The following is a 144,179-nucleotide window of genomic DNA, read 5'->3' on the forward strand; positions in this document are numbered from 1 at the left end:
CTCTCCATAGTTCCCATACCTGTATGGTTTATAGCATTATCAAAAAGGGGTGGTATTATAAATGCAAATGGAAAAGACAATTGTTTTTTTGTTACTTACATGCCCTATCAGAGTTAAGGAAGGGTGTGTTTGATAAGAACTGTTATTCTTCTTGCCACTAATGATCTCCAATAATATGACACCAAAACTAAAAACATCTGATTTTGTTGAAAATTTTCCAAATACTGCATACTCTGGTGACATATAACCACTGCATGTGAATAGTATTAAAAAAAGAGTTAATCTTTGCATAGGCCTTCATTTTCGATCTGTGGAAAGTGTGCAAGGCTTTGTGTGCACATAAGTACTTACTATGTTCCAATAACTCTAGTTGTCTTGTCTTGAATTTGGTCCCCTTTGAATATACGAGCTATCCCAAAATCTGAAATTTTTGGATTCATCTCACCATCTAGAAGAACATTGCTAGTTTTAAGATCCCTATGTATAATTCTTAATCTTGAGTCTTGATGAAGATACAAAATCCCACGAGTAATCCCAATAATGATTTCATAGCGTTTCCCCCAATTAAGTAATGAACTTCTTGTATGGTCTACAATAAAATTCAACTCCAAAATACTCAAAATGTGATTAAATAGTGTAAAAATATTTGGTTTTATGTAGTCCAAAAATATTCTCTGAATATATATAATAGAAGAAAATAAAATAGATGAATGCAATAGATTAATAGAAAGAAGACGTACCAAAAATGAAGAAATCCAAGCTTTTGTTGGGCATGTACTCATAAATCAACATCTTTTCTTCCCCCTGAATGCAACAACCAAAAAGCTTGACAAGATTCCTATGTTGAAGTTTTGCAATTAACATAACTTCATTTTTGAATTCCTCTATTCCTTGTCCTGAAATGTTGGATAGCCTTTTCACAGCTACCTGTTGTCCATTAGATAATTGACCCTGAATCCATGATCCAAAATTAAGCTTAGTTGTAACAATTAGTTCAAAGCAATTGAGTTCAATGCCACAATCTGATTCTTCAATAACTTATGTCCTAGATTATGTAAATCATTTTCTTGCATTCACACGCACACAATAATGGAAATTGAAAAAGAATGGAAAATATGCAAGATATCAACATTCAACGATGCCATTATGAATTGTAACTTTACCTTAAAAACAGAACCAAAGCCACCTTCTCCTAGTTTGTTGATTGGAGAGAAATTGTCAGTGGCAGCAACTATGCAGCTTAGATCAAAGATCAATAAATCTGGATGTCTACTATTCTCCTCTAGTTCATTTCCCTCCAAATAGTCCATGGCACCGGTAAAATATAATGATTGATTGTGCAATTTTCCCTTCACTGTCCTAAAACATATTGATAGATTGATAGAGATTGCTGACAATAATTTTGCAATTGAGCATTTATATAGCTCAAGTCGTCTACCAAAATGACTCTTGATATATATATATATACACATATTTTCCTGTGTGTTTGTGCGAACAATACAATGGAAGTGATTTTGTTACCTTTTGTTTTCCTCTTCTTCTTCATTAGGCATATATAGCCTATCAAGCATACCAGAAACAATGTCACCATAAGGGAAATTATTGTAATAGCCCGCTGCCTCTTGTGGCCAAGAAAACCATTGGACTTCCTTGTGTAAGTAGCTGGAGGACAAAAAAAAAAAAAAAATCAGTCCACGATTTGTACGGTAAAATAGGCAGAAATGAAAATCTACGAAAAATACAAGCAAGTGGAGAAGGCCACCTAACTCAGTTGCATCTACACGTACATTTAGCTCCCACCTTTCATATGAACTATCTGAAATGTCATTCAATTCCCCATACCATGCCAAGCAACTGGTCCCCTTCCCATCAATATTTATGCTGACAAAAGCTGTGCAAGAGCAATTTCTCAGGCATGCCTGCTCGCACTCTGAGCTACTCATACTCTTGTCCATCCAAACTGCATTAAATGAATCAGGACCCTTCAAAAGCTCCACCTTCACAAACCCTTCTCCATTCCCACACATTGACAACCCCAACTGCTTCCTCACACACCCCTCAGAACCATCTCTGTGATACCAATTCTTCGGAGACTTGGGTTCATACCCTGGCAAACAAGTACACTCAAACCTATTAAAACTGGTAGACTCGGGACCACATTTACCGTAGGCACCACAGTGTCTATAGTTGTCACACCGGTATTTCGGTGCTGACCAGAATTCCTTCCATTGAAGGTCACCATCATTCCACATAAGTTTCTGGAGTAATCCAGAGTTGCCAACCACTACTCTAGAAATGATGGAGGGGTCATCAATAGAGTAGGCGTATGATACCTCATCTTCGTTGTTAACATAAACGTAATTAAAACCCGATGAGACAGTTGCTGCTGATGATGATGTTGCCCACGGCCATGGAGCTGACCGCCAATATAAAGTCGAACCCTTACACAAGACGACTTGTGGAGAGCCGGTAGGATTCATCTTAAAGAAGTAGTCCCCAGTTCCGGGGTCATCTTGCGACTTCCAAGATGTCAAGAACCTGTCTAGCCCAGTTATCCGATTCAACCCAAACCTCATGCCTGGAAGCAAAGTGTCTGTAGGATGATCAAAGCTTTGCCATATCAACTTATTGTTATTGCCTTGGACCAATACCAGATTTCCTGAATCTTGAAGCTGTGCAACAGAGGAGGTTGTCCCCTGGAGAGACACATTTGTAGACCAAAGAAGACGGTTAGAACTGTCATGGAGGACAAGGTTTCCATAGGGGTTGATGGAGAGAACACCGGAGGAATCAATAATAGGATCATTCCTGTTTGCCACCCACACAATAGTTTGTTTTGCCACTTTGACAAACCAAATACCAAGATACCGGTAGCTAGAATTGCCGGGACTGAAGAAGCCTAAGGCGAAATTATTTTTGTTGGAAATCAAAGACTGGCCATCCTTGATGGATTGGTCTGGTGTTAAGGTGTCAACGGAAGTGCAAAATGGGAAGAAAAGCATGATCAGAATCAATGGCATGACCATGGTTTCAGCATCCATGTTTGTGTGCAGTGGTCTTCCACTTAAAATAACTTCTTTTTTTTTTTTTTGTAGGGGGTGGTGGGTGGGCATGAAGTCTTCCTACAAGAAAGAAGAGAGAAAATTCTGAAGTCTTCTATTTCTGATACCTATCGCTGACTAATTGTTTCTTTTAGGACTACACGCCTCGACTTTTACCTCTCTTTTTTCAAACAAAGAAGCAGCCTATCAAAAAGGATTTTGCTTCAAACTCAAAAAGAAGCAGCCAAGCATCACAAGTGAAGCAGAATTGCGTCTAGGGACCGGAGGCATTCAAGCTTCAATTTTATAAAACACATGGATTTTGTAATTTCCCTTATTGACCAGTCAAACTCAACAGTGTAACATAATTGACTACATGAGTTGAACTTATAATCACACATTCAGTACCTAAAATCCTGACTTTCATGTGAAATCGTTACTTTTCAAATAACGGCGAATCCTACCTTCTTCTTCTTCTGGGTTTCGGACCCTTCTTGTTTTTTTTTCTTCTACTTCTCTTCTTCTTCTTCCGGTGGGTTTTCGGGCCAACGCGCGCCGATCTGGGCCGAACCGGGCCGATTCGCCGCTGTCGCCGTCTTCACAACGCGCGCCGATCCGCACCGAAACATGTGAGCCTGAGCTATCTTCTTTTTCTTTTTTCTTTTTTTTCTTTTTTTTTTTTAAATAATGGGAAGTTATATCTTTTTTAATACCTGTCCCATATGTCTTTTATATTGTTTGTGCACTGACCAAATAAGTGAGCCACTAAACCACATTTTTTATTATTATTTATTTATTTATTTATGAGAAGTTATATCTATTTTAATATTTCTGTCAATAATTCAAGTGTCAAAAACTTGTTTATACTTATTACTAACTATCTATCTATTTATTAGTATTGTTATTATTATATTATGAGTTTTCTATTATTATTATTATATAAAAAAGCATGCTTAGCAATATATAAAATATATATATATAAATATTTTTAATAATTTTTTAATCAATGCACCCGCATCCTATTTTTAAAAAAATTGTCGAATTCCGCACCCGCACCCGCACCCGTATCCGCACCTAAATGTAGCAACGCACCCATGCTTCATATTGGATCCAATGTCATCCAGATGCTTTAAGGTCTTCACAACTTTTTAACTTTTTTAATGTTTTAACCTATGGAAGTGACATTCTTATGAAAATTGAGTCATGGGTAGTTGAAAGATATGTTAGATTCTTTGTATCTTTACTCTTGTTTGTTAGTGTTACTTATCATGTTTATCCTTGAGTGTTTCAATTAGTGGCAAGAATTTAATGTTTATATTATTTTACTGAAATGTAGATATACCAAACCTCAGTTCGAATGATAGGCATCAGAATTGCAAGCTCAGCTGGAAGAATTGGTGGAATTTTATGTCCTCTTGTGGCAGTGGGTTTTTGTACATATGATTTTCATCAAACAGCATCCATTGTTCTTTTTGAGATTTTAATCTTTTCTTGTATTTTTGTAGTGCCATTCCCTTTTGAAACCAAGGGCTGTGAATTGAGTGATACTGTATCTAGTCCAAAACATATTGCTGAATCGGCATGAATTAACCATAGAAAATTCACGCTCAGCCCCTCTGTTATACAATGGCATTTAACTTTAGCCATCTGTTGTTTACTTTACGATCTAAAAAGTTTTGCAGCTTTATTAGACACATTTATGCATCTGTTTTTTGCTCAAAACACATGAACTAAAGTAAGACTTGCGTGTGTCTGCTCACTTAATCACGTCACATATGATGATCCACACACTAGACATGAATATTGTTGGTGATTTTCATAGGAATGAATGTATAAGTCATAAAATCTCATATATATATATATGTGTGTGTGTATTTTTTAATTACTTGACAGTTAGGGGGGATTCGAACATGATTCTCTTAAAGAAGAGTGGCAATGTCATTGAGCTACAAGACTTGGCTATAAGAGCTTGAGTATGTTTATTGATAGATATAGATTTTTTGTAGAAGGTGCCAATATTTATACACTCACAGGGCTGTAACAAATACCTTAGATAATCCTCCTTCCTTTACCTAATGAGTGGAGAGAGGGATCTAACTGATGCATAGCATGTCCATTGAAAACACCCCACCCACCAACGAAAAAAAAAGGATACATGGGTTCAATTGCTAAAATTCTAAAATGTAAAGGTCTTTTTTTACCAAAAAATGATAGTCTGTGCATTGCTTTTAAGGAGGTACATAGGTTCTTGATACACTTTGTGATGCTGCAATGTTCTGGATCTTATGGGTTAGAGTTGGTTTTGTGTGTAGGCAGGGTTTAATTTGGTTGTCTAGAAATTGGCCAATGATGCTTTCTTTAAGAAAACTTGTTGCAAGTGAGATGTAAAGACATTTTCCTTTGCACATAATCGTTGGCTTTGATATAGCTTTTGAAATTCAGAGAAGACACTAGAAATGAAATTGCTCCTCTTTTGTATTTTATTTCTACAATGGTAAATAGTTTTTAACTTTGCAAAATTATTAAAGTGAATAGGTTTGTTGCTAAAAGAAGCTCCTGACCGCACTCCTATGACTCGGTGATAAAATACAAAGAAAATTCATAACCAACATTTTATCAAGTTTTTGTATTATGTGTGATATTTACTTATATATAGAAAGGTTATTTTCAACCAAAAAAAAAAATTTACAGAACGGTTAAACTTTAAAAACCTTATTTACTCTTTAAGTTATGTTAACATTCAAGCATGCCCTCCCAAATATGCTTGGTTGAACTATTCAGCAAAATATATATATATATATATATCCAAAGAATGTCCTACTGATGCTAAAACTCAAAAAAGCATTATTTGCATTAGGCTTTTGACCAAGTCTTTGCTTTGGTCCAAATTTGTCTGTAGCATGTTCTCCTTTTATCCCAATATTCTCCAACACAATCATTGTCATCCTAACACTTATTGTCCGGCACAACTAATATATATTACTATTGACCTTTGGCTTTTGAAACATACTTTTCAAAAGAATTTTATTGATACTATTTAATCTCACTTTTCTAATAAATATTCTTTTATATATATATATATATATATATATATATATGCTTGGTTGAACGACGCTCCTTTTCTTGTTCCATTATTAAAGACACGAAAGCAAAACCAAAAACAAAGGTGATGGGCTTCGGCCGAACCACATAGCCCAACAGAGAGAATGTCGGCGCCACTAACATATATTAGCATTATTGTGTGCGAGTTTTCTTTTGGGCCCTCCTATTCTTCTATAGGAAAGGATAAGGGACAGTATTGGCATAGCGCCTTACATAATACACACCATTGGCATCATTAGATACAAAATATTAGGTGATGTGGATTTCAAAATGTCATTTTTGCCCATTATTTCTCTCTTAAACTTTCACGTAAGCATCACATCTTTCTTTCAAATTGTTTTTTCTTAAATGGTCAGTACCAACTCAAACACCGTCATACTTCATCATACTCACCATTTCAAGCAACTATTTTTTTTTTTTTATTGTGCAAATAAAAACTCTTTTTAAGAATAAATAGCTTTCAAAATTAAATTATTACACATCTTTATAAGAATAACTGGCTTTTCAAAATTAAATTATTATACATTTAAATAACCATATATTTCATGCACCATAAATGATTAAGATCATAGAAATTACAGCCTTAGATCATCTTGAAAACCAAAAAGGAAAATTTCTATACAGAAAAAAGAATGAAGAAGTCATGGATGGAAATTATATGAAGAGAGTTGCGAAGATAACAATGTCCATTCTGATTGTCTTAGTTGTAGTGCAAGCTGATGATGATCCCCTTGTTCAAGTTCAACTTTCTTCTGATGAACATTATAAATATTGCAGGGGAAAAGCTTTAACAAAGTGAGAAAAATTGCCATGGCTTCAGCGAATTAACTGTGATGATGCGGAGACGAGAAGTTGCATTAAAGGTGAAAGAATGTTCTCAAAGCTTTTTGATGAAACTGTAGATTTGCAAGATAGAAGCTCGAACAAAGTGCAAAAAATTGTCATAGCTTCAGCGAGCATATTCACATTGGGTATTGTACATAAATTAGTTATTACATTGAAATAACTATTCTTTAAATGAAGAATAACTATTCCTTTTAAAATGAATGTTACTTTTTACTGCATATAATAGATTTTAAAATTAATATATTTTCAAAAATTTAAAGTTTTCTTATACATCATCTTTTACAAGCTTTCTATATGTCACAACTAAACTTATGAATAGTAATAGTTATTCTATTACAATGTCTTATATTCCTAGTAATAAAGATCATTATTCTTAAGCGTACCAAACATATCCTAAATGCTAAAAGTATTTGGCATCAAATTGGTTGCTTTCAATTATTGATCAATGCATGAATTAAAATTATTCTGTGCGAGTGTGTATTTGTATGAAATAAATTGTATTACCAAAACAACTCGATCTCACTCCTAAATTAATTAAGAGTGAGACCAAAAAACCCCTAAGACAAAAAAAATGACCACATGACCTTGAAATTGCCAAAATGACATTGAAACAAAAAAAAAAAAATGACTAAAATGACCTGGTAATCTAAAAAGTGATTGAAATACTCTTAGGACCTAAAAAATGACTTAAATATTTATAATTCACTTAATAATATAAAATTTACAAAAGAAAAAAAGGTGGAAAAAAAAATTTACTAAGTACTTGATTTCTTGAAAGCAAAGTACCATACAAAAAGATAAAGATAAATCATTTCACAGTCCACATTCGAAATACTAATTACTATCTAAAATATTTATAATTAATTTAATAATATAAAATTTACAAATGAAAAAAAAAATTTACTCAATACTTGATTTCTTAAACGTAAAGTACCATACCAAAAGAAAAAATATATATAAAGATAAATCACACCATAGTCAACACTCTAAATACTAATTACTATCTTAAATATTTATAATCCACTTAATAATATAAAATTTACAAAAGATAAAAATAAATAAATCACTTCACAGTCCATAATCTAAATACTAATTAATATCTTAAATATTTATAATCCACTTAATAATATGAAATTTACAAAAGAAAAAAAAAGTAAAAAAAATTACCCAGTGCTTTATTTCTTGAAATAAAGTACCATACAAAAAGAAAAAGAAAAATCACTTCGCAGTCCACACTTTAAATATTAATTACTATGTTAAAAATTTATAATCCACTTAATAATATAAAATTTACAAAAGAAAAAAAAAGAAGTGAAAAAAAAATTACATAGTACTTAATTTCTTAAAAATAAAGTACCATACAAAAAAAAGAAAAATAAATAAATCACTCCACAGTCCACAATCAAAATACTAATTATTATTTTAAATATTTATAATCACTTAATAATATAAAAATTTACAAGATAAGCAAAAAGTGGAAAAAAAATTACACAGTACTTAATATCTGTGAAGTAAAGTACCATACAAAAAGAAAAAAAAAAGGATAAAGATAAATCACTCCACATTCCACACTCTAAATACTAATTACTATCTTAAATATTTATAACCCGTTTAATAATATAAAATTTACACAAGAACAAAAAAAAGTGAAAAAAAAAAAACCCAATACTTGATTTCTTAAAAGTAAAGTACCATGCAAAAAAAAAAGATAAAGATAAAGATAAATCACTCCATAGTCCACAATCTAAATACTAATTACTATTTTAAATAATTATAATCCACTTATTAATATAAAATTTATAAAGGAAAAAAATGTGAAAAAAAAAATTTACTCAATACTTGATTTCTTGAAAATAAAGTACCATACAAATAGAAAATGAAAGAAAGAAAAGATAAAAATAAATCACTACACAATCCACCCTCTAAATGTTAATTACTATTTCAAATATTTATAATCCACATAATAACATAAAATTTACAAAAGAAAAAAAAAGTGAAAAAAATTATCTAGTATTAGTACTTGATTTTTTTAAATTAAACTACTATACAAAAAAAAAAGTATAAAGATAAATCACAGCACATTTCACACTCTAAATACTAATTACAATCTTAAATATTTATAATCCACTTAATAATATAAAATTTACAAAAGAAATAGAAAAACAAAAACAAAATTTATCCAATACTTGATTTCTTAAAAGTAAAGTGCCATATAAAAAAAAGATAAATCACTTTACCGTTTATAATTTAAATACTAATTACTATCTTAACCACCAAACGCACTGGGGAGAAACTTTTTTATAAAATGGCTCAAACTTCAATCCGGGTGCACTGACCCAGTTTTCTAATGACATTATCGCACAGTATATAATTTACTATTAGATTTACTATTAGGTAGGTACGTAGAAAATGATCCAATAAAACAAAGCCAAGTGTATTCCTTTTTTCCATATATATAATGCATATTATTTGGATACATAATTAGGATAATCAGTACTGTTAAATCAATGGTCCTTGGTTGGCTAACCACAAACCCAAGTGTACTCCATATATAAATGCATATTATTTGGATACCTAATTAATTAGGATAAGTAATGTTAGTACCATGATCAATCAAGAGCCAACCAGATTACAAAGACAATAATTTCCCATGATTTATATTATTGGTAGTCATATATAGGCATATGAAATGAAAGTCAACGTATTAATTAGGATCAATTATGTCTCTTAGCAAATTCTACATGTTTTACATTTATTATTGGCAGTCATATATAGAATTTCCTTTTGTTTTATATTTGTGTTTTAATAAAGTCTTTTCTCAGTTAATTATCAAAAAAAAAAAAAATTAAAGGCTTCTTCAGTTTTTTGTTTTTTGTGTTTTTTGCTAAGACATACCAAACAATAATTTGCAATTTCATGAATGTTACCTTCTAATGATTAGTAGTGCAGTTGTTGCTACCTTTGTAATACTCAGTAATCGGTATGTCATTATAGACGTAATATGAGTCATGTTAGGACAATTATTAATGAGAAGTGCTACGTTCACAATATTTTTACAACATTTTTACAACAAATCATAAGTGGTTAGTTGTTATTGGTTCAAATTTGAACCTAACACTAAGATTACTTTTTTGCCCCAACAATAACAACCAGTAACATCCTGCCACTTAGGATTTGTTGTAAAAATGTTGTGAAAATGTTATGGACATATCATTTCTCATTATTAATAAACCATTTTAAGAAAGTTTTGGTATCATTTTAATGAGAAATAGAAAAAATTGTCAAAACTTTAATTATTTTTTCTCTTTTCCACAAAAAAATGTCTTTAGCTCATCCATTAACTTTTCTCAAATAGTATATAAAGTCAAATAATGCACTCTTTAAAGCATTTTTAGTTTCATCGAACACTTAAAACAGTACCGATTATAAAATTTACTATTTTTAGAAAATAATTGATGCGTTAATTTTTAAAATAGAAAACAAAATAATTCACAAATCTATTTATCATGTTGTAAATGTTATAAAATCATATTTAATATCATATCAAATTGTAGATATTGATTAAATTACATCTCCCCAAGACTGAAATACATGAGATGCAAATTCCAAAAACCATGTAACTTAATTGATATATCCTAATGTTTTTAACAGAGACATATAGATATCGAGTTCAAATCTCCTCACCTCAAATTATTCAATTAAAATAAGAGGAGAAAAAAAAAACCTATATGATGCAAAAGTTCCATAATCTCTCATTCTAGGGCAAAGTTCAAATTGCACACAATCTAAATTTGAGGTAATAATAGTAATTTTTTTTCTTCTAATGCAATGCACTACAAAAGTAATGCCACCATGCCAGGCCAAACCCCAACAAGCCAAACAACAACCTTGCTTACTCTTTCCTAATAAAAATAAAAAATAAAAACCCACGAAATTCTCTAAAGAGCACCACAAAACAACCGCTCCCACAAATCTAGCGACCCATCACCAAACAAAAATCCCTCTTTATTCCTCAGTAACTTTAATAGGAAAATGTTAGAAATATAAATATTTTACAAAAGATTTAAAAATGGTTAATATGGTGAACGGTTACTAGTAAGTAAAAAAGTAATGTTTAATTATTTTATTTTAATGATATTTGTGGAGATAGGCCCAATGCCTCCAAAAAAGCCCATTAAGGTAGGCTAAAGGATTTGAATTCATCTTTGATCGAAGAAGAAATCAGGAAGCTCCCAAATGGGCACTTGATTAGGTTCCACATATTGCCAATTGTGTTTGTGTTTTTTACATAATTTTTCCTTTAAAAAATTGGTATTTTGATTATCTAAAATTTTAAATGCTAAAAGTATTTGACATCAGATTGGTTGCTTTCAGTTATTGATCAATGCATGAATTAAAATTATTCTGTGTGAGTGCGTATTTGTATGAAATAAATGGTATTACCAAAACAACTCGGTCTCACTCCTAAATTAATAAATTTTGCTTATTGAGCTATCTCACTTAATTTTTTTTTAATTTTTTTTTTCAAATCCTTGAGCTCCAATTAAACTAGAGACTCTTGGTTTTGGTGGACTAGGACTTCAACTACATGCATCTCCATATATATTTGGATTTTACGATCAGATATTTAAGGATAGGGATAAATCTTGATCATTGAGATTTATCTTTGCTTTCTTTTCTTCTTTTTTTTTCTTTTTTTTTTTTTTTAGAATTGACGATGTATAATTTTTCATAATTTGGATGACTATGATGTTATTTTCTTTTGGTAGAACTGAGTATTTGAGATATTCTTGAAGTTGTAATTATTTGAAAAAAGTCTCGTGAACTTGTTATTTTAGTATATTTATAAAAAGGAAAGGGAGAAGATAGGAAGGGGCCATTTCAATTATACGAGGGAAGGCAATGTTATGGGACAACATGCAACCACATCTAGGGACAAAAGTAAAATCCATCATTCAAAAGACTCTGATACAGACTTGAAACTATTAGAGAAATTAGAGAGTATAGAATTGAACATATTGGATCCAGAAAAAGCATCAATGACAGCTTTAGAATCCCCTTCAAATTAAAAGTGACAAAATGGATTTTGTGAGGCAGTTCTGGCTCTACATAGTAAGCAATTAATGCGGTCGTTTAATTAAGTAGAAAAAGGAACACAAATTTTTATTTAATTAAGTCCAAATATTAGCCAAATAATAAAATAATATTTTTATCAAATGAAAAACAAGAAAAAAAAAACTACATTCACAACATTTTTCACAATATTTTTATAACAAATCTTAAACAGTAGGTTGTTATAGTTATTATTAATGGTAAAAAAAAAATTCAATGGTATGTTCAAATTAAAACCACATACAACTTAACAGCTAAAATTTGTTATAAAAATATTGTGAATGTACATAAAGGGAAATTATTCGAAGAGAGTTGTGAAGAAAACAATGTCCATTCTGATTGTTTTAGTTGTAGTGCAAGCTGACCATGGTCACTCACTCTCTGATGAACAACTGAAAGAACGGCACAAAAATGCTAAAACAAAGTGCTTAGATTTGGTTAAGCGTCAGTTTATTGGCTGTGCTCATGCGAAAGTGAGAAATTGCGGCTATAGTCGTTACACATCAAAGACGATGCTTCGTGCTCTACACAATAAATATTGCATGGTAATAACTGTAACAAAGTGCGAAATATTGGTTCGTCTTTGCCTACTTAACTGTGTTATTAAGGAGCGGATTAAAGGTGACAATGGTGTAAAAGTGCTCCTAAAAGGTTTATGAAGAAGCTGCAGAAATATTGGTTCGTCTTTGGCTACTGTTAGCCTCTTTTGGGGCTCTTCTTGTTTTGAGTCTGTCCTTGTTGCCTAGCTAGTGTTGTTGCTCTTTTGGGCCTCTTCTTGTTTTTTGTCTGGCCTTGTTGCCTAACTGTTGTTGTTGTTGTTGTTGTTGCTGCTGCTGCTGCTGCTTCTGCTAGCCTCCTTAGGGGCACTCCATGTTTTGAGTTCGGCCTTGTTGCCTAGCTGTTGTTGTTGTTTTCAATAAAGGTTTCTTGAGTGTTGTTTTTTTGGTAAGACCTACCAAACCAACGAAAATTTATAGTTGCATGAACGTAAACTTCTAATGATCAGTAATGCAGTTGTTGCTTCGTTTGTTTTACTGTGCTTCTGAAATCACCATTTATGTAAAAGCAGTAGGAAAAGGTGATCTTAAATTAAGCACCCCAAAGGTTTTTATTTTCGTTCAAATATAGCTATATATCCATGCTCTTTTCTTTGAATTGAACATATCAGAAAAGAAAAGAAAAAAACTGAAATGAAGTTTGTGTAATTCGCTTCTCTTCTGAGTGAGAAAAGAAGGCTTGTTTTTGTACGTGGCCCTGATAGTGCCCGAGGGTTAGTAAATAATTAAAATTTGTAACGAAACAATTTTTTTAATTGGTGACTACATATGCATTCAATGGATTTTGTGTCTATGGCCTCACCATTCACCTTACTCTTTGAAAAGGAAAGAATCCAAGTGTTATTTGAGCTAAAGTTCATTGGCAAAATATGTAGTGAAACCATGATGGGTATTCATGATTGGAATGTAGTTTGAAGACAAAAAATTTCTTGATGCTAATAATTAGATGATACATGCATTCTATCTACCTAATGGTCATTTCGGAGAACCTTTTTGTTTTCTTTCTTAAGTATTTTTTTAATATGCATCAAATTTTGAGAATAATCCATGGAAGCTGTTTAGTTATTGTTGCTTGAACAAATTGTTGTGCACAAGGCACCTGCTTCTGTGGTGGATTAGAAGAGAGAGTTGTTTGGCAGCCTTATATATTGTTTTTGGAGAGGCTTCACATTTGACTTATGAAAAAGCAATAGAATGAATAGACCAGAAAATTAATTACTATTTTAAATATTTATAATCAACTTAATAATATAAAATTTTCAAAATAAAAAAAAAAGTGAAAAAAAAAATTTACCTAGTACTGGATTTCTTGAAAGTAAAGTCCTATACAAAAAGAAAAAAAAAAGATAAATCACTCCAAAGTCCACCATCTAAATACTAATTACTATCTTAAATATTTATAATCCACTTAATAAAATAAATTTTTTTTAGAAAAAAAGTGAAAAAAAATTATCCAATACTTAATTTCTTAAAAATAAAATACCATACAAAATGGAAAAAAAAATCACTTTGCAATCCACATTCTAAATACTAATTACAATTTTAAATATTTATAATCCACTTAATAATTTAAAATTTACAAAAGAAAAAAAAAGTGATAAATAAAAATTTACCAAGTACTTGATTTCTTAAAAGTAAAGTATCATACAAAAAAAAGAAAAAACTAAGAAAAAGATAAACCACTCTACTATCCACAAACTAAATACTAATTACTATCTTAAATATTTATAATTCACTTAATAATATAAAACTTGCAAAAGAAAAAAAAAGTGAAAAAAAAAATTTACCTAGTACTTGATTTCTTAAAAATAAAGTACCATACAAAAAGAAAAAGTTCAAAAAAAAATCACTTCACAGTCCACAATCTAAATACTAGTTACTATCTTAAATATTTATAATTCACTTAATAATATAAATTTTTTTAAATAGTAAAAAAATACCTGTAAGTGCACAATTGCACCTAGCCCCAAGAACAGTTACGGACTCAGGCCCAATGAGCCTTAAACAATATGATTTGTAGAGTGTGGGCTTGAAACCCAGGTTAGAAGTGTTTGAGGATTAAATGACAAGCCAAAGATTGTAAACACTTGAAAACAACAAGGAATACTGTAAATCAACCTGCTCGGACGTAAGCCGAGAACAGTTCTTATATTATCTCTTTCTCTTTTTTCTTTTTTCTTTTAGATTACAAAGAAAGGAGCCCCCTTTTCTGTTCTAAGTTGCTCCTTAAATACTCCTCTTTTTGATACTTTGTACACGTGTTGCCCCAACTCCCCCTTAGCCTAGATATTTCTTTTCTCAGTGCCTTTGAATAGTAACCAGAAGTTTCCCTTCCACTGTTCAGGTGTCACTTCCCCATTAATGCGGCCAGGGTGGTAGGTGCAGGGTCTTTAATGTGGAGGTGGCAGCCTTTATCTTTGGTATTTCTCTAACATCGGTGCTTCTAGGACATTCAAGGGTTTACCCCCTTTAACCATTGGTCTTGACCATGTCATTCCCTAACCTTTACCATAAAGTCTCGGATTCTCCGGTGTCCCGGGTTCATCCTCGGCTGGATCCTCGGATTCTCAGCGTATGGGCCGACCCGTAGTACTAACAAGTTCTAAACCCAAGAGCAGGTCGGCCTTCCTTAGCATGGCCCAAAGGCCCACATCCCCATCAGGGTCTTTTTACTCCCCACAATACCTAAACTTGATTTCTTAAAAATAAAGTACCAAACAAAATGAAAAAAAAAAAAAGATAAATCACTTTACAATCCACACTCTAAATACTAATTACTATCTTAAATATTTATAATCCACTTAATAATATAAAATTTATAAAAGAAAAAAAAAGTGATAAATATAAATTTACCCAGTACTTAATTCTTGAAAATAAAGTACCATACAAATAGAAAAAGTAAGAAAAAAAAATAAAGATAAATCACTACACAATTCACACTCTAAATACTAATTACTATTTCAAATATTTATAATCTACATAATAATATAAAATTTACAAATGAAAAAAAAAGTTAAAAAAAAAATTATCCAATACTTGATTTTTTGAAATTAAAATACTATACAATAAGAAAAGAAAAAAATAAATCACTCCACATTCTACCCTCTAAATACTAATTTGTATCTTAAAATTGTAAAGGTTACTCATACAAATTCTAAATGGTCAAGCTCACTTTGCTTAACATGAAAAAAATTTGAAGTAATTTGTATTTCATGTTTAATGCAATCTAAGGGTTCGTTTGGATAGAACTTCTTGCTGAAAACTGAAAACTGAAAATACTGTAGCAAAATAATTTTTAAATGTATGAATAGTACTGTGGAACCTATTTTTAATAAATAAAATTGCTAAAAAAGTACGTAAATAGTACATGCACAGTATGTCCACAATATATAAACAGTGCGTACAGTGCACATTTGTCTCTCGCAACAATATCGAAGAAAAAAAAAAAAAGTAAAACGTGGAAAAAATAATCTGGATTCAAACGCTACCTTAACCTAAAAACAAAATGTTTTACCATGTCACCTGTCAGAGACGTACCTCCCAAGGTCAACAGGGAAGTTTGGAACAAAAACTACTACTAAGGCTGATTTTGGATACAGCGTTTTGTGGCCACGTTCAGCGATTCTGCGTTTTTTTTTCAACGTGCATGAACAGTAACCGGTACTGTTCATGCACGGTATTTTACTGTGCGGGAGACCAATTTCACTGTTCACGCACTGTTCATGGGACCCACAAGCACTTTATTCAGAAAAAAATATTAAAAATGGGTCTCACAACACTATTCACACATTTAAAAATTATTTTGCTACAGTGTTTTTAGTTTTCAATTTTCAGTTTTCAGCAATAAATTCTATCCAAACGGACCCTCAGAGACGTACCTCCCAAGGTCAACAGGGAAGTTTGGAACAAAAACTACTACTAATAATAAAGGGAATTTTACTTAAAGCAGTCAAGTTCAAATAGCACGGTTAGGTGGCATTTGGATCCAAAATTTTTTTCCACGTTTTGCTTTTTGCATTTTGTTTTTTTTCTTTTTTCTTTTTTCTTCGTTTTTGCTGCGGGAACAAACGTGCAGTGCCTTACTGTGCACATACGGTTTGCGTACTGTGCGTGTATTATTTACGTACTTTTTTAACAATTTTTTATTAAAAATGAGTCTCGTAGTACTATTCACACATTTAAAAATTATTTTTCTACAATGTTTTCAGTTTTCAGCAATAAGTTCTATCCAAACAGACCCTAAATTGAACATGTCTTATAGCTATAAATAACTGAAGAAAATGGGCTAAAATAGAATCTGTGTATATATAATTAAATTCATTAGAAAACAAAATTCAACTATGATGTAACATGATCACCAAATGTTCACTTATCTAAAGTTTTGTTTCATCGATCGACTAAGATATTTCCACCTAGGATTTGATTGAGAGAGCATTTAACCAAGGTATAGACAGCACCATTTGAAGTTCTAACATATCTACCTTGAACTTCTTGTCAAGTATATAAATGAATTTGGACCTTGTATCTATTTTACATTATGATGTAATGCTTTCCAAAGACCACATGTATATTTGAACTATGTATTATGTCTCCTATTATAATCTTCATGGTTGTTTTCTATACGGTAAAATTATAAGTAATATTACGTCCATAATATTTTCATAACAATTTCATAACAAAACTTAGATAGTAATTTGCTATGTTAGCATTATATTAACAATACTCTTAATTGTTTTATTTACAATATACTCTTATTAGTTTAAGAGTATTGTCAGTGGAATGTTGATATGGCAAAATCTAGACCCTTAAATCATAAAAGAGTAGTTAATATTTTAAAAAATTTACTAGTAGAGCACTTTAAGAAATCTAGAGGATCTGAATCCAGTAATTTGTTATTAGTTTTAATGTCAGCCCACTACTGATGTTACTTTTTTATCCATTAATAATAATTTGCTACTTAAGATCATAATACTCTAAAATTAATTTCTCATTTAATTAATAGTAAAAAAAGCAAGCACCTTAAAAAATCAAATGATTTATAGATTTGGTTTGTTATACCTTAATTAGCTATTATTATTTCTCTCAAAAAAAAAAAGTTATTATTTCTTAAAATGCAAGCATGTATAGCCATGCACATGTAGCCCAACTTAGAGCATTCACAGTAAGAAAGCTAAAAAAATTTACTTTTTAGCAACTCAAAAACTTACTTTATTTATTTTAACAACTCATTTTACAAAACATTCAACACATTAAAATAATATAAACAATACAATAAAAAAATATATCTCATATATATATAACCGTTGCATATATCCTGCAAATCAAAACCCCAAGAACCACCATCACCAACCTATAAACCACCATCACCGATCCATGATCCACCATCAACGACCCACGATTTACCATCACCAACCATAAACCACCATCACTGACCTACAAACCCCACGCACCCACGATCTACAACAACCACAAAAAAACCCAAACAATCCACCAAGAAATCCCCATTACAATCATTGCCAATTTTTGTGCTCGAGACCCACAAAAAAAGAAAACCCAAACCTCTGAGACAAAACCAACACAACCAGCACAAAAGAGAAGGGGCTAGGCAAAGAGAAGGCTAGGTGAAGGGGAGAGAGGGCTAAGCTGGGTGGAGGAAAGGTTGGCCGAAGAAAATCTTGGATAGAGAGAGTGCTTTGTGGAGAGAGGCAGAGCTATGAGCTTGAGTTTGTCTGCGTCTATGTGAGAGCAATAGTTAGAAAGGGTGGAATGTAATCACGCGTGTGGGAGAGAGTTTAAGCGTGTGTGAATAAAATATTAATTTTACCAAATAACTCTCAACTACAGTGGGCTGTTATCTCTAGCAGCCCATTGTAGCAATGAGTCAAAATATTATACCAATGAGTTATATTAACAACCTTGCTATATAATGTGTTTTTAGTCATTTTAGCAACCTCACTGTGAGTGCTCTTAGTAATTATAAAAAAATATATAAAGTCAAATACAACACTCTATAAAGCATTTTTAGTTTTAATTGGGACACTTGATAGTTGATAGGCTATAAATTTTACTCTTTTTAGAAAAGAATTAATGTGTTAACTTTTAAATAATATATATATATATATATATAATAGGTGAAGCTGAGAAAAACTCAAATAAGAATTTAGAGTTCCAATTTTACACCATATGTCATAAATTACTTATTCTTAAAGAGTTTTATTACTTAATTTTATAATCAAATATTGGACCACATCATAAATATTCATCCATGTGAGTTATTAAGTACAAAAATCAAAGAGTTTAGAATAAATGAATCGTAAAAAAAATATACTTCACAATAATTAAAAAACAAACATGGAAAATACATTTTATACCTAATAATGTCCTTACAAATTTTTTTAAAGAGTTAACAAAATATAAAAAATGACTATCAATAGTATTTAAATTATACCTTTAAGTGTTTTCATGCATATACATGGGGTTACAAACTAGTATGAAAATCATTTATAAACGTATTATTTCATACACATATTATCTTAGATTAGGCTAGAATAGAATTTCTATCTTGTATAAAAAAATAAAAAATAAAATTTATCTCCCAAAAAAAGATATACCTATGATAAAAAAGTTCCAATGTCTTTCTTTGTAAATCAAAGTTCAAATTGTACAATACAAATTTGGGGTAATTATCTTTAAATAAAAAAAAAACTGTTATCCATATGATCCTTCACTCTGTTACGATTAATTAAAAATTATAAATTTTTTGCCAAAATACATTATTGATTCCTAAAATTTGCCTACTGAGCGGTTGAATGCCATTAGTCCATCAAGTTTCAGATGAGTACTATTAGTTCCTCAAGTTTAAAAAATAAGCATAATTAGTCATTTTGTTAACCATCATTAGTCCTAATACCTACGTGGCTAACAAAATAATGACGTGGCATCAATTTAATTTTTTTTTAAAAATGAATTTGAACCCTCAAGTACAAAATATTTTAAATACTATATGTAAAAAAAAAATTCCAAGGCAGAGGGGTCATTTGAACCCCTTGGATACAATGTGGTGCTGCCACTGTGTGTGTGATAAGAGATACTTGAGTATTCCCTTTGTAATATCCCCTAGTGGTATTGTTATTCCTGGATTTTATGTATGGTTCTTTCGAAATAATATAAATACATTGTATTGTGTTAATTTTTACCTATTACAATATTTATCTATTTTTATATCAAATGAAGGATTAAATAATTTTCTAAGCCTCTGAAACCTTATATGATTAGGTATGATTTATGAAATTTTAAAATAAAAGGTATGATTTAAATAGTAATTTTATTTTATATATTTTCCTTTGATAATGATATTAGACGGGTTGCTAGACAAAAAAGGATTAAACGAGATGTACTTTAGTAATAATTTAGTCCAAAAACAAAAAAGGATTAAACGACATGTCTTTTCCATTTCTTGTGGGACTGACATTATTGGGTGTATATGGGTAGGATTGGATTGGTCATGTTTACATGTTTATATCTTGTAAGAAAACTAAAATTCCATTAAGTATTTAATTAATTTTTTAATAAATTACCAATTCACATAATATGTCTAAATTATATGGTAAATTTCCAAAATCATTAAGAACTAATTTTTAAATACCAAATCATATCAAAATTAAAAAAAGGGTAATAAAATAAACTTATATATATTGTAGGTTAAGTTGAGTTACAAGAGTTGAAACAACTATCAACCTGAATCTAACCTAACTTTGAGACATGAATTAAATTTCCAACACACCAACCCATGAAAAGCAATTTGAGACATTAGATTAGATTGAGTTAAATTAGTTTCGTTGAGTTCGTGAGTTGGATGCACGCCTGTAGGATTGTATTACTTAAGGCAGAAATTTATGTCTTTGGAGTTAGAAAACTTACATGTGACCATTTATTCTAATATCGATCATATGGAAATTTGTGATCATTCTAGCCTTTTCATTAAATTTTGAAATGGGGTAATTTCCCCTTGTGCTCTTTAAACTATGAGCAAACTGAAAACCTTTAGGGTAGGGCAACAATTGCCCCTAACTCCTTCCTTTTGACCTTTATATGTAATATATTATTTAAAAATTTTAAATAAAACACTAAGAAAAAAAATCATGTAAAATTGATTATTCTTGTAACTATTAGAACTTCATATTTATCTATGCACAGTGATTACATATTATGTTTGAACTTCAATATTTAATAATGGAGCATAAACTTGGGTTTGATTATTTACATATAGGGTCTGTTTAGATAGAACTTATTTTGCTGAAACTGAAAACTGAAAACACTGTAGCAAAATAATTTTTAAATGTGTGAATAGTATTGTGGGATCCATTTTTAATCAAAAAGTTGCTGAAAAGTGAAATTTGTGGGATCCATGAACAGTAATTTTGTGTACTGTTCATAGCTGAAAGTCAATATATGCGGTTGGGTTTTAAAAAAAAAAAAAAGTCAAAACGCGAACGTGGACGCAGAACGCGGATCCAAATGCCCTCATAATATCTAAGTTCTTTCAAATAGATTCTCATAATCTCATGGACATTCTCAATGTGGCAGATATGAATCAAGTGTACGACATTGCTTCAAACTTGTTACGATACTTATTGCCAGAAGAATTTTTAGCCTTTCTTTTTCCTGTAACAATTTCTTAATTTACTTCTTGAGAAAAAGAATGTACTAATGCACCTTTGGTTAAAGATATAAAATTGCTTGCCATTAAATAGTTTCTTTTTGTTTTTTTTTTTGTTTTGGTCAAAACTAATGCATCCACTTTTGATATTTTGGTCATGTGGCTATGGTTATCAAGATGTTTTTGAAATAAATATTGGGCTTTAAATAGTGACCATGCAATGTCTAATAGGGCTTTATTATGCCTTCCAGCTATTTTGTTCTAGTATTGTGTACAGTAAGTTAATATATTATCCCATTGCCTTTTAATAAATCTTCTAATCTCCCTACAATTTGATCATAATATCTTAATATTTCTTCCTAGCTCATTTTCAACTCCCTCTTTGTATTCTTGAAAATTTTCAAAGCTTCAGATTTGTACACATTAAAATATATTTGTCTATAACAAGAAAAATCACCATGAATGCAACAAAATATTCCATTCACATCTACTAGATCTAATATTTTTGTGGACCATATACAATAGCTAATAATTCATTATCAAATATGCAAGGGTTCTTAAGTGTTAGTTTGGATTGCGCTAAAAACAGCTCGTCAGCTACGTTTGTGTTTGCGTTTTCAACAGTGGGTCCCGTGAATATACGGGACCCGCAAGTACAGAATTTAACAATTTTTTCTTTAAAACTAGGTCCCACAGCACTATTCACATATTTGAAAATTTATTGCTACAGTGTTTTCAGCAATAAATTTTCAGTTTTGAGCAATAAGCAGTATCCAAACAGACCCTAAGTAGTAAAAAAAAAAAAAATATATATATATATATATACATATATATATATATATATTTATTTATATTCTAAATAAAATCTCATGCTAATCATCCTTTTATATTTTATGTACAAGGATCAAACACACATAAAAAACATCATTATAAGTAGATGAAGAATCACCAACTCACATTAAAATAAGTGACATCACCAATTGGTATCCATTATTATTAGCAAACAAAGCAATACTAAGGATCTGTTTGGGAACTGCTTATTTTACTGAAACTGAAATTTTTTTTACTGAAAGTACTGGAGATAAAGGTAAAAGTTAGTTGAAATAATACAGTGAGGCTCATGAATAGTACCAAAAAGTGCAATGGGCCTTTGAATAATAGCAAAAATAAGCTGAATAGTAAAATAAGTTGGCAAAATTCATTTATCCAAACGCACACTAAGGATTTGTTTGGATACTGCTTATTGCTAAAAACTGAAAATACTGTAGCAAAATAATTTTTAAATGTGTGAATAGTGCCGTGAGACCAATTTTTAATAAAATTTTGCTGAAAAAAAATGTTTGTGGGTCCTTTGAACAGTATTCTAAACGTATCAAAATGTAGATGATACAATCCAGACGCAAACGTTGATACAAAACGTTGTATCCAAATGTATTCTAAGATGATACAATCCATTAGTTTTAGTTTCCATGTTAAGATTCTACCATGCTTCTCAATTGACACTTCTCCAAAAATAAAACAAACCTCAAATCCCTTTTTATCGGAGCAATAAATGTAAATGAGATTATGTCTCATGGTGGGTGCAAAAAGTACATCAGACATAGAGAAATTTCCTCTCTAGTTATCATGATTTTACATTTTCAATGCCTAACACATTGCATGTTAGGCTTAAAAAGCAACTTGTTCATAAAATGAATGTAACTAAATGAAAATGTTAATATAGGTAAGTGGAAATACAATGAATGATGAGATACAAAATGAAGAAATTTGTTTAAATATAGGGTGGCTCTTGTATTTGAAGAAATATGAGTAAGAGTCGCCTAAGATTGTTTGATCATATGCAAATGAGAGCAATCAATACACCAATGGGGAATAGTTATGTGATTCTTCTTAAGAAAATCTAAAAAGGTAGAGCGTGATTTGGATAAGATAGAATGTCAAAGAAGAATACATGTGGTCGCTGATTAATCTCTTGAGAATCCATGACTTACCTCAAAAGTTTTGTGACTAAGGGTCCGTTTGGATGTAGCTGAAACTGAAAAACACTGTAGCAAAATAATTTTTAAATGTGTGAATAGTATCGCGGGTCTCATTTTTAATAAAAATTTGACTGAAACAGTGATGAACAGTGTGCCACTGTGCGTGAACAGTGCACCACTGTGCATGAACAGTGCGCACACAGTGGCACTTGTTCCCTGCAGCTGAAATGAAAATAAAAAGTTGGAAATGCTGAAAGCTAGACGCGTTCAGCCACATCCAAACGCCCTCTAAGGCAATATTTTGTGTATCTCTCTCTCCCTTTCTCATTGTCATCCCTTCTTATTCTTTCTCATTTACTCCCATAAGCACTAGTGTCATTTATTTATTTATTTTTGTGGGTTTATGCACATCTTATTATTATCTCCAAAATACTTCTGAATCTCTCCTCACAATTATGGCTTGTTTCCCTATTGTCCTGTTGTCATCCTTATTTCCATGGGTATGTTTTCCTTACCTTAGTGTGAGGTGGATGGGCAACATGAACCCCTATGCAGCACTCATTGTGGGTGAAAAGTTAAAAACCCTATCCTTACCTTGCTCATCCCTTCCTCATGGATTTTTTTTCTACCCCATTTGAGATAGGATACATAAATACCTATAGAACAAAATAAAAAATTAGTCATCCCTAATCCAACTAAAACATTCAAATCCAAATTTTATCTTACCTAAATCAAATCAAACCAACCCAAAACTAATGAATTTGGTTTAGAGTCTCCAAATCCCAACAATCAGGTTGCACTTATATCCATAAAGAATTTTATACTTCAATTGGTTGTATATTTTGGTATTTACATTCAAGAGACATTTTAGATTTCAAATCTCTTAGGGGCCGTTTGGTAATGTTGTTCTAGTAACGTTGTTTGTATCTTTTGAAAATACATGTGGGTGAAAAAGTACGTAAAAATATATGTAATGTTGTTTAAAATCTGAAAACATGTGTTTAAACACATGTACCAAATGACCCATTATTTTCTATGTAAATATTGAAATATTTACTTATTTTAAAAAGTTGCATTTACACCTAGGAAAAAGTATATCCCCAGCAAAAATTAAATTGAAAAAGAAAAATGTAGCTTTCAAGAAAAAAAAAAAAATGTCAATTCAAACCGGCCCATGTAACCCAAACCAAACTAGAGAATCCATATTCTTTTTCTTTTATCATTATTTTTAAATTTTCCCCAATTTCCTCTCCGTTCTTTGCTTACACTAAACCCTAAAAAAACAGATAGAATTTCGAAATCCAAAACGAAGAATCCAAAGGAAACCGAAGCAGATTCAGAGAAGAACAAACAAATTAACCCCCAAAAAAAAAGCCCCAATTTTTTTGTAAGTATTTACATACATATACATATACCTATACATGTTTGCTTCTCTCTTTGTATCAATTTTCTAACACAGACATGGCTGTGTGTGTGTGCGCAAGTGTTTATAGGTCTTAGAAGGAGAATTGGATTGAAGAAAGTGCAGTAGTAGCTGTAGTAATGGTGGCAACGACGAAAACGACATGAGTAGGTTGTCGTTCAGGCCTCGTCCGCTCGACATTCACAAGAAGCTTCCTATCGTCAAGAGTGTCAAGGACTTCGAAGATGATGATGTCCCCACTACGGCCAACGCTGCCACCACTGCTTCTTCCACTCGCAATTCCCACTTGCTTCGTCTCTCTTCCGATGCAGCTGAACCCGAGGTATTTATTTTGTGGTTTCTTCGCTGGGGCATTTTGTCGAACAGTTGGTGTGCGTTATGAATTTTTTTGGAGACCCAGGTGAGTTTTGAGGTTTTTTTTGTGATGGGGTTTTGGTTTTATGACTAGAGAAGGAATGGGGTCCAGTGGGTTTTGAGTAAAGAGTGTGAATTGTGGTTGTGGAGTGTGAGTACTTTGTTAATATGGCGGGTTTGGTGAAGTTTTTGACGTAATATTGTTGTGTTTTTGTGTATGCATATGTAGTGTAACTCACCCTCATACTGAATTTTGAACTATAGATGAGTTTCTTAAATTTTCAATACTATATGATCTAAAGGTTAGTGGCATGACATTACATGAATTCTGCTATTACACTAGTTCTTCTTTGTCTTGTTCCATCAATGCAAGATCATTTTTTTTTTCAGTGGGGAATGGGGGAGGGATGTTGGTTAGGAGAGGATTCAGGTGGAGGGAAATGACAGAGGAGCAACTGACAGGAATAGTCTACAGTGATGTTTTATTGATAATTTTTGCAAATATGGGGTGATGGCCTTCTCTGTCCAGGCCAGGAAACAGATTTTCAGCTCAGCTCCAGCTTAGTGATGGAGCCACCTTCTCACTCCTTACTCAGAATAGGGCAATGATAAATGTGGAGTGGTTACTAGAAATTGGTGTATGGGAGATGCAGCGATGAACTAGTTATGAAGTGGATTTGTGGAAATGTATCAGAAGAGTTGGAAGTCTCTATCTAGGCTTTTGTTTATCCAATATTGGGGATTATTTCGTTGTCGTTTTTGGCATATTGTGTGGTGTGAGGAGGCCCATTTATAACATGCTTTCCAATTTTGTACGCTATTGCAACATATAAGGAGGCTTTGACACCTATATGCTTGCTGGGTCGTGTATTTGCAATGGGAACCCAAATTTTTTTAGGGATTTATATCATAGGAGTGTGACATGGTTGATTAGTTCTTGGTGGTTTCTTGTGGCATTCTATAAGAGAGGACGGGAAGGATGGGTTAGGGTAATGATAATCTGGAAGGAAGAAGTTTTGAGTAATTTTTCTATATGGATTTAGGTGACTATGGAGATGTGAATTTCCATGGAAGGAATTCGACACAGTCAAATTGTCAGAATTTAAGTGGAGGCAACATTTCAAAGGAGCAACAGAGATGGATAGACTATGGGGATATGTGATGTTGCAAATATGGAGTGGTGGATAAAATTTTGTGTAAGAGGGATGTGTGGACAAACTTTCCATTAGGTTTTCTAAAGGTATATGGAGAGTATGAGTTTCCTTATCTGTCCCATGAAATGAATTAGAAAAATAAAAGGAAATATGGTGGAGAATAAGGCATAATCTCTTATTAGGCCTTTGTCAGGTACAGCTTAAATAAGTTGGGTGGGAAGACGATTAGCAGGGTGGAAAAAGCTGTCTTTGTCCAAAGGCAGGAGGTTGATCGTGATTAAGAGTACACTCTTCTATTCCTACCTATTTTTTGTTATTGTTTATGAAGCCTACTCAAGTGGCTAATAAGTTGGAGAAACTTAAAAGGGACATTCTATGGGGAAGATTGGGGATGCCAAAAAGTTCCATTTGGTGGATTGGAGAGTAGTATATTCCCTATAAAAGAGTGAGGATTGAGTATCAAAAAGCTTAGCTCTTGTAACCAAGCTCTTTTAGGGTAATGGTTATGGAGATTTGTAGTGGAAAATGATCATCTTTGGAGAAGAGTAATTTATGTAAAGTATGGTGAAAGTTGGGGAGATGGACTACAAAACCTTTCAGGGTCCACATAAGGTTAGTTTGTGGAAGAGTATAAGCAGGGGATGAGAGTTCCCCAAATTCTTATGCTTCAAGGTACAAGAAGATTCCAGAGTGAGATTTTGGTGAAACATTTGGTGTGATGACTGCTCTATTAAAGGACTTGTTCCCAGACCTATATGCCTTAGCGGTGGAAAAGGAGGCTTCAGTAGCTGGAATCTCACTTTATTCTGTCTTTCAAGGATTGGGGGCTGGAATCAGTTGCTTCTTTTTTTGAGCTAATGTATGATAATTTTCCTTCTTTGTTAGGTATTTATGTTCCTCATGGATGCCATTAAGAATAGCGGTGTTTTAGGTTTATTCATGCCATAATGCCCTTGGGTTCCACAAGTTCTTCCTTCCCATGGAAGAGAATTTGGATTGCCAAGGTCTCTTGTAAGCTGGCGTTCTTTGTATGGCTAGAGCTCCTGGGAAAATCTTGACAGTCGATAATCTTCACAACTCGCAAGAGGCATTTGTTGATAGTTGATTGGTGATATATGTGTAAAAGCAGAGGGGAATCTATTGATTACCTGTTTCTTCACTGTTCTTAGGCAACAGATATCTAGTCCTTCAATTTTCCATTATTTGGGCTGATGTGGGTGATGCTCAGATTTGCGTATGAGCTATTGGAGTGTTGGTAAACATGTTTTCATTGTCATGAACATCCAATGTGTGGCCAGCTGTGCCTTTATGTGTCATGTGGAATCTGTGGTACAAAAGAGGTCTTGAACGACCTGCTTTTGTAATCAAGGAGCATACCTTACTGTCTTTGTATGATTGGATGAGAGCACTGGTTGACATCTCTTCTTTTTTTTTTTGGTTGAGTTTATTGATTCTCTTTCTCTTTGATTTGTAACACGGAATCTGGAACACTTTGTGATTGGGGTTAGTCCTAAGCAATTTTTCACGCTTAGGGAAGGTGCTACGGCGTACACCTTGCAACTGGGGTCCAATTCTTTTGGGCAGTACGCATCAGTGACAGAGCTTAAGGTTGGTGGGCGGCGGCGAACTATCATTATTCCTGCTGGTAAATTACAACATGGATGGAGAATTTTTGGGGTTGAATTACGAAGGATGTTGGAACCAGCCCAATATGCGCTGGGTGGAGTGCAGTTTGTACCGTATAGGTCTAAGCAGATCCCCAAACATCATCCTCCCAGGTCTTATGTGGAAGCTGTCAAAGCTCCAGTGCAGGCGAGATTGAAGCATGTTCAGCAGCCCTTCAACAAAGATAAGCCTAAGGCTGATTTTGTGAAGAATATTGTGGAGTTTCCTAGTGAAAAGTCTCGTACACGAGGTTGTAGCTTTTGAAACGCGGGATGGTAGTTCTCATCGAGCGTGAGTGGGTGGTGGGGAGGGTGGAGCGAGGTGATATTAATGGCAAGAATAAACTTGATGAGAAAATCTTGGAAGGAAATAATTGTAATATTCCTTTGAAACTTAATTTGAATTCAAAAATGGTTGAGTTTGGAAAGTTGCGTGATAATAGGAAGGGACGTTGGGCGGGGAGAGTGGCTTGTGAGTGTGAATGAATTTGGAAAGAGGCGGGTATTATGGGATCTTTGGTTAAAGGAGAACAACGAAGGTGGCAAATGGGTTCCACGTAACTCTGTTTCTACTAAGGCGGTGGGTATGGGTCCATCCAAAGTGAAGGCCCCGATCCTCGTTGGGTAATGAAGAACCCACGTTGGGCACCGGGATTGTTAAGCCCAACTAATTTTGAGGCGGTGAGAGCTCACTTAGTGGATCTATGAGTACGAGTCTTCTTTCCGGGGAAGGAGTCACTTTGCCAAGTCCGGGTGGAAATAATCTTCTTGCCACGAAGGTGTATCGGCGCTCGATGGTCGGACCCAACACATCGGAGCATCCGGCGATGCGTCGAAGGCATCGGCGATCTCTTCCGGCACATCGGAGCACACGGTGACATCGCGAAGCGGCTCCGATGGTCACACCCATCACCTCGGTGCAAACTTCGACATCGGCAGGCGGCTCAGATGAACTTCGGCTGTGACGGAGGCTGAACTTGAGGGTGGTCGGCTCGGCTCGGTTCGTCTAGTCCGGCCACCCGCGGCGAGCGAGCCGGTGGTGGTGGCCCAAGTCTCCCGAAGCGAGGTTCCGGTTGTTAGATGCTCCGTTTGGAGTCGAGGTTGGGGCGGTGGTGTCATCGGACTCAATAACGGAACAAGTTATGACTCTTGATGACCGCGATAGTGTCGAGAGGTGGTACCTTTGTCGTCTTCGGTGGCATCGGAGGATGGGGTTGAGGACTTTGTGGGTTTGGAAGGATTGGATTGTTCGACTGCGAGGGAGTTCATCTCCACGGCCCCGAATATAAGGGAATTGGTTGGAGATTTGGATAAGACTTGGGGTAACTCCAAAGACTGGATTTTACAAATGCGTGATGGCGGCAATTAGTACTCCCATTGTCCCTGTATCGTTCTCCAGTTGTTTGTCGATGCTGCTCTAGTATAGAGGGTGAGTGTGTACCGAGCGGCGTTCCTTGTACTAATGGAGGGCGAGAGGTTACTTGGGCAGATGAGAGTGAGGGGCTAGTAAACTCCTTGGGCTGTGGTTCCGGATTAGTAAGTGAGCCTTGGGAGTACGATGGAAGGTTGAGGTCTTCGAGGGAGGTGATGAGCGTTAGTTGTGGTACCTTTGGCCACTAAAGGTCGTTGGAGTTGGAGTCTAGTCCTATGAAGGAGATTGGGTGTAAGGAGAATGCGAGATAATTGTCAACTTTCACAATGGGTAACAAATAGGATTAGGGCTTTCAAGAAATGCATTGGGTACTTCACTAGAAGGTTTTGAGGAGCGGTTACGGAATTGTTATTAGCCATAGAGGCCAGAAGAAAGATAGACGAAACTTGTGGTGGGTGATCGGACGAAGTTGGTTAAGTCGGACGAAGGGGCGGCGGGAGCTGAAAAATTTCTTGTCTTCTTTGAATGTTGAGTATGATATAAATAAAGCAAGGAGTGCAAGTTTTGAGCGGGCGGTTGTGTCTTATCAATGAATTTGAAGATTATTTCTTGGAACGTTAGAGGGTTGAATGAGCGGGATAAAAGGTTCAGGGTTAGAAACTTGATTAGGAAATGGGGGCCGGATGTGGTTTGTCTTCAAGAAACCAAAATGGAAATTTGATTAATAGAGCGAGTGATTCGTAGCTTGTGGGGTGGCCAACATGTTATTTGGTCATACTTAGGCTCTTGTGGTGCTTAGTTTGGTGGGGTATTAGTGATGTGGGACACTCGGGTAGTGAATAAATTGGAGGAGGCAGTGGGGAGATTTTCGGTTTCCTGTAAGTTTACGAGTGTGTCAGATCAGTTTGTATGGGCGTTTACGGGTGTTTATGGTCCTAATTTATACGAGATAGGAGATTATTATGGGAGGAACTTTGTGGCTTGAATAGTGGCTTGGTGGAGTGTCCCATGGTGTGTGGGGGGTGACTTTAATGTGGTTAGGTTCCCTTCGAACGATTGGGGTCTACTTCTTTCACTCTTTGCTATGAGGGAGTTCTCCAATTTTATCTCGGAAACGGGGTCTCATTGATGCCATTGCAAGGAGGTACTTTCACTTGGTCTAATTCTAGAGAAGTTGTTTCGAAGGCTAGGTTGGACGGATTTTTGTTTTAGAGATTGGGAGGATAAATTCCCAACAATTTCTCAAAAACGGCTGTCTAAATTGTGTTCAGATCATTTTCCAATTGTCCTTGAGGGTGGATTTTTTCAGAGAGGGAGTATGCCATTTAGATTTGAGAATATGTGGCTGAAGGATGAAGGTTTTGTGGATAGGGTTCGGTCATGGTGGGATGCCTACCAGGTTCATGGTGCACCGAGTTATATTCTGGCCACTAAATTAAAGCTCCTTAAAAATGATCTGAAAAGATGGAATGTGGAGGTGTTTGGTCATGTTGATGTCCGGATTAGAAAATTGTGGAAGGACCTTAGTGTTCTAGAGAAAAGGGAGGAGAGTCAGGGATTATCAGCAGAGGATAGGGTGGAAATGGGTAGAATTCGTGATGAGTTAGAGAAAGCTATCCTGTTGGAAGAGATTTGTTGGAAACAGAAATCCAGAGTTCTTTGTGTTAGGGAAGGGGACAGGAATACTAAGTTTTTCCATCGTATAGCTAATTCTCACAGGAGGGTTAATTCTATTGATAGGCTTATGGTGGATGGGGTGTTGTCATCGGACCCGGTTGCGATAGCAAATTGTATCTCTCAATTTTATAGGCAGCTTTATTTTGAGGAGGTGACTCACAGACCTGTCTTAGATGATGTAGATTTTTCTAGCATCTCGGTGGAAGATGCGAGTTGGTTAGATAGGCCTTTCGAGGAAGAAGAGGTGTTTCAGGTGATCCATGACTTTAATGGTGATAAGGCACCTGGCCCGGATGGCTTTTCCATGGCATTTTTCCAGTCTTGTTGGGGTGTTTTGAAAAATGAAATTATGGCTGTATTCCACAACTTCCATACTTAGGCGGTGTTTGAGAAGAGTCTTAATGCTTCATTCCTAGCCCTTATTCCTAAGAAAGTGGATGCTGTGGAGGTCAAGGATTATCGGCCTATTAGCTTAGTTGGTGGGATGTATAAAATTATTTCTAAGGCGCTGGCTAATCGGCTTCGTAGGGTGGCGCATGGACTTATTTCGGATTCACAAAATGCTTTTGTGAAGGGCAGACAAATTTTGGATTCCGTCTTGATTGCTTCTGAATGTATTGATAGTAGATTGAAGTCGGGAGTTCCAGGGGTGCTATGTAAGTTGGATGTGGAGAAGGCGTATGATCATGTGAGTTGGGATTTTTTAATGTATATGTTGCAGCGTTGTGGTTTCTCAGAAAAATGGAGAAAATGGATAAGGTATTGCATTTCAACTGTGAAGTTTTCCATTTTGATCAATGGTAGCCCATCTGATTTCTTTGGAAGTTCTAGAGGACTTCGGCAAGGGGATCCCTTATCTCCATTGTTGTTTGATATTGTGATGGAGGCGTTGAGTCGTATGTTGGATGTGGCTGTATCCACTGGGCAACTCTCAGGCTTTTCTGTGGGCAGTATGACTGGTTCTTCAGTAATGGTATCTCACCTTTTATTTGCGGATGACACATTGATTTTTTGTGATGCTGAACCTTCTCAGATTGCTAATTTGAGGGCGATTCTTGCTAAATTTGAGGAGGTGTCAGGGCTTCGTATTAATTTAGGGAAATCTGAGTTGGTACCTGTTGGAGGGGTACCTAATTTGGAGGCTTTGGTGGGTTTGTTGGGGTGTGGACAGTCTTCTCTGCCCTTGAAATATTTGGGCCTTCCTTTAGGTGCAAAATTCAAGGACTTATCTGTTTGGAACCCTATTCTTGAGAGAATGGAGAGGAGATTAGCAGGTTGGAAGAGAATGTACTTATCTAAAGGAGGTAAGGTGACACTCATTAAAAGCTCACTCTCGTCCTTACCTACATATTTCCTTTCCCTTCTTCCTTTACCGGGTAAGGTGGCTAAGCGTATGGAGAAGATACAGAGAGACTTTTTGTGGGATGGGATTGGTGGTGAACCTAAATTTCATTTAGTTCATTGGGCCAAGGTTTGTAGGCCTTTGCAGGATGGGGGGTTGGGTATAAGACAGTTGAGTAATTTTAATTCTGCCTTATTAGGTAAATGGTTGTGGAGGTATGGTACAGGAGCGATGCTTTATGGAGGAGGGTTATAGAGGCAAAATATGGGAACATGTGGGGTGGTTGGTGTACGAAGAAGGTGACAAGTCCTTATGGGGTCAGCTTGTGGAGATATATTAGAAGTGGTTGGTTGAACTTCTCTAAACTTCTTGTTTATGATGTGGGGGATGGTACTAGAGTCAAATTTTGGAGGCATGGATGGTGTGGGGATTGTACTGTCCATGAGGCCTTTCGGAGCTATATTGTCTTAGTAGGTCCAAGGACTCCTCGGTGGCTGAAGTTATGGGTTGGTCGTGGGAGGTTTCATTGGAACGTGCAATTTCGTCGTCCACCACAAGATTGGGAAGAGGAAGCTTTTGACCGGTTCATGGGGCTAGTCTATTCCTCGTCACGAGAGGGTTTGGTCGGATAAGGTTTGTTGGAAGTCTACAAGGAATACAAGTTTTGAGGTTAGAAGTTATTACAGTTCCTTCTACCCTAATAATCTTGTTTCCTTTCCATGGAAAATGATATGGCAATCGAAGGCGCCTCAAGGGTAGCCTTCTTTTCTTGGTACGCTTCCTTAGGTAAGATCTTAACAACGAGACAACCTTCGTAAAAGACGAGTGATAGTTCTTGGCTTGGTGCTTTATGTGTAAGAGGTGTGGGGAGTCGGTGGATCATCTCCTACTTCATTGCACCATAGCTTGGGAGTTGTGGTCTTTGGTTTTGTTTGTTTGGCATTCGGTGGGTTATGCCTCGTCTTGTTATTGAGGTGTTTGAGGCTTGGCAAGGAAAGTTTGCGCGACATCGTCACATTGATGTTTGGAGATTAGTACCTCGGCTTTGCTTGATTTGGTGCATTTGGCGAGAAAGGAATGCTAGAAGTTTTGAGGGTTGTGAACGATCTTTGCTGGAGATTAAGTCATTTTTCTTACACACACTTTTTGAATGGAGTGTGGTTTTTTCTCATTTTTCTTGTTCTTCCTTTTCTATTTTTCTTGACCGTTCTTTTGTTTCTTGATTTTTGTACCCATAGTACATCCCCAATGTACTCGTTTTGGCTTTTTCTTTATTATTTTTAATAATATTCTTACGTTATTTATCAAAAAAAAAGAAAAGTACTCGCACACATCTTAATGTGAGTGTGTCTGTGTGTGTACTGCTTCCAAAAATTATATTGTAACATCATGACATTTACCTTTTACAACAATTAAAATTTTGTCAATTTAAACCTATGATTGTGTTTATGAATGGAGAGGTGTTCTGATACTACTGTTTAAATTAATTTTAAAGATTTATGTTCATTAGGTACATCAAGCCCCTACCAAGAAAGTGGCCGCGGAGATACCTACTCCTCAGTATGTAGTTGTGGATACATATGAAAGAGACTATTCCCGCACTTTCAGTCAACCAACATCTTACTTACGTGGAAGGGGAGGTTTGTGAACTAGATAGATCCTTTTTGATGTTATAATTAGCATGGAAGTTCTTTTGAGTTGTATCTGATTGTTGTAGCATGCTTAAACTCTGTTAAATTTATTTTTAGCTCGGGCTGAGCTTGGAGAATTTGTTGAGTATGACTTGGACAATGAGGATGACGATTGGCTTCAAGACTTCAACAATGAAAGAAAGGGTCTTGCGCCTGAAAGGTAATCACATCAAAAATTACGTTATTAGTTTGCCTGGTTCTATCCTTTTATTTGACAATAGTTGGTTTCGTTTAATGTTCTCCTTTAATCAATATCTTTTTAGTGGCTCAATAGTTTCATGGTGTTATACCATAATAACTAGAAGTTATAACCCTTTTTTTTTTAAACTTTGTCTATGGAAATTGGTCCGAAACAGCTATAAGCTATAGGAATTGTTTAAAAATGGAAATGAATTTGTGAATAGAAATGCTGAATCATTCTAGAAGGACTATATTCACAAGTTATTTTTCAAATTTCTGTGCACAAAATTTAGTCATAATGTAATCATTGAGCTGCACTTGTGATTGCAGGTTAGAGTTTTTTATTTTTAAGTTGGAGGTATTGGACCATAAGGCTCGAGAAAGAGCAGGAGTTATTACACCTACTCTCGGCTCACCAATTCCTGTACTTCTGCAACTGGATGCCGCTATTGAGGTGAATTTTTTTTTTGATTGTGTATATCCTCACCAATATGAATGATAGTTGATGCTCTGCATTACTTTGTGCATTAAGTGGCTATGATTGGTACCATTTTTCCCGGTCTTGCTAAATGAGGTATTAGTTGCTTAGGTATGTGTGTAGTTATATATAGAAAAAAGTTCCCATTGCTCTGTTCCTGATGAGGTTGAAATTCAGCATGAAATGAAACTTTGTAAAGTGTTCTTTAAAGTCCCAGGCTTACAAGAACACTTAACTTGGCTGCATAGATGCATCGATTAGAAATCAACCACTTTTTGGAGATCAAATGGCATATTCTTCTATCTTTTTCATCCAAAAAAAAAAAGGCATATTCTTGAAATAATATTAGTTACTGTATTTTCTCACCTGAAGGGCGGCCCCCAGAAGTGGGGTGGGGTTGGGGAATCAGCATATTTCTTATTGCTCCCTTAATCTATGAGTTGCATACCTTTTGGTCATTAAGGGGCTATTTGGATCATCAATTTTCATAACTCATAACTCTGTTTCCATAACTCATAACTCAAAAATGGTGGGAACCATAGCGAGAAGTCCGTTTGGGAGCAAATAACTCAGTTTCCATTACTCAATTACTCTAATTTTTGAGTTATGAGTTATGGAAACAGAAAACACATTTTAGCTGTTTTCAATTTCCATAACTCATAACTCATAACTCAATGACATATTTGTAATTAAACACACATGGAGGGACCCACAGCCGCACCTTTTGACCGTTTGACTTTTTTTTTTTTTCCTTTCTTCTCTTGGGTTCGGTCTTCCGTTCTACCTCTTTTCTTTTTTCTTTTTTCACTGGTTCGGTCTTCAGTTCTTCCTCTTTTTTTTTCTTTTTTTTTTCCCTTCTTCTTTTACTGGTTCGGTCTTCAGTTCTTCTTTTTTTTTTTCTTTCTTCTTTTACTGGGTTCGGGTTTCTGGGTTTTTTTTTTTTCACTGGTTCAGTCTTTAGTTCTTCCTTTTTTTTTTTCCCTTTCTTCTTTTACTGGTTCGGTCTTCAGTTCTTCCTTTTTTTTTTTCTTTCTTCTTTTATTGGGTTCGGATTTCTTGGTTTTTTTTTTTTTTTCACTGGATTCGGTGAGTTTGGGTACTGAAAAAAGAAAAAAAAAAAAAAAAAAAAAGCTGCACTGAGTGACAGGTATGGGGCCCACAAACAGTGTGAAAAATATTGAGTGATGACAAGTGAGTGATGTTGCCAAACGGGTAGGGTATTTTCAGTGATAAGTGATGAGTGACGGAAATTGAGTGACAAAAAAAAATGATCCAAACAGCCCCTAAGTACCTTTGATGCAAAAAATAGAAATCATTTGTTGTTACTTATCCAAAAAAGAATAAAAAGTAGAAATCATTTGCTGGATTACTTTAAATGTTATTCAGGTATAAAAGGTTGCATTTAAATTTTTTGCTTTCTTAAATATCATTGGTTGCTTTCTTAAGTTATTTGTTGTTGGTATGAAAAGTTGCATCTAAATTTTCTTTGTTTCCTTTTCTTTGAATGCTAGGCTTTACAAGTTCAGTCTTTCAGACCTGCTGTTATCCAGTCTGTTTATAACTATTGGAAAGAGAAGGTATGTTTTAAAAACTACACTTAATGATATTGAGAGATTTTACGTCATTGGGATAGCATGAATCTGCCAGAAACTGCTGGGTCTCTACAGTGTTTTGTATTATTTGTGGGTTTAGGCATTAATTGTTTTTTTTTAATCTTTTTTTTGATAATTAATATAAAAGAAGCTGTGAATACACAGGATGTATACACAGCTCTCCAAAAGAATACAAAGAGATAATGATTACAATTAGAAAGACATTCTATATGAACTTTGAATTCATATTACTACATCCAAGAGTGTGAGACCACTCAAATAAAGTTCTCGGCAATTGAATATTTGTGAAGCAGTGGCAAAATATTTTAGTGTATGAGAAAATGCTAATAAAAACCTGACAGGGACTCAGTTTGTAGTAACATAAGAAAAAATCATGCATGGCAAGCAATATAAGTTTAAGGTGGCTACATTGTATTTTGATGGACTAAGACAATACGGCAACAGCAAGCATAATTTGACGGATTTTCGAGTTAGAAATGACACTGATATTGATGTTCATCATATTACGATCAGGGAACACATGTCTAATTTTGGAAAAATGCTTACACTGGACGTACACACCCAGGGTTATAAATGGAAATTTTGAAGCTCTCCTCATGGCAAGGCACTGATTCTGGCCATTAGATTACTAAAATAAGATAATGGTCATGTTCTGAAAGGTTTAGGCTGGATGTTTTACCTTTTTAGCCTTTTATGCTTCACTTGTGAAATGTATGCCTCACATGTCTGAGCATTTAGCTTTCTGAATGACTTTCCATATTACATCTTTCATTTGATCATGGTGAGCAGTGACATGTGGGTTCAATGAGCTTTCAGCAATTGCAGATGGTGGTATAACTATGGCAATATGCACTGTTGTGGTTTTTATGCAACTAGAATGTAGTTTAGTCAACCGAGTAAGAGAAGACACGAAAAAATAGTAGGAACTCTTCACATAGGTTGGGGGGATTAATTTATTGTCAATTCATATTACATAATTATAAAATTTCATTTGCTGTTCAAGATAAGTGGTTTTGTTCTGTCATGAATATTTATGCTCCTTTTCTTTTCTTTGGCCAGCGTCGAAGATGGCAAAAGCCTATTTTACGGCGTTTGCAGGTTTGTATTGTCACTTTGTGGTTAGATTGTGTGCCAAGATTTGCATGTAGTCATATTATGACATTTAATACACAACTATACAAGTGTAAGGAATAAGTAAACTCATAATCCTTGATTTTTTTAAAAATTCTTTTTTAGAATGTAAGTTCATAATTGTGGCTCTATTTTTCTCATTGAAAATATATTTTAATGGTAAAAATGTTTTTCTGATTTTCAATATGCATGGAATGGATTTGAATCTTCTCTACAATAATTAATAAAAGGAAAGAGTATTAGATAATGAAGGCTAAAGTGCTTTTCTTTATAGAAGTTATACTTGAAGGCCTATCAATGAGCTGAATGTTTACAAGTTTAATTATAGGGAAATGTATTTTAGAATAATTTTGGAGTGGCATTTTCCAGTGTTAACTACCATACTGGAATTCTTTTGTTGTTAGCAAGCAAATTAGAAAATGCCGATTCTTGGAACATTTTCCTCCATAAGTTCCATAAAACGAGTGTAAACTAGAGTTGGTACTAATTATATTTTTCTATTTTAAAACTGCCCTTTTAAAAATTGTACTATGCTTAAAAAAGAAACGTGTAGTTACATTTAAAAAAAAACATTTATTGGACTGGTCCTTCAACAAAATCAAGACTTGCTGCAAAACTACTTGAGTAATCTATGTGGCAAGTCTAGCTCCATAATCATAGATTTTTCCTCGTACTACATTTGCATGAAATAATTTGATTCAATTGCCCATTAATTTTAAGCTATTCACAGCCTCTACTACTTGTTTTTTACAGCCTCCTCCACCTGTTAATGACACCAATCCCTACAATGTCTTTAGGCCAAGGGAGAAAGCCCACAGACTTCACACAAGAAGGGTAGGTGTTGAGCTTGGCTCACTTTTGCATTTTAACTTAATTTTTGAGTGAAAAGTTCTCTTTCTAGATGATGAAAGTTGTAAACATCAACGTCTAAACATCCTCATGGTGATATTTTGTTTAGATGCAAAGGAGGGAAAACAATGTACAATCATTTGAAAAGCTTCGTCAGGTTAGCACTACTCGCACTTAATCCATTACTGATTTTTTTGCTTACTTTGGTCTTTGAGTTTGACTCAAGTTTGAATCTTGCTTTGCTTAGGTGCTAATGAGCTCTAGCTCAAATGGCACTTTCTAAAGATGGAATATAAGATTGTAGGTTCAGGACCAATTGGGTGCTTGTGTTATTATGAATATAAAAAATTGAGCTCATTATGAGGAAATTTACAAGCTTGAGGTCGCTTAGTTTGTTTAGTTTGATGAGCCTACGCCCGGCCCAATCAAATATTTAATCTTTAGTGTACTTTTGTTTGTATATTTGTCCAAATATTACATATTAAAAAAAATTGTATATTTGTCCAAGCATGTGTGTGCTGATATATGTGGGCTTGTGAGTTTATAAGCCAAGTCAGTACAATAGCATGCATATATAGACTACTAGGACTAGATCGTAATTTTTGATGACTTATGAAAGCCTAAATAACTGAATTACAGATCTAACCTTTACTCTATGAAATTAAAATACTAATAACATAAGTGACTAGTGAGACTTAAAATAAAATCCAAATGACCAATAAAAATATAATGGACTTGTAAAAATAAATAAACAATGTTAAGATAAAATTATCTTCGGGCTTCCTGCATTTGGTGCTTAAAACCAAGGGGCTTGGTTTGCCAATGGCCTCTAGTTCAATTGTTACCTCCTCCCCTTATAAATTCTAGGTGAAAGGTGAGGTTTTGGGTTCAAGACCCATTGGGTGGGTGTGTAACTTGCCAATTATAAATAAATAAATAACTAAAAACCTGAGGGGCATGGTTTGGCGGGAAATTCTCCCCTTTCCATGGCTGAACTGAACTAAGCTCACCCCTATTTGTGTCTTTGTTTAAAATGCATAGCTCAGTTACGAACAAGTTGGAGAAGTTACAAAGGGCTTCCCATGGGGAAGTATTGGGGATGAATACAAATAAATTGGTATATTAGAACACAGTGTGCTCGCCTATTAAAGCAGGCAGATTGGGGTTTGAAAATTAAAACCTTTTAATCGTGCATTATTAGGTAAATGGTATTGGAGGTTTGGAGTGGAATTAGATCAGCTTTGGAGGTCACATATTTCTGCGAATATGGGGAAGCTTGAGTGCCTGAATGTCTAAAGAGGTTAGAGAATCCAATAGTGTGAGTTCGTGGAAGAGTATAAAAGGAGTATGGGAATCCCTCTCTTGTTTTATATTTTTTAAGATAAGAAAGAGTAGTAAGGTGCAATTCTGGTATGACCTTTGGTGTGGTGGGGATACATTGAAGAAAGGTTTCTGGGTTTATTCTGTATAGCAATTAACAAGGCATGCTTGGTTTACTACTTTACCTATAGCTCTTTCATGAAGTGAGCTGGCATTGAAATGTTAACTTTTGAGACCTTGGCGGGACTGGGAACTTCAAATGTATACATTTCTCTAGTCTTTGAATTTTATTTGTTATTTTTTTCAGTGATAAACATATAATTAAAATTGTACATTTGGTTTAATTTTTTTCAGGTGAGGCGGAATCTTGACCAAGCCAAGACCATTCTAGAGGCTCTAATTAAGGTTTGTTCTTCCTAATTGAAGTTTCGAAATATATGTTAGGTAGTTTTTCATTTATGTGGGGATGGAGATCTTCTGTATGGACTTGTAAGACTCAATGTTCAGTATTTGATCTTGTGTAGAGAGAGGAGAAAAAGAGAGAAATAATGGAGACTGAAGTTAGCCTTCAAAGGATCCAAATGAAGTATAAGGTATGCATATGATGTGTATTATCCTCTTTGATTTTATTTATTTTTTATTTGTAAGTGTATGTTATCTTATTTGATTGCATTTATATTTGGGAATGCACCATAACTTTGTGTCTTCTATCTTTGTATAGTGAATTTACGTTCTTAGTAGCTGTATGGTATTTTTGAAACATCATAATAAAGATTCTCGGTCAAAATAAGAGAATCCCCCCCCCCCCTCCTTTTTTTCCTGTATAGCTATCTGCTTGTTTCATAATTTAAATTTAAGACGTTCAGCTTTTTACTTTGTGGTTTGATTTAGTGTACTTTCACCTGGAAAGCATCTGTTGTACTAGAAACCTCACTACTTTTGATTTATTTGGTGTAAACCACGGCTTAGGTTGCATTTTGACAGCCAATTTTTGGAAGTGCAATAATAGGAATCTTATCCTTAGTTCGTTCTAAGTGTGGAGAATAATTGAACCACTGTTTACTTCTTGTTCCTTTGCTCATGATCTTTATTGCACTTCATTGTGTTTTATGACAATTCTATGGTTCAATTGTTGACTGCTTGGGGCAAGGAAGCTTGGTGGTGGGAAGAGCCTGGTTGAATGGAGCTTAACTCCATCTTATGTGGTGTATATGAATGGAGAGTAATGACAGGAATTTGAAGCTAAAGAGTGAGTCAATAGGAGAGATCAAATAGAGTTTTCCCAAGGCTCTGTTTGAATGGGCTTCAGCTCATACTTCTTTTGGTTCTTTAGTCTTCCTCAGATGCATCAATGTTGTTAAGCTTAGCGTCTGATTTGTGATTTTTTCCTGTTTACCCTCTGGGGTGCTGTTCTCTATGCTTCTTGTGTACATGGGTTGCATTCCTTGTGCCAAGGGCCTCGTAGTTGAATTGTTACCTCCCATGCACAAAGGGGGGGGGGGGGGGGAGAAGGGTTCGAGTTGTGGGGTTAGCAGCATATTGTAATTATCTCTTAAAAAAAACAAAAAAAAAAAAAAAAAATATTCTTAATGAGGGGATGGTACCATAATTTAGTAGAGACCAGAATTTAGGTATGACCTTTGGGTAGAGTATGATTTTCCGTAATGGATTAGGATGCTATGACTGTATGCAGTTTCATGCTGGAAAAGGTTATTTGGTAGGGGATATTTCAAGTAAAGATTTTTTATTTTATTTTTTAAGGTGGTAGCCTCTATATATGTATCCTGTTAGGTATGGTAAGAGTTGGAGAGATTCCTCCACAATGTGGTTTTAAAATTTATGTTCTGCATGTGTGAAGAGTCCTCATGATAATCTTTTAATCTTTTGTGTCTGCCCTATGTTTTGGTTAACATGATATTTTCTTGTATTGAATATTTTGCATATTTACCTATAAAAAAAAAGGGTATGTTGCAATTATTCATTTTGCAATTTTATGTGATTCTTGGGATGGGTTACTTGTATCTTCGAGGGTCAAGTATATGCCAATTCCGTTTATTAGGAACCTGGTGTTAATTGTTGAGCGAATTCTTCTTGGTTTTCAGCATGAAACAGAGCTCCTGGAAGATAGCTTGGCACTTCCTGGATTTCCACCCTTCTCTTGCAAGTTTGGTTCTAGCGAAGAAGAATATGTGGATTCAGATGACCTTGCAAACAGCCGTCCTCGCACACGGCCTCCTGCAACACAGAATCCTCCTTTCACAGACTCCAACTTAGTTACAGTTCCCTCAGGAAGCATGAAACAAGAGTTTAGGCGGCGACATGTACCACAAGGATGGCTTCATAAAATGGTACTCTAATAGCTCTTCTGCCCAATCATACTCTCTTTCTTCTTTTCTATGAATTCCCCCCCACCCCCCATCTCTCTCTCCTCTCTTCTCAGGGGGAGGAAAGAATCTGAAAATAATAGCTGAAAGTTTGAGTCATGAGTAAAATATTAACTACCCAACATAAAATGGGTCAGGAAAGATCAAGTCTTTATAACTTGTGGTAGTATCTGCTTTTGCTTGAAGAATATCAAATTCATCACTAATTATGAATTTTAACATGGGATTGGATGATGCAGGATCCTCTTGAACCAATTTTATTGTTCACCAAACCTCTAGTTCCAGAGAAGCTGGCAGCTGCAGGCATTGTACCGCCATCTGATTCATCAACTAGAAATAATGTATCTGCACCACCTTGTAAATTTCGTGGACGAATTGGCCGAGGAGGCCGAATCATATTTGATAGATGGAATCCATTGTTGCAAACTCCGATTGACTGTGGTAACTCTTTTTACATACCACCAAAACCCCGGTCTTCAACGTATAATTGATGTATTCACGTTGCATTGCCCCTCATTCACTAACTGGGACATCTGCCCACTGAAAACAGACCCAATTCATTTTTGTTTGATTATACGGTGGGATCTGTGATCTCAGGGAATTGTAGGCTGAGTAACATTATGTTAGGCATAGAGGTTGTTTGATGCTGGGGCAGGGAGGCGGGTGTATTGTATATTTTCATTTTCATCTGTTGATGTTTGTTTAAAATGTATTTTTCTGCCTTGTCCTTGCCCATGTTAATTATTATATTGCTTAAAGAAGCATGTACATTCTCTCTCTCTCTCTCTCTCTCTGGATCTAGGGAGATAATCCCTGCCATCTCTAAGGACTAGAACCCACAACTGTTGTACTATTTGTTCTGTTCATTCTGGTGGTGGTGCAGATATCATATCAGGAAGAAGCAAGGAAAGATAATTCCCCCATAAAACCTCTCATGGAGAAGAATTTCATGTTTTTAAATGGTAATGGTAATAATATTTATGGCAACGTTTGGTAATGTATTAATTTTTTGTTCTCTAGACAAATTAATGCACTCCTTGTTTTGGTTATTTGGTAACTCTAATTAGTATTAGATTCTAAGAATCAATTCATTTCTTATAAGCATTTGGTTGTTTTGTAACACAACTAAGTAGATTCTAAAAATCAATTCGTTCCTTATAAGCTAAAATGGGTTGCTTATAACCCAACCTATATTACTTGCCACCCCAAAGCCCATTTCCAACTCCCTCACTGTTTGCCGCAAGCCTACCCTGTAAAGTGTAAAAACCAATCAATTTGACGACTTTCAAGTTTCAACTACACCCGGTGACTACAACCTCACAATTGGTGATGATAATTATAATTAACTTATAACCATTGGAAGGGGAGATTTGAACTTAGTTCTCTTAATAAAGGAGGATGGGTTATGCCAATGAGCTACAAAGTTTTTGGCAAAGTGCATCCAACTTTGTTATATAATTTTTAAGTATATCATGAACTTATATAATATTAATTTTATTGGGAATGTTTTGATAAACATAATTAAATGATTGATAATTATATAATGGGCAAAATTTAAGTATAGTACTTAAGTGTTGTTCTTTAGGTTCATTTTTTAAAATTCAGTCACGTGACTATTTAACTAAAAATCCCCAAATGACGTTAACCTAAAACACTTCTATCATATGATAAAAAATCACATGGTGTGGTAATAGGAGTTGGAATACTTAATTCCACCAGGTTCTTGATGATTGGGAGGTAGAGAGAGTGGATGCTTTTTATGAGTATATTTATTCCAAAATGCCAAGGGGTAAGGGGGTTGATAGTTTGTTTTGGAAGTTAACTTCGAACGGTGTTTTTGATGTGCGCTTCTTCTATAATTCCTTATATGCTTCTCCTATCATTCATTTCCCTTGGAAGTGTATTTGGAGTGTTAAGGTATCTAGAAGAGTTTCTTTCTTTTTATGGACAACAACTTGAGATAGTATTCTTACTATTGATAACCTTGTAAAAATGAACTTGTCTTTGGTTAATTGGTGCTATTTGTGACGCTGTGATGGAGAAATAGTGGATCATCTTTTACTTCATTGTAAGTTTGTACATGCCGTGTGGAGTGAAGTTTTTATTATTATTTAATGTTTGGTATATAGTGGGTGATGTCAAGGATGGTTGTTTCTTTTCTTTGTGCATGAGAGAATTTTTTGGGGATACACTCTTCTTCGGTCTAAAATATGGTGCCAACCTGTTTGATATGACTAATTTAGAAGAAACAAAATACTCGCACTTTTGAGAATATTGAGAAATCTGTTGATCTTTTGAAGTTTTTGTTAGTTGGGACATTATTTGGGTGGTCTCATATTTGGAGTTTTACATAATGTATTTTCGTATTCAATTTCCTACAATCTGCTTCTGTTTCTCTTTGATTTGTTTGTATTTGTTTCAAGTACAATCTATTCATCATCGTGAACATGATGTACTTTTTTATTAATGAAAATATCTATTTACCTATTAAAAAAAAAAGTCATATAGAGGAGAACTAAAGAACAATACCTAAGTACTATACTTAAATTTTGCCCTTATATAATTTCACAATACTTACCAAATGTCTTGAAATTATACACGGAATGATTTATTGTGTTTGATGAATTAGTGACTTACATTTAGTTAGTAGTGATTCTTTGATTGCATTAATAGCAAAGATTCTTAAAATTTTCATATATATATATATATATATATAAAGGATAACATTTTAAATTAATGTACCATTGCTTAGATATTGTACCATAAAAATTCCTCATTTATTTTTATTCATGCAATTGCATTGACCAATGCAACACAAGATGTGTTATGTTCTCCAAATTTAACTGTGCGGCTTATTTCCCAATATTGTAACATAGTTTAAATTAATTATGAAACCTAATATAAAACACCTCTGTTCTAAAGCTGTACTTAAGTTTTATCAATTAAAAAATATAACAAAAACTTCTAAGAAAATGGTATAATAGTGTGCAAAAATGCTTGTTCAGTAAAAAGCCATGTTTCACATGTATCTTGTAATAAAAGCTTCCACTTGTTTGCGTGGAAATCAATGCAAAAAGCATTTTGTTTGAGTTCAATAGAAGGATGCCAGGCTAGTTTTGACATACATGGTATATTATATAAGTTTTCACACTCGAAGGCAAGCACATACGTGTGGACACACCTTAAGCATTAATAATAAGGGATCTAACATCAACACTTTTTCTACGTTGTCAGTCAAAAAACACCAACACTTTTTAGTTTTTCTCAAAAATAGAAAAAGATCAACACATTTTAGAGATTGTAGCCTTGCAGGAAACTAGGAATTGAAATCATCCCAAAGTCCTAAAAAGTAGGTTAATGCTTAATCGTCCTAAGTTTGTACATTTTAAGAAAGATAATGAATATGTAGGGTGCAAGGTTGAAACTTTTGAGGCCCAATCTAACGTGTCCATTGGACATGGGCCAGCCCACCAATTGCTAGTCTGTTTTTTATTAGGATATACTTATATCCTAATCCAACCACATCCAGATTAGGATGCAAAAAGATTAAAATAAAAAAGGGAAAAAAAGAGAAAGAAAAAGAATAACCCAATATTAAAAAAAAAAAAAAATGACACTTAAGCTCTGTTTGGATCACGTTTTGGCGTCGCGTTTCTACATTTTGCCTTTTTTTTTTTTTTTTACCAACGCCTCTTGCACTATTTATGGGACATGAACAGTGAATTAAGGTAAAGTTAAAGTGCTGAACAGTGTTTTCAGCAATGAACAGTAATTTGGAAATTTTTTTTATTGTTTTTAGTTTTTAGCAAAATAAATGGTATCCAAACACACACACTTATGGTCCGTTTATTTTGAGAGGGAAGGAAGTTCCTTTCCTTCAATCCAAACAGACCATAGTATCTCTTCTTGTCTAAAAAACTTTATATATTATTTTTGTGTTCATGTGTTCTAATAAGTATTACTGTTTTCTCAAAAAAAAAAAAAAGAACAAATTAGTCAACAGAAAATTGACGATGAAAAACATATGAAGTGGAGAGAGAGAGAGAGAGAGAGGAATTTAAAAGCATACACAAAAGATATATATATATACACACACACACACATGTATGTATGTATGTATGTTTGTTTGTATGTGAGTGTGCGCGCATGTGAAATCTATCTTTAAAAAAACTATTATTTTTTGGTTAAACTATGTAATCTATTAGGGTTTTAAAGTCATAATTGAATTATACAAAATAAAAGTCATAGCCTTGAATAAGTTCTTCCCCCTAGTTTGAGATGACAATCTTTCTTTCAACCCCTTACTTCCTTCCACATCATATTTTTCAATTCATCAATTGCTTGTTTCCTCGAATGATGAAATTAAGCGAACCAAGATATTGCTTGAGATATCCAAAAATCTTGAGTCCTTAATTGAATAATGATGGATTCTTTTGTTATTTAAGGGGTATTCAAACTTGGGAAATAAAAAAGGGAGGTCTTAGCTCTACTCACCCTTCGTCCTAAAGTGGCCTCAAACAAATCAATGGCGTGTATATTGTACATGCTTATTTTGCAGCTCTACTAAAGATAAGGTTGTCATCAACGAAAAAGCAAATAAATAATATGATGACCCTTCTATTAGTTGTAACGCATTTGAAAGAGCCTTTAACCTTAGCTTGTTTGATTAAAGATGTAAGCCCCTCAACACAAGTAAAAAATAGATAGCAGGCTAAAAGATCCTCCTACTTCAAACCCTTAGGCCCTAGTAGGGATAAGGATATTATATCCTTTAGGTGAACCATGAAGATGAACTAAATAGGAAATATAAGATAGACATGTTAAAATTATGGTTAAATGATTAGATTTATAATTTCTTAATAACTTAAGCTTTTAGGAGAGTATGTAATTTATCAAGACAACCTATAATTAACTTTATCCATTTATTATCAAACCCAACTTTTCCATTATTTCCTCTATGAAGGGCCACTTAATCTTACCATTTGCTCATACCCAACTTCACATTCATTACTCCCTTTGAACCACTTTATGCATAAGAAGGGGTGGAACTAGGATTTTATGAATGAGGGGGCCAAAACTATAACAAATAAAAAATTGAACTAATTTAATTGAGTCATACAAGAAATATGAAGAGTTTGGGGGGCTAACCATATTTTTTTTTTGTAAAGTTTAGGTAAATTCAAGGGTAAAAATATAATATTTGAGAAGTTTGGAGGGGCCAACTATATATATTTTGAAATTTTTTCAAAAAATTAGGGGTAATTTTATAATATTTGAGAAGGCACTTAAACTATCATAAAATATCCTTGGAAACACTTGTTTTATTCTATTTGCTAAAAATTTTGTGATCAACTTAAAAATAACATTAGGATTGGTAATTAGTGATTGAAGAAGGACAATAGACTCCAAGGAATAAGAACAATATAAGTACAATTAGATGAGTGCATAAATAATTGAAAAAGGACAACACAACTACAGCACAAAGATTCGTAACAAGTATGACAAAAGAAAAATTGACATATAATATAGACTAGATGTTTTTGATGGATGCATTTGAAGAGGCATTGTTATCACCTCATCAACTGTAAAACGTTTTACTCAAAAAAAAAAAAAAAAACTGTAAAACAAACGTTTCTACAAAACATCATTCATATCAGGTTTCACCTGCCATCCACACAATCCAACACCCTTTATGTATTAAGAGAACCTTTTAGATGTGAAAATTCCCTTATAGTGGTTGAGCATTTCCTTAGTCACCTAATAAATTTTGAACTACCTAGATTTCAATGTCTTTTTTGATAAAGTATCCTAATATTAAACATTTTCTTATTTAATTAAATTATATTTACTAAATAATTTATAATTAAATTATATATGTTTTTTTACAATTTGTTTTATTTTAAATATATTTATTAGTATTCAATAATTTTTTTTTGAGAAGAAGGTTAGATCTTACTATTAAGGGAAGCTTTTTAAATCAGTTAGAAGTATAGATTCAATGTCTGTGGGAACATCTTCCGTCCAAACTAACAACTGAGGACCTATAATTGCTCATCTTGCAAGTGAATAAGCAACATAGTTACAATAACAAAGTACATGAGAAAAGCTAAAAGCTAGAAAAAAAGAAGCAAGGTATTGTATGTCCTTAGCAATGTGACCCATTTGTGTTTGGGAGTAATACTTATAAGAGATTTCTACCATATATCTTATAACCCAAAAAAAAAGAAAGAACCATATATACAAAATTTTAATTCTTAATATTCACTTTACAAGTATAAGTATTTGTGGGGCATAAAGCGCAAGGACTGAAGTTCTAGTTTTCAAGAGAGAGTTTCAGATACATATATTGATATACAGATTAAAGTAGAAATTCTATCTTGTATAAAATATATATATATATATTAAAAAAATAGATTAATGTTTTTGTTTTCCATTGAGAATATATAAATGAATGGTTAAGATCATGCAAGTATGGTACTTGAAAAAAAAAAAACAATAGGTACAATAAATCGATCTCTATTTACAAAATTTTCAAATCCTATATATGTTTAGGATTGATGTAATCGTAACATCAAAATTCAATTTGAAAACCAAGATAAAGTTTTTTTTGATTTTGCACATATTTATCCCAAAACACACTGATTATTTTCTTAGTTACTATTATTATTATTATCTTTTTAGTTTTTATTTAAAATAATTATCCTATAAATCATACATATAGCTATAAGTTAGGGAAAGATTAATGGCTAAATTCATGGGTAATATGGTAAAAATCCCACATACCCAAAGTCCAACTCCTCTCTACCTCCGTTTACTTTTACTCTTTTGAAAAAAAAAAAAAACAAACACACACAAAATAAAACAAAAACAAAAACTATAATTTTTTTAATATATAATATTTTTTTGATAAAATTAATATAAAATATATATTTTTTAAATTTTATAACTATTTATATTTATACAATAATTTTATTCTCTCTATCTCTCTCACACTCTGCCCCCAAAAAAAAAACCCAAATTGAAACCCTTATCAAAATTCCCAATTATAATTACCCACATGAAATAAAAAAATTAATAAATAAAATTAATTCCCCCAAACTCTCTCTCTTACACACTGACTTTTTTTTTCGTTCCCTTATACGATTGCATCTCTCTTTCGCTTCCTTCATCTTCGTTACCCTTCGTTCTTTGTTCTTCTTCTTCGTTCGTCTCTTCGCAACCCAAAAAAAAAAAAAAAAAACTTCGCTCGTGTGAAATTCCCCGCACGTGCGACCTCGTTTCCCCAATTCGTACAAACCCTTAAAAAGCTTTCAATTTTGCTTTTTTTCGTTACCTTTCAATCTTTTCCCCCAAATCTTTGTTTCGCTGCAAAAAAATCGCCGATCGTCAGTGGTTTTTGTGTGTTGTATCTCCGATCGCCGCTGCTCTCGATTGTACTTCCCAAGGTTCGATTCCCTAGGGTTTTTTTTTTGGTTTATTCAATTTCGATTCACTCACCTAGGGTTTAGAAATCACGAAAATTTTCCCCCAAATTCCGATTTTTGAGTTAATTACACAATTGCCCTTGCTGTCATTACCTTGTTACAATCGCCGATTTTTTTTTTTGTTGGTGTTGAAATTCGATTTGAGAAATTTTCGATTTTTGTGTGCTGATTTTTGGGGATTTTTGATTTTTTGGGTGTAGTGTTGGATGGTTATGAGTGAGGTATGCGGTGTAGCTTGGTGAGAAGAAGGAAAAAGAAGAGGCGATGAATGTGCAGGCGCATATGTCAGGTCCCGCTGCTGCTGCTGTTGCTGCTGCGCAGAACCAGGCGGCGGCCTCTGCCACGTCGCAGAACGGGAGCACGCTTGCTCAACAGATGAATAATTTGGGCGCTGGAGGAGGTAGTGGAGGAGGAGGTGGCAGTGGAGGTGGTGGAGTGCGTGTTTTGTTTGCAGCTGATAATGAGATGCTTAGAGCTCGGGGTTTAATGCAAGAGAAAATGTAAGCTTGATCGTTTGATTTGATTGATTGTTGTTATGCTTGAATTGAATCAATGTGCTTATTTTGTTACTATTGGAGATTTAAGTTATGATGGGATTTGTTAGTGTTTGTTTTGTTGTTTTTTACATTTTTTGAATTGAAGGTGGGGTTATGTTACTAGTAGAAGTTAAAGCTTTAAAGAGATATTGACCCAATTGAGTAATGTTTAGTGTTGCACGACTGAAGCTTGAATCGGCTTTTAATACCAAATTTTTTAGTGGGATCTTTTTGGGAATTCAACACTTAAACTAGATTGATCTTGAAGGGTTTTTTTCGAAATTTTTTTTTTTGATAGGTCTCAATGTTTAAGGGTTTCTTGAGTAAGGTTCATTGAAAAGATGGGGTTTTGAATGTGTTGGTGGGGGGTTTGATATTAAAACAATTAATTGATCATGAAATAAAGAAAGATAAAGTACTAGGTAATCATACTTAGGTTATTCTAAGCAATCACAGTCCGTAGAAGAAGACAATCACTCCCTCAAAGCTTAACATAAGCAGCTGGGATTTATTAAAAGCATTCTCTCTATCTCTTTTATAGGCTATACCCTTTCTCTTATTTCTTAGTTTTTATGGATCATGATCGTAATCTTAGATTAAGATCTTAATGTAGTGATTCACTAGGAAGCACGGACAGGGACATGGGTATGACATGGTGGGCACGATACAGATATAACACGGGTACGACAGTCTAAATGAAGTGTCCGTGCTTCCTAGACTGATTCATCTAGTATACTTTTTGTGTACCAGATGTTTCTGATTCAGTGAACTTTCTGTACTTATCAAAAAACTACTCCCTAGGATTATGACTCTAAATGACCTTTTCCTAGAAAGACTAGGACTCCTAATAATAATGAAAAGAAATCAAGAATTTTAAACCCTATAGAAAAGAACTCTAAACATAAAATAAGACTCATGGGCTTGTAAAGCTGTCCATTCCAGAAAATCTGGTCTAAGCCCTAAACCTCCCTCTTGAGTTTGATAACAACATGAGCCCATTAACATGATGGAATTTTAACTCATCCACCAAACCACCCCAAAGGAAATCTGTCTGAATTTTCTCCATAGGATAGGCCACATTAGCTGGGAGAGAGGGAAGAAAGTCATAAAGTAGGTGGGAAGACTTGAAAGTGTGCTTTTAATTAAGTAGGCTTCTCCCTTTTGAGAGATAAAATCTTTATCCAATCTGCTAATCTCTTCTTTATTCGTTCAAGAATGCCATCTCAAATAGCTTTAGTTTTGAATTGAGCTCCTAAAGGCAAGCCCAAATGTATCCAAACTAAGGTTGAAATTTTACTCTCTAGGATGTCAGCTAGTGCTCCCATATTCTCAACCTCTCCTATAGGAACCATTTCGGATTTATTCGGATATATCTTCAACCTAGAGACTGCTTCGAATAGCAAAAGAGTGCACTGAAGATACCACAATTGTTGTGGCATTGCATCACACATAATGAGCATTTCATCTGTGAAATGTAAATGTGAGATCTTCATCATAAAATTGTTCGCCTTTACTGAAATCCCTAACAAAAAATAGTCTTTACTGAAAAGCAAATTTTAGTAATTAATGGTAGATTGTCGGTAGCTTGGATATGGGTTTATTAATGAAGGATCTGGTAGTGTTTGTGTAGGTATTTGGATGTGATTAAGCACTCTCTCAGGGTATATTTTTATTCAATTTTTTTATTTTAAAACTGTGTGTCTCATGTGGACTATATGGAGAGTGGAACCATCGAATACTTGAGGGGGAGGATCTTTCAATTCTGGAGCTGAAACCTTTTTTCTTGCGTACTTTGTATGATTGGATGTCTGTGATGAGTGGCCTCTCATTTTCTTTGCTTGTCAAATTTTTAGATTTGTGAACTTTCTGTTGGTATTCTTGGCCTTCCCTATTATTTGCTTGTGTGAATTGGGAGTGGTCTGTACTGTTTCTTTTTCTTTTTTTAAATAATTTTTTATTTTTAATAAAGGTTTCATTAATCTATACATATGGAAAAAAAACTATTTCCCAATATGCTAGACATTTCAAGATTTCTCTCAATGTGTTTGTAACGGGGACTACTTATCAAAATTTAAGAAATGATAGTATTGGTGGATGTCCATCAATATCCTGACTTTTTTTTTTCACCATTTTGACGGTTTAAAGTGTAAACAGGAGTTAATTGGCACATGAAGCATAGTATGATTTTACTCCACGTATGGGAGGCATACAATCACATAATGACGGATCCCAATTATTGCAAAACCAATTGTATTCGTACAATACTCCTAAGTTGATTTTTGCAAATTAAGTGTGCCACATAACTTATGTAGTATGATTTATGTCTCTCATAATTAACTTTCCTTAGGCTACAGATGAAATTCATTAGCAAGAATATGCTGTTTTAGTTTTTGACTGTGTCTTTTATGTGGGCAGAAATTTTTAGATGTTTCTATCAACATATGCCTAGAATAGACATCGTAAATATGTTTTTTTTTACTAGGAGTGATACATTGTTGAATGGATGATTCATGGTAGTATTGTTAAATCAGCTCTGATTTAATCATCTTCTTGAGCTCTATTTACTTCCTTTTTTTATTAAAAAAAAAATCTGAGTGATTATGGTGGAATGGATGATTAATGGTAGTATGATTAAATCAGTTCTGATTTAATCCTTTTTTTTAAAGTTCTGTTTAAACATTTATCTTAAATTCCCCATCCCCTCCGCTTGGGACAAGGAAAAGGGAGGGGGAAGATTGTCCAGAAAATGTGGGACAGCTATTGGACCATTATTGATTTATCATTCTTGTATGAATATGAACTTGATGTTCTTTTATAATAGCGTTAGATTATTATCCAAGAACTTGCTTTAGACATTTGTGCAATTTTTTATTGCTCAATGTTGATAAAACTTTATGATCTTCTGCTCTTTTTCCAGCTATGCTATCTTATCGCAGCGGCACCAGCAGCAGCCACTTGATGAGAATACAAGAAAGAAGTTTAAGGATATTGTGAAGCGTTTAGAGGAGGGTTTATTGAGATCAGCTCATTCAAAGGTTTTTGTTGCCCTTACCCTTATTTAAGCAAGTGGGAGTCTTCACTGTTTCTCAAAGTCACGCTAAAAGCATAGCACCTTTCTTTCCTTCTGCTATTATAATATTTCTTTTTTATTGAAAATGTTTTGCATTCTTGCATTGTTCCCAGGAGTTTTATATATCTGTCTGACTATATTGTTCCTCTTATCTAATGTTTGTAAATTCTGTCATAGGAGGATTACATGAACCTTGAAACACTTGAGAGCCGTTTGCATCAATTGATTAAACGCTCACATATGAATCCTCGGAACCAATATCCACAGCTTGTTAATTCTTCCTCCCCCGTTGGTACAATGATACCAACACCTGGTATGTCACACAGTGGGAATTCAACCATGATTGTTGCATCTTCTGTAGATGCTTCAATGATCGCTGCTAGTGCACCTACGACTGTCAACCCTGGAAGCCTGTTGCCAAGTGGTGGCATACATGGTGGTTCCTTTAATAGATCTGATGGTAATTGAAATTATTTTACAAATGTTATTTCTCTTTGCTTCTTTGCGACAGCATTACAGTCCCTACTCTTGCAGGTTCTTTGTCTAATGGATATCAGCAGTCTCCTGCCAATTTTTCCCTCAGTTCTGGTGGAAACTTATCATCAATGGGTGCTCAAACAATTACAAGCCAAATGATTCCCACTCCTGGATTTAATAGTAATAACAATAATGGTAATAATAATACCAGTCAGTCTTATATGAACATGGAATCTTCTAATAATGGTGGTGGGTTTTCCAATGTTGAGTCAACGATGGTATCACAACCACTGCAGCAAAAGCAGCATCATGGTGGTCAAAATAGCCGCATATTGCACAGTCTTGGTAGTCAAATGGGAAGTGGAATTAGGTCTGGCTTGCAGCAGAAAGCTTATTTTTCAAATGGGGCTTTAAATGGTGGTGGGTTAGGGTTGATGGGGAATAATTTACAACTTGTGAATGAACGTGGTACCTCTGAGGGCTATCTTCCTGCCACATCTTATACTAATTCACCCAAACCTTTTCAGCCTCACTTCGATCAACATCAGCAATCGATAATGCAGGGTAATGCCCCTCCTTCCCTCCTTTCTTGTGTGTGTTTATGGCTTCTTTTCTGTGTATTACATCATACTTTATGTGGGAAGATGTATGTTAATTTTGATACAAATCAGCAATCTTACAACGAACAATTTAATGATTAGGTGATGGATATGGAATGAACAATTCCGATTCTTTTGGGTCTGGAAACTTCTATGGTGCTGCAACATCTGTTGGATCAATGATGAATACTCAGAACTTGAGTTCAGTTAGCTTGCCATCTATATCCAAAACCAACTCTTCTCTGATAAGCAATCAGTCAAATTTGCAAGCTACTCAACAGGCTGCCTATATAAAGACTCCATCAGTTGATCAATCAGAAAAGATGAATTTTCAAGCTTCAATAACTTCAAGAGACAATCTACTACACTCTCATCAACAGCAGCAATTTCAACAGCAGTCCCATCAGTTTCAACAGCAGCAATTTGTTCAACAGCAACGCCAACAGAAGCAGCTTCAACAGCAACAGAATATGCTAAATAGTGATACTTTTGGTCAGTCTCAACTGACATCTGATATAGGCAACCAAGTGAAACGTGAACCTGGAGTGGAGCACCACAATGAAGTTATGAACTCACAAGTTTCGGAACAATTCCAGTTGTCTGAGATGCAGAACCAATTCCAGCAGAACTCTGCTGAAGACCGATCCAGGAGTGCTCAACAGCTCTCTCTTCCATCTTCACAGCATGATATCTGCTCGCCAATGTCTCAAAATTCTCAACAAATGCAACAATTGCTACATCCAAACCAACTGGTTACGGATTCCCAAAGCGATTATAGCTGCCTTTCTGTTGGGGCACAATCAGAATCTGTGCTGCAGGGTCAATGGCATCCTCAGTCACAAGACAGGAATCATGTACCGAGGAGTATGCCTCTTGAGCATCATGTGCAAGAGGATTTCCGTCAGAGAATATCTAGGCAAGATGAAGCTCAGTGCAATAACTTATCATCAGAAGGATCTGTTATTGGTCGAACTGCTGCTTGTAGAAGCACCACTGAGCCCCCTAATTTAACTGGTGCTACCTGTAAATCTGGAAATCCTAGCCTTGAAGCGATGTATAGAAATCAGCAGAAATGGCTCTTGTTCTTGCGACATGCTAATCGATGTACGTCCCCCAAAGGGAAATGTCTAGTACCTCAATGTGTGATTGCTCAAGAGTTGTTGTTGCACATTCGTAAATGCAATCTGCCTTTATGCACATATGCTCGTTGCCGTCATACCAAGGACTTGGTTGAACATTTCAAGAAATGCAGGAATCCCAATTGCCCTGTTTGTGTTCCTGTAAGAAACTATATAATAAAACAACAATTGAGTGCACGATATATTGCACGTTCTCGAACAGAGTCTGCTTGTTTGCCAACTTCAATTACTGCGTCTAGTAAATCCTATGATACTGGAGACACTTCGGTTAGATTGATGTCAAAGACTTCCTCTATTGTTGAAACTACGGAAGATGTACTACCCTCTTCAAAACGCTTGAAGATAGAGCAGCCCTCCCAATCTCTTATTCCTGAGAGTGAAAGTTCTGCAGTATCAGTTTCTGCATTTAGTGAACCCCATGGGTCGCAGGATGTCCACCTCCAAGATAACCAACATAATGAGATTTGTATGCCCGTTAAATCTGAGTTTCCAGAGGTAAAGAAGGAAATTGCTGAAAGTTCTGTACAAGAAAGTCTTGGTGAGATGAAAAAGGACGATACAAATGATAACTGCAACCAAAGGCCAGATGGTGAATCTATTGCATATAATGAGCCTTCTAGTTTGTCTAAGCAAGAAAATATTAAACTTGAGAAAGAGATTGATCCAGCTAAGCAAGAAAATGCGTCACAGCCTGCAGAAAATGCAGCTAGTACCACGAAATCTGGGAAGCCAAAAATAAAGGGTGTGTCATTGACTGAACTTTTCACTCCAGAGCAGGTTAGGGAGCATATTACAGGTCTCAGGCAGTGGGTTGGCCAAGTAAGTTTTTTGGATTTCCTTTGCAACTAAATTCACACTGTTAATTTTATTTATGTAAATGGTTTATTGAAAGGTCAATAGTTTACATTTTTTTTAAGGTCTAGTTTACAATTTTCTGAACTTATTTTTTAGTCTTGAGATTCACTAAAATATCATCATTGAATTGGTTTATAAAAGAAATGAGGCCTGCTTTTAGAGAGAAAACAAGGGAGTCCATCTTTGAGGTTGTGCGATCCTTTTTTTCTTCCCCACTACCTATCAGAATAACTTTTGGTTATAATATATGTTCTTCATGTTTGTTTACCTCCCTTACAACTTCTTTTGTTAAAGTGAATATTCATTAAAACATTTAGTCTTCTATGATCATTACATGGATTATTGGTGTTTGTCTACATAAAATAGTTTTAATTGTCGTGCACTAGAAAATATATCCTGTATATTTTACCCTTGGTATGCCACCTTGTCCTACAGCCTTCTCTTACATATATTAGTATATTTTTCTAGGCAAGTAATATGGACTATAATATTCCAATTATGATTTCTGGGGGTCTTTTGCTGTTGGACCTTTTTCTTTATAATAACATTGTATGAAAAAGTTTAGTCCAATAAACTAGATGAAAATAATCCCAATTAGATTATAATTCTTTTTTTTTTTTTTCTATTTACAGAGTAAAGCAAAGGCAGAAAAGAATCAAGCAATGGAGCATGCAATGAGTGAGAATTCTTGTCAGTTGTGTGCAGTTGAGAAGCTCACTTTTGAACCACCACCTATATATTGCACTCCATGTGGTGCTCGCATCAAGCGAAATGCAATGTATTATACCATGGGTGCTGGTGATACACGACATTATTTCTGTATTCCATGTTATAACGAGGCTCGTGGAGACACCATAGTTGTTGATGGGACTGCCATTCCAAAGGCAAGGCTAGAAAAGAAGAAAAATGATGAAGAGACTGAGGAATGGGTATGTTCTCTCATTTCAATTTGCTTTTATTGGTTCATTGCATGAGTTTATCGACTGTTCTTTTGTATTAAACTGTCAATGATCATGTGCAGTGGGTTCAATGTGATAAGTGTGAAGCTTGGCAACATCAAATTTGTGCTTTATTTAATGGTCGAAGAAATGATGGTGGACAAGCTGAATACACTTGCCCAAATTGCTATATACAAGAGGTTGAAAGAGGAGAGCGTAAGCCCTTGCCACAAAGTGCTGTTCTTGGGGCCAAAGATTTGCCAAGAACAATTCTTAGTGACCATATAGAGCAGCGGTTATTTAGGAGACTGAAGCAGGAAAGACAAGAGAGGGCAAGGCTTCATGGAAAAGGTTTTGATGAGGTGATTGCGTGTAACATGCTCTCATTTAATTTTTTTCTGGTGAAGATGATATAAAATGTTGCATTTCATCATGGCACGACATGGGGTTTCTTTGCTGAAGAATGTTAAGTGAAAGCTGCTAGCCATCATGTACAACCTTTGATTAAGTCAGCTTTCAGTTTTTGATGGCTGATTCTAACTAGTGCGTACAACAACCAAGCCTTAATCCCAAATTTCTTAAATGTAGAAATTGCAATATCAGGTTTTGAACCTGGATGCAAATAGTCCATTAACCCATTCATAATTGTGACTAAATTTTACAATGGCCGTCAACCTACTGCAACCCTCCATTTTCTGGGCTTGAGACTGGTTGTGAACAAATATATGCTACTCAGCACAGACACATTCTCACTAGTGTATAGTTTTGAAATTTCTACTAAAAATGGATCAATGTTACTGTTTGCAAACACTATAGAGGTTAAATATTATGAAACACTCATAATGCATTGAACATAACCTGAAGTTCTGAGGTGAGGAAGTTGGTTTGTTTTTATTTATTTATTTATTTTATCTTTATTATCAATGTTATTTGTAATTCTGTTTTTATATTTATGTTTTTTGGGATAATGAAGGATTTGTTTGTGAGTTAGTGAAGTTCTGATCTAGCTGATTTAGTTACCATCCTTTCCTTGAAGCATGTTGTACAAGGGTCTTCTTTGGGAGTTAATATAATGCTGAATTACTTGCCAAGGGTCCATTAGCTTGAGCTCCTGGCACTTTCTCGGAATTTTCTCTCCTGATATTTACAGATTTTTTTTGGGCAGTCACTTTATTTCTGTATGTTCCAGAGCTGATTACTTTCCTGTCTATACTAGATGCTACATAGGAGGTAGCTTGTTCAGTCATTTAGGCGGGATTATAATGTCTTAGGGGATTTATATATTTATTATTTCTCCAAGAGGGACTTTAAACAGATTGCCCATAGAAAGGGAAAATCCCCAAAAGAGTTTAACACTCTGGCGCAGGGCAACTAAATGGTCTTCCCATAGCACCTGGGGTTATGGACTTCCAGTTTATGGGGGGTACTGTGAAAAAAGTTGGAAGTGATATTTTGCTAGGTTCCTGGAGCAGAATCTCTTGCTATTGCTAGCTGATATTTGTTATTAGCTAATTTCAATTAAATTGATATTGCTAGGTTCCTGGAGCAGAATCACTTGTAATTAGAGTTGTTTCATCTGTTGACAAAAAGTTGGAAGTGAAGCAGCGGTTTCTTGAAATATTTCAAGAAGAGAATTATCCAACTGAATTTCCATATAAATCCAAGGTATGAAGAGTCTCCATTGAGTTGGTATGTCTCTAATATTGACAGAGGCAACACAAAATTGCTATAATAGTAGTTATTCACTAACTAAGTCTTTTTTGTTCCAGGTAGTTTTGTTGTTTCAGAAGATTGAAGGTGTAGAAGTATGCCTATTTGGCATGTATGTTCAAGAATTTGGATCTGAATCTCAATTTCCAAATCAGCGTCGCGTCTATCTCTCATACCTGGACTCTGTCAAGTATTTCAGACCTGAGATTAAAGCAGTGACTGGAGAGGCTCTTCGTACATTCGTTTATCATGAAATTCTGGTAGGGTCCGGACTTCACTTGTCTCATTACCTTCTAAGTGACCATTAATATGGAATCTTCAATCCGAGCTATTGACCTTCGTATATTATGCTCTTTTCAGATTGGATACCTTGAATATTGCAAGTTACGAGGTTTTACAAGCTGCTATATATGGGCTTGCCCTCCATTAAAGGGTGAAGATTATATTTTATATTGTCATCCAGAAATTCAAAAAACACCTAAATCTGATAAGCTCCGGGAATGGTGAGCCTTGTAACTCTCAAAACTTAACTTTTTTAATCATTTTACCAATTTTTCATTCTTATTTAACTCATGCTTGGAATGCTTTCTGTATCAGGTATTTAGCAATGTTAAGAAAAGCAGCCAAGGAAAATATTGTGGTTGATCTCACTAATTTGTATGACCATTTCTTTGTAACTACTGGTGAATGTAAGGCTAAGGTAACTGCTGCTAGGTTGCCATATTTTGATGGTGACTACTGGCCTGGTGCTGCGGAAGATCTGATTTATCAGATGCGTCAAGAAGAAGATGGTAGAAAACAAAATAAGAAAGGAACAACTAAGAAGACCATAACAAAGAGGGCTTTAAAAGCTACTGGTCAGTCTGATCTTTCTGGTAACGCGTCAAAGGATCTGCTGCTCATGCATAAAGTAATTTTCTATTTCATATCTTTCTGCTTACCGTTTTTCTTGCTAATCAGATTTTCGGAGATCTGCTGATTTTCAAGTGATTCTTATTAAAAGGATGAGTTATATCAAAATCTTATAGATTTCTACAGCATCAAAATCGTATTTTCTTGTTTGTTTGGAGGTTTTATCTTTTGTTCTTACAAGGCTTTCCTCCACCCCAGCTTGGTGAAACCATCTGCCCAATGAAGGAAGATTTTATCATGGTTCATTTGCAGCATGCATGCACTCACTGTTGTATCCTAATGGTATCTGGAAATCGTTGGGTTTGCAACCAGTGCAAAAATTTCCAGCTGTGTGATAAGTAAGAATTCTGCAATCTTTGCCTTCATCATTATAGCTAGTTTATTTAATGTGACCTATTAAAAAAAAAAGATAGTTTATTTAATGTGCGATATATGTAAGTATATTCATAAGGGTTTGCTCATGTGTTAAGCTACAATTTTTTTCAAAAGAATCAAGTTTACGAATACTAACATTTACAGAATCATTCAGTTCCCAAGATATTGATACCAACAATACAAACTACAAAAAATTGTAAATATTTTTCAAACTTTTTTTATTATCCTAAATCTGATATACCAGTGTACAGATATTTGATCGTAGGCGTGGAATATACTTTAATAAAAATGCTACATATATGCCCTTACTTCCGAAAACCTTCTAGGCACTCTTTGTGGCAAAACTGCTTGTAAATCTGTTTTCTTTTTCTCAAATGTTTCATAACCTATCAAAAAAAAAAGTTTCATAATCTCATGCTCATTAATATGAAAAATGGACTTCTTGACTGGTTAATTTTTTAATATTATATTTTCAAGACCATTCTTTTCGGGGTGGGTTTCGTTTCAAGTAATATTTGTTACTGCTGGCTTTTAGGAAGTGAACTGATGTTTCTTGCTTAAGTCTGAAATTGAAAAATGCAGATTTTCCTTAATATTATAATTTTGTTTGCAGAAGATAAGAATTGAATGGTCTGGTTTATTTTTAGCTGATAAATTATCTTTTCTTTTTGGTAAGTAATGAAAGAGCTGTTTAATAAATGTTTGCTTCTGACTAGGAACTAACAGAAGTTTTTAATAGTTGTTGGATCCTCTATTCTTAAAACTGTATACATGTTATTCTACACTGCAAGTTTCTTGTTAGGATTTAATAATATGTTCTTATCTGCATATCCTGTTCCCTTTTTACTTTTGGTTCCAGCTTGGTGGAGTTAATGTAAACTATATTGATGGGTTTGCTCTTTCTGTTCCTTGAAAATAACTATACATTTTCCTGAGATGGTTTTTTTTTTTTTAGTTCTGATGTTTGCATATATCTCACAGATGTTATGAATCAGAACAGAAACGTGAAGAAAGAGAAAGACATCCAAACAATCAGAGGGAAAAACATGTCCTCTATCCGGTAAGATCCTTTACCACGAAATACTTCTATTTTGAAAATGAGCGGTTTTGAAAACGAGCGGTTTTGAAAACAGCCGAGTAAACTGTATTGGCAATTTCTTAACTGAAAAATGGAACATTGCTAAACCCTGCAGATTGAAATCACTGATGTACCTGTTGATACAAAGGATAAAGATGAGATCCTTGAGAGTGAATTCTTTGACACTAGACAAGCATTTCTGAGTCTTTGTCAAGGAAATCATTATCAGTATGATACCCTGCGGCGGGCTAAACATTCTTCGATGATGGTCCTTTACCATCTGCATAACCCAACTGCTCCTGCATTTGTGACGACATGTAATGTATGTCATCTTGACATTGAAACTGGTCAGGGTTGGAGATGTGAAGTCTGCCCTGAGTATGATGTATGCAATGGATGCTATCAAAAGGGCATTGATCATCCTCATAGGTTGACAAACCATCCATCCATAGCTGACCGTGATGCTCAGAATAAAGAAGCAAGGCAAATACGAGTTCAACAGGTTCTGCATATCATTATCTTTTTTGTAATTAAAGATACAGTGAAACAATATTTTTAGTCACTTGCTTTGGTCAATCTTTCAATGTTTCATGGCAATTTTCTTCTGCACACGAGTACCTCTACAAGCTCCAATGCTTTAATATACTTGTTTTGTGTTTCCTTTACCTGAAAACACCACATTCCCCCTTTCTTCCCTCATTGTTTAGTATTATCATGAGTCACTATGTCTATGTGGGGTATTTACTTGACAGTTTGTTACATGTATAGTTCTTAGTCCTGAATTATTTATTTGGCCTAGTAAAGTATGGTGATGGGAGGGAATTAGATATTTCCTATAATTGTCTTTTGTTTTTCCAAAATTTTCCCCATCTTTCGCCCAGAGCCTTGTAGCTCAATTGGTTGGCACCTCTTAGTATTTCCAATGGAGACATCTAGGGTTCAAATCCTTCCACCCCCAATTATCAAATTATCCAAAAAATTTCCCCATCTTTCCTTGCGGTTTTGCATGTCCAATCAAAGTAATCGGGATGTTTTTGTCTAAGGTTTTGCAATAAGTTCTGTTAATTATATCTATCATATATTGACCATATGAACATGCAATTTGGAGACCTTGGCATCTTTATAGATTTGGTCTGACATCATTGGTTATTTCACATTGCAGCTTAGGAAGATGCTTGATCTTCTGGTGCATGCATCTCAATGTCGTTCCTCACATTGCCAATACCCAAATTGTCGCAAGGTGAAGGGTCTTTTTCGCCATGGGATACATTGCAAAACCCGTGCATCTGGAGGTTGTGTTCTTTGTAAGAAAATGTGGTATCTCCTTCAACTTCATGCTCGAGCTTGCAAAGAATCTGAGTGCAATGTACCACGTTGCAGGTTTATAAATCAACCTCTTTACTATTATCAATCACTTGCCAACTTTGCTCCTTTAACTCTCTCCTTTTTTTCATTTTGTGTTTGGGTATTAAAGAGTTCTTTTTAATAATTTGTTCAGAGATCTAAAAGAACATTTGAGGAGGCTACAGCAGCAGTCTGACTCTCGCCGAAGAGCTGCCGTGATGGAGATGATGAGACAGAGAGCTGCAGAGGTTGCCAGCAATGCTGGATGATCAATTTGTACATACTAATATGGAGTTTTGAAGAAAACCCTCTAGTTAGAGGGAGGTAGACCATAGTTTTTGTGCTGCTCCACGACACTGCTGGAAACCAGGCAGTGATGGTAAAAGTGGTGGGCTTAGACGGTTGGAAGGGGATAAGCGTAGAATACTACAACAGATTGGTTCGTATTCACTTTTTAGGGAAATATTCTTTTCATTTATATCTCCACGACTCATTTCTCCCTCAGCAAGTGAAGTTTATAGACCAGAGCTACCCTCTTCAACCACTTAACAATGCTGCTCGGGGTATTAGAGTACTGATGCTTGCGTCTCTCACTCTGGCCCGATTTGGTGATTCTTTGATTTTATGATCCTCTTGTATTCTGTAAGAATGTCATCCTTGGGTGGCGATTGTACTATAATTGTTCTAATCTTTCTAGAAAAATATTTTCTTTACAAAGGAATGTCAGAGGGATGTTAGTTTCCAAATCCCTCCTTTTTTATATTTTTTGTTTTATATTGACCCTTTTTTGTAGAATGTCTTATTTAAAGAAGGAAAAATAAGTAGTGTCTCCAAAACTCAAGCATTCATTTTGATTGATACAGTTATGTTTATATGGTCTATACGTAATTGAACAAGTAGTTTTTGATTGTTACTCTTTCTTTTGTTGTGTTGGTTGTACTTTTATAGGTTCTGCACAGAAAACATTTCATTCCATGATTATTGTGCTCAAATCCTATAGCCCCTGTAACTGTAAGCCCAACTAATATGAACTTTGAAGTATGTATGAGCCACAGAAGCTGCGTGTCTTAGCAATTTTTGGTGCAATTTGGGCCACTTATCCTTGGAAATTCCAGTACCACATGGACTAGAACAACCTTGGAAATCTACATGGAAGTCTTTTCGCATTTCATTGTCTCCAATGGAGAGAGATGCCAAATAAAATCACCTGGCTTTGCTCTTCACTTTAACTCGTTATTTACTCTTGCATTTGCACTCAACACTAACAAAATTAATATTCAGACATGACGGCTTCAATTGTGTTTTACTTTCTTACCTCGAGTTACTTTGACAATTCCCAAAATTTTCAGTTTTGATTTGAAATTTATTTTTAATCCCTAAAATTTAGAACAAGATCGATTTTATAGGTTTTTTTTTTTTTTTTTGAAAATATAATTTCATCCTTTCATCTGTCTCCCATTAAATTATTTTAAGTTTTTTTTTTCCTTATTAATGTGCCGTGTCAACACTCCATTTGTTATATATGAAAACGATTCTCTTTTAAAAGACAAACAAATTGCAACAATTTAAATTTGAGATATGTGAAAATATTAAAGACTAAATTAAATTGAAATGTTTTAAATTTGAGAAATGAAAATCGTACTTGGATTAAATTCAGTAAGGAAAAATATATTTTTACCTTTTTTCTTTGACTGTGGGTCAGATTTCATTATTAAAAAAAAAAAAAAATTCATTATCTGATTCATAAATTTTCCTCATTGGTGGGCATTTCTCATGGTTTTTCAACTGAGCACACATTATCTGGTAGTATTAACCACCAATAAAATGAAAGTAAACAAGAGGAAAGTGGGTACTCTACGTGGCACATTCTCATGCCCTCTCTCTCTCTCTCTCCTTTCCCTCTCTTACAAACCACAAATCACATTCCGTGATCTATATTCCATCTTCCACTGTTGGCTTCCTCTCTCTGACTTAGATTTCTCTTTCATACACCAAATACAAATCCTTTCATAGAATTATCCACTTCTTAATTATTCTCTTTTTGTTTTTGTTTTTTTGGTTTATATTCAAAACACATCAGTTTGAGAGTTTGTTAATGATTGAAGAAGCATCATTCGCAACACCATGAATGCCACTACAAGAAGTCCTAGTTTCAGTAACAGCAATACATACCATTACCAAACCAATCACAAAAGACCCACAACCAGTTTTCTTGGTACCTTAACTTTCACAAACTCCAGCTCCTACTACTACATTACCAGTAGGTGCACTAGTGCCGATCGTGCCCAAAACAACCGTCATAACCAAAATAACTTCCTACTAGTTCCCAAGGCCACTGCTTCCCAAACTGGCAAAGACAACAAAAACAAGAACAAGAAAAACAAAACAGAAAGTAACAAGAAACTTGTACAGGATGAAAATGTTGTTCCTGCTAATGAAAATGAAGCTGAGCCCATAAAACTAGAACAACAACAACAACAGCAACAGCAGCCTTCAGTTTCAATAAGTTTGGATGATGTGAACCCTGTGGGGTTGGGGAGGAAGTCAAGGCAGTTGTTTGATGAGGTGTGGAGGAAGTTTTCAGGGTTGGGACAGATATCAGGAACAACTAGAGCTGATGACAGGGATGCCCTTGATGCCCTTCTCATTAGAGAAGGTCCTATGTGTGAGTTTGCTATTCCTGGGGCTCAGAATACTACTGTGCTTGTTGTTGGAGCAACTAGCAGGATTGGTCGTATTGTCGTGCGCAAGCTCATGCTCAGAGGCTACACTGTCAAGGTATGTCTTTTTCTTTCTTTCCTTACAGCATTCTTTTATTTTGATGTAAGTGCTCACTCTTTTGCTTTTTGTTAGAATGATGACTAAATGATTTAAGTTGCCATTTCCTAATAGCTTTCCTTGGGAGAATTGGTAATTTGCCATTTCCATATTTTAAGTAACAATTTCCACTGTAAATGATTAAATTCACCCTGTTGTAATAGCCGAGGGTTTCGCAAGAATTGGTAAATTAACACTTTTGATCCCCTTTTTTGTAAGTTGTCGTATGTATATACGGTGTGAAGGTTTTTATTTTCTAGTTTTACAATATGTTAGTGAATTGGCTAGTCCTAGTTAAATAAAAAGCAATAGACTATAATACATGTAGGAGTGGTGATGATTTATAGGATCAAGTAAAAAAATTTCTCAAATCAAAATCATGATCTCATATATTAATAGACAGCCATTCATTGAAATCCAATTGGAAATATCATGAATTTTGTTGTTGTCTGATTTGAAGTCCTGTAATGTCTAAATCTGGCTGTATTTGGCTCATTAATCCAAAATCATGATGTGAGGAACCTTTTGTGTACCTGGTTCATGTAGCTAGATTTTTTTTCTAAATAATAGAATATTATGAGGAAGTTCAAAATTATTCATTAAGAGAAAGCAAGCAAAGGGAACCCTGATAGTATAACATCTGAGAATGGGCTTTTATTGTTGGTGGATTGAAAAAATCTAACTGATTGTTTCCCTTCAAATATCATTCAGATTGTGTGACTAAATAGGGTACAGAATGAACTTGTTCAACTGATATACTAATACCAAAAAACCATAACTCTGTCTCATTCAATGTGATCTCTTAGTATATATGAAATCCTTCACTCATTTCCAGATGTAAATTTTTATGAATTTAATGGAATCTCTTTATACACATGAATTGTGAATTTGGTTCATTGAGTTTAACCTAGTAATACAAAATTTTATAGAAGGCCTCCATACAAGAGGTTTTAAGGTTTCTTATTCATGATTATTAGGCTCTAGTGAGGAAGGCGGACGAGGAAGTGGTGAATATGCTTCCAAGGTCAGTAGAGATTGTGACTGGGGATGTAGGTGATCCATACACACTCAATGCTGCTGTGGAAGGATGCAGCAAGATAATATATTGTGCTACGGCCCGTTCTGCCATCACTGGGGATCTCGTCAGAGTTGATTACAAAGGGGTTTGCAACCTCACCAAAGCATTTCAGGTATGGCCTCATACTGAAACGTCATAACCTTTCTCCGGAAATTCTGTAAATGCGGTAAGCACACACGTTTATTCTGTTAAAGTTTGGCATAAAATTGATGCCTAATTCGAAATACAGGACTACAACAATAAACTAGCACAACTACGAGCAGGAAAAAGCAGCAAAAGCAAGCTTCTGCTTGCAAAGTTTAAATCTGAAGATTCATTGAAAGGGTGGGAAGTTCGCCAGGGAACTTACTTCCAGGATGTGATTGCTTCTAAGTATGATGGTGGAATGGATGCTAAATTTGAGTACACTGAGACTGGAAATGCTGTCTTCTCAGGTAATAATGGTGGACATTAGGCGACGGTGATGTATGTTCAGTTTGGGGCAATTAGAACTGAGAATTACTAGATTTGCAAGTTCTACAATGGGGAGATGATGTCAAAAGAATCAGTATTTATTCTTTCTTTAACTTTGTTTATCATATTCTACTGTAGGATATGTTTTCACCAGGGGAGGGTATGTTGAACTGTCAACAAAGCTTTCACTTCCTTTGGGTCGCACTCTTGACAGGTATGCCATACTTGAAATCTTGATGGAAACTTGGTCTGAATGATGGCTATTTTATGGATACTTTATGACTAATTATACCTCAACTGTAAAGGCTTTCATTCTTCCACACTCAAAACTTTCATGTTTAGGTATGAGGGTCTTATTCTCTCTGTTGGTGGAAATGGAAGGTCTTATATTTTAATTCTTGAAGCTGGTCCTACAGCAGATACAACTCAAAGCAAATTGTACTTTTCAAGATTTAGTACAAAGGCAGGATTTTGTAGGGTAGGTCCTTTGTTTTATTTAGTAAACTTTGTTTCTTTTGGTGCAACCAAATTGTGTTCCCATTTTTTCTTTTATAAGCCTTTTGACAAGTCAGGACTGTATGGAATTGACAGGTGAGAGTACCATTTTCGTCCTTCCGCCCGGTGAAACCAGATGATCCACCATTAGATCCATTCCTTGTACATACAATGACCATACGGTTTGAGCCTAGAAGACAGGTTTGTGGATTACCTGACTGATTGCAGGGATTTGAATTTGGTTAATGTTTTGTTTCCTTCATTTCTGTTTATGGCTTTTAACAATAGCATGTGATTTCTACAGCACTATCAACACTGTTGTGATAAAATTACTTTTGCATACTTTTTGAGTCTCTTTTATTACTCTAACTTGAATTTGGTTTATCCAGCTTAGAACAGTGTAGAGTAGGTTTCTATAGCTTAAAAATATAAAGTTTGGTGTAACAAAGTTTTATCATAATGGTCAGGGTATGGAAAATACATTGTTTACACTATCCTTCTCATTCTTGGTACACTGTCGCTATGACATAATAGGTCATAATATTTTTTTTCTTGGCAACATTCCAAGTAGTTTTGGTCTTGCCAATGCCCTTTCACCACATTAAATTTGAAATGTGTCATTCCTTTTTTAAAAACATAATATTGTCTTCAGTACATATGAAGGAACCCTCTGAACCAACTTTGCAGTATTCGGTTGTTGCTTTTTTTCACCTTTACGCTTATTCATACATGTTTGTTTTTTTCCCCCTCTAGTATCTTACATTTTAAGGTTACCTACCTTGTCATTTTTTTTTGGAAAACCATAAGGCTAAGTTGTACTAACTGAGAAATGGTTTGAAGAGATCACTAGCTATTAATATTATAGAAAATCTGTGAATTCTGAAGGACCCAGAACATTAGATAGTTTTCTAGACCTACTTCTTTACTAGCATAGAGTGATTTCGAATGGTATTCTCTATCATAGAATCATCATAAACCACTTCAAAAAGCGACAGTGTCATGTTTTTTTTCTTCTTTTTTTTTTCCTTGAAAATACTTTAAATATTGATTACTTAGATATTTTGACAAACTGTGTATGCTATACTACTGCTTAGAATTTCTTCTTTTAACTTCCTCTGTCATCATCATTTGAAATTGTTTTCTTTTTGATGGAATTTAAGTCTTTTTTTATTTCATGCAACCAGGATCACATACATGTTTCCTAGAAGTAAGGTCTCAAAAGTTATTGATATAGTCTTGATTTGCATTGTGTATTACTTGCATTACCATATTCTTTCATATTGTTACATTGATTCTATCATCTGTTAATCACTGCAAAAATGCATTGATTTTTCCTTTTATTTTATCTTCAAAATACCCCTTCATTGAACCACTCATACAGTGCAGTCTCCATATTTTCCAATTGTGAAAGAGAGCAGTCACAACTTAAGCCATATAAGTCCTTTTATCTCTTCGTATCTTTTGGTGTAGCTTGAGTATTTTGGGGACCATGACTTCCAATCATATAGCCTATCTTTTGCCCCTTGATGGAATAGTACTTTTTGTCAACACACTGATTCAATTTATTATTCTTGTTGCAGAGACCTAATGAAGGACCTACAGGACCGAAGCAAGACCTGAGAAGTTTTGAGCTTATATTTGAATATATAAAGGCCTTGCCTGTAGGTGCCTTTATTTGTTATTTCTTGCAAAACAGAAACAATCAGTTTTCCTTACAAACTAGTTAAGGACATTGTATGCTATACCATCCGTTGAAATGTTTGCAAAATAATGCGTTTTAATTTTCACCGTTTCTAGTCATTATTATAACTAAAATAGCTTCTTAATTATTTCCTAATATTGCTTTTTGTGGAACTTTCTTTTATTTTCTCCCTTATGTATGATGTATGAAGGAAAATATATAAGCTTAATTCAGTTTAGAATTGACCATAACACACACTAAAAAATTACTTATAATGCTGAATAAATCAATATCAAATCCCTCACTTCTCACAATGACTGGAAAAATAGATGGAAAAGTTAATTTGCCATTGAAAATTCATGACATCAAATTCAAATAATAGCTCTTGTTTTCACAATCACAGATTCTCCTTGATTTGAAAAAACCTTGTTGAGAACCTAGTCAATCTGTTTTTATGACTTTTATGTTGATTAAGCCCTTTTTTGGTCATCTAGCTCAAGAAATATCGTGAAGTGAGTCAGCTCTTAAAATTAAATTACAGAGGAAACAGTACCATGATTGTTATTCTCTGAACAATTGTCCAGTAATCTGAAGATGCATTGCCATATATGTCAATTATGCAATGCTGGCTTTGGTACCTTAATAAGTGTTTGTGTGGCACATATCTTATCATTATCTTTGATAATTACCAATTTCCCAAAATTTTAATCTATTATTTGTCCCAAAAGATTAAGCTATTGAGAAATAGTGAATTTAATCATTTAGCCATAATTCTAACAATCTTAATTAGAAATTATGTTTTGATGTTTTTTCATGCTATACTGTATCTATATTATGTTTGCATCAAGATGGAAAAATGTGTCCCTCACTGGACAATAAATATTTTACAGAACTTTCTGTATTGACTTCATATGGAGACCAGGATGTATATATGTATTTTCAACGGGCTGTTATTGAGATGATAATTGATGTATTGCAGACTGGGCAAGAAACGGACTTTATCTTAGTTTCATGTACAGGATTAGGGATAGAACCCACCAGAAGGGAGCAGGTTCTTAAAGCTAAGAGGGTTAGTCGGTTATTTTCTTTTGTTCCTTTTACTATTGTAATAGATAATGTTCACTTCTACATTTGCTCACATAAGTAATGTTCTCTTTCTTAAAATGTTCCCAGGCTGGGGAAGATTCATTGAGAAGATCAGGCCTCGGATACACAATCATTCGTCCTGGTCCCCTAAAGGTAAAGCCAATAATTGTTACCCAAAATTTAGGCAAGTTTGTCAATTTTCTTTAACTTCTTTTATTTGTATTTCCTTTGGTTTGGAGAATGTGTGTATCTGTTGCATGTTTACAAAACTTTATACAATGCAAAGGAAGATTGATTCCTCAGAATATTTAACATTAGATCATTGACACTGCTAATTTCCGTTTCACAGCTTCTTAGGCATTTGGATGCTTGGAAATAGATACATTGATGACTCCCTTTATTATGTTAATGCTGAAATATATGCTCTAATGGTGGCTGTTTCGTGTTGCATGGGGAGATGTAGAACTTCCGAGTTCCTTTTCGCATTAGGAAACTTCAAACAAAATAGTTCCACTTGCTGTTAAGTTCTATGGAAAATGCACTTTAATGTATGAAAGATTAATAGGTTAAGAAACAAAAGATTTGACCATTCAGTGTGTGTAGCATATGAGACGGCCCTTGTAGCAGGAGTGGACTTTACAAATGACAAGAAAGATAATGTAGTATAGGTGGAGCATCTGTATACACAAGCTATATTACAAACCCAGGAATGACCTTGGTATTGATAAGCTGTATTCCATTCAGCCTTGGTATAATGTTTTGGGCAATAATATTCTAACAAGCATGCACTAGAAAAATTGTATTGGGAAGTATTTAAAAAGATCTCTAAGGATACCTAGACCTAGTCAATATAGTTGTGCTATACTTTCTATGATACTTGTGAATTTCACTCCTCAAGTTATGTAAATGGTGCCACTCTGATAATGTTATCTAGTTCTATTATAGATTGTTTGGTTGGTTCCACTGCAAAACTGATCAGCAATATTAGTAATTGGTTCTTGCAGGAGGAACCTGGTGGTCAACGCGCCCTCATATTTGATCAAGGAAACAGGATTTCTCAGGTGAGAATGACTTATTCTTAGTTAAGAATGCCTTAATCTTTTCTCTCTATGGTAAGTAAAATGAAAATTTTTGGTATAGTGAGAATGATTTATCCTCTGAAGTCATAAAATAGCATTTAACTGAAACTACTTTCATTCTTAATGTAGGGCATCAGCTGTGCTGATGTAGCTGATATCTGTGTGAAGGCACTACATGACTCAACAGCAAGAAACAAGAGCTTTGATGTGGGTATCACTCTTTTTTTTTTTTTATGTGTGTGTGTGTGTGTGTGAGTGTGTGTGTGTGTGTGGTTAGTTTAGGTGGGATAAATCTAATGTGATTCTTTGACATGTCCAGGTATGTTATGAATATGTTGCTGAGCAAGGGAGGGAACTCTATGAGCTAGTGAGTGAAAATCGCTCAGTAATTTGTAACAAAAGTCAATATAAATTCTTTTTTCAGTTCTTCTACGGCCACACATTTTGTCACAACTTGATGGCATGTACGACTATGGATTGGTTGGTGAACCATGAGTCGCACATAGACCCACTGTTGTTTCTCTACCATTCATAGTTGCACATGTTATCAAGTTATGACAAAGCATGTAACAAAGTGCATGTCCATAAATACTTTCATTTTTTCCCCTTAGGCTTGGCTTAAATTTAAACTAATAGTGTGTTTCTGTCATCTGTACAGGTAGCACATTTGCCTGACAAAGCAAATAACTATTTGACACCTGCGTTGTCCGTTTTAGAGAAGAACACTTGATCATTCTTTTAGTAACCTTGTTTGATATATGTTTCTTAAATATAGTTTTCTTTTGCAAAGTTATTAATGAATTTAATCTTTGTATCTTTTCTGGCCACCTATGTAACTACCCTGTCATACAATGTGTATGTATTCTTATTGTAAATCCAAATGTAGATGGACAATAATTCAAATGATGATAAGCACAATCTTACAACATTCAAAAGCTAAGTCCGGACATTTTTCGATAGGATATGGATATGAGCAAGGCTGTTAAAACCGAATTGTGAAAAAAAAAAAAAAATGAAGAGGTTCAAGTTTTAAGTTCAGAACCATGACAATGTCATAATTAATGAAAATTTAAATAATCTATTAAATTTATAAAAATTAATATATTGACTAATCGAAAAAATACAGTTCTAAAAATTAATACTTTACTAAATGGAAAATATACAAACATACACACTGTAACACAACCTTTTAAAATGTAATTTTATAATTTTATTTACAATTTGAAAAAAAGAAAAAGATTGTTCTATTTTTTATTATATAATTTTTTAAATTCTCCCAATCTATCTCTAGAATTCATTGCAATGTGATGTGAAGCGGCAAGTTATTTCTCAATCCAAATTTTGATGATACACACTTCAAAGAAGTCCATCACTTGATGAAACATTGGCCATCCTAACATTCAACACCAAAAGGTATTTGCCATTAATGGTGCAATGACTTTTCATATTGAGCCATGTAGAAAACAATTACAAACATCTAATTTGCAATTTTTTCTTACAAAAATTCCTTTTATTTTTTTTTCATATAATCCCATCCGAAGGAAAAATAAATCTGGTATATTAGGGTGCTCCATTATTAAAGTGTAATCACTCCATTCCATCATCAAATGGGTCTCCATCAGAGACGTAGATCGGACCATGGTTGTAAACATAGACCCTCAACATGCTGGCAACCAAAGATGACACGTAGATCAGCACAGAGACACAATCTAAGAACATGGACCCCGTTGGCCTAGGACCACAAGCACTATGTTGTTAAAACTGAAAAGATAAGGAAAATCAGATAGAGGGGGCTTGTTCCTTTCCTCTCTCTTTGGTTCTATACCAGCAGAAAGAATGCTAATTCATAGCCCATGTCCAGCAATTTTTCATAGAACCTCAACATATCTTGGAAGTGTCAAATGCAATATCAACAATAACACTCTAAGCATCATCAACAAGAGCACTACTACTAGTAGTATTAGCATCATAAAGAACACTACAGCAGGTCTTATTGGTGCTTATAGTAGCTGTAGAGTGGGACTAACTGGCTTTCTTGTAGCTGCTGTAGTGATAAGTTCTGCAGCAGGAGGAGTAAGAGCAATTGAGGCACCCCAAGAGTCAGAGACTTTGTCTAATATACCACAAACACTTTCAGGTGAGTGTGCTTTGCCCAAGGATTGCAAGAAAGCTAGGATTCAAAGGCCTAAGTCAAGGAAAGCTGAGTCTTGCACTATCAAATGTGTCACCACTTGCATCCGGGGTGGTGAAGGCTCCCCTGGTGAAGGCCCTTTTAATGTCAGAAGGTACAAGGTTTATCCACAGTATGATTTTCCTATGTTTGTATTTTTGAATTTTAGATTCAGGAAAAAAAAAAAAAAAAACTCGTGTCATTTATTTATGTATTCTCTATAGAGTTTCCTTTTTTTTTTTTTTTTTTCCTTTGTTATAATAACATTTGCAAAATTTATAATCATAGAACAAAACTTTGTTATATTTTCTACTTTCAATACGTTTCCATTGCCATTTTGTTGGTGCAGTTCATGTAATTAACTGATAAATAGAATGAAAATTTTCTTGTAATTAATACACTAAAATTATGTATTATGGAGCACATAGATAAGGATTCCCTTTTGGATAGATACTTATGAAGACGATGTTGATAGCCTTTGACTTTGATCTAGATTCAAGAGGCATTATATGTTACAAAATTATAGCAAATGTGATCTCATGTCTGAATTTAGCCTATAAATATAAAGGGGAAAAATGGGCAGGACGAGCAGAGAAAATCATAAACAAGGATTTCTGTCAGACTTTTAATTGTATATTTTGTCCATGTTAATGTGTAAATATAATCAATCAAGGCTATTTTTAACTGTTATTCATCTTCATATAAGCCAAGGCTTTAATAGCATTTGTTAATGCACCCAAGATTTTTTTCTTAGGAATAAAATGTGATTAGGCTTCATCCATTTGTTTTTTTATTGCTTGTTTGACTAGAAAATTTTCATACTTTTCTCTTATTCTGAATTAGTTATTCAACCTAATTTGGTTGAATAGTACCAGAGAGTAGTGAATGTAGGTGCTGTCTTCAACATGTAATTAAAGTGGATATATTGGCTGTGATCCCTTTGTAATTTCTTGCAGACCTCTAGTTGTTTTCAAGCAAGGGTTTCGAAGCCGGCAATACTGGTAATTGTTCTAATCTTGACATCCCTTTTTACCAAATGCTGATTGTGTTTAAAAGAAAGCCAAAGTAAATAAAGAAGTTTATGGTTTTTATGAACCATGTCAAACTTCAAGAGAAAAAGAAAAAGAACTATATCAGTTATCAAAAACTTGTTATTGGGGGGTGGGGTGGGGATGTTGTGAATCTAACACTATACAAAGTATAATGATACTTAAAATTTTAAATGGCGTGATCACGTGACAATGGATCCTTTAGATTTGTAATATTTAATCTAAATTATAAAATGGATGCATTTTAAATTGAGATGATTCTTTTCTTTCCTAAGGAATTGATGAATGTATTTACTTCAACAAGATAATTAGTGCATATAAAGACATGCTTCACAAAGCTTAACATAGGGTAACATTTAGAACCTTAATGAAGCCAAGGCACATACTGTTCTTTTGGCATTTTATCCCTCTTCTATTTCCTTCCCTTTAAAAGAAAAAGTGTGCTTCCAATAATAAATTTCGAATTCACAAATCACAATGTCTAAAATTAGTCACCAAATCTGAAAATGTTTAGGCCTAATTTTATATATTTAGTTCTTCAGCTATTCTTTGTTTCTATTCAACATGATACTTCTGAATACTCTAGTTTTAACATTTTACATGTAATCTGTTTTCTGTGTAGTTTGGTCGAGTGCTCAGATATTTGCAATTTGATTGGGGATGGTGATGATGGACCTTAAAGACTATATGTGATTTATTTAGCGGAACAGTAGAATCTTGATTGTAGACAGATTCTTTTTTCCCACTGATAAGAATGTATAGAGGTACTTTTTTGAGTTCTATCAATTTTGCAATGTTTGTATTCTTTCTCCAGACTTCAACTTGGTATGGTTGAAATGATGAAATCCTAACTTACAGTTAAATATGTATGCAGAATCATCAAATCGGAAATATTAATTTGTATCTTTTTAAAATTTTTCTATGTAGCATGAAATGCATTTTTTTTTTCCTTCCAAAAATAAAAAATAAAAAATTAGGAATAAGAATAATATATTATTAAGCATAAGAGGAAGGTGGGCCAAGCCCACTTCAATTCTATGTTACTCTGTATAAAGAGCATATAAGGGAGAGGGGAAATGGGGTGAGGCCCAACCCATTTATGGAAGGCAGCCTAGCAAAGCCGAATTTTGGGTCAAACATTTACAGCTCGTCCCAACAAAAAGAAGAGAAGAGCTCAAGAATTAGTGGACTATAATGAATTTTTATTTTTACTTTTTAAGAATACTAAATATTTTTAACACACACGCGAGGAGAGGAGAGAGAGGAGAAGGTTTTAAAAAAACTTATAGTGGTGTATATTAATGACTTGAAATGAATAAGATCAATAACTAATGACAAAGCTACAGTACATAGAATAATAATAATTGTAAGTGCACAATTGTACCTAGACTCAAAGAAAAATGTGGGCTCGGGTCCAATGAGCCTTAAACAATAAGATTTGTAGAGTGTGGATTTAAAATCTAGGCTATTGGAAGCTTAATTAGCAGGTTAGAGTGTTACAATCTGTGCAAATGATGAACAAATGTGACAAGGGAACCTCCTCGGACGTAAGCTGAGGGCAATTTGTATATTACTTTTTTTTTTTTGTTATGCCAAAGATTACAGTTCTTTTTTCTTCCCCCCTTTTTTCTCCTCCCGTGTCTTCTTAAATACTTCTTCTTCTTCTTTATTTAGTCAACGTGTCACACAAATCTTATCCTTAAATACCCCTTTTTCCACCACCTTCTTGAAGTTTTTAAATAACAGCAGGAAGGTTGAATTCTACTGTTCAGAGGTCATTTCCCCATTAATGCGGCCATGGAGGTAGATACAGGGTCTTTAATGTGGAGGTAGCAGCCTTTTTCTGAGATATTTCTCTCACACCGCTGCATCTAGAGGGTACTTGGATCCCCATCTTACCCAATAGTTTTTCCAAAATTTGCCTTTAACCTTCTTGGCAAGTCTCAGGGTCATTTCCGGGCCTGTTCGAGGAGACATTCCTCCTCGGACAACTCCTCGGACCTTCGCAGTGCAGCCTGACTTGTGGGCCTAGAGGTCTTTGATAAAAAACAAACTGGTATCCGTCAATAAAGCCCAAGACCCAAATGTTTGTTCGGGAACTTTTACCCCCCACAATAATTATAAATAAATAAAGTAAATTTCTCTCTTTGTGGTCAGAGTAATTATAAATTAACTCTATGCTTTTTAGAAACCATCACTAAACGTTCATGTGATAATTTGGAGTAAAAATAATAATAATAATAATAACGATTTTTATCCCGGTTAATTGATTTATTTGGACCTAAATGAATGGTAGTAGATTGAAATGGACAAAAAAGACCAAAATGCTATGTTGGTGTGGCGTAACAGGAGCATAGCAGTAATTCAGCTTTTAGATATTACTAGTTGCAGATTCACGCGATGCGGGAGAATAAATAATAATTTAGTATTGTAATATAAAGTGTAATTTTTTTTGAAAATAATTTGTTCTCCCTAAAATTAAACAATTTCTATTTGGTCCAATTTGATCCACTTAGTCAATTTCAGTCTCCCAAGTCCATTTTAGACTATTTGGGCCTTAAATTGATTCTTTTTATAGGTTTTTTTGGAAGTTTAGCTCAAAAATTCAAAATTTTTTTTTCTTCATTTTTTTATTTGAAAAATATGAAATTTTATTATAGTTGGGCTAAAATCTTTAGTTTTGAGTTAAAAAATACAAAGAAAAATGCTAAAATTGACATTAGAAATTGGAAATATAAGTCCTAAAAATGATAAATATTCAAAAGTCTTATTCAACCCACATTGGTTCTATTCAGTCCATTCTATCCTCTTTGGTCCAATTTAGTCCTATTCAGTCTATTCGATCCTATTTAGTCCTATTCAGTCTATTCGATCCTATTTAATCTATTCTGTCCACTAATGTTCTATTCGGTCCAATTCAGCCCATTCAGTCTCAATCAATATGTTTTGGTCTAATTCGGTGCATTCAGTCCACATTGGCCCTATTATGTCCACATTGGTCCTGTTCTATCTACTTAGGTCTAATTCGGTCCATTCAGTCCACATTGACTCTATTCGGTCCACATTGGTCCTAGTTGGTCCATTTTGTCCACTTTAATTCTATTCAGTCCTATTCGGGCCATTCGGTTTATTTTCGTCCTATTTGGTCCATTTTGTCCACTTTGATTCTATTCAGTCCATTATGCCCACTTCAGTCCACTTCGGTCCTATTAGGTCTATTCTGTCCACTTCCATCCTATTCGGTCTATTCGGTCCTATTTTCTCCTTCAGGTCCACTTTATTCTATTTGGTCCAATTTGGTCCATTTAGATCATTTTGGTCCACTTTGATTGGTAGGCTAGTCGCGTCCAACATCTTGCATAAGACTTAATTTCTTATGCCATATAGCTAGGAAAGCAAAGAAGAGAAAATCATGTATATGAAAACATTTTGCCATAGCGTTATTTAATAAGTAATGATTATAATACACTAGTTATTGTATACTTATTATATACATATTACCATGTAAGTTGAGATCGTGTTTTGAAAATATGATTTCAATTGAAAAAGTGTGAAACGAAAACAAGATTTTATTATATCTCAATTTAAATTGAAATCATGTATTTTTCACCGAGAGTGTGTAATGAAGAGTGTATATCAAAGCTTAGTCTATTTTAACTTCTCATGCACCCCTTCAATGCCACATAACTCACCAACAAAGAGACATTCAATATATATGTGTCACTCACCAATGAAAGCATACAATGACAACCTCATCTCTTGCATGACTATTCACTACAAAACAATATATGTATATATAATGCTAAGTGGTGTTGAAACTGCCTTGGTCCTTCCATTGCCTTCTAAAGACACAAAAATCACATCAAACATTAGAATTAAGACAACCCCATCTCTGTCAAAACAAAGACCTCCACAAAATCGATTCAAGCAAAAAAAACAAGATAGTCACATAGATGGTTAGATAGCTAGATAGATAGATAGATAGATAAATCCCATGGGAGAAAACACAACCACTAATAATAAGACTACTAAAAAAAGCACCAACACAACTACCAACAAAAACAAAGATGGTAATTCAACTTCAAAGTTTGTGGACAAGAGTAAGAGCAACAAAAAGGAAGAGCAGCAAGAGATAACAGAAGGGAATACTACTGATATGGGTGTGGGCCGTGTGGCCACTGATATAAGGAAGAACTTTGGAGCCATAAAGGAGAGGGTATTGGAGAAACTAGCTGCAGCTTCTGTACCAGCTGATGCTTTGGACAGCGCAAGACACTTCTTGGAGGGTGTGGTTAGAGATGTGACTGTGGCAGCTCAAGGTCTCACCAAGGATGCCTTGCATCGTATTAAGACACATCTTGTTGATATCATGCCTTCCCTCTCTCCAGCCATCACCAGAAAGGTCTTCCTCTCTCTCTTTCTCATACAATTATGATGTGTAATTGTGATTTTTTGATTGGACCAAAATGTGGTGTTAGTTCCTAAACTTTAGCTCACAAGTGATTTTATTTAGTCCCTCAAATTAAAATTAATTCAAAGACTTGAAGTGATCGATTTTAGTCCCTACCAAACTTAAATTGATGTATTTTAGTCCATATGAAGTGATTATATGCTAATTTTAGTTTGACCATGTTATTTAAGGGACTAAAAGCTATTAATTTAAACTTAGGGGACTAGACTCCCTCGTGAACTAACTATAACAGTGTATTTAAGAATTTTTTTTTAGTTTAATAAGTATAAGCTTATCCTATTTTCAAGTAGACTGTACATATTTAATTATTTATCTGGTTTTGCATAGATGTTCAGCAAATAACAGTGAATTTCTAAATTCATCAATAGGATTTTGCAAGTAAGATGAGATAATATAAATGGATGAACAGAAAAGACTCAAATCCTAGAGGTGAGGTGACTAAAACTTTCAAGATGTGAGTGGCGCACGTGAAAAATTTGTCTCATTAAATCTATATATTAAAAAAATGCATTACAATCATTTTTTTTCCTTGAATCTTTATAAAGCAACATTTCATAAGTGGCTGACAATGACTTGGATAAAGGGCGTAAAAGTTGTTTTAAAAGTTTGCATCCACCCTCTTCCTTTTCTTTCTCTCCATTTTGGGCAGAGTGTGTATCTAATTCACCAATTGGATCCAATTTAATTCAATTTGCTGCCTTGGATTGGTTTTTATGAGTTGATACTTTCTTTTTGTCATGTGTTGGGTCGAGTTTGGATTGATAGTTTTATATACTCATCTGATCCAGTCTAACACAACATATATTTATAAAATTATTATATTACACTTATTTCTGAGAATTGTTTTTAATGTATTTGAAAATTTGGAATATAATTTTAGCACATTATGCAAAATGTAATTATTTATTAATAGAAAAGTGTTTTAAATAGTGAATGCAAATCTTTTTTTTACTAGTGATGTTGGTTTAATCTAAAATCTCCAACCCACTCCGGTTAGCTTCTATGCTTGTGACGAGTTGGGATGAGTTTGAGTATTTCTCAACCCAATGAGGTCGGATCAGGTTGGAAATTCTGCAATCTAATTCTGATCCAACTTGACCCATGCATGCCCCCAATTTTGGGGAGATTATGTTTTGTGGGCTTGGGTGGAAAATCATTCTCTATCTTCTTTTCTCAACAAAAAAAAAAAAAAAGAAGAAGAAAAAAAAAAACACCTATCTTCCCCCATTTTTCATCATTCCCCTTTCCATCCTATTGTACTTTTCCTTTTAATCCTATTCCTTACAGGAAGAATATATTTATTTTAATATTTCAATAAAATTACTGTGTTTGGTAATATTATTTTACCCGGTGATCATCTTTTCTACGATTCTACTCAATATGAAGTATGAAACTTAGTCAAGTGATTGGTTCAAAAGGTTTTTAATTTGAATCAAGTACATTTTTGTTCATTGCATAACCTATCCATAAAATTTCTAAATTTAATAGCAGTTCCAAGTAAAAATTAATTTTAGTTATTGATGTTTATTTAATTTTAATGTAAATGTTGTCATGTTTATATGACAAAGAACAGATGGTAGATGATGCAGAGAAGGAAGCTAATGGAGATCAGACAGAGTCTGCAAGTGAAGAGGATGGAGCTCATGATCAACCACCACATAATGGCAAGGCCCCATATATGTCCCCAGCTTCCTCTCTGTTTGCTTCTCTGGTTAATAAACCATTTTCAAGGCTCTGATGAGAATTTGAATAGCCCCACCCCAACTTTTTTTGTTTTCCTATCTTTTCTTAATTAGTTCAAATATGAGGTATATATAACATATACAGTCAAATAATGCAACAAGAAAAAAGGAGAATTGTTCAAGTTGATAATGGTCCAAAGGATGAGACTGAGGTGCCAGATGAGGAGCAGCTTTTCTTTCAAACCTTCTTTTAGGTTGTAACAAGAATAATGGAAAATGTTTGTTTTCATGAATGTGTTTTTTCTCTCTCTTTCTTTGATTTTCTATGTGTTAATAAAAGTCTTAAATGATGTTGAACTAGACTTTCCTCCCAAAGGAAAATTATTAGATGTCACACAAATTTTCTTGTAAATTGTCACATTTGGTTTTGGAGATGAGATGATATAAACAAGGAGATACATGTGGTGAGGAGAAACACATAGTACTAAGATTGATTCTGTGTTTCTTTTTCATTTTTTTTTTGCAATTTGATAAGGATTTTTGATATTTGACGAATGATTACATTACCCCATATGTTTCTTCTTGGGTTGAAATTTTATTATTAAGTTTGATTAGCAAAGTTTAGTAATGTGGTAATAAATCTGTTTCATTGGTATATTTGATAATAGCACATATTAAATTTATTAATATATATATTTTTAACTATCTAAAATAAAAAGTGCAAGATAATGAATGTGGCTCATACATGCACTAGCAATGAAAGCAATAAATTAAAGGAAGAAACTTAAATGTTTTTTTATTATTATTTAGAAATTGAGTTATTTTTTAAAAATTATTTTATAAAATTATCTCATTTTCCTATATTTGGTAGCTCCTTAAATAAGTTGAAAAACAAAATTTTAACTTCCCTTATTTAGCTTTCGGTAAGGCTGAGATATAAGTTATATTTTTTTTTTGGGCAGAGCTTGTGTCCAGTGAAAATTTTCATTGGACATGGTAAGATTTGGACATGTGTCCACTCTTGGACACGTATCCCCAATCCAACGTGTCTAGTGAAAACTTTCATTGAACACAAGTCACATCCTTTTTTTTGTTGACAAAAAATAATTTTTTGACACATTTTTTGATGCTATCAATCGTTAAAAAACACAAAAAACTATAATTACATCTTATTTTTCATCGCAAGACGACGAATATTTATATACTGAACAATAAACTAGTACGTCTATTCAAATATAATAAGTGCATCCTTTCCTATATAAGAACAGGAAGGCCCAATAAAACCCGCACACAATAATGCTAATATATGTTGGTGGCGCCGACATTCTCGCTGTTGGGCTGTGTCGTTCGGCCGAAGCCCATCAACCCTTTTTTTTGTCTTTCATAATTAGTTAAAAATAATAAAATATGAGGTATGTATAAATGGAACAAGAAAAGGGCATCGTTCAAGCAAGCATAAATTGACATATGTACGGCCACAAGGGTCAATAGGAGGCATAATTAAATGTTAACATAAATTAAAGAGTAAATAAGGTTTTTAAAGTTTAACCCTTCTGAGAGAGATATATATATATATATTTTGAAACTAACCTTTCTATATTTAAGTGAATATCAGAAACATGATAGAAAACTTGATAAAATGTTGGTCTTGAATTTTCTTTGTATGTCATCACCAAGTCATTTATCAAAACATTTTGACTGTACAACATTTGACAAAGCTTTAGGAGCACAGTCATGAACTTCTTTTAGCAACAGACCTATTCACTTTAATAATTCTACAAGGTTAAAAACTAGGCGAAACTACATTATTAGTCCTTAAAGTTTATCTTGTGAGCGCTATTGGTTCCTTAAGTTTCAAATGAGTGCTATTAGTCCCTCTAGTTAAAAAAATGAGAATTGTTAATCCTTTAGTTAATTTTTGTTAGCATTATTGTCAATGTGGCTAACAGAAAAATGACATGACATTTTTAACTTTAGTGTAAGTCTAAATGGCAATAGCCACATTGATGAATTTGCCAAGCTAGCATGTGAATTATTATTATTATTATTATTATTTATTTATTTATTTATTTATTTTTGTTAAAAAAATTCCACGTGTTCTTGTGACTTCCCCCTACACTTTATCTTCCTCCTCTCCCAGCTAGCGGTGCTATCACTATTGCTACCGTTGCTACTGCTTCAGCCACTCCCACTACCATTAGCCACTGGCGATTCAAACTGTTATCATCGCCACTACATCAGCAGCACAAAACATCTCTATGTCCTTCGCCAATCACCACGGATCTCCATGGCTAATCTTGAAGGATCTTTATGTATCTTTGTTCTTAAGATTTGTTTCCAATGGATCTATAAATTAAATAAAGACGTTTAAGTATTATATTCAGATCTATTTTTCTTTGCAAAATGTTAAAGATTGTTTTTCTTCTCTGGCCCAACCAATCTTTGTGGGGATCATCAGTTGCCTTTTAACAAGAAAGATTGTGTTCATTGAATCCTTTTGTTGGGTTTCTTGCACCCAATCAATTAATATTTGTGTCCAATGCATCTTGCTATGAGAGAGAGAGAGAGTTTTATAAGAATTTGTATGGTCAAAGGTGGATCTACTTACTTTGCCAACAGATTTGTGTTGCCTTTGATGTGATTTGGTGACTGGATTGGAGGTTTGGAAGACGGCAGAGCAGAGAAAGAGGAGGGAGGGAGGGGTTGAAGCCAATCTTTTTTTTAAAATATATTTTTTTTTATAAATATATATATATATATATAAATATTAATGAAAGATTACGTAGTAAAATTAAATAGCTGACATGCCATTATATACCCATTAGTTTTTGTCATTACATCCACGTAGACAATAATCCTAACAGAGTTAGCAAAAAGACTAACAGTGTTCATTTTTTAAACTTAAGGTACTAAAAGCACTCACTTGAAACTTAAGGAACCATTTCTGCTCATATGGTAATTTTCAAGGACTAATGGTGTAATTTCGCCTAAAAACTATGTACCATTGTAGAAATATCATACAAAAGAGGAGCAATTTCATTTCTAGTGTTTTCTCTTAATTCCAAAAGCGAAATCAAAGCCAATGAGTGTGTGCAAAAGAAAATGTCTTTACATCTCACTTGCAGCAAGTTTTCTTAAAGGAAGCACCATTGGCCAATTTTTTGACATCATCAATAGAAAGGAAAGAAAATGCAATGACAACCAAATTGAACCCTGCCTACACACAAAAACCAACTCTAACCCATAACATCCAGAACATTGCAGCATCACAAACTGTATCAAGAACCCATGTACCTTCGTATACGCAATGCACAGACTATCAATTTTTGGTAACAAAAGGCCTTTACACTTTAAAATTTTAGCAATTGAACCCATGTATCTTTTTTTTTTTTTTGGTGGGTAGGGTGTTTTCAATGGACATGCCATGCTTCAGTTCCTCTCTCCACACATTAGGTTAAGGAAGGATGAATTATCTAAGGTCATTGTTACAGCCCGAAGAGTGTATAGATACTGGCACCTTCTACAAAATATCCACATCTATCAACAAACATGCTCAAGCTCTTATAGCCAAAGAGTCTTGTAGTTCAACAACATTGCCTGCTCTTTTTTGAGAAAATCAGGTTCAAATACCACCCTAACTATCAAGTAATTAATATATATATATATATATATATATATATATGAGATTTTATAAGTTATTCATACATTCCTATGAAAATCACCAACAATATTCATGTCTGGTGTGTGGATCATCACATGTGACGTGATTAAGTGAGCAGACTCACACAAAGTCTTCCTTTAGTTCGTGTGTTTTGAACAAAAAACAGATGCATAAATGCGACTAATAAAGCTGCAAAACCATTTAGTTCGTAAGCATTCAGTAAACACCAGAAGGCTAAAGTTAAATGCCTTTGTATAACAGAGGGGCTGAGCATGAATTTTGTGTGGTTAATTCATGCTGATTCAGCGATTAGTTTTGGACTAGATACAGTTTCACTCAATTCAGAGCCCTTGGTTTCAAAAGGGAATGGCAGTACACAAATACCTAAAAAGATTACAATCTCAAAAAGATCAATAGTTGCTGTTTGATGACAATCATGTACAGAACCCACTGCCACAAGAGGACATAACATTCCACCAATTATTCCAGCTGAGCTTGCAATTCTGACGCCTGTTGTTCGAACTTAGGTTTGGAATATCTACACTTCAGTGAAATAAAATAAACATTAAATTCTTGCCACTAATTGAAACACTTTCAAGGATAAACATGAAAAGTAACACTAACAAACAAGAGTAAAGAAAAAAAGAATCTAACATATTTTTCAACTGCTCATGACAATTTTCATAAGAATGTCACTTCCATAGGTTAAAACAATGAGATAAGACAAATTAAAAGTTAACAAGTTGTGAAGACCTTAAAGCATCTGGATGATATTGGATCAAAATGAAGATTTCAAATGCAATCATCAGAATTCCACAAACAAAAGTAGATTAAAAGAGGTAACTTAATGAGATCCATAAGAAAAAGTGATGTAAGGGCTACTTGATTTAGGAAATGGTAATATGCAGTTTTATGTAGGCAGAGACAACATAAAAGATAAACATTTGTTATTCCATATGGCAAGGAAAGCAAAGATAAACATTTCCCATTAGTGTTAATATCTTTAAGGATTGTTATTATAAAAATAAAAATAAAGACGTAAGCGAAAAGTCACTTTTTTCACTGAAAGTCAGTGTGTGTGTACAGTGTGCAATGAAGAGTTTGTAACAACAATTAGCCTATTTTTACTTCTCATGCACCCACTTAATGCCACATATGACATAACTCACAAAAAAAAAAAAGACATTCCATATATACGTGTCACTCTCCAATGAAAGCATACCATGACAACCTCATCTCTAGCATGATTATTCACTACAAAACTATACATGTATATATAATGCTAAGTGGTGTTAATACTTCCTTGGTCCTTCCATTGCCTTCTAAAGACACAAAAATCACATCAAACATTGGAATTAAGACAACCCCATCTCTGACAAGGACTCAAAACAAAGACCTTGACAAAATCAGTTCAAGCAAAAAAATTAGACAGTCACATAGATAGATAAATCCCATGGGAGAAAACACAACACTAATAATAAGAGTACTAGCAATAACAAGAACACCACGACCAACAAAAACAAAGATGGTAATTCAACTTCAACGTTAGTGGACCAGCAAGAGCCAAAAAGAAAAAGGAAAAGCAGCAAGGTATATCAGAAGGGAATACTAGTGATATGGGTGTGACTATTGATATAAGAGAAATTAAAATTATTTCCAAGACTTAAAGCGATCGATTTAGTCCCTACCTAAGTTAAACTGATGTAATTTAGTCATAATGAAGCCATAACATGTTAGTTTTTAGTTTGACCAAGTTATTTCAGGGACTAAAAGCCATCAATTTGAACTTATGGGACTAAACTCTCACTCATGAACTAAACTGTAAGGTTTTTTTTTTTTTTTTTTCTCCAAGCAGATTGTATACATTTATCTGGTTTTGCTTTTGCACAGATGTTCAGCTAAAACAGAAAATTTCTAAATTCATCAATAGGATTTAGAAAGTAGGATGAGATAATGTAAATGGATAAACAGAAAAGACTGAAATGCTAAAGGCGAGGTGACTCGCCTTTCCCATAATGAAATTTATAAATTGGCCTGCATTACTTTAGTACTTTAAAAATTACTAACACGTTAAGAATACAAAGAATCTAACATATTTTCAACTGCACATGACTCAATTTTCATATGAATTGTCTCTTCCATAGGTTAAAACAATGAGTTAAGTCAAATTAGGAGTTAAAAAGTTGAGAAGACGTTAAAGCATCTAGATGATATTGGATCCAAATAAAGAGTTCAGATGCAACCATCAGAATTTTCCACAAACAAAAGTTGATGAAAAGAGGTAACTTAATGAGATCCATAAGAAAAAGTGATGTAAGGGCTACCGGATATTATAGGAAATGGTAATATGCAGTTTTATGTAGGCAGAGAGAACATAAAAGCATAAAGTATAGAAAAGAAACATCATATAGCAGGTAAACATCTACCAAGCACTAGCAGGCACTTGTCTCTATCTTCTCTCGGATTTCTGCAAACATGCGAGAGTATTTCTTCTGTAGCTCTTTCCGAGCTATTTCTTCTGGATCTTTCTCTAGCTGTTCCAGATGTAGCGCTGCAATGCTCTCTACTCCTTCAAATCCTTCATTGCTATAATCCGCTCTTTCAACACCAAAGAGATTTTCTGCTTTAGCCCTTCATCTATTTCTTCTAGATCCAGCTCTTCCATATCTACCCAGATGATTGATCCCTCCACATCCAATGCTCTCTTCCAGTCTTCCCCATAATATCTTTCATTGTACTAATCTGATCTTCCAACACAAGAAATTCTCTGCTTAGCCTTTCAAAATCTATTTCTTCTAGATCCAGCTCTTCCATATCTACCCGGATTGATCCCTTCTTCAACAATCCCTGCCCCTTCAAAGATTTCACTAGTTCCTCTGGCAGGGCTTTCTCCAATGCAGGCAAATGCAGAACCTGAGTCCACCAAAACGTTCGACCGTCTTGACGAAATCTTTTGTGGGCTTATCCTCTTATGATTTTGCTGTTTCCATGGAAATAAGATACCAAGCAGAGTACAAGTGGCGCCAACAACCCTCACAAGTTTGTAAGACAAATGAAACTACAAAACAATAATTCAAAGAAACACATAAATTAACCAACCAACAGAACAGCCCTAATAAAAACTAACAAGAAGCTAAGAAATTAATTAATAAATATTAACATTATATATATAAAATTCAGATTCTACACAGCAATATAAGAAATTAATTAATTATAATTCAGATTCTAATTCACAAACAGAACAGCTCTAATTAATTAAGTAATTAATCAAACTAACTAGTTAGACTCTAAGAAAGAAATTAATTAATTAAATAAAAAATTACTCAGTCTCCACGCAAAATAAATAAATAATTGAGACTCAGCGCTAATTAAACAAAAATTTATTGGCGAAAGAACAAAAAGAAAAGAAAGAAGAATGAAATTTTACCTTCTTATTCCAAGTGAATTGAGCCACAATTTGAATCTTTGGGTGGATAATAGCTCCAAATGTCCGATCACCTTTAATCACATTCCCATCCCCATAACATGTCTCCAATATTTTGCGACCTTCGTCGTCAACCGTGCCTATCGGCATCAGCCGACCTTCGTCTTTAACCGTGACCATCAGTATCGTCCACATGTTCTCTCTCCGATTCTCTTAAAACCCTAATATTCTACGAGTATCTGTTTATATAATAGTAGTATATGATTTCGCGGTATTATAAGTCGGTTCGGTTCGGCTGGGCTTTTGTCTTTTCGAACCAATTTTTTTTTTCGAACCAATTTTTTAATTGGGCTCGGTTGGGCTTTTTAAAAAAAAAAAAATAAATAAAAGATGAATGTAGCTGTCCATTGAATTTCTTGTTCTATCAATATGTTTGTAATTTGTAAATTCCATTATTCTAAATATGTTTTCATAGACCTGTAATACCTGCTTGATTTCAGGGCACTCCTTCACTGTTGCCCTCCCAAAAATCAAACTGTCATCGGCAAAAAATAAATGTGAGATTCTAGACCCCCTTGTCGATGCTGCAACACCCTTTAACTTCTTATTTCGAACAGCCTTGTGTAGCAGCATTGACAGTCCTTCAGCACAAATCAGGAATAGATATGGCGACAAAGCGTCCCCTTGGCGCAGCCCTCGCGTTGGAACAATTTGTCCACATGCATGTCCATTGACCCATATTGCGTAAGTGACTGAGGAGACACATCTCATGACCAGGCTGATCTAGTTCTCATGAAATCCCAGTTTGGCCTTGATTTTTTTCGAGCAACCCCATTTCACGTGGTCGTAAGCTTTGCTCATGTCCAGCTTCAATGCCATCTACCCACACTTTCCTTTCTTCAACCTGTTCATGTGATTCATTATCTTATGAGCCACTAGCACATTATCAATGATGAGCCTTTCAGAAATGAAGGCATTTTGATTTTCACAAATTGCATCCTGCAACACCTGCTTCAACTTGTTTGCCACTGCTTTGGATGCTAACTTGTATGCCACATTGCACAGACTGATTGGTATATAGTCAGTCACTCTTTCTGGATTCTTACTTTTTGGGATAAGGACAATATGTGTTTCATGAAAGTTAGGAGGAGCTGCACCATGGTTAAGAAAATACAACACAACACGTGTAACAATAGAATTTACAGTAGGCCAAAAGTGTTGATAGAATAAGGGAGGCATACCATCGGGTCCGGGCGCCTTCATGGGATGCATCTATTTTAAAGCTTTCTCTACCTTTGAGGCCTGAAATTCCTGTAACAGTCTGGCATTCATTCTATTAGTCACTTTGGTCTGGATGGCATCTAACATTTTTGCACTGACCTCTGGTTGAGAAGTTGTAAACAGGTTCTCGAAATATTCCACAAAAGCTCTGCCAATCATCTCCTCATCCTCTTGCCAATTATCTTCTGAATCCCTGATCCTGAGAATAGTGTTTTGTTGGTGTCGGTTGGATGCTTTCGCATGAAAGAAAGAAGTATTACGGTCACCCGACTGCAGCCAACAGTGCCTAGATTGTTGATGCCACATATCTTCTTCCACCGCCAACATTCGATTCAACTTCACCCTTGTTTCTTCACCTCCTCCATATTCACAAGACCATCCCGTCGCCCTTCCAGCTAATGAAGCTTTTTCTGGAGTGTTGATATCTTTCGACCTACGTGTCCAAACGTATTTTTATTCCAAGAGGATAGTGACCTTCTACATTCTTCCATACATTGCGTAAACAGGTGTTGAGTACCCATGCTTTTACCTCTCTCCCAAGCTTCGGACACCACTTCCTCACATTGTTCATCCTTAAGCCACATTGATTCAAACCTAAACATTTTAGATCTCTAACTCAATCTTCGCCTTGTCTGTGGAGCTTTGAGTACCAGCATGCAATGGTCTGATGTTGATGCTGCCACATGGTGTAATCTCAAACCTGGGAACATTGCCACCTAGGATGATGATACTAAGGCCCTGTCCAGACGTTCTCTAACCCAGCCTCGTTTGCCCAGCCTCCTACTCCAAGTAAAGTCAAATCTTATATATCCCATATTTTAGAGGTTGCATCGGTCGTCTCCCTAAAGCTCCTCATCTGCCCTTCAGGCCTTAAGTTACCTCCCACCTTTTCTCCTAGATGTAATATTTCATTAAAGTCTCCCATGCAAATCCATGGAAGAGTACTTCTCTTACCCAACTTTTCCAATAATCTCCAGGACTCCTCTCTTTTACTAGTTTCTGGGTGGCCGTAGAAACCGGTAAATCTGCATGTCCTGTTACCATGTTCTTCAGTAACTATAGCATCGATATTACGAGGCGAACTTCTCCATAAGAGTGCCAAACCTCCACCCGGCCTTATACTATGGACTACCAGACCCTGTTGCTGATCTAGTTTACTTTTGATACCTTCCATTTCTGACACTATGAACTTGGTCTCAATGATGTAGACCAAAATAGGATCTTCCTCCAAAACCGCCTTATGGAGAGCTTTGACTGTATAGGGGTTCCCAAGCCCCTGACAGTTCCAACATATGACACTTATTGCTCCTGGCGGGGCTGTCTAGCAGCTGTTGCCGATCCAAGTTGTGTTGCCATTATTTTACTAAGCGCCAGAACCTCTCCTTCTATTTCCTATTTTTCCCCACTTCCTCTCCCATCAGAATCTCTTCTAGAGGAACATGTATCTTTCCCTTTAGCCCTACTTTGTTGTCTTCAGAACTCATCACCTTATCAGTGAGCTCTTTATCCCGTTTGTTCATAACCTGAGCCCCCTTCCATGCATTCTCCTTCTCCGTCACATTACTTTCATTTTTATTATTTTTCTGAGTCGGGCTCCTTAACTTCCTTATTTTTGTCTCACATGGTGGACTTGGATTATGAGGTCCTATAGAAAATAGGACTTGGGCCTGACTTAAAGCTTGGCCCATTGAAGTATTATTAGGAGTGGGTAAGGCTGGGTCCAAATCTATAAATGCCTTGTCCACTTTAGATGTGGGCCTAACCCAATAGTCCACTTACTTCTTCAGCTCATCCTCCTTTACATTTAATTTTTAAAACTCCAACAATCTCTCCTTGTTTTCCTCACAATCCGGTGTATGATCTGCTAATGGAAAATTTACCAGCTTCGTATCAGTTTTTGAGATTGTAGCGCCAATTTCTCTCAGCTTTTCTTCGAAATTAGAGAGCGTTGGATTTCTTGGGATCTTCTCCTCCCCACGTGGGCGCGGCAGCTGTACTTGCTGTTTCAGTCCTAGTGGGGTCCATGTCATCTCGCACTTGCGCCTGACCCTGGTCGGCCACTTTCAGATGTATCGCATAGGCAATCCGTGCAACACCCTCACTAGAACCATTTTCACTGATTGGACCCTCTTTACCTTTATCACTCCGCTTTGCTGCAAGAACCAGCTGTGGTCTTTGAAGTTGATCATGTGATGCGCACAACCAGGCCTCGAACTGTTTATCCTTCGCCATTAAGGATTCTTTACTCCGTAGCCATTGAGTGCAGTCGCGTTTGTCGTGATCAACCTTCCCATACCAGTAGCAGAAGATGGGTAGCCGCTCGTATCTGAAATCTACCCACTTAGGCGGTGCTCCTACTATGCGAACCATCCTTCCCCGACACAATGGTTGAGTTATGTCTATCGTTACTCGGATGCGTAAGTACCCCGCCAAACAGAATCCTTTTGCATCCACGTCAGCGTTCTCAACCTTACCGAGTATGCTCCTTATACGTATTCCGACTTCCCTAGTTTGGCTCATGGTGGGCAGCCTGTGAATCTGAACCCAAAACGACGCCCGGTTGAACTGGACTTTGTTTACTGCTTTGCCTGCACCGAGTTTATGGAGGAGAACCAGATACTTATCGAAAGCCCAGGGACTTAGCAAAAGCACTCTGTCAAGGTCGTTCTCATCCTCAAATTGAAACAAGACTTTGTTTTCGCCCACATCGCTGACCTCAAAGTTCTTTGCAGTCCACCAAATCGACCTTAGCACTTGCGCCACCGATTCAAGGCTAACTTGGCGTTTCATACAAAATCGGCCCACCAGAATGTGTCCTATTTCCGTCACTGGTGGCATCAGGTCCACCTCACTTTCTTATTTTTCCGTCAACTGTAAACCCACACACTTCGTTGCAATCTCATCCATGACAGTCACAGAGGGTGAGATGCGTTGGAATTGTCTTCCATCGCCGAAATGGAGAGAACTTTTTGCCAGGAGGCAACCCTTTTTTCACCTCTATGGTTCCGTGAGAAACCTAGAGAGAAAACTCTGCCATGGACACTAATATTGATTAGGTATAACTTAAAATTTTGAGGGTAGAATTAAGAAATGGGTAGATTGATCTTATACTTCAACTATTCACTGGTTTTTGCTTTTGGATTTGGAAATCATTGGTCTTCTGTTATCTCCGTTCATAGTTCTAGTCTTTCTACAGCGAAAGACTAAAACCCAGTTTTTTCTTTTCCGATTCAATGAAACATATTTTGTTTTTTTCTTTATTTATTTGTGCATTCACGTGAGCAAGTTAGTGAATCTAACGGTAGACTAACGAAAGTCTTAATTTGACAGACGTGAATAGTTCATGGAGTGAATCAGCTGAAATAAAAGGTCGACGAGTGTAATAATCACCACTTGAAAGTTCATGGGGGTGTCATAGCATTTTTCCCAATTATTAACCTTTACCCAAAAAAAATAGAAGAGCCTCTGAGCATGCGTGTTAGCACATGCTCAGAGGCTATTCCTATATATAAGAGAATTCTGCTCTTTGAATTAGACTTTTATATGGTTCAATATCCTCATTATGTTATCAAAAAAAAAAAAAAAAAAATCCTCATTAATAAAGGGTAACTTCTTTAAAAAGCAGGGTCATAAATATCAAATAACAAAATTAATTTTAAATTCAAAAAGAGAACTCCTAAAATTAGGATTTTTCCCCACATTTATCTTTTCATTCCCTAAAATTTAGCTTTTAATTTTTTTTTTATTTTTATAATAGATGCAGATTATTAAACTTTACCAAAAAAAAAAGAAAAAAAAGAAAAAAAAAAAAGAGCCTCAAAGTACATGCAACGCGTGTGCTTATAGGCTAGTACTATATATAAGAGGATTCGCCTCTTTGAACTAGACTTTTATGCGATTCAAAAATACCTTTACTAATGAAGGGTAACTACATTTAAAAATAGGGTCATAAATGTCAAATAAAAATTTTCATTTTGAATTCAAAAAGAGAACTCCTAAAACAAAACTAATTCGTATTAACCCAAAGTAGAATTTCAACCTAAAGCAGATATGCAAGAAAAATTAAAAAAAAAGCCCGCCAAAAATGAGAGAGAGAGAGAGAGAGAGAGAGAGAGAGAGAGAGGGAGAGAGAGAGATAACATTTTTGTTATGAGGAAAAACTATGCATAGAATGGAAGAGATATCGAAAAATTTATAGTAAGAGGGTGTGAATAAGAAGAGACAAAAATAAAGGAAGATGAAGGGAAAGAGGAAGAAGATATTAATTTAGAGGGTAGTGGGGAGATGAAAAGGTAAGGAAGGGAGAAAGGTTGGAGTACTGGGGAGATGAAAAGGTAAGAGAGGGAGAAATGTTGGAGAAGTGTAAATATTAAAAAAAAAATGTTAAAAACAATTATAGGAAAATTAGAAAGAAAAAAGATAATAACGTAGACGCTAATGTGGCTCAATTGGAGCGTAACAACAATAAATATATGCTTCAGCTTTTAGAAATATATAGATATAGATGTGAACCGATGTCGTGAACATTAAGGGGCACAATATTATTTTGTTGCTTGAAGTTTGAACTCTTGAGCAATGGTCACTACTCACTAGCTGTGGAGCAGTGCCGTTTCTATGTAAATATTACAGTATGTTCTATCGCACTGTTAATGTGGATGATCACACTAGATAATACTAGCTATCATAGTTCTTTTAAGTACTTTTGAGCTAATAAAGTCTAAAACATTGGCATGGATACCTAAAATTCAAGCAATTACTGGTCACAGATCAGTAAACACGGAATGTGACCCTACTAATTCTTTTGTGCTCCTCCTTAATCACCCTTCCCATTTGTGTGCATGGAGCATGAGTTCATTTGTCAACTTTTAAAAATCATTTTTAAGGTAAGTAAGAAATTTTTATTCAACAACACCTACTGTGTCTAACAAGACACTAATATTGTCACCGCTCTCCTAGGCATAAACAGTTAGTCTAATATTACAAAAGCATTTTAAATTACAACAATGTTTCTAGATAGAACGTTATATTTAAAGTAAAATATGCACATGTTTCTTCTTCTTCATTTTTGTGTGTAGTAAAAGTGCAAATTACACTCCTAAAGTTTGAGAGTTTTTGAATTTTACATCCTAAATATTTTAGAATTAGAATTTTACCCCTTAACGTTACATTCTATTTGCATTAGTAGTCCATCCGTCCATATTTTCAGTTTCATGACACACAAGCTAGCTTGTCATGCGTATTTAATTCGTCCAATAAAATAATGCCACGTAAGATAATGAAAATGACGTGACAATATTTATTGGACGAACTAAACACACGCGACAAGTTTATGTGGCACTTAACAGAAAATTTGAATAAAATGACTATTGATGTAATGTAACCTCAAGAAATAAAATTCAAATTCCAATTATTCATTCGTTGAATTATTGAGATGCAATTCTTTTTCATTGAATTATTAGTTTTTTTGAGGGGCCATTGAATTATTAGTTGAGACTTAAATTTGCAATGTGGAGTATGCTAAACGGCATGTCTCCATCAAAGTTTAAATTATACAAACCATGCATGTGAATGCGGAGATTTAGAAATTTTCCTAGTTACCTCTAATAATGCATCGGTTGCTTTCAACAAGGCAATGCATGCAATAAAGGCCTAATTAATCCATATCATGTCATTGTGGAAATAGAGTCCTAACATTAAATTCATGCGCTAAACGCTAAGTCAAGTTTTGCATTTTCCTCTTCTTAAAAAAAAAAATTACATTTTCCTTCAAGTTTTCACGCGCATTCGTTCTCTAGTCTGCAAGTATTCTATTGTATTGTGCAAACTATGTTGGGGTACTGATGCACTCTCTTTACTGCACAAGTGCATAGGATTAGTGTTTTCAGTATCGTATTGCAAAAGAGATAAAGGGTCTAATCAAAATATGAAATTGGATCGGTGTTTTTGAACTATCACGTCAATGTGGAAATTTAAGGCATCCATATTATTTAGGACGTTTTTCGCAAGTTGTAGGCCAAATCAGTCTTTGTCATTACAGAAATTTAAGTGAGTGGGTTATCTTCTTCTTTATTGTCCTATAGCATATAGCCTCTGGTCAATGGTGTGTTGTATGGTCTTTTTCGCAAGTTGAAGGAAAATTAAAAAGGATGTAGGCCAAATCAGTCTTTGTCATTACAGAAATTTAAGTGAGTGGGTCATCTTTTCTTTATTGTCCTATAGCATATACCCTCTGGTCAATGGTGTGTTGTATGGTCTTTTTCGCAAGTTGAAGGAAAATTAAAAAGGATGTAGGCCAACTCAGTCTTTGTCATTACAGAAATTTAAGTGAGTGGGTTATCTTCTTCTTTATTGGCCTATAGCATATACCCTCTGGTCAATGATACCCTCTGGTCAATGGTGTGTTGTATGGTCTTTTTCGCAAGTTGAAGGAAAATTAAAAAGGATGTAGGCCAAATCAGTCTTTGTCATTATAGAAATTTAAGTGAGTGGGTCATCTTCTTCTTTATTGTCCTATAGCATATACCCTCTGGTCAATGGTGTGTTGTATGGTCTATAATGGGTAATCCTACATAGGGTTATGGATATGCTTGTAGCTTGGCAGGGTGTCCTTGACGGAAAATTCTTAGGTAGTCTCGGAGTATAGTGAAATGGTGTTCCTTCCTCTCACATTCATGGTGGACCCCATCATAAATTTAATGAGTGGACTCCACCATGAATGTGAGAAGAGAGCACCATTCTCCGTGCTCTGGGAGTACCTAAGAATTACTCACCCTTGATAGGCATTAAACTACAGATTTTTGGAAGGTTGTGCAACATTTTCAACATGTGATGGCTTTGGAGGGAATAAAATACTACGCGTTTTGAGGGAAGTGAACGGCCTATCCTTCAAATTAAGTCCCTTTTCTGCCCTACTTTGCTAGCTAGGCCTTGTAGATGTTGCATAAGGGTAAAATCAAGAGCAACCAAAGATTATATTAAATTCCTTAAACCAACAATCAGAGAGCAACAGAGTTAACTTTGGTATTACAAAATAAAAATCTACTGTACTATCTGAGTAAAACCAATAGGATGAATATTCTTGTAACAAAATATGGTCCCAATTTTGTTCATTTAAATCCTTGGCCTCTAATGAATTATGGAATTGCTTATTATTACTGATGTTCATGATAATTTACTACTATCGGTGTTAACTGTTAAGTGAAATTTCACAACTCATCATATTCTCAGAAGTCACTCTATCTTGATAATTCAAAAGGAAAACAAACTTAATTGATAGAACCAAAATGAGCAATAAATCCAAGAGACATGGTATCATCTAAATCCCCCTAGCTAATACTAGCCACTATAATAATATCTCAGTCAGTTTTATATGAGTGTAAAAGTTACCATTTAGCAATTCTAAATTAATTATAAAACGGTGTAGCATGGGCAGCGAAATTTAATAAGCTTATGTGAAACGACGTCGTGTATATAGTAAGTAGCACGACATCGTTTTCTTGTTTGAATTCTTTTTAAGTCTTCCTAAACTGAAGCTTGCCTAACGAGTTTCACAATATACATAGACAGAGATCTGGAATTAACCCAGACATGGAAACCACAAAAATCAAAGATCAGAATAATTTGTATCTTCTCATCAAAAAAAAGAAAGAATAATGTGTATCTCTTAACTACAAAATATGACTCTCTCCTACTAATCTTTGTTTTTAACGCAAACTCATCCAAAAATTTTAAAAAAAAACTTCTCAGTCCACTTTCAAAAATTGTTTTATTTATTTATTTCTATCTAAATAGTTTAATCTCTCTAAATGAGAGCTCTAAGGTTTTTATTTTTGGATTGTGTCATAATCTAAAAACTAAAATGAATGGAAAATCATGACGCTAGACTAAGGGTTTGTTTGGGATTCACTTATTTTGTTGAAATTGAAAACTTTTTGTAGAAAGTACTGTAGATAAATGTAAAAGTTAGCTGAAATAGTACAGTGAGACCTATGAATAGTACAAAAAAGTGCAGTGTGACTCATGAATAGTAGCAAAAATAAGCTGAATAGCAAAAATAAGCTGAATAGTAAAATAAGCTAGCAAATTTCATCCATGCCAAAGGCACACTAAGCATTTGAAATTAGACCATGTCACCAATTATAAAATCCAAATATAATATTATATTTTAAGTAAAATTAAAATATGCAGATTTTTTTTTTTTTTACTTCATTTCTCATTCATTTTTGTTGAGATTCAATAATTCTTGTTCATTGACTTATTACTTGAGAATTGAATATGCAATTTGGAGTAAGCTAAACGGCATGTCTCCATCAAAGTTTAAAAAATTACACCAATTCATGTGAATGTGGAAATTTAGAAAATTTCTTAGTTATTTTTAATAATGCATTGGTCGCTTTCAGCAAGGCAATATATGCAAACGATATAGCTCTCTGATCAATCCATATCATGTCAATGTGGAAATAGAGTCCTAACATTAAATTCATGTGCCGAATGCTAAGTCTAGTTTTGCGTTTAACTTTTTAAGTCTTTCACGCACATTTGTTCTCCACTATGCAAGTATTCCATCACTGTGATGCGAAACTATGCTTTTGTATATAATTTTTCAGATATTATTGACACAAGGGAGAAGTCATTTTTGGGGGAGAAACTAGAAATGGATTGAGAATTTATAGTGTGACCCTGCCGTATCATCTAGCAATTCATTCACCCTGTCATTTTCTCAATTCCTACTGAAAATTAAGAAAAAAAAAAAACTTAAAACACTTATAAATTATAATAAATACTCTTTCTCTGGATCAATGCAATTTTTTATACACAAACTCTCACTTCTTCTCTTTAAATAAAAAATTCATTTAGATCATTTTTATTTTATTTTTTTAAAATTGATAATTGAGAGGGAGAATTTGAACTCTCGAACATCTTTTTTACAAACACCAAAAAGTGCCATCAGAAAGTGCTTGTTGAACTATAATATTCTTGACATTTAGGAAAAAAAAATTTAAATGCCCCATCAAAAAATTTAAATACCCAAAACGAATTATGCTTTATTAGTGTACATTGGTTGTGCACAGATTATGCCATATTAGTGTACTTTACTTTTTAATTGCAGGAAAAAAATTTGTTTTGATTAAGCATAATATATATTTCAGGTTGCATTTTATAAATTTCTCTCTTTTAATTTTAGATATAATGGAGTTATTACGGAAGTTTTTCTGGACTTATATCAAATATAGAATGGGATAATATTTATCCTTTACAATCACAATAATTAGTATCTATACTAATTCATTGCTTTTGAATGACATTTTTGTTGAATATTTCGTTCTTTTGTGGTTCTTACTCCTATATATAGGTGATACGAGGTGAAATCACTCAGTACGTTCTTGAGCGATAACCTCAATGTGGAAAATTAAGGCATTGACTGAGTCATATTAATTGTTTAGGTCGTTGTTTGCCAAGTTGAAGGAAATAATAAGGATGTTGGCCCGCTCAGTCTTTGCCTTTAAAGAAATTAGAGTCTCTAATTTGAAAGTTTATTTCTTTACATTGCAATTTTCAAACTAGATCACTTTCAAGTTCTTGTATTTATCTTTTTCTTCTATACTATCTATAACAAGATTCCTCTCCTTATGGCAAAAAGACTTTGACAACCTGTATTTTTGAAACACTTTAAACAAAACTCATCAAGGCATCTTAGTGTGAAACATAAATAATATATTGCATACATTATATAAGAAACATGTGCATAAAGGGAGAAAAGAAACAACACATGTAAAGATAGGTGAAAGAACTGTAATAACAACCTTCAATGTATATATATCAACAAGTACAAGGTTTGCTATCACAACATGATTACAAGATCTAAGGTACGTGAACAATGCATCTAAAAAGAGAGAAAAGAAAAAGATACATAAAGTCCTCACTACATCGCTCAAAATATGAACACTCCCCCTAACAAAAATCTCTTATACTAACCCTCCCCCTATGAGTATGACTACTCTCATATCCAAAACTACTTCCCTCTGTTTGTCACGAGTGACAAAGGGTAAGTACATCAAGTAGACATCTCATCAGCACTAGAAGAGCTAGCATCATCATCCTCACTAGCATCAAAAGCATCACCATCACCATCACCATCATTGTCCTCATCCTCAGAAGCCTCTGGAGTAGGAGGAGGAGAAGCAACGAAGCCACCTATGACAGCCTGTTGTTGTGCAATACGACCAACACGAGTGTTCACCTGACACAACTCATCACTAAGAGTGTGAGGCAAGCATCCATGCGCACAAGCTGTGCCATGATGTCCTCGAGAGTCACACCGCCCATAGAAGAAGAAGGAGCAGATGTGGATAGGGCTGTAGAAGTTGGAGGAATCGTCGTCCTGGACCGCCTCGAACGTAGTTGCGCCTCGCTTCATTTAACTGTAGCGGCGTCTATGGCACACATGACATGGAAGTGTTCGAAAACGGGAAAGGGGACAGAAAAATGGCGTAGAATCCTCGTGATAGCCGAAGGGAAGATGAGCTTATTACGGGTCGCCGTATCCCTATATACATCTATGAGGAAAAGAATGAAATGAGAGGGAAAATCTATAGTAAGATGCTCTAAAAGGGAAAGCAAAAATCGAGCACGAGGCTCTGTAATGGAGTTATAATGAGATAAAGGATGCAAAACAAAAGTCATAACCATGTTAATAAACCTAGGACCTTTAGCAAAGGCCGAACAAGGAGTGAAGTGATGATCACCCCAATCAGAGGGATGCTTACAAAAAGAGGATATAAGCTCGTCTTTAGACACGGTCTTAAGACAATCACAGCCAGAGTAGTTAGGATGCGCTACCCTAGGGACATGGAGCACGTCAGATACAATATTCGGAGTGACCATAATGCGCGTACCTCGGACTCGAGTGACGAAGAGAGGTACTGAATAATCAAATCCATGCATGTTGGAGTAGAATTCCTGTATAAGCACGAATGGACAAGTAATCGGGACGTCACACAGTGACTCCCAACCCCTACTGTGAATGACAGTGGGTAGGTTAGTATCGGAGAAGTTTAACAAAATGACTTGGCGTTTCGAATGAATGCCTCGTCCAGAAAAGTTCTCCGAAAAGTCTTGTTGGGCTTTATCATCAAAGAACCGAATATGAGAGGGAGTAGGATCAGAAGAAGAGGATGCCCCGGAACGAAGAGGGTTCTGGGACGGAGTAGATTTTCATTTAGATGCCATAGAGCAACTAACCGAAAGAGAGAGAGAGAGAGAGAGAGAGAGAGAGAGAGAGAGAGACGTAGAAAAGCACCAATCACAATCAATATATAAGAATATAGAGAATGTAAGGTACGTATGCATGAAAATGCATGAGCATGTGATATGCAATAGCAAAAACATCATGGGCTTAGCCCAATCCAATCCTACCAGCACATAATCATTTCAACAAAGTAAACACGCATCTAAAATGCATGAAACATTGTTATTATGCAAATGTGATGCAATGCATGATGATTTAAAACCATTTTTACAAAGCCCATCCCAAAAATTTCACTAAAATTCCATCAATTTTGAAAAAAAAACTCAATATTTTTCAAAAATCCCAAAAAGTTAGGTCAAATGCATGAAGAATGAGTGAAAAGGATCATACCAGATGAAAGAAGATGATCTTTAGGTCGAAAAACTCTTGGGAAAGGTGTTTGAAGTGAGAGAGAGGTTTTGGGAGGTGAAGAGTCAACAAGAGTCGAGAGAGATTGAGAGAAATGAACCCGAAATCACAATCTTGGGTTCAGGAACGGTTTTCCCAAGATTAAAAGCTGAGTTCACTATGTCCTTGAGCTTGGCATAAAACTCATCAAATGACTCATCCTCCTCTATCTTGATCTCTTCAAAGCTTGTAGTGTGCCTCCGAAGCTTTGAATCCTTGATAGCCTTGGTTCCTTCATAGATTGTTTGGAGAATGGTCCATGCTTCCTTAGTAGTTTCAGTAGAGGATATCTTTTTGAACTCCTCATTTGTGACATCACTGAATAGAGCATTCAATGCCCTGATGTTGAAGTTTGCCGCCTTGATCTTGGCATCATCCTAGTAAGTCGGCGCTTCCGTAGGCTTGGTCCAGCCTATCTCCACAGCTTGCCACACTTTCTCATCTAAAGATTGCAAGAAAGCTCTCATGCGTATTTTCCAATATGCATAGTTAGTGTCATCAAATAAAGGAGGTATAATAAAATACTGTCCTTTATCCATGACAAACAAGGGTCAATGGATCACACAACAATGATTAAAACCTAATCAGAGTGTGCCTGCTCTGATACCACTTGATAGGCCAAAAATGTATTGACCCCTTGTGATATATTAGTTGATTAATTAGTAAAGTTTAATTAATTAATCAATTTAATATGCAATGTACGTGATAGCACGAACAAATAACCAATTAAATAAATATGCAGCAGAAAATAAATTGACATGATGATTTGTTTACCAATGGGGAAAACCTCTGAGGCAAAAACCCCACCGGGTGATTTTAAGGTCACCACTCCCGAGAATCCACTATTATCAAAACAAGTGGTTACAAGTAAAGGAATCCCAATACCTTATACCAATCTACAATTGAACCCTTACCCCAATACCCAATTGGACTTGTTCTGTAGTGACAATCTCTCATTTCAATGCACGGCTTCCAGTACATGACTAACCAATAGATGCGCGGATCCCAGTACGCGACTTAATCACCAACTTGAGAAGGATGTTGGCTGCAAAGTTCTTTTGTTCATCACACGATGAAGATCATGAAGTTGCTTGGTCACAAAACCCTATAGTGTATAAACACAATAGCTTGTTAAAGAGAAAGAAGAACTAGGGCAAATTAGGTTTCCGGTCACACTTTTCTTCACACTTGTGGAATTGTGCTCTTGTGCAACCTGTGATGGCCCTTAAAATAATCCTTTTATATGTTTAGGGTTGTGAGAAAAGAAAGCCCAAACATACATTCACGAATTAGATGAAAATCAAGCGGTTACAAGTAAAGGAATCCCAGTACCTTATACCAATCTATAGTTGAACCCTTACCCCAATACCCAATTGGACTTGTTCTGTAGTGACAATCTCTCCTTTCAATGCACGGCTCTCAGTACATGACTAACCAATAGATGCGCGGATCCCAGTACGTGACTTAATCACCAACTTGAGAAGGATACTGGCTGCAAAGTTCTTTTGTTTATCACACGATGAAGATCATGAAGTTGCTTGGTCACAAAATCCTATGGTGTACAAACACAACAGCTTGTTAAAGAGAAAGAAGAACTAGGGCAAATTAGGTTTCCGGTCACACTTTTCTTCACACTTGTGGAATTGTGCTCTTGTGCAACTGTGCAACTGTGCAATCTGTGATAGCCCTTAAAATAATCCTTTTATATGTTTAGGGTTGTGAGAAAAGAAAGCCTAAACATACATTCGCGAATTGGATGAAAATTAGCTCTGAAAAGCTGAACTTCATAAATCTCGATAGATACCCTATCTGTCGAACAGCTGTCGAGCCTCGGGCTGAAACAACTCTTTTAAACCTCGATAGATACCAACTGTTGAGCTAGCTATCGAGCTTTAATGAACAACACTTCTTCACTTGATTCTTGGACAAACTTGCATGACTTTAACACTTGAACTTGAAACCATGTTTCTTGAAGCATTAAACACATCCTAGATCTACCATATTACAAGTAATATGCGTTTTGTCAAATGATTAGCCAATTACATAAAATGTTGACATACGTTCCTAATGTGAATCACATATGTCCTAACACTTTCCAATCACAAAAATTAGTATCTATACTAATTCATTGCTTTTGAATGACATTTTTGTTGAATATTTTGTTCTTTTGTTGTTCTTACTCCTACATATAGATGATACGAGGTACAATCACTCAATACATTCTTGAGTGATAACCTCAATGTGTTAAATTAAGGCATTGACTAACTCATATTAATAATTTAGGTCGTTGTTTGCCAAGTTGAAGGAAATAATAAGGATGTTGGCCTGCTCAGTTTTTGTCTTTGCAGAAATTAGAGTCCCTAATTTGAAAGTTTATTTCTTTACGTTTCAATTTTCAAACTAGATCACTTTCAAGTTCTTGTATTTCTTTTTCTTCTATACTATCTATAACAAAATTCCTTTCTTTAATCTGTACTTTTCTACAGGACAAAAATACCCCATCCAGTAACTAATGACTTTTCCTACAAATGTTTTAGGAATATAGTGAATAACGTCTAAAATTTCCCCATAAAATTCTATTTCTTGAACTGAACTTTTATGTGTTTCAAAAATACCCCTATACCCTAAGTTTAAGCATGACAAAACTTGAGGTCAACATGGAAAAAATACACCTCTAATTCCACCTAAAACTTTGCCTACAAATTGGACCACTCTCCCAACACTGTGAACCTCTCATATCATCTAGCATATTACCGAAAGTACATCAATTTGTTCACCCTATCATTCCAATAAGGATGTACGCCTGCTTAGTCTTTGTCTTTGCAAAAATTAGAATTCCTACTTTGAAAAAGTATATATTTCTTTACGTTTCAATTTTCAAACGAGATCACTTTCAAGTTCTTGTATTACCGACTGGTATCTTCTATTAAGAAACACATATAATTTATCAGATATTATTGGCACTAGGGGAATATTGGATTGAGAGGTTCAACTTGTTAGGTTATTTGGTACACTTGTTCCTCAATTCATAGCATGGCACTGCCGTATCACCAAGACACCAAGCAATTTGTTCGCCCTATCATTCCCTCAATTCCTACTGAAAAAAAAAATTTGTACAACACTTGTAAATTATAAAAACTAATAAGGACTCTTTCTCCCTATCAATGCAGTTTTTTTATACACAAACGCTCACTTCTTCTTGTTTATTGCTTTTTTTTTTTATAATTAATTCATTTAAATAATTTTATTTCATTTCATTTTTTCATTAAAGAAAATGATAGTTGGGGAGGAAAAATTTGAACCATGTTATCTTCACTAGAAGCAGTAAGAAGTATTATCAGAAAGTGCCCATTAAACTATAAGGATCTTGACATTTAAAAAATAATAATGATTCCCCAGAAGATGCCTCTGAATTATCCCTAGTCAATAGGAATAACATGTACAACTAAGTGTATTATCATATGTTGTGTGAAATTCAGGAAGGAAAAAAAAAACTATCAGAATATATACTTGGTCTAAAATAGTAGGGAAGTGATACTTGTGGCCGTGGGGCAGCCACCTTTACTCCCAATCTTCATTCTCCATCTTTACGCCGCCATTGACTTGACTCAATGTCACTGGGTTTTCTAGAATTTAATTCAATTTAGACAATGTAATTTAGACTTTTGGCTAATACTTAATTTTGCATAAGAATTAGCAATTAGTAGGTTGGATATTTACTTAAATCCACCAAAAATTGTTGCAAATCATTACTCAAAGGCCACAACTCTTATTAGTCTATCTAAGTAATTATTTAATATTCACGAATTACAAAGATGTGATATTTCTTCCACTCGCATAATAGAGGATTTGACTCATTAAATTCTTGATGAGAGTCATCAATCATGTGGGAAATGGGAGTTTTCATATACTTTTGAGTACAAAATAATTTTTCCTCCAGGAAAGACTTTGGGAAAAATACATAATAATATAAATTGAATGCATTTACATTAAGTTGTGCTTAGTTTTCATCAACAATAAAAAAAATTTCATATATAAATAGTATTTGAGTTTAAATTAAAAAAGATTCTGAAAAAATTTTATTCATGTGTGTATGTTTGGGCTAATCTTGTTGTTTGGGCTAATTTTTATTATTGTTATTTGGGTTTTTACTTTTTATTTCTAGTTTTTGTTTAAGAATTTACGGAATATGTTTAGGGGGGTCAAGATTATTTTTGTTGAGCCCAAATTGCTGAGATCCTTAGTCAGGTTGTTCAATATTATTTTTTAGAGTAGACAAGACATATTAGTTTAAAAGTAATTATATATATTTTACAAGTATAATTTTTTTTAATTTATAATTCAATACGTGGAGGAGAGTGGATTTAAATTTTAAGCACTAAATGTGTTTTTTAAAAATACCAAGAGGTTTCAGTTAAACTTCAAAGCTAGTGACAATTGAAAAAAGAAAAGAAGAGATTAAAATGCTCCAAAACATGCCTGTGAATAATCCTTAAGCAATAAGCATATATAGTAAAACTCAGCATAAAGACAAAAATGCTATATGAATACTTGGACTAAAATGCCACCGCCCAGCTTTACTAGCCAAACCCATAATGAATCTTCGCTCTCCTTTTTTCCACAGCCATTGACTTGACTTGATTCTTCTAACTAATATATAAATTAGTGTAGCAAAAAAAATTAAGAGTATTACTACATATTCACAATGGGACGGTCCTTGGTGAAGTGGTTATTGTGGGGTTTGATAGTTCTAGTTCATCTTCATGGGCATAGAGGTTGCTTTGAAGAAGAGAGGATGGGTCTGTTAGAAATCAAGGAGGAGTTTGTGAGGTCCACCCCCAATGAGACCTTCCAAGAGAGCATCAAATATTATCTCCCTTCAGGGGTCTATCACCTCTCCGGAGGTCATATTCTCCCTTCATGGGTGGATGACCACAAGAGTGAGTGTTGTGAGTGGGAGAGAGTCACCTGCAACTCCACCACGGGTCACGTGACCCATCTCTCTCTCCACAATATCTTGGAATTCAATACTGATTATATCTATTATCCCTATTACTCTTCCGATTTCAAAGATATGGTCTGGTTTCTAAACGTTTCTTTATTTGAGAGTTTCAAGGAGTTAAGAAGTCTTGATTTATCTCTTAATGCAATTGGTGGTTGGATTGAGCATAAAGGTATGTTAATATATATCATCTCTCTGTTTCTAATTATCTGTAATGACTGTAATTTATCCTATGTTAATATCAGTTTCGGCCAACAAATAGATCGATACCGAAGAAAAAAAAAAAAACACTCAGAAAACTGTAATTTTTCTCCCAAATTTCAGGATTCACCTCCACTCTCTTACAGCGGTCTCTCCTCTTCTTCTTTTTCTTCCGTTCGTTGGCCTCTGTTAATACGGCCTCTTTATCTTGTTATTTACTTATAACGTGTGGAGGTAAGAGAGAAATGAAAAAAAAAAAAAAAAATCCTTATAATTAAAGATTAATGGATTATTATTATTATTATTATTATTATTATTATTATTATTATTGCTGAATGCTAAAAGTCATTTCAAATTTTCCATTGTACGGGTATTAGTTAGTATATTTTTTAGCTAAAATATATATTGGTATGGTAGAAGAGATATAAGTAAAAATTATACATTAATATTTGTTTTTGTAATTTATTAAAATATAATTGTAATTTCGAAAGGATATATTGGTATTGATTAGTATCAAAATATATCGTTTGTTTGTTAAAAATTTAAAATAGGCTCTAGTACAAAATTGACCCCTTTTAATTAACTACTCATAGATAATGGTGTTAAAGAAATTAACACTCCACAAGTATAAGTGCTTCTAGGGTGTGGTAGAAGAGATATAAGTAAAAATTATACATTAATATTTGTTTTCGTAATTTATTAAAATATAATTGTAATTTCGAAAGGATATATTGGTATTGATTAGTATCAAAATATATCGTTTGTTTGTTAAAAATTTAAAATAGGCTCTAGTACAAAATTGACCCCTTTTAATTAACTACTCATAGATAATGGTGTTAAAGAAATTAACACTCCACAAGTATAAGTGCTTCTAGGGTGTGGTAGAAGAGATATAAGTAAAAATTATACATTAATATTTGTTTTCGTAATTTATTAAAATATAATTGTAATTTCGAAAGGATATATTGGTATTGATTAGTATCAAAATATATCGTTTGTTTGTTAAAAATTTAAAACAGGCTCTAGTACAAAATTGACCCTTCTAATTAACTACTCATAGATAATGGTGTTAAAGAAATTAACGCTCCACAAGTATAAGTGCTTGTGTGGTGTGGGGGGCAAGGGCTGGGGTTCAAGTCTTCAAGAGGAAGTTTCACACACATATACAATTATATTAGGCTAGAGTAGAAATTTTATCTTGTATAAAAAAAGATAAAAAAATAAAAAAAATAAAAACTAGCCTCTGAGCACGCGCTCACGCGCGTGCTCAAAGGCTCTTCTATTTTTTTGGTAAAGATTAATAATTTTGCATTTATTATAATTTGGGATTTTATTTTTTCCAATCACAAAAAAAAAAAAAAAAAATCTTAAGGTGTGATGAATATGTGGGGTGAGTTTTGTAGATTGAAGGAGTTTTAAAACTAACAAAAGAGTGATCCTATTCTATAGGGAGTTAGTGAGTAGATGTAGGAATTTAAATTAACGTAAAAGTAGGAGTTTATTAGAAGCAGAAATACATTTCAACGTAGAAGTAGGAATTTATTATTTTTGTCAATTTACTATTTTAACTCCATTTTAAAGTTTTAGGTAGGGGTATTTATTACAGTAAAAAAAGTAATAACTGACTTTCTTTTGCCAATTTACTATTTTAACCCTATTTTTTAATTTGTTGGTTAATTAAATTAGGGGTATTTTTGACAGGAAAAAAAACAATAACTAACTTTTTGAATCCTCTTAATATATACAGATAACAACAACAACAACAACAACAACAACAATAATAACAAACCATAGGTGCCTAGGATTTAGTGGTCAAAATTATGCTAATTTTAAATTCACCTCCTCTTGTAACTACTGCACACCTTTGGTGCGATGGTCACTCCACAAGTATAAGTGCTTGTGGGATGTGAAGGGTAAGAGCCGGGGTTCAAGTCTTCAGGAGGGAGCTTCACACACATATACAATTAGATTAAGTTAGAGTAGAATTTCTATCTTGTATATATATAAAAAAAAAACACCTCTTTTGATACAATAACTTTTCATTTGAATCGTTGATTTAGAATATTATCTACTTAAGTCATTATATCATCATCCATACTAGCGTTATACTATCATAGGATTGGCTCAAGGCTTAGGCTTAGTTCCCACATTACAAAAAGTCTTCAGCCCTTCATAAAAAAAAGGCTTCCACCATATTATAAATGTTGGGACGAGGACCCCTAACCCAGTTTAATTAATCGGTGGGGACGAGGACCCCTATCCCAATTTAATTAATCGGTTAAGACTAATTCTGAGGACACACCTCGGACCGTAGGGACGAGCACCAACTGAGTGAGGTATATGGAGTTAAAACTCCAAAAGGGAGAGGCAGTAGACCGAGCATGGAACACGAGGAGAAGGAAGGAAGAGAAGTGCAGAAGTCGTCTCCTCCGCATTAAATGCATGATAACCACTCCTCTGGTTGCATTAATGAGGAAATGACCGTGAACAATGATGACACAGCTAAGATAACATGGCAAATCAAGTTAGCATGCTTTGGATGGGACAGGAACTTAGGGACTGCAATCTCAGCCCTCCAGGTGTAAGACTCGGATGAATTATAGCTAGATATAAAGGCAAGAGGAAGACGCAGATTTTGGGGGGGGGGGGGGGGGCACAAAAAAAATAGAGAGAGAGAAGAGAGAAAAAAAGGTCCAATCCATTTGTAATTTCATCCTCGCACTAGACCCGAGGACCAACATTTGTATTTTCATTTTGAACCAATTCTTGAATTGTGGATTAATAGGAGTTTGGTTTTTCCTTCCATGTCTATGTCATAACCTTCTCATCCTTGAATACTGGATATCATAAACAGATTTGATATCCCATCTCTAAACAAGTTTATTGTGATAGCAAACAGTAACAACCTTCATTAAGTTGATAAGTTGTATTTTTCACCATTACAATAAATATGCCCAAATTTTAAGAAAATAATTTTATTAAATGACTGTGCATTATTTTACTCATGAGTGATGTAGGGACAAGTAGTTCTAGGGCCACAAACTCATAATCTTTACTACACAATTTCCCCCAACTATCTTATGAACAAACTATAATTTATTGTTTATTACTTTCATATGAACCTACTATGTTTTCTCCCCCTTTCACAGTCTAGCGCATTAAAGATGTGGCACAAAACATCGTGGTTTTGTACCTAAATTTTCATACTATAAAAGGTCTCAACTCTCTACCCCTTGCATGGTTTTGTTAAATGCACAACCATGGAAAGTTCTATGACATTACAACTATTTTACTAGCGATATTTCTGTGAACAATTTTAGGTCTATCTTTTTGTTTTTAAGAAAAAAAATGTACTCTTTTATTAATTAACTGATGGATCACATAGACATATATCTTACTAATTCTTTTTATAATTCATCCAACGATTTTTTAGTTCCATTAATTCATGAGGGGTGCTTTGACATAACAATTGTACTTGCTATATTTTAAGATGGTGGTGGTCCATGTTCTCTATTGCTATCAAGAATAAATTTGTTTAATTTTGAATACAAAATATAATTATTTTTATTTCTTACAATCTTATCATATACAGGTTCTGAAAGTTTATTGAGATTGAACAAGCTGGAGAGTTTAGATCTTGATTGTAACATTTTCAATCGGAGTATCATACACTCATTGAGGTTACTTACGTCACTTAAAAGTTTGAATCTTTCTTACAATGCATTGGAAGGATCCCTGCCTACCAAAGGTATGCATTCCCCATAATATATTATTTATTAATTACGTAATATATTCAATCAAAGTACTTTTTTTTTTTTTTTTTTTTTGTAGAACTTTCGGTTTTTGAAGACTTGGAAATTTTGGATTTAAGAAACAACCGGCTCAATGGCTCTGAAACAGTTCAAGGTAGAGATATAGAGAAACCTTGATTTTGATTTAACAAGCATTATTAGTTAATACTAGTTCATCCTTCCACATCAACAAAATCAAAATTTAGCATTTATGTCAATGACTCAATATATTAATTAATTCCTGATGCTCTGTTTCTTCTAAATATGTTATATTCATATTGCTACAGATTTTGCTAGTCTAAGAAGCTTGGAGGTCCTCAATTTACGAGGCAATAATTTCAATGGTTCCTTGCCAAAATGTAATGTTTTTTTCTTTATTCTCTTTACTTCTTCTTCTTCTTCTTCTCTCTCTCTTCTCTAAATTCTGTGGTTGAATTAGCTTTGGGTGCATGTCTATATAATGGTCATGTTCAAATTACTCTACTTAATAATTTTGTGTTTGATGAGTTTTTTTTTTTTTAACAAATCCTCACTTTGAATACATTATTTAATATATATACAGTTCATAGTTTAGAAATATATATTAAGATCATCAATAATTAAAAATAATATTATGTCAGAGCCTTGTAGCTCAATCGATTGGTACCTCTTAATATATCTTAAATCTAGGGTTCCAAACCTACCTCCCCTTCTTGCTTTTCAATATATAATTATATATATTATTTAACGTTGCAATACATAATGTTCTGTTTCTTCTAAAAATTTAATGGATTTTTCTTTATTCTCTTTGCTTCTTCTTCTTCTCTTCTCTCTCTCTCTCTCTCTCTCTCTCTCTCTCTCTCTCTCTCTCTCTCTCTCTCTCTCTCTCTCTCTCTCTCTCCTAAATTCTATGGTTGAGTTAGCTTTGGGTGCATGTCTATATAATGGTCATGTTCAAATTGCACTACTTAATAATTTTGTATTTTATGAGTTTTTTTTTTTGATAAATCCACACTATGAATACATTATTTAATACATACATACATACATACATATATATATATATATATATATAGTTCATAATTTAGAAATATATATAATGATAATCAATAATTAAAAAAAATATTATGCCAGAGCCTTGTAGCTCAATCGATTGGTACCTCCTGATATGTCTATAACATCTGGGGTTCCAAACCTCCCTCCCCTATTATAATTACAAAGTAATCAAAAATTATTTCATCAATTATTGATATTGAAATATAAAATAATAATAAAATCATGCATAAAACATGCCTTTAATGATCACAAGGAAAATAAAATTCTACTAGCATAAATTTGGTGTATGTGTTAAGATTGTATATTTCAGTGAGATTTTTAAAATATTAATCTAATTAAATGTTATAAAATTGTGTAATACATATAACAAAGAGTAATATTAGATGTAATTCTCATACACATAATTTGAGCTGTGATTTTTCCACACCACAAATGATTTTCTTTTTCTATGGAGATTGGGCAGCTTTGGTAGGTTGGAGCTTTTAGATCTTAGTAACAATCACTTCACTGGAATTGTTCCTCCTTCCATAGGAGTATTATTTTCTTTCAAATCTTTATCTTAATTTGAGCCGAAATTATTTTGATGGCTCCTTACCATGTATTTAATCTAAACTTGATGTCAATAGTTTTTCATGAAATTGAAAAAAAAACTAAAATATAACAACTCTACTCTAGATCCTATGTATTCTTATGAATAAGATATAATAAAGTTGAAGATTTTCAAACGTTTAGTCATTTTCTACAGGTTTATGTGGACTCAAAAAACTTGAAGAGATAGATCTTAGCTGGAATTCTTTTGAAGGGACCCTTCCATCTTGCCTATACAATTTGACATCTCTTCAACAATTAGATCTCAAGGGGAATCAGTTCCGAGGAAACATTTCATCTTTGATAGTTGACCTTACATCCCTTAAGTATATTCATCTCAGTTATAACCTTTTTGAGGGTTTATCATTCAACTTATTTGCTAATCTTTCCAAGCTTGAGTCATTTCAATTTAGATGTGATAACAAGAAGGTCGAGATAGAAATGGAAAATTCAAATTGGGTACCCTTATTTAAGTTGGAGTCTTTAGTGATATCTAACTGTTCTCTGAATAAGCTATCCCATCAACTTCCGACATTTCTCTTTCACCAACATAGCTTGAGAGAACTTGATCTTTCACACAATGGGTTGAAAGGACCGTTTCCTGATTGGTTGTTTAGAAACAATACGAGGCTAGAACATTTCAAACTTAATGATAACTCTTTCTCAGGTCATTTTCATTTGCCGCTCTTTCTTAACTCTACTTATGTGATAGATGTGTCAAACAATCAGCTCAATGGAAAGCTTCAACAAAATATTGGGGAGATCCTACCAAATATACGGTACCTAAAGTTATCCGATAATTATTTCACAGGTTCTCTCCCATCCTCATTTGGTAATATGAGTCTCTTGAACACACTCGACGTGTTCCTTAACAACTTCTCCGGAGAATTACCAAAGGACTTATTTGTAGGTTGCTCCATGCTGTCGATCTTGGTATTATCCAATAATTATTTTGATGGCCATTTAGATTGGGTACCTATATCTAACTTAACTGACCTATTTATTTTTAAAATAAATCATAATCAATTCTCCGGAGCTATGCCAAACGAATTACCCAATTTCGCCAATATTGCTCCCTTGTCTATCTTGGATGTTAGCAACAACAAAATGTCGGGTAGGATTCCTACTTGGATATGCAATTTCACATTTATTAATGGTATTCTCATGCAAAATAATAATTTTGAAGGTCAAATTCCATGTGAAACAGCTACATTTGTGTTATTGGACCTTTCTCATAACCTCCTTGATGGATCTTTACCTTTGTGGTCAAGCACTCAGTTAAAACATTTACATTTGGAAGAGAACAACTTTTCAGGATCAATACCAGAACCATTTCTCAATATGTCGGAGCTTAGGACATTGGATATCAGTGATAATAAATTGTCAGGCAGCATTCCCAGTGCAATCAGTAAAGCTTCCAACTTAAGAATTTTGTTGCTGGGAGGAAATCAATTGAGTGGCAATATTTCAACACAGTTATGTCAACTGACCAATATAACTTTAATGGATCTTTCAAGAAACTTATTTTTCGGGACAATACCTCGTTGTTTTGGACACACACTGTCTTTTGGTATTTTTGATGCACAATATTGGGCTTCTAGATTTGGTAGTTCCTTCGATGGCGATTCTGTGTATTACCTAGATGTTGAAATTGACTTTGTTACCAAATATAGGCTTAGCTCTTACAAGGATGACATTCTTACTTACATGTCAGGTTTGGATTTATCTTGTAACAATCTAACAGGTGAAATCCCACTTGAACTTGGACAGTTACAAGGAATTCATGCACTAAACTTCTCTCACAATCAATTAACAGGTTCCATTCCAAAATCTTTCTCAGACTTGACTCAAGTAGAGAGCTTGGATCTTTCTCACAATAGATTGAGTGGAGAAATTCCTCCACAATTGATTGAGCTTACCTTTTTGGAGGTGTTCAGTGTTGCTTATAACAACTTATCAGGTAGGACCCCGGATATGAAAGCCCAATTCGGAACTTTTGATGCAAGTAGCTATGATGGAAATCCATTTCTTTGTGGACTGCCATTGGAGAAAAATTGCACCAGGAGAGATGATTCTCCAACGCCAATGCATTCCTCAGACGTAAGTGATGAGAAATGGTACAAAGTTGATCAAACGGTGTTCTTCAGTAGCTTTTTGGTAACTTACATCATGTTTTGCGTGGGAGTAATTACTGTTCTTTATATCAACACTCATTGGCGACTGCGGTGCTACAATTTGGTTGAGGATTGCCTGTATTCTTGTTATTTTTCTATTTCAATTACTCTACGTAAGTTATCAGCCTATCTGTATAATTAGCTAAGGTTGCTTCCTCAATATCTGGGAACTTTTATTGTAATGAATTTTATATCTATGTTGATGAATGATGGACTGAGAGCTTAAGAAGTAGAATCAATTGCACTGTTAAATTACTCTCTATAGAACTCATAATTGCCTAAACAGATTTTATTACCATTTTGTTACGGTCTAACAGCTATAAGTGAAAAGGCATTGTTTAACTATGCTTCATTAATACAATTATAAAATGTCGTCACATGCATCGTGAACTTTAACAGGTATATGTGAAATGATGTCGTGTACATTATGTATCACGATATCATTTTGTTGTTTGAACTGCGACCAATGGTCACTACTCACTGGCTGTGGAACGATGCCATTTCTACGTAATACGTTCTAGTGCATTGTTGATGCGGATGATCACACTAGATATTACAATCATAGTTCTTTTAAGTACTTTTAAGCTAATTAAGGGTCAGTTTGGGAACAACATTTTTAACTTTTTGCTAAATAGGTTGATAGCTCATTACTGTCGTTGATCAATTCACGTGTTGTTACGTTCCACAGGTTGATAGCTCATTTTAGCATTTGTGAACCTCTTTAACTAATCTTCTTAGTAGATTAATAAAACTCTTCGGGCTGTCTTTCAGATTATGTGTAGGAATCATTTATGGTCCGTTTGGATTGAAGGGGAGAGAGGAAGAGTAGAGTAAAGCACAGTAAATTTGGTCTAAAATTAACTTATTTTCAACCAACACTACACTACTCTATTCTAGGGGTGTCAATTCGGATTAGCGTGTAGAGTTTGTGTCGTGTCGAGGTAGGGGTATTTGACTAAATAACTCAACCCTAACCCGACTCATTTAATAATCGTGTCATCATCCTTCAACTCTAACTTGACCTATTAATAAGGCGGGTTGACCTGACCCAACCCATTTGACACGCTTAATAAGTTGTGTTGGGTTGACACAAATGTAATACAACTCATTTCAACCTGCATAATATTAAATATAACATCCATCTAAAAATAATTTTTTTTACATCCCAAAAAGTAGTGCATACACTTCAAGTCTTCAACCCACATTCAAAATAATATAGTTCAACAAAAATATAACATTCATCTAGAAATAAGTTTTTTACACTCCAAAGAAGTGCATACACTTCAACCCAAATTCAAAATAATAAAGTTTAACAAAAATAAAATAACATAGTTTAACAAAAATATAATATCCTTGGAACTTGCCAAATGCTAAGTATCAATATTGAAAGAATTTGAGCAAACAGTAGACTAATCCTGACTATGACCACGATTATCATCCATAGATTCTTTGTTGATGTCCAAATTCATAACATCTTCCACAAGCTCATCTAATTTTATTTGTGCAAGTTCTATGCCAAAAAAGAAAAAAAGAAAAAAAAAGGTACTAGTAGTTCTAGGGTCTAAAAGTTTCAATTTCCAATTATATCTCTTGTAAATTTTTGTAATTACTCCATTTTCTTTTTAAATTTAAAATATATGTTGGATACAAAAGGTATTTGACAAATCTAAACGGGCCCTTAGTCTACACCCTTATATATACTATGCTGAAAACTAATTCAAACTACTTGTAACTCTTGCTTGATCACAAGAAATTCCGGCTTAATGGCAAAATACATGAAATGTGCCCCTACTAATTCCGTAGTGCTCCCCCTTAGTCACCCTTCCCGTTTGTGTATGAAGCGTGAGTTCATTTATCAACTTTTAAAAATCATTTTTAAGGTAAGTAAGAAATTTTTATTCAGTTTCTCAACCAAAAAAATAATAATAATAATTCAACAACACCAACCGTGTCTAACAGGACACTAATACAGTCACCGCACTCCTAGGAATAAACAATAACAGTCTAATACTACAAAAGCATTATAAATTACAACAAAGTTTTTAAATAGAAAGTTATATTTAAAGTAAAATATGCACAGATTTCTTATTATTGTTATTATTATTATTATTTTTTTTTTTTGTAAAAGTGTAAATTACACACATAAAGTTTGAGGATTTTTGAATTTTACACCCTAAAGTTATACATATGTTTATGAAAAATTTATCTCCTGCTAAAATCAAATAGCAACTCTGTCAGTGTGTAAAATTACCTTTTTGTTAGATATAATTACAATATGATGCTAACTTATAGCTCAAACTCTTTCCTCCTAAACCTATAAGCATTTAGTGCATGAAGCGATGTTAATTTAACTACAAGGCCTTGGCACGTGGAAAAAAACTTTAAATCATACAAATCAATATTCCAAGTAGAACACTATATGTAAAGTAAAATATATTAGAATAGAAAATTTGTGCACTCCACAAATTTTTATCTTTCCTCACTTCTCAATATTTATTTCTTAACCAATCAAAACGGCATGTCTCCATCAAGTTGAAATTAAAACCATCAGTCAGTCCATGTGAGTGTTGAAATTAAGGCATGTCTCCATCAAGTTGAAATTAATGCATTATTCCATGTCTCGACACTTTTCCCACTCATCATAGCCAAATCTTTGTGAGGAGATCATCCCAACGACGATCATCATCCTCTTTTAGTCTTGTGAGAGTATTGACCATTCAGGGAATCATTGGAGGTTGCCAATTTCAACAATGTTGCCTTGAAGATGCATTGGGTGCTTAGTTATGGGATCAGATGCCTAAGTTAGAGAAACGACTAGGAGTAGTTAGTTGCTAGTACGAGCTTAGATGGCTCAAGCACTAGAATAGCTTTTAGGCTTGGAGGGCTTATTTTGTATTCTATATTGCAACTATCTATACTTAGTGGATTGTTTTAGCAGTTGGCCATGGAGAGATTTTTACACTTGGTACTAAAGTTTTCTTATTCAATAACACATTTGGTGTCATATATCTTGGATTTGTTTCTCTTTACTTAATGCTTTATTACTTATTTAATTTGCTTGTTATCCACGCAGTGCTTATTATCCTTAGTTCAATCAAGTACTTGGCCTTAATTGTTAATTTAGGGGTTTAAACTATTGCCTAGTTTAATTAGGTAGTTTCTCAGCTAGGATAACCTCACTTTAGAATTATTTACCACATTAAACTCTCACTTCTTCTGATTCTCAACAAAAAAAAAAAAAAATTATCAACCTTTTTTTAATTAATTCATTTAAACGACATGAACAACTTGTAGAACAGAATCAAATGCTGTCTGAATGCCAACTAAATTACCTGAGAGTAAATTGGACCAAAATGCTCCAACAGGATGCCTTGAATTAGTGTAATTTTCTTCCCTGCCATCGACTTGACTTGCAATTCTCCGAAGTACCACCTTTACAGCTTACTCCCCATAATATATTTCCGACATTGATTGGATTTCTGAGGTTAATTAGGAGTGAATTGGACTAAAATGAAAGAGAAAGTAGAATTTATGAGGTTGCCACCTATACCAGCGGCCACAGGACATAATAAAGGTTCGCCTCTTTTCCACTACCGACATGATAAAATTTACTATATATTCCTTTTTTCCACAGAGGAGTATTACCATTACTGCATTTTTTTCACAATGGGAGGGTCCTTGATGAAGAGCTTATTGTGGGGTTTGATAGTTCTGGTTCAACTTCATGGGTACAGAGGCTGCTTTGACGAAGAGAGGGTGGGTCTGCTAGAAATAGAGGAGTTTGTGAGGTCCGGCCCCAATGTCACAGATTATCTTCTCCCTTCATGGGTTGATGACCATGAGAGTGATTGTTGTCATTGAGAGCGAGTCACCTGCGACTCTACCACTGGTCACGTGACCCACTTCTCTCTTTACAACTTAGGGAATTAAAGGATTTTTTTTCTCAAACATGGTTTCTAAACATTTCTCTATTTGAGAGTTTCAAAGACTTACGAAGTCTTGATTTACCCTATAGTGGAATCACTGGTTGGATTGAGAATAATGACGGTTGCTAGCCTTGTATCTTTTTTTTTTTTTTTTTTTTTTTTAATGAAAAACCCGTTTTAGTCCTTATATTTTCACGTGATTTCACTTTGGTCCCTAACTTTTTTTTTTTTTACCGATTTTAGTCCTTATAAACACCTCTCATTTTTGTCCCTAATGTTACATTAGAGCCGAAAATTGCCCAGCTGGCAAACGACATACATTGTTCACTTGACGTGGTCATTAAAATAATAATAAAAAAATACCAAATTAACATTTAAATTAAAAAAAAAAATTTATTAATTTTAACTAAATAAAAAAAATTAAAAATAAAATTAAAAACTAACTAACACACTTCTTCATCATCAAACCCAGATCTAACACACTTCTTCATCATCAAATTCAACCATGCCGTGTGTTTGAATCTGTGTGTTAAAGAGTGCATGGAGGAGAATAATCATCCTCATCATCTGAGACATCATCATCATCAAGATCACAACTTCCCGGAGAGGAAGGGGCAAAAGCGTAAACTAGAAGTAGAAGATGAAATCATCGGAGAAGAGGAAGAAGATGAGCGAGGCGGCGGCGTCGAAGGAGAGATCTCCAGCCCTCCGTCCGGTGACTCCAGGCAAGCTCTACTCTGCGAGGTCGTTGCTCAGGTTACTGTCCTCAACTCCTCTTTCTCTTGGAGAGCTCTCGATCGCTCCGCCGCCAAACGAGCCACTCACGTCCTCGTAGAACTCGCCAAAAACGGTGAAATTTCCCCCCCCCCCCCGATCTCGCTCTCTCTGATCTTCTTCAGAAGTGGAAACATTTTGTTTTGGTTTGAATTTTTGGAATTTATGGAGATTTTTGGATTTGTGTGTGTGTGTGTTAGATCTGTGTGTTTGAATCTGTGTTTAGAATTTAGCTACCGTTTTTAGATCAGCGACGGGTGTGTCTTCACTGTGGGTTTGCTGTTGTTGCCATGGATTTTCGTTGTGGGTCAGGTTCATTGCGGTGGTGGAGGGTTGCCGTGGTGGTGGGGTGGGTGATTGATGGTGGTGGTAGATTGGCTATTGTGGTTGTGGCTGTATGTTGAAGAACGAAGGAGTTTGGGTGTTGTGGTTATTGGTTGTATGTTGAAGAACGAAGGGGTTTAGGTGTTGTGGTTATTTTAGATCGGTGGCGGGTGTGTCTTCAATGTGGATTTGTTGTTGTTGCCATGGATTTTCGTTGTGGGTCAGGTTCGTTGTCGACACTACTTTAGATCTGGGTGCTGTTTTTATGAGTGAGTTTGAGTGAAGGAAAGAAAGTGTGTGTATGTGGGTGTTTTTTTCTTTCTTTGTTCTTAGAGCTTGAACTGTGTTCTTGTTGTTCTTGATCTTCTTGTTCTTGATCTCAGGGTTTGGTTTTTTTTTTTTTTTTTTAATTTCTGGGTCTGGGTTTGATTTTTAGTTTTTAATTCTATTTTAAAATTTTTTTATTTAGTTAAAATTAATTTTTTTAATTTACATGTTGTCGTGAAATTTTTTATTGTTATTTTAATAGTCACATCAGTGAACAGTGATGCCGTTTGCTTGTGCAATTTTCATTTCTGATATAACGTCAATGATGAAAACGAGAGGCGTTTGTCAGGATAAGGACTAAAATCGGTGGAAAAAAAAGTTAGGGACCAAAGTGAGAATTGCGTAAAAATGTAGGAACTAAAATGGTTTTTTTTTTTTTTTTACTATCTATATGGCTTGTTTGGTAGCCAATATTGGGCCACAATGTTTATACAAATAAATTTTCATCCCCAGGAAAAGCAAACCGGGTGGGTCGGCCCAAGGGATTTTGGGCCTAAAGTGACATTTTAGTTGAAGCTTTATATATATATATATATATATATATATATATATATATATATATATATATATATATATATATATATATTTAAATTTAATTTAATAAATTTTTTTATACTTAAAATCTATTTTTTAATTTATTTAGATTTAAATATTTTTAGTTTTTTTAATGAATTTTTTGTTCATTTGTGAGTTGTTCACCTAAATTTTTTTTATAACTTTTTTTTTTTGGTGAAAGATTTCTTATTTGTTTGTAAGATTTTCACATAATTTTCTTTTCTTTTCCTATACTGTGTTCATTACTAGTAACAAATTCTCTAAAGATTCCTTTTGAGACTTGATTAATTTTTCAATTTTTTTTTTTTTTGTTAACAACTAGTATGTATATATATAAAGTTACAAAGATAAAATTTTATTTAAAAAAAAAAAAAAGAAATTAGTGGACGGTGGTCCACCTACACTTTGCTATGTTTTTTTTTTTTTTTTTTCATTTTTTTTCTATGTATTTGATAAACAATTTCTTTTGAGTAATAGTAGGGACACAAAAAATGTCACAATAATTTCACAATATTTTTAAATTAGCGTAGAAAAAAATAAATAAATTAGAGATTGTAATAGACCCATGTGTGAGTTGACATGTTAATTTAAGAATACATTATTCATTATATATATATAGATATATGGGGACTTATTGCACTTAGGGGCCTTAAGCAACTACTTAGTTTGCCTGGTGATAGGGCCAACCGTGCAAGCAAATTATATATACCAACTCCCCCTGTTGATTATCAGAATAATAATAGTTTTGTCAAGAGTTTTGTAGCTCAATTTTCATCTACTCATGTTTCTAATAGTGGTATTTAAGGTTTAAATACTCCATACTCTAATACCAAAATATTAGGAAAAAAATTGACAATGATAGTTTTTGAATAATTAACAAATGGAAATGGTGTTTGCTAAATATTAGCTTTGATACTATGTTGAATATGCTAAAATAGATGCATAAGAGGAAACATAAAATAGAGAACACAAGAACGCAAAGGTTACGTGATTCAGCTTGACGGTCTATGTCCATGCAAGAAACCTTTAAAGGCTACATTTTTATTATATATATGAGAGTATAGTAAAATCTTGTGTTACAATGAATCCAATATGAGTATATATAGTAAGCAAAACTCTAAACTAACCATATATTAACTATGGTTAATAGACTTGGAGTACAAGAAGGAGAGTTAACTTACATACAAAGTAGGATTGAGCTTGGGCCCATGTTATTGAACTAATATATCTCTAACAGTGTTTAGGATTTGGTTCTTAAGATTTGAAAAAAAAGCATGCTAATTCTAACTTTTGATACTTTAGCTTCGCATGCTAAATGGTTGATTTAGAATGTTGGTTCCTAAAAGTAAGTAGATTATTGGCTATTAATATTATATTATATAATATGTACGATGTTATTACATCGTATATTTTTCATGTGGTTAAATAAAAATGTTACATGTGGATTCCAACTATTTCAATTGATAAAGTTTTCTGTTATTAAATAAGGGATATAAATTCAAATCTTATCTCTGCACTAAAAACTATTTGGTATTATCACTTAATAATAAGAAAAAATTATCATGAAATGAACATTATAAAATCAATTCCATCATATATATATATATATATATATATATATATATATAAAAGAAAATGTAAATGTTGCACTATAATAAACTTTCATAAAATACTATTTTATACACTCATAAATACCCTTTTTTTGAGTATATACACTCTTAAGAAATTCCAGATACACCATCTCAAGTTGAATACTCTTTTATAAGAAGATAGCAAAACATTGAAGTTATTAAAGAGTTAATCATAATATAATCGAGAAATTACAAATATAATAAGACTAATGTGATATTAAGTTTTCATTTGGGAACAACCTAATTAGCTTATTGTTCAAAATTTTTTGCTGAAAGTGTACTAAAGTATATTTGTACTTTAAAAAAGTATGATTTTTAAAATTTGTACATAAAAGCTTAAAAAACAAAAAATTAGCTTATAATCCAATACCAAACAAACACTAATGGTTTGTAACAAAATTTTTTGAGTTAACAAGGTATAAAAATATTTCATAATAAACTTTGTAGCAACAAAATTACAACCATAATTATTTATTTATATTAAAAAAAAACCAACATTTTTGTGTTTTTTGTTATCGATATTGTGAATAAAAAATATAATTGTTTCTATTCCTTACAATCTTATCATAGGTTCTAAAAGTTTATTCAGATTGAACAAGTTGGAGATGTTAGATCTTTATTATAACAATTTCAATCAGAGCATCATACAATCATTGAGGTTACAGATGTCACTTAAAATTCTGAATATTTCTTCCAATGATGAAATGGATGGACCCTTTCCTGCCAAAGGTATGCCTACTTTGCATAATTACTACCAAGTATCTAATCAATTCTTACTTTTCGCTATATTTTTTTTATTTAATAATAATAATAATAATATTATTATTATTATTATTATTTGGTAAATTTAATTATTTTTTGCTATTTAGACCTTTCGGTTTTCAAGGAATTGGAAATGCTAGATTTAAGTTACAGTAATCTACGTGGCGGCCAAACAGCTGAAGGTTGAGAGAAATTAAAGAGAAGATTTTAGTTTGAATTAATCAGAGTTACTAGTTTATACTAAAGTAGTGATCTAGTTAAATTGAGTTATAGTGCATAACTGTATTATGGTTGATCTCAATTTAAGGGCTAGAATTTCTCATGAAACACTGTAAAATTTGTTTCTTTACTTTGTTTCTAATCTTATAAACTAGTTTACCTTAAGTGCATGTGTTTGATAAGTACTAATTCCCTATCTTAGAGGCAGGAATTATGTTTATGTGTTTGATTCATGTACAATTACAAAATGCATGAAAAAAAGAAGAAGTAATTGCTAGTCAATAAAAATGGATTGCAGGAATATGAATTTTTTTAAATTTTTTTTATATTATCTTCACAGGATATTAGTGGGCAGTACATTGTTGGTTTGAACATTCACTAGGGAATTAATGAGCACATTCATAGTGGAGTTGAATCCAAGAGACACAATGAAAGTGTCCTTGCACCAGCTGATTGGAAAGGCACAAGCAAGGTGTGGGGCATTTTGGAGTTGTTTCAGATGGCTTAGGAAATGAGAACAAAATAAAAAAGTTTAAGAAAATAAAAAAAAAGAAGACCAACAAGTCTGTTGGTCTTACACAAAATGATTATTCATCTTCTTTTATATATATATATATATATATATATATATATATATATATATATATATATATTTAAGAATGACATGAATGTTAAACTGACTGCCACATGTATACGGGTGCTTGTCATGTGTGCACCTGCTGAAAGTATAAATGTTCAATTTGAGAACTTGCTTGATGAGGTAATAATGTCATACTCTAAACTATGAAATTGCTTCTGGGAGATACTCTTATTTGATTTTGCTCTATAGTGGTATCTGTTGATGGGAACATTGTTTCATTTTTTTTGTAACTTTCAAAATACTGATTAATCATGTGGTTGAAATTCTGATGTTAGAAATGCTTGTATTAGTAATAATGCATTTTCTTGCCTTTGATTTGATTTGAGCATTTGGTTAAAGTATTAATCTATTTTGCTTGTTTCGTGTCTATATGTACTCTTTCTCTCTTTAATATCTTCTTTTCCTTTTTAATTGGGATTCTTTTCTTTCTTCTTGTTTCATTTAGAAAAGGTAAACAATTGATATTATCAAAGGTGTTGTTAGTATCTACTATCTAATGCTATAGTTGCTGCCCTCATAGATTGTTTTCCCATTTATATGGGACTTTTAAGCATTTTATTATCTACACGATGTTAAACTTTGAACAGCCATTTTTACTTTAAACTGCAGCCTTTTTTTTTTGGGGGGGGGGGGGGGGGAGTTGGGGACCTTTTATAATCTCTTATCATGGGGACACTATCATTTTGGTCACTCAACTATCACCAGTCTAACATTTAAATTTGGGAATTGGAATTGGTTTTAGTAGATGAACTACCAATTTTTCTCATTTTTTAATGTGGATTGGATTGACATAGTCCCAGTTCATAGTTGAATCGGCCTAATTGGCTGATCCAGGCTGGTTTTCAAAACTATGGTCTAGTATGCAATTTCTAGTGTCTTTAGTCCTTGAAATTCATATTATGCAGTTAGTAGAAACAAAGTAGAGTGTTAAAATTATTGTAGTTCTAATGCATTTGCCATCTAGCCAGGAAAAAAAAAAACTATAGCCACATTTTAAAAACGCAACTATAGCCAAATTAAAAAAAAAAAAAAAAAAAAACAAACAAACAAAGTGTTATAGCCACGTTTTTAAAACACGGCTATATCAGTCCCCTATAGCCGCTTTCTATAAAAACAGCTAGAGTATGTCCTATAGCTGCACTTTTAAAAACGCGGCCATTGGTCCTGGCCTATATCTGCATTTGTAAAAACATGGCTATAGACCCCTCAGGCCTATAGTGACGAGTTTTAGGTCACATTTGAAAACGCAGCTAAAGAAAACGCGGCTTTAGGCTAAACTGTCCTATAGCCATGTTTTTAGGAACTATAGCCGCGTTTTTAAAATGTGGCTATAGGACTTTTTTTTGTAGCGTATATTTGATCAGTATATAGTAATTCATTAATGAAGCATCTCCATCACCTTTGTGTTTTGCCTTATTGCTCAAAAGTAAAAGGACCCTATTACAAGCTATTAATTGATGCTCTTTAAGGATGGCAAAAATCTTGTATGCACCCAGTGTATACAACCCATGTGCAATTGACATAGTCTTATACGCCCATGTGTGATTGACATGTGTCAGTCTCACATGAGTGGGCATATAAGATGCTTTCTCTTGAGTGTGTTGATTCATGTTAGGTAGAAACACGTCAGAGTAATGCATATTGATTCCAAATTATTAAATATTTGTTTAGTATTATACATGATTTAATTGTATTCCATTATCTTCATAACATTTTTGTCACTTTAATATTTGCTTAAATTTTTTCAAGAACCTTATAGGTTAATTGGTTAACACTTTCTGGTGTATCAATGACATTAAGAGTTCAGTCCCTTTCATCACGTTGTAGGCATCAAATTATCAAATATATATATATATAGTGTATGGGCATTACCCTCCTTCAAGCCCATTGGGTTATAAAAGCCCATTGCAATGATGCCACATGTAGAACCTGACACTGATCAGACCCACGGGCTCACTCCAGGCAGGTTTTGATGCTTGTCTAAAACTCGAGGCCCGGGGATGAAAATGTTTACGACATGAACAACGGAGGTGGGGTCTCTTCATCTTCGATGGGTATGTTCCCAGGGCAGGTGGAACTCGGAATGCACGGCATAGCCTGGGGAGCATTTCTGCCGAGCAGTCCCTCCAACGGTGGAGCTATTTTCAATGCCACTACCACCTTCTCCCACTCACGATTAAACATCCACTTAATAGTAATAGTATTGGATCTTCCTTCCATTACCTAGGGAATGCCGCTGTCGGGTAGTACCCCTAACGGTGGAGCTAGTTCTAATGCCACTGTTACCTTCCCCCACTTACACCTAGGCATCCACTTATAAGAAACAGTATTAGACCTCTCCTTCCACCCACCAAGAGAATAATCATAGCTTTCCACTAACTTTAGCTATAAATAGGCAAGGAAAATTCAGTTCAAGGGTTGGCAATTACGAAGAGTAAATACTAAGGAGAGAAGGTGATCATCGGCCATAGTCTATGGTTCCTGCTCGTAGAGCTTATGGATGAACAAGTCAGAATTGACCCCATTGTGGAAAGCGACTAACAATAACTTGTCATCCATTTCGTGTACTGTCAAGGCGAAAAAGAGGGAGAGTGATTCTGAGAACATAGGGAACTTAGGTTGCCGAACATAGAACCACTCGTTGTAGGAAATCCAAAAGCTCAGAATACAAATAGATTGTGAGCCCAAATAGATTGTAGGCCCAATAGCCATATTGGGGTGCGCACAATTGGCACCACCTGTGGAGATCTCCTACGTAGCTGTGGTGCTATCTAGGCACACACGGGAAAATGTCTAGAAGTAGGCTAGGAAGTCATGTTGAAAGTGGCTCTAGAGGGTCATCGCAAGGGTCCGCATGGCAAGAAAGGAGGCAGAAAAGGTAAGAGGACAGACGACATGAGGAAGCAAAGGAGTCTAACTCAGAGAGGGATCATATCAAACTCTCTGGACAATGTCTGGCACTTCAGGCTTCAACCGCCTCGACAGAAGGGACCAAGAGCTTGAGCAGAGGGATTAGGAACTCGAGCGCCCATGTAGGACAATGATGGATTTAGAGTTGCAATGTTAGCAACAACAAAATGTCGAGTAAGATTCCTACTTTGATAAGCAACCAAACATGTTATTATGGTATTTTTATGCAAAATAATTATTTTGAAGGTCAAATTCCATGTGAAACAATTACAATTGAGTTTTGGGACCTTTCTCATAACCTCCTTCATGTTTCTTTACCTTTGTGGTCAAGCACTCGGTTAAAACATTTACATTTGGAAGAGAACATCTTATTAGGATCAATACCAGAACCTTTTCACAATATGTCGGAGCTTTTGACATTGGATATCAGTGATAATAAATTGTCAAGCAGCATTCCCAGTGCAATTGGGAAAACTTCCAACTTAAGAATTTTGTTGCTAGGAGGAAATCATTTGAGTGGAAATATTTCGACACAGTTATGTCAACTAACCAATATAACTTTAATGGATCTTTCTAGAAACTTATTTTCCGGGACAATACCTCACAATTTTGGACACACTATCTTTTGGTTTTTTTAAAGTAGAATATTGGGGAAGCTTTTCTCTTAAATATGTTAGTTTCTTTGGTTTTTTTAAGGTAGAATATTTTACGTATTACCTAGATGTTGAAGTCAACTTTGTTACCAAATATAGGCTTAGCTCTTACAAGGGTTGCATTCTTACTTACATGACAGGTTTGGATTTATCTTGTAAATCTAACAAGTGAAATCCCACTTGAACTTGGACAGCTACAAGGAATTTATGCACTAAACTTGTCTCACAATCAATTGAAAGGTTCCATTCCAAAATCTTTCTCACACTTGACTGAAGTAGAGTGCTTGGATCTTTCTCACAATAGATTGAGCGGAGAAATTTCTCCACAATTGATTGAGCTTACCTTTTTGGAGATCTTCAATGTTGCTTGTAACAACTTACCAGGTAGGACCCCAGATATGAAAGGACAATTAGCAACTATGATAGAAATCCATTTCTTTGTGGAGTGCCATTGGAGGGTGCCATGACTTGACTCAATTATCCTACCTACTGCCTTTACAGATTTACTGTCCTTAATTTCGCTCCCCTTTTCTTGCGGAAATAATACCTTGGGGAGTCTTCAACTGAATAATATGTAAATATAATATATAAGAAAACCATTGAACCCAAAAGACTTAAACAGATGAGTTTGAGGCCAACTATATTATATTAACTACTTACTCTTCTCATTCATATTCAATGTGGAAATTCACCCACACACGTGTTCTCAAGACTTCTACCATTGACTTGATTCAATTCTCATACTTTGTAGTTTGTATAAAACTATCACAGCAATGAATAGAGGAGTTATACTATTACTACATTTTCACAATGGGATGGTCCTTGGTGAATAACTTATTGTGGGGTTCGATTGTTGAGGTTCAATTTAGGGGCCCAAAGATTGCATTGAAGAAGATCGGATGAGTTTGATAGAAATTAAGGAGTTTGTGAGGTCCACCCCTGATGTGACCATCAGGAGCTTGTCCAATTGATGAGTTAGACAAAAATGGAAAGAAGCATATAAAAACCTAATTAACCAAGAATAAAAGAATAGAGAGAGACGAGAGAGCGAGACAAGATAGGAAGAGGGACAAGAGTTTGTCTCAATTCCCACATCATTCCAAACACATTTGGGCTTGTCTAAGGGTCATATCACATATTCATACCAACTCACTTCATTCTTAGAAATCTATATTTTTGGGTTGGGCTAAGGTTATGTCAAAAATTTTTTTTTTTTTTTTATTTAAAAAGAATAGCTTGTTGTTATGTTAAGTGGTGGTATTGGTGTTAAATGGGTCTATTCTATTTATAGGCTTATTGGGCCTACCAAGTTCTAAGTGTAATGGCCCCAATTAATAAAATGTTGGTTTAGTTTCTTATGGTTAATGAGGCACATGATTCTAAGTTGGGGAGTTTCTAATAACTGTTGCTGGTAATTAATCAAATGGGCTGGAGTTACATGTACTATTGCCAATGATTTTGTGTTTGTTGTGAATGCAGAGCCTAAAACGGAGATGGAAAACACAAACAAATCTAATTCTTCCTCGCCGAGCGGCTCTCCCTTGAGAAACAAATCTAGTTCTTCCTCGCCAAGCGGCTCTCCCTTGAGAACCGAACGTTTTCCTTTGCCAGCTATGCGGCCTTCTTCACCATTTTCACGTTCACCCTCACCATTGTTGCCTGGCAGCTCACCCTCAGGATCACCATCACCTTTATGCCCATTAAACAACGAGTAAGCGTTTGGAATTTGTAGTTAATTATGTTTAATTATATTTGGGTTGATAGAATTTGTGAATCTGTGTATTTATGAATTTGTGCGTATTAATCAATGAGTATGTCACATAATAAATTTAAGTATATTTGTTGTGATTCTAATTCCTAAACTTTTGAACCAATTAGGAGTCCAAAATCCCCAACGGTGGACTTAGGAGAAGACTTAGAGTTAGAGGAACAAGAAGGGGGAGGAGGAGAAGGAGAGGGAGAGGGAGAGGGAGAGCGAGAGCCTACAAATGAGGGCTTGGAGTTGGATACAACTAGAAAAAGAAAGACTACCTCAGATGTTTGAGATCATTTTACAAGGAAGAAAGTTGATGGAAAAATTAAAGCCCAATGTTATCATTATAGCAAACTTTACTTGGGTGATTCTAGCCAAGGTACAACCCATTTACGTAATCATTTAGCAAGATGTCCACGGTTAAAGTTTAAAGATATAAGGGATATGCGACAACAAGTGTTAATTAAACAACAAAATAAGGTGGATGGAACTATGAGTTTAAATGCTTATCAATTTGATCAAGGCAAAGTAAGGAATAATCTTGCTCGTATGGTCATCCTACATGAATACCCCCTTTCAATAGTTGACCACATTGGATTTAGAGAATTTGTGGTTTCTCTTCAACCGTTGTTTAAACTTGTCACAAGAAATACTTTGAAGAGTGACATTCTTAAAATCTATGATAATGAGAGGGAGAAAGCTTTGAAGATGACGGACAAGAATGGAAGTAGGATGGCAATTACAACTGATATGTGGACTTCAAGTAACAAAAAGAGAGGGTTTATGGTCATTACCGCTCATTTTATTGATCATACTTGGACGTTGCAAAGCCGGGTTTTAAGGTAATTTTTTTATCTATAAATTGAATGTTAAAGACTTTACATTTAGAATGTTTATTGAGTTATGTTATAATTATTCCTATTATTTTTTTAGGTTTGTTTATGTTCCTTCTCCACACACAAAAGATGTCATTGCTGATGTCCTTGTTGATTGCTTTTTAGAGTGGAATATTGATAGGAAGTTGTCTACAATAACCGTTGATAATTGTAGTACTAATGATGCTATGATAAGACTTCTCTTGAATAAGCTTGATACTAGTTCTCTCATGTTGGGTGGGTCTATGTTGCATATGAGATGTGCTGCACATATTTTGAATTTAATTGTTCAAGATGGATTGTCTCTTATTGGTGATGGTATTGAAAGGATTCGTGATAGTGTGATTTATTGGACTGGATCACCAAAAAGGAGGCAAAAATTTGAAGAAAATGCACGACAATTGCGTGTTCAATGCACCAAAGAGCTAGTCTTAGATTGTAAAACTCGTTGGAATTCAACTTACTTAATGCTTTCTACTGCATTGATTTATAAATATGTTTTTCCTCGTTTGGCTAAACGTGAAACATCTTATTCTTCTTTGCCATATGATCATGATTGGGAGTTAGCTAAAGATATTTGTGGGAAGTTGGAGTTGTTTCATAGTGTGACTGAGTTTTTTTCAGGTCGTAAGTACCCCACAACTAATATGTATTTTACTTTGGTGTGTGAGTTGAAAATTGCATTGAATGAATGGAGTTTGTCTTCAAATGAGATGATAGCTACAATGGCAGAAAGCATGCTTGCTAAATTTAATTCTTATTGGGCTAATGTTAGTGTTGTTATGGCTGTTGCTGCTATCTTAGATCCAAGATATAAGATGAAGTTATTGGAGTTTTATTATCCTAACATTTATGGTGATAATTCAAATTTGGAGATTGAAAAAATAAAGAATCTTTGTTATGATTTGCTTGATGAGTATGGAGATCTAGATGAGTCCCCTGCAAATAATGAAGGAAGTTCTCATATTCCTGCAAGTAGTGCTTCAAGCCCTGCGGCTCAAATGAAGTTTAGGTTGAGTGGGTCAATGTCATGTTTTGATTTGTTTGTGAACAATAGTTCAAAGAAACATGGGAGTGCTAGAATGGAATTTGATTATTTCATTGATGAGGGAGTGTTGAAGAGAAGTGAAGATTTTGATATTTTGGGATGGTGGAAAAGTAATGGTCTCAAGTATCCTACTTTACAAAGGATTGCAAGAGATATTTTAGCCATTCCTGTCACAACTGTTGCTTCAGAATCTGCCTTTAGCACTAGTGGGAGGCTTTTAAGTCCACACCGTAGTAGGCTACATCCCAAGACTATAGAGGCAATGATGTGTGCTCAGAATTAGTTATGGAGTGAAATCAACGGTTAGTAATTGTCTAATTTTTATTTATAAAATCAAAATTGTATTTTTATATTTGCTTGTTACAAATTGATGAAGTTTATTCCATTTTTTAATTCCTTGTTGTTGTAGGTTCTTCAACTATGTCTGGTGATTGTGATTTTCAAACAATTCTTGATGATAAGGAGCCTAATGAAGAGGAAGGGAGTTGTGTCACAGTTGTGGACGATTAAACATTTTGTAATAATTTAGTAGCTGTTTTAATTTCTTAGACTTGTTAGATTAATTTGTTGGTTTGTAATTATTCTAAACCATTTGCAATTTCTTAGTCTTTTTAATTTGTTGATTTGTGGAGGATAAGACATTTTGTAATTTCTTAGATTTGTGAGATTTATTTTGTAGCTTTTTAAGTAATTTATTGCCATATAAGATGATTTTGGGTGCCATATAATGATATAAATGGAGGTAAATGATTTGGCTACCATATAATAAGGCAAATTTTGGCATTTGGGCCATGTTAAATGACTTGAATGGGCTTGAATTTAGGAAAAAAAATTTAATGGGCTTCAAATTTTTTTTTTTTGGTTGGGCTAAATTTGGGCCCAATAAGTTAAACGGGGCCCGCGGGGCCCGGCGGGGCGGGTCTGGGCCCCGAGAAAAAAACCCGATTATTATTCGGGCCGGGTCCGGGTTTTGGGTCTTGGCCCGCGGGTCGGGTCCGGGTATGCAAAAACCCGGCCCGAACCCGACCCGTTGCCATTCCTGACTATTGGTTTAGATGAAGGGTTTCAAAGAGAGTTGAAGGGCCCAATATCTAGTCTATATAGTAGGTCAATGATGGATCATTTCTCTATTTCATACCATCTCCACTACATCATCTCCTACCCATTTCTCATTCATCAGATACTCATTCTCCTACCTACCTACTAATAACTTAAAATAATTTATAAATTAATAAGAACTCTTTCTCCTTGTCAATTCGTGATTCAAATTTTTTTTTTAATTAAAACACTAACTTCTCACTCTAAGACTTATTAGCCAAGAGAGAATTTCAGTTCTGATCATTTAATTTTTCAATTTATTTTTTATAATTAATACATTTGAATAATTTTTTAATTATAAAATGCTCCAAAAATGCCTTTGTCTTTCAAAAATAAAAAAGAAACAAAACAAAACAAAAGATGCCTTTAAATTATGCTTAAGTGACAAACATAAGTTGTACAAAGAGTGTGTTATCAAATTCCCTCTAAATATTATCTTGTAACAACCTAATAGGTAAAATACCACTTGAACATGGATAGCTACAAGGAATTCATTCACTAAACTTGTCTCATAATCAATTGACAACTTCCATTCCAAAGATAAAACTTGGCTGAATTAGAAAGTTTGGATCTTTCTCACGATAGTTTGAGTGGAGAAAAAAATCCCTCCACAATTGCTTGACTTTACCTTTCCAGTGGTGTTTAGTGTCGCTTATAACAACTTATCAAGTAGGACCTCGGGTATTAAATCACAATTTGGAACTTTTGACGCAAGCAGCGATGAAAGAAATCCATTTCTTTGTGGACTCCCATTGGAGAAAAATTGCACCGAGAGAGATGATTCATCTCCAACACATGCAATTCTCAGATGCAGGTGATGAGGAATGGTATGAAGTAGATCAAACATTCTTCATCACTTGCTTTTCAATAACTTACATCATGCCTTCCTAGGCATAAATGGTCATAGTATACTACTACAAAAGCTTTTTAAATTATGACAATGTTTCTAAATAGAACGTTATATTTAAAGTAAAATATGCATTTTTTTTTTTAAATTTTTGGCAAAAGTACAAATCACACAGCTAAAGTTTGGAGGTTTTCGAATTTTATACCTTGAAAATTTTAGAATTTAGATTTTATCCCCTGAAGTTATATTCTATTTGCATCAATAGCTCATCCATCCATATTTTCACTTATGTGACACATAAGCTAGCTTGACATCGTGTTTAGTTCTATGCGTTTTTAGACCCCTTAAAACAACCAGATTAGCCTAATTATTTAGCGAAGTTATTAACTTAGGTAAATTATGCAAATCTAGGTTAACACAAATATATTATATTATGCAAAGCAGCGAAAATATAAAGAACACAATGATATGATGACCTAAGGAAAACTAAACCGGTAAAAAACCTGGGGAGGATTTAACCTAGCTATCCCCAAGGTAAAACTGAATCCACTATGAAAGAATTGAAGTTTACACAATAGCGACTTAGACCACTAACATCCTATTGCTACCTCGAGTAGGAAACTTACTACCACGACCATGTGACAGCTCCAAGTTCACGGACTACTTCTTTCTTGGATTCCACAGCAAGCACAAGCACTCCCGCTTGTATATCTTTAAGCTCTTGAATCTGCAACTGAAACGATCACCAAGCTCTTGACATAGTGTTGATCCCTGATAACCCTAAGTATGTGTAAAGGCAAACACCTCTAGATCTCAACAAAAGATTCACACACACAGCATAAAGAGCAACACTAAAACGTGGCTAGGGTTTTCCTTTTATACCTAGGGCAAAACATAAAATCCTACATGCAAAACGGGCTTGGGCTGAGTTGGAAAAATTCTGCAGAAAAAAAATCTGCACGACTTTCGATCGTTTGAGTCTAATTCTTGATCGATCGAGCCAGGTAGAATTGCACAGTAAATTCTGTAGCAACTCGATTCCAACTTTATATAAAAGACACGTACTTTGAGTAGTCCAAATAAAACTAAAATGTTTTTATCATGGTTTGCCAACATTACAAATTAGTGTTCTAATACATTTAAACCTAAAGGTCTTAAAACCTAACAAACTCCCCCTTTGGCAATCTGTGACAAAACACAAACACAACAAAATGCTCAAAGTTTACATATAAACAGCCCATTACAAAAACAAAACCCAACATAACAAATTCAACCTAATTACTATCCATCAGTTGCAAGTATAGACAGCAGTACGACTGAATCAATCTGTATATACTGTAACACTTAACAAACACATAAACACATGTATGTAAAATACAAGTAAAATAACATAACTTCTTGATTTCAGATAAACATAAACTACAAGACATATATCATGAATAAACTTATCAATATAGATCAATAAACAACGTAGCACAATGTGAAACAAGAAACAGATAAACAAAACAAAATATCTCCCCCTATCATAGACAATCCCAACACAAACATCATGAGCCAAAAAGATACATACAAAGTGAAGTACCTAGATACAATCTAAAAACTTCACAGCTCCAAACAACTCAAAAATCTCCTCCTAACTACAAAAACTCCTCTCTACACCATATATGCACTCCCCTTTTTGTGATGAATTGCCAAAGGGTACTCACTCATCATCAAAAGGAGGTGGCAGTCTAATACTCTCCAAATATGCTCGCAAGGCACGAAGCTCATCAAACATGTCCACCAAAAGCTGACCATGAGCCGCTTGAATGGTCATGATAGTCTCCAACGTACGTCGAATGTCTAAATCATCCAAAGTAGAAGGCGGAGGAACATCAGCAGCAGCAGCATGCATGAGGATCGTCAGACGCCTCAACAGTAGTATCAGCTGTAGAGGAGGGAGGAGGAGGAGGAGGTACAACACCTGAAGACTCAACCTTATGACGTTTAGAGTTTGCTCTCAACTGAGCAGCCCTCTGCCTAAGAAAGGTGGCACCTATAGGAGCAATGATATGAACAGGCTCAGACGCAGGAAACTCTTCTAAATCAAGATGTACAAGAATCCTATGAATAAAAAGGGAAATAAAAGAGCATGACCAGTAGAACTACTCCTGTAAATCTCGTTCAAAGAACGAATAAACAGATGAGAAAAACTGATAGGAGCATCAATAACAAGGGCATATAGAAACACACATCGCTCAACAGGGATGGTGTGCAGATGAGAAATAAGCCACAAGGAATGACAAGCAATTCGAAAGAAAAGATAGTGAACCTCAGAAAGCTCAGCAGTAGTGATCCGAGGATCAGAGCCCCATTGGATAGAAGACCTAGTGATGTAAGATATGATGTCGTCTAGGGGAGGAGACTCATCATAAGGGTAGACAGCATGCTAAACAAGAGGTCCCCAAGAGCTTCAACTACTACCAAAGGAGTAATGGAGTACTCTTCACCTTGTATCCAACTTTTAAGTAAAGTGTTGGAATCATAAACGTGGATAGAGAGGTTCGAATAGAACTCTCTAATCTCTAATCAAGGTAGCTGGAGGGGGGGTCAGAAATATCTAACAAAGGTAACCAACCCCGTCGCTCAAAGTTCCTCCTAATCTCGGGATCTAGCTCATCTAATAAAACATTTCTCTCAGCCTAAATGTTCCTCTTAAGGTTAAGTGTATCAAAGGTCTTTTGGTGTTTCTCACTCAAGAATCTCTTACTCTCAAATGATGGAGCAGAAGAAGATGAGGAGGTCTTATCGGCTCTAGTTTTCCTAGGCATGATGCTAAGGAAAGAATAGACAAACAGAACCAAAAAGAAAATAAAAGAAAACCAAGGGCAGACTGCAAGTTAGCACAAAACAATATAGAAAATAACAAATCTACATGATGCATGAACAGTGTAAACAAATGATGCATGCTCTAATGCAGTGAGAATAAGTTTAATACAACTTTAAAATCACAAAATTGGCTTGACCATAGAGTTTATATCAAAAACCCCAACATTTTGAAAAACCACTTGTACAATTTTAAAAAAATTGACCAATTGATCATTACAAAAGATAGATAAGACATCAAAATGATCAAATTAATCAATCCAATAAGCCAATTTCATGAAATTAAACTCAATTGAACAAAATCCCTAATTCGGGTAGTTTCAAGCCCTAGAATTTCAAAATTTTCACAAAACCTCAAATTAATCAAATTAAAGCACCAAGAACAAATATATGACATCTCACAACAAAAACGCAATGACCAATTTTAGAGGAAACGATCAAAAACACCAAAACCCCAATTCCCCATAGGTTCGAAAAACACCCTTGAATGCATGAAAAATGAAAATAACGGAAAAATGAGGGGTAGAATGGTCTTATCGGCCTTAGAAGACAAAATCCTTGCAAAACAATCGGAGGAAAACGACAAAAATTAACTTTGACTCTTATACCGGTTGAAAAGAGAGAGAAAAAGTTTGAAAAGTTTTGAAAAGTGATGAACATGTGAAACACAAAGCTTTTTAAGAAAACTTCCTGTGCGATTTTCAATCAGTTGAAAATTAGGTTCGATCGATCGAAAAAGACAGCTTTGATCGATCGAAATTCTGGAAAAAAAAAAAGTTTTTTGAAAAACACAGCATTTTTATGCAAAAACTCCTAAAACCCAAGAATTTTATAAATAAAATGCTTGAGTATGAGATGAAAATTATCCATGACAACAGGGATCAAGGATCAACTCTTAGATCAAAAGATCTAAACACTAGAGCTAACCCGCTCTGATACCACTTGTATGTTTTTAGACCCCTTAAAACAACCAGATTAGCCTAGTTATTTAGCCAAGTTATTAACTTAAGTAAATTATGCAAATCTAGGTTAACACAAATATATCATATCATGCAAAGCAGTAGAAATATAAAGAGCACAATGATATGATGACCCAGGAAAACCAAACCGGTAAAAAACCTGGGGAGGATTTAACCTAGCTATCCTCAAGGTAAAATTGAATCCACTATGAAAGAATTGAAGTTTACACAATAGTAACTTAGACCACTAACATCCTATTACTACCTCGAGTAGAAAACTTACTACCACGACCACGTGACAGTTTCGAATCCACAAACTACTTCTTTCTTAGATTCCTCAGCAAGCACAATCACTCCCGCTTGTATATCTTTAAGCTCTTGAATCTGCAATTGAAATGATCACCAAGCTCTTGACATAGTCTTGATCCTTGATAACCCTAAGTATGTGTGAAGGCAAACACATCTAAATTTCACAAAAAAATTCACACACATAGCATAAAGAGCAACACTAAAAGTTGGCTAGGGTTTTCCCTTTTATACCTAGGGCAAAACATAAAACCCTACATGCAAAACGGGCTTGGGCTGAGTTGGAAAAATTCTGCAGAAAAATAATCTGCACAACTTTCGATCGGTCGAGTCTAATTCTCGATTGATCGAGCCAGACAGAATTGCACAGTAAATTCTGCAACAACTCGATTCCAACTTTACATACAAGATACATACTTTGAGCAGTCTAAACAAGACTAAAATGTTTTGATCATAGTTTGCCAACATTACAAATTAGTGTTTTAATACATTTAAACCTAAAGGTCTTAAAACCTAACAAGTTCATCTAATAAAATAATATCATGTTACATAATAGAAATGACAAAAAATTATTTTATTAGATAAACTAAATACGTGTAACAAGCTTATGTGGCACTTAACAAAAAATATAGATGATACGACTACTGATACAAACAAAATGTAACTTCAAAAGCTAAAATCCAAAATTTGAAACTCCAAGATGTAAAATTTATAAACCCCTAAACTTTAGGGGTGTAGTTTGCACTTTAGTCTTTTTCATTTTTCGCTTCGCTTCTCAATTAATTTTGTTGAGATGCAATTCTTGTTCATTGAATTATTAGTTGAGACTTAAAATTGCAATGTGGAGTAAACTAAAAGGCATGTCTCCATCAAAGTCTAAAATTACACCAATTCATGTGAATGTGGAAATTTAGAATTTTTCTTAGTTGCCTCTAATAATGCATTGGTTGCTTTCAGCAAGGAAATGCATACAATAAATAAAGGCCTACTAAATCCATATCATGTCATCGTGGAAATAGAGTCCTAACATTAAATTCATGCGCTAAATGCTAAGTCAAGTTTTGCGTTTTCCTTCAAGTCTTTCACGCGCATTCTTTCTCCTGTCTGCAAGTATTCTATTGTTTTCAGCATCGTATTGCAAAAGATAAAGTGGATCAGTATTCTTCAACAATCACCTCAATGTTCGATGGACTTCTCTTCCTGCTTAAACTTTTTAGCATGCGGCAATACCTCCCCTTCAGCTATCAGTGACTTATTTTCTTTACCTTTTGGGCCTACCCCCTCATCCATGCACTCCATGTCATTAGTAGAATTGGGCCTTTGCGTAATTCTGGACCAAGTGCCTTTTTGGCCCACTAGGTTTATCAAGACTAGTTGGGCTTGTAACGTCTGCCTTAGCTGGACTTTTAGATCTTGCGTGTACCTTCTCTTTACTTCGGGCTCCACCACTCTTCCTACCTTTTTTTTTCTTCATCTCCAGCTGTACACCCTACATGGAAACTGCCCACTGAGGTCAACTCTTTTTGAAATTCTATACCCCCACTTTTACGCAAACTGTCATTTAAAATCATCGTGTTTGAAATTTAAGGCATGCATTGACCGACCCATATTATTTAGGACGTTTATTTGCAAGTTGAAGGGAAAAAAGAAAAAGAAAAAAAGATGTAAGTCTACTCGGTCTTCGTCGTTGGCAGGAAATGGAGTCCTTTGGAAGTATATTTCTCTAAGTTTCAATTTGCAAACAGGGCCACTTTCACGCGACATCTATTAAAAAAAGTCCTTATGTTAAGACCAAGTTGTCTATCACTTTAAAACTTCCTATCACTAAATAAAACAATGTTTTTTTCCCTTTTTTATTATAAATGTTAATAGAGTGGTATTGGACATTGGGACTGCATATGATGCATAGGAAGGTTGGGGCCCTGTGGCGCAGCTAAATTAATTAGGGATGTGATTTGCTAAGATACAAATAAGGAAATAACTAAAAAAAGAAATCAATCAATTATGGGCGTGATTTGCTACTTCCCAACTTCTACGCCTGGACTTCTGCCGAAAATAGACATTATGGTTGATTTGGGTCTTCTGTAGACTTCTAGATAATTGCTGCAAAACGAAATAGAATATATATCTTTTGTAGGACTTATGCATGATTGGCAAATTAACCTTAAATAAGGAAGCTGTGGATTCACAAAGCTAGTTACCTGTTCTCTGAATTCTCAAAATCAAGCTTAATCTTTACCTAACATTATTTTAAACTGGTAAATATATAAGGGTATAAAAGTCATTTAAAAAATTCTTTGAAAAATTAAAATACAAAATTACCCTCATTTTCCTAAAATTTAACATACCTATTTAGAATTTAAAATACTCAACTTCTACACAAATACAAAGTACAAACGTCCACCACCACATACACGTTTCCTTAAAAAAAAAAATTGCCTACACCTATACATCTACGTACCCACATTTTAATCTCACTTAAAGTTACAAGTTAAAATTTATTTATTTTTTGATACACTTGCTAGATTGGGTTAGTTCAATTTTAACACGGAAATCAATGGCTGAAACAAACTTTTTAGAGGGGTTTTCTAATTTTAAAACATTTTTGTTGAGATTCAATCATCCTTGTTCATGATTTATTACTTGAGACTTGAAAATGCAATTTGAGTGTGCTAAACAACATGTCTCCATTAAAGTTAAAAAAAGTACATCAATTCATGTGAATGTGGAAATTTAGATATTTTAGTAGATACCTTCAATAATGCATTGGTTGCTTTCAGCAAGGCAATGCAAACAATATAGCTCTAATCAATCCATATCATGTCAATGAGAAAATATGGTCCTAACATAAAATTCACTTGTCAAATGCTAAGTCTAGTCTGTTTTCCTTTTAAGTCTTTCACGCGCATTTGTTCTCTAGAATGCAACTATCTTTACTGCATAGAATTAATGTTTCAGCATCTATTGCAAAAAAATAAAGGTCTAATCAAAATATGAATGAGCATGGATCGGTGTTCTTCAAAAATCACCTCAATGTAGAAAATTAAAGCATTGATTGACTCAGACTCAAATTGTTTAGGTAGTTCTTAGCAAGTTGAAGGAAATAACAAGGATGTAGGCCTACTCAGTCTCTGTCATTGCAAAAATTAGATTCACTAATTCGATAGTATATTTCTTTACAATTCAATTTTCAAACAAGATCACTTTCAAGTTCTTGGATTATTGACTGGTATCTTCTAATAATAGCTCCAAACTCTAATTGGCACTAGGGGAATGGATTGAGAATTCATAGTGTGACCCTATGGTATCATCTATCAATTTGTAGTTGCTGGGTTTAGGCCTCTTTGTTCGGTCTTTTCTTACTTTTATATATAAAATTCTTTCTTCTTTTTCAAGAAAAAAAAAACAATAATGTTATTAATTAAATATTGTGAAAGACAAAAACAAATGCAATTTTAATGAGAGTTAACAGACAGTTTAGTGGAATACTAACTAAGGTCTTAATTGAATACTTTTAAAACTTAGAAAACTGAATTGAACAAAAGTAAAGTTAGAGTACTAAAATGAATCATGGTGAAGCATAGGGGTGAGTTTTGTATTTTAGCCTAAATTATAATGACTCTTTCTCCTAATCAATGCATTTTTTTTTAGACAAACATCTAAAACCAGTTGAGGACTGAGGACTGTATCTATGTAACTATTAAAAGTTGTTTTATTTATAAGTGAAAATTTGAACATGAAAAAAAAAAATAAAATCTAAAACCAGTTTATTCATCATGTAAGAAAAAAAAAATGATGGATATTATATCTTTTTCAGTTTAATTTATTTTACAAAAAATATATAACTCATGAATTTTATTTTATTTTATAGTATATAAACTTCGATATTGTGGCAAATAGACCCCATTAACTTTTTTGTTTGCCAGGTTTAGTATATAAGACAAGACAATCTCTTTTCAATGCATTGGAAATTGGATGCTTTGAGTAAGGAAATGCAAACGAAAAAGGTTTAATAATTATTCCATATATCACGTCAGTGTGGAAATAGAGCCAACACAAATCTGTGCGTTAAATGCGTATGTCCAGTTTTATGATTTCCTTGAAGTCAAGTTTCTTGCGCATGCGTTCCATTTACGCAAGTTTTCTATATGTGGTGTACATGCGAGCAGCGAGGTACTCCCATAGTCCATATACACCCTAGACTAGAGCCAGAGGAAAAAGAAAGTGACTTATGAGCAAATCATAATCCTCTCAAATTCTTATGTAACTCTATTTTTAACAGTTCACAATCCTATTCATTATTAAATATTAAATAAGTAATTTAGATCTTGTAATATCTATTTAAATTATTAATAACTAAGTGATGAAACTTGCACATTTGTTTCAAGACTGTTTTTTCTTTTTATAACTAATTTCAAGTCTGTGTTGTTTACTATGTTTTGTTTTGTTTCTATCAATTGTTCTAAAAATCTCTAGAAGAAATTATTAAGCCTAAATGGAAATCAAATAAAGGCAATCTCATGAATGTGAACTCTCTTTATTGTGCTGAAACAACCTTACCAATAGTTATCAGAATTTAGTGCGGGTGATAGGATAGATTTGAAGAAATGGAAGAGCTTTACAAGATTTACACAATGATATACTATCAATCAAAGTAAAGCTTTTGAGTAGAACAAAGAAATTAATCTAAGAAGAAGATGAAAACAGAGAATGAGAAAGAGCAAAAGTGAGTATTTTTTATACATGGCTTGGATGACTATAAGTGAAACGGCGTCGTGTAACCATGCTTCATTGATAACTAATAAGACGGTGTCGCATGGGCAGCGAGCTTTAATAGGCTTATGTGAAACGATGTCGTGTATATTAAGTGGCACGACATCATTTTGTTGTTTGAACTCTTGAGCAACGATCACTGGCTGTGGAACGGTGCCGTTTCTGTTTGACACTTGTCTAACGAGTTTCACAATATATATTGACAGAGATCTATATATGATTAACCTTCCCATTTGTCTACCATCATTTTTAGGTAACCCCACACTAATAGAATCACTCATAGCATAAACAGTCACACTCTAGTACCGTATAAAAGCATTTGAAATTACACCAATTATATATTCCCAATAGAACTTTATATTTTAATTTTTAAGTAAAATATGCAGATTTTTTAACTTATTATTTATTTACTTCACTTCTCATTCATTTTTGTTGAGATTCAATAATCCTTGTTCATTAAATTATTATTGAGACTTGAAAATGCAATTTGGAGTGCGCAAAATGGCATGTCTCCTTCAAAGTTGAAATTGTACCAATTCATTTGAACGTGGAAATTTAGAGATTTTCTTAGTTACTTTTAATAATGCATTGGTTGTTTTCTGCAAGGCAATAGTATAATATATGCAAATGATATAGCTCTAATCATGTCAATGTGGAATTAGACTCATTAGAATCCTAACAACTTTAAACTCATGTGTCAAATGTTGAGTCCAGTCTTACGTTTACCTTTTAAGTCTTTCACGCACATTCGTTCTCTACTATGCGAGTATTCAATTGTGGCACGAAACTATGTGAGGCACATGTTTTTATATATTATTTTTCATATATTACCGAGTCCAAATCTTCTGTCTCACTTTTCCTGCTCCACTCTATACTCCACCAATAAAAACTTGCCACATGTTCACCTAATTAATTAAATACTACTATTAATTAATAATGGTAGCATTAATAAGTCAATAATGATAATATTTAATTAATTAGGTGAACACGTGACAAGTTTTTATTGGTGAAGTATAGAGTGGAGCAGGAAAAGTGGGACAGAAGATTTGGACTCAATCCTGATCATTGCAGTTCTTTTATACATAAACTCTAAATTCTTCTTGTTTAAATAGAAATGAAAAATTCATTTAAATCATTTTTATTTTATAAAAAAAAAATTGATAATTGGGATGGAGAATTTTAACTCTTGAACATCTTTTTTAGAAACACCATAACGTGCCATTAGAAAGTGCTTGTTGAACTATAATGTTCTTGACATTTAGAAGGAAAAAAAATTAAATACTCCATCAAAAAATTTAAATACTCAAAACAAATTATATATGCTTTATTAGTGTACACTGGTTGTGCATAGATTATGCTTTATTAGTGTACTTTACTTTTTAATCTTATTTTTCACATGAAGAAAATATTTTTTTTAATTAAGCATAGCATATATATATATATATATATATATATATATATATATATATATATAAATAAAAGGTTGAATTTTACAAATTTCTCACTTTTAATTTTAGATGTAAGTGCACAATTGCACCTGGACCCAAAGACAATCACGGGCTCAGGCCCAACGAGCCTTAAACAATAAAATTTGTAGAGTGTGGGCTTGAAACCTAGGTTAGAAGTGCTGAGAGCTTGATAACAGGTTTTTAGAAACAAACATAGGTAGATAACAAACGATGATTGTAAAAGGATCTCCTCGGACTTGAGCCGAGGACTACTTTATTATTTCTCTTTCTTCCTTACAGATTACAATTTCTTAATTAATTTCTTAGTTTTCGATCCCCCTTCTCCTTGGCCTTTACCCCCCTTTTATACTTCTTTCCCTGATACTTTTTGAACAGTGACTAGAAGTTTCCACCTCACTATTCAGGGGTCACCTCCCCATTAATGCGGCCAGGGAGGTAGGTGCAGAGCCTTTAATGCGGAGGTGGCAGCCTTTACTCTTGATATTTTCTTTAATACTGGTGCATCTAGAAGATTCAGGATGTCCCCTTTTAACCATTAGTCTTTCCAGAGTTGAGCCTTGACCTTTATAATGAAATCTTGAGTTCTCTTGGACCTATCCGAGGTGAAACTCTCCCTCGGCTGTACCCTCGGACCCTCGGCACATGGGCCAACTCATAGAGTTTAACTCTGGAGCAGGTCGGCCCTCCATGTTACAGCCCAAAGGCCCATATGCCCACTTGGGTCCTTTTACTCCCCACATTAGATATAATCATGGTTGTCAAAATCCCGATCTGGATCCTACGATCCTACGATTTTACGATCTCACCTGCTCAAAACGATTCGAATCTTTCAAGGATCTTTGCGATCGTTCGGGATCGATAGGATCACACGATTTTGACGATCCCAAACGACCTTTATTTCTTGTAATGTTTTTAAACTTAATAGATTGCTCAGTTGGACTTAAATGAAAAATAAAATCTCAATAGACCAAAATTTTCAACTCTAATGTAGAGAGTGTGCCAGTTGGATCCGAATAAAAAATATTCCAATAGAGTCATGTTTTGAGATTTTTGACCTCTTTAAATGATGCTTATAAATGAATATAGTGATGTATGGTAATTATATTAATGAATGTATAATTTATGTGATTATTTAACATTCAAATGTTTATTTTTTTTGTTTTTTTCTCAAATAATATAGGATTTTACGATTTACGATCCGATCCTACGATCCACGATCTCACCTACCTCCTACGATCCTACGTAGGATCCCGATTTTGACAACCTTGGATATAATGGAGTTATTATGGAAGTTTTTCTGAAGTTATACCAACTATAGGATGGGATAATAATTATCTTTTCCAATCACAATAATTAGTATCTTTCTTAACTGCTTTTGAATGACCTTTTTGTTGAATATGTTGTTCTTTTGTGGTTGTTTGTCCTAAAGTTATTGTTGTTTAGCCTTGAATTAGTGTAATTTTCTTTCCGCCGTTGACTTGACTCACAATTCTCCAAAGTACCACCTCTGCAGCTTACTCCCCATAATATGTTTCCGACATTGATGGGATTTCTGAGGTTAATTAGGAGTGAATTGGACTTAAAATGAAAGAGAAAGTATAATTTCTGAGGCTGCCACCTTTACCAGCGGCCACAGGACATGGTAAATGTTATTATAGGGAACAATACAAGGCTAGAATTTGTTGCTCTTAATAATAATTTGTTCACGGGTCCTTTTCATCAGTGGCCAAAGATAAGACTTCTTAACTTATTTAAAAATGCTTTCCAAGGTTATCACCCATTCTCAATTGGTAACATGAGTCTCTTGGGCATACTGAACCTGTCTTTTAACAACTTTTCAACAAAAGTACCAAAGGAATTGCTAACAGGTTGCAGATTTTAGACTTGTCTAATAATAAATTCAGTGGACATCTATAGTTTGAGTGGCACAATTCCAACTCAACTTTGTCAATTGATCTTAATAAACTTAATGGATCTCTTTAGCAACTTCCTCTCATCAAATCGCCTATTCCACCACTTCACATGTTCATTTTTATGATGGTGGACTGTCCATTGACATAATGCCTTACCAATATGGAATTCACCAGGACATTGTTAATATGCCATT

General features: G+C 34.3%; 7 protein-coding genes, 1 long non-coding RNA gene and 1 pseudogene across 12 annotated transcripts in view; 7 read left to right on the forward strand and 2 right to left on the reverse strand.

Annotated features, from left to right (window-relative positions):
- The window catches only part of LOC142633911 (G-type lectin S-receptor-like serine/threonine-protein kinase RKS1), a 4,163-nt gene extending 500 nt beyond the window's left edge, over positions 1-3,663 (reverse strand). For 2 of the 3 annotated variants that reach the window (XM_075808171.1, XM_075808170.1), the window contains exons 1-7: positions 1,763-3,663; positions 1,522-1,662; positions 1,164-1,354; positions 741-951; positions 352-589; positions 100-250; positions 1-19 (exon numbers count right to left, since the gene is read on the reverse strand). The exon at positions 1-19 is cut by the window's left edge. In XM_075808171.1, coding sequence (XP_075664286.1) covers positions 1-19; positions 100-250; positions 352-589; positions 741-951; positions 1,164-1,354; positions 1,522-1,662; positions 1,763-3,113 — 2,302 coding nt within the window. In that variant the 5' untranslated portion in view covers positions 3,114-3,663. Of the gene's footprint in view, positions 20-99; positions 251-351; positions 590-740; positions 952-1,163; positions 1,360-1,521; positions 1,663-1,762 lie in introns of all 3 variants that reach the window. The other variant, XM_075808172.1, reaches the window with a different exon arrangement.
- A 20,835-nt stretch (positions 3,664-24,498) lies between these two features.
- LOC142636557 (uncharacterized) lies at positions 24,499-42,703 on the forward strand. 2 transcript variants are annotated; one of them, XM_075810815.1, is made up of 13 exons: positions 24,499-24,683; positions 24,781-25,041; positions 33,793-33,922; positions 34,031-34,133; positions 34,484-34,607; positions 36,143-36,208; positions 37,304-37,342; positions 38,129-38,209; positions 38,334-38,381; positions 39,899-39,949; positions 40,069-40,137; positions 41,647-41,892; positions 42,168-42,703. In XM_075810815.1, exons 2-13 carry the CDS (start codon positions 24,862-24,864, stop codon positions 42,417-42,419), a joined length of 1,389 nt encoding a protein of 462 aa, XP_075666930.1. In that variant the 5' UTR covers positions 24,499-24,683; positions 24,781-24,861; the 3' UTR covers positions 42,420-42,703. The 2 variants fall into 2 exon arrangements, with proteins under 2 accessions (XP_075666930.1, XP_075666931.1); XM_075810816.1 differs by having other exon boundaries at positions 24,522-24,683; positions 24,790-25,041.
- A 6,329-nt stretch (positions 42,704-49,032) lies between these two features.
- Positions 49,033-63,365, forward strand: LOC142633259 (histone acetyltransferase HAC1). Its single transcript, XM_075807474.1, has 17 exons — positions 49,033-49,373; positions 49,613-49,912; positions 52,866-52,983; positions 53,196-53,478; positions 53,553-54,059; positions 54,197-56,052; positions 56,721-57,017; positions 57,110-57,388; positions 58,563-58,691; positions 58,796-58,996; positions 59,097-59,239; positions 59,334-59,646; positions 59,847-59,986; positions 61,005-61,083; positions 61,217-61,603; positions 62,264-62,481; positions 62,600-63,365. Exons 2-17 carry the CDS (start codon positions 49,677-49,679, stop codon positions 62,712-62,714), a joined length of 5,301 nt encoding a protein of 1,766 aa, XP_075663589.1. The 5' UTR covers positions 49,033-49,373; positions 49,613-49,676; the 3' UTR covers positions 62,715-63,365.
- Positions 63,366-64,302: 937 nt separating this feature from the next.
- Positions 64,303-72,069, forward strand: LOC142636461 (protein HIGH CHLOROPHYLL FLUORESCENCE PHENOTYPE 173, chloroplastic). Of its 2 annotated transcripts, none has more exons than XR_012844326.1 (13): positions 64,303-65,223; positions 66,240-66,452; positions 66,570-66,774; positions 66,932-67,007; positions 67,136-67,271; positions 67,385-67,489; positions 68,869-68,949; positions 69,949-70,038; positions 70,143-70,208; positions 71,044-71,116; positions 71,264-71,341; positions 71,454-71,501; positions 71,793-72,069. XR_012844326.1 is itself a non-coding variant. In XM_075810702.1 (13 exons), exons 1-13 carry the CDS (start codon positions 64,570-64,572, stop codon positions 71,862-71,864), a joined length of 1,881 nt encoding a protein of 626 aa, XP_075666817.1. In that variant the 5' UTR covers positions 64,303-64,569; the 3' UTR covers positions 71,865-72,069. The 2 variants fall into 2 exon arrangements, 1 of the variants encoding a protein (XP_075666817.1); XM_075810702.1 differs by having other exon boundaries at positions 71,060-71,116.
- Positions 72,070-72,902: 833 nt separating this feature from the next.
- LOC142634199 (uncharacterized) lies at positions 72,903-75,267 on the forward strand. Its single transcript, XM_075808491.1, has 3 exons — positions 72,903-73,419; positions 74,261-74,305; positions 74,976-75,267. The coding sequence occupies exons 1-3, from the start codon at positions 72,971-72,973 to the stop codon at positions 75,031-75,033; spliced, it is 552 nt and encodes a 183-aa protein (XP_075664606.1). The 5' UTR covers positions 72,903-72,970; the 3' UTR covers positions 75,034-75,267.
- Positions 75,268-78,309: 3,042 nt separating this feature from the next.
- Positions 78,310-80,826, forward strand: LOC142634341 (uncharacterized). The gene is made up of 2 exons (XM_075808636.1): positions 78,310-78,755; positions 80,398-80,826. Exons 1-2 carry the CDS (start codon positions 78,348-78,350, stop codon positions 80,560-80,562), a joined length of 573 nt encoding a protein of 190 aa, XP_075664751.1. The 5' UTR covers positions 78,310-78,347; the 3' UTR covers positions 80,563-80,826.
- A 3,521-nt stretch (positions 80,827-84,347) lies between these two features.
- On the reverse strand, positions 84,348-87,832 carry LOC142633970 (uncharacterized). Its single transcript, XR_012844009.1, has 3 exons — positions 87,595-87,832; positions 86,594-87,225; positions 84,348-84,705 (listed from the first exon to the last, which is right to left on the reverse strand). It is a non-coding gene; the product is annotated as an uncharacterized LOC142633970 (long non-coding RNA).
- Positions 87,833-105,256: 17,424 nt separating this feature from the next.
- LOC142635898 (receptor-like protein 14) lies at positions 105,257-113,596 on the forward strand. Its single transcript, XM_075809953.1, has 5 exons — positions 105,257-105,741; positions 109,363-109,518; positions 109,602-109,676; positions 109,849-109,920; positions 111,342-113,596. The coding sequence occupies exons 1-5, from the start codon at positions 105,273-105,275 to the stop codon at positions 113,498-113,500; spliced, it is 2,931 nt and encodes a 976-aa protein (XP_075666068.1). The 5' UTR covers positions 105,257-105,272; the 3' UTR covers positions 113,501-113,596.
- Positions 113,597-117,824: 4,228 nt separating this feature from the next.
- Positions 117,825-130,382, forward strand: LOC142635899 (zinc finger BED domain-containing protein RICESLEEPER 2-like; annotated as a pseudogene).
- Positions 130,383-144,179: the final 13,797 nt, after the last annotated feature.

The sequence above is a fragment of the Castanea sativa genome, chromosome 5 (assembly GCF_040712315.1).
Source record: "Castanea sativa cultivar Marrone di Chiusa Pesio chromosome 5, ASM4071231v1".
In the NCBI taxonomy this organism is placed as follows: domain Eukaryota; kingdom Viridiplantae; phylum Streptophyta; class Magnoliopsida; order Fagales; family Fagaceae; genus Castanea; species Castanea sativa.

Excerpts from the sequence above, each read along its gene's own strand:
- LOC142636557 (XM_075810815.1), top strand. The coding sequence starts at position 24,862 with ATGAGTAGGTTGTCGTTCAGGCCTCGTCCGCTCGACATTCACAAGAAG. Across the intron at positions 37,343-38,128 it reads CTATTTTACGGCGTTTGCAG|CCTCCTCCACCTGTTAATGA; the intron begins GTTTGTATTGTC and ends TGTTTTTTACAG. Across the intron at positions 41,893-42,167 it reads AAGGATGGCTTCATAAAATG|GATCCTCTTGAACCAATTTT; the intron begins GTACTCTAATAG and ends TGGATGATGCAG.
- LOC142633259 (XM_075807474.1), top strand. The coding sequence starts at position 49,677 with ATGAATGTGCAGGCGCATATGTCAGGTCCCGCTGCTGCTGCTGTTGCT. Across the intron at positions 49,913-52,865 it reads GGTTTAATGCAAGAGAAAAT|CTATGCTATCTTATCGCAGC; the intron begins GTAAGCTTGATC and ends CTCTTTTTCCAG. Across the intron at positions 62,482-62,599 it reads TGCAATGTACCACGTTGCAG|AGATCTAAAAGAACATTTGA; the intron begins GTTTATAAATCA and ends TAATTTGTTCAG.
- LOC142636461 (XM_075810702.1), top strand. The coding sequence starts at position 64,570 with ATGAATGCCACTACAAGAAGTCCTAGTTTCAGTAACAGCAATACATAC. Across the intron at positions 66,453-66,569 it reads ACCTCACCAAAGCATTTCAG|GACTACAACAATAAACTAGC; the intron begins GTATGGCCTCAT and ends TTCGAAATACAG. Across the intron at positions 67,272-67,384 it reads CAAAGGCAGGATTTTGTAGG|GTGAGAGTACCATTTTCGTC; the intron begins GTAGGTCCTTTG and ends TGGAATTGACAG.
- LOC142634199 (XM_075808491.1), top strand. The coding sequence starts at position 72,971 with ATGCTAATTCATAGCCCATGTCCAGCAATTTTTCATAGAACCTCAACA. Across the intron at positions 73,420-74,260 it reads GGCCCTTTTAATGTCAGAAG|ACCTCTAGTTGTTTTCAAGC; the intron begins GTACAAGGTTTA and ends AATTTCTTGCAG. Across the intron at positions 74,306-74,975 it reads TTTCGAAGCCGGCAATACTG|TTTGGTCGAGTGCTCAGATA; the intron begins GTAATTGTTCTA and ends TTTTCTGTGTAG.
- LOC142634341 (XM_075808636.1), top strand. The coding sequence starts at position 78,348 with ATGGGAGAAAACACAACCACTAATAATAAGACTACTAAAAAAAGCACC. Across the intron at positions 78,756-80,397 it reads CTCCAGCCATCACCAGAAAG|ATGGTAGATGATGCAGAGAA; the intron begins GTCTTCCTCTCT and ends GACAAAGAACAG.
- LOC142635898 (XM_075809953.1), top strand. The coding sequence starts at position 105,273 with ATGGGACGGTCCTTGGTGAAGTGGTTATTGTGGGGTTTGATAGTTCTA. Across the intron at positions 105,742-109,362 it reads TGGTTGGATTGAGCATAAAG|GTTCTGAAAGTTTATTGAGA; the intron begins GTATGTTAATAT and ends TATCATATACAG. Across the intron at positions 109,921-111,341 it reads CAATGGTTCCTTGCCAAAAT|GTTTATGTGGACTCAAAAAA; the intron begins GTAATGTTTTTT and ends CATTTTCTACAG.